The following is a 144,179-nucleotide window of genomic DNA, read 5'->3' as shown; positions in this document are numbered from 1 at the left end:
TCTGGAAGCAGGCCTCATGCGTCCATCCACCTCCCGGCGGGAGCAGGGTTTTTCTTTGTGGCCAAGAAAGACGGTGGATTACGTCCTTGCATCGACTACCGGGGACTCAATGCCATAACCGTCCGTAACCGTTACCCGCTACCCTTATGGCCACAGCCTTCGAGCTGCTCCAGGAAGCAGTTGTTTTCACTAAGCTTGACCTGCGGAACGCATACCATCTTGTGCGGATCAGACCTGGTGACGAGTGGAAGACCGCTTTCAACACGCCTACTGGTCACTATGAATACTTGGTGATGCCCTTCGGCCTGACCAACACCCCAGCGGTGTTCCAAGCGCTCATAAACGATGTGCTTAGGGATATGCTTAACATATTTGTGTTCGTTTTTGGATGACATCCTCATCTTTTCGAGCTCCTTCAAGAACACACTAAGCATGTCAGACAAGTAATCAAACGCCTCCTGGACAGCCATCTGTACGTTAAGCCGGAAAAATGTGAATTCCATTCATCCCGAGTACAATTCCTGGGATTTGTAGTGGAACCCGGTCGAGTCCAAATGGACCCCAGGAAGGTAGGGGCGGTCATTGGTCCACCCCCAAATCCGTTAAGGAAGTTCAGCGTTTCCTGGGCTTCACAAACTTTTACCGCAAGTTCATCAAGAACTTCAGCTTGGTGGCAGCCCTCTCTCAGCTTTAACCAAGGGTGGCAATGCAAGGTTTTTGTGGGGAAGAGAAGCTGAGACGGCCTTCCAAGGACTCAAGCAGCGCGTTCTCTCTGCTCCCATCCTGATACTACCGACTACGGATGAACCATTTGTGGTGGAGGTAGACGCATCAGAGGTTGGTGTTGGAGCTGTCCTGTCTCAGAGGGGTGAAGACAAGAAGCTTCATCCGTGCGCTTTCTTCTCACACCGGCTTACCCCGACTGAGAGGAACTACGATGTGGGGGACCGTGAACTCCTAGCGGTTAAGATGGCATTGAAGGAATGGAGACACTGGCTCGAGGGGCTTCTCACCCGTTTCAAGTGCTTACGGACCACAAAAATCTGGAGTATATCCAGCAGGCGAAGCGGTTGAACTCTAGACAAGCTAGATGGTCTCTTTTCTTCAATCGATTCCAGTTTATCCTCACCTATCGGCCTGGGTCGAAGAATCTCAAACCGGATGCCCTGTCCCGAGTCTACGCTCCTGCCATTCGAGATGACACGGACATGCCTGTCCTTCCTGCTGCTAAGATTGTGGCTCCGATCTCGTGGCAAGTTGAGGATACCGTGAGACGTGCTCAAGCTAGCGAACCGGACCCGAAAGGAGGTCCTGCCAATCGGTTGTTTGTCCCCAAGGCAGTGAGGACTCAGGTCCTTCTGTGGGGGCACTCCTCTCGCCTCACCTGTCATCCGGGCATAGGTCGCACCTTGGAGTTCATCCAGCGTAAGTTCTGGTGGCCTACCATAAGAGAGGACGTTGCCACTTTCGTCAATGCCTGTCCCGTGTGCTGCCAGGGCAAATCTTCTCACCTCCGCCCTCAAGGACTCCTTCACCCTTTACCTGTTCCCCACAGACCCTGGTCCCATATCTCATTGGACTTTATTACTGGACTTCCTCCATCCCATGGCAATACTACTATCCTAGTCATAATCGACAGGTTTTCAAAGGCGACCAGGTTTGTCCCTCTGACTAAGTTACCTTCTGCCAAGGAAACGGCTGAGTTGGTAATTAATCATGTGTTCCGAGTCTTACATTCCTCAAGATATGGTTTCTGACAGAGGTCCCCAGTTCGCCTCAAGGTTTTGGAAGGCCTTCTGCCAACTCATGGGGGCTTCTGCCAGTCTATCTTCAGGGTACCATCCGGAGTCCAACGGCCAAACAGAGAGGATGAATCAAGAGCTGGAAACCACCCTCCGATGTATGACTCGTGACAACCCGTCCACATGGTCATCCTTTATTGTTTGGGCCGAATACGTGCACAACACCTTGCGCTCCTCCTCCACTGGTATGTCCCCGCACGAGTGTCAGTTTGGCTATGCTCCTCCATTGTTCCCGGACCAGGAGGCAGAAGTCAGAGTGCCTTCAGCCTTGAAGTTCGTCCCTGTCGGCTTATGTGGAGGAAGACCCGTTTAATCTTATGCGTTCCTCACAGAGGTACCAACAACAAGCCAACAGACGTCGCCGTCCCGGGCCTACCCTGCGCCCCGGCCAGAGAGTCTGGCTCTCCACAAGAGACTTACCTCTACGGGTGGAGTCTCGCAAGCTGTCCCAAAATACATCGGTCCCTTCAAGGTTGCCAGGAGAGTTAACCCAGTTTCTTATCGCCTACACTTACCCAGATCCCTTAAGATTAATCCCACATTTCACATTTCATTGTTAAAACCTGTTGTTTTTTCTCCCCTTGTCCCGGCAGACAGACCTCCCCTCCGCCTCGTGTCATTGGAGGCCAGCCGGCTTATACCGTCCATCGGATACTGGATTCCCGCCGGGTGCAGCGGTCCTGGCAGTATCTGGTGGACTGGGAAGGCTACGGTCCCGAGGAGCGCTCCTGGGTTCCTGCCAAGACATCCTGGACCCTGACCTCATTCGTCAGTTCAGGGCCCTCCACCCTGAGAGAGCTGGTAGGAACGTCAGGAGCCGTTCCTAGGGGGGATTCTGTCAGGATTTGGCCAGGGTTGTTCCGGGTTTTGGTCACTAGATGCCCCCATTGTGCTTTTTGACCTTGTGTTTTTTCCTTGTTCCCCATTATTATTTGCACCTGTGCCTCGTTTCCCCCTGATTGTATTTAAACAATTTAGTTTCCCTCAGTTCTGTGCTCTGTGTTTATGTTAGCACCCAGCCCTAGTGTTCTGTGTATTCTTGTCGATTCCGGTGGATGCTCTTGTGGAATTCTGTTTTTGTTTTTGAGTATCTCTTGAGGCTTTTTGTGCTATTCCTACCACCTTTTGGATTTGCCATTTTTGTATTGAAGGACTTCTCCTTTTTACTTTATTAAATACACCGTCTTAAGTACTGCTGTGTCTGCCTCATCTTCTGGGTTCTGCTGACTATTACTCAGTTGGTTAAGTGACTGTTTCTCACTCCGGAGACCCAGGTTCGTAACCGGGTCCTGACAAAAAACCCATGTTTTTGCTAATCAGTTTCACACATATACATGTGCTTTTCCAAAAAAAAAAGATAATGGAGGTCTATACAATAAGTTTATTGTACATTGTCAAACTAAAAAGAGCCTTATTGACTTGTCAGAAAGCTGTCATGAACTGTATCCTAGTGGTAGACTGTTAATAGTGGTTGATTCTAGAATGACAGTGCACATTAACCTTTTGAGCTCCCCTCGTGTCAGGATATTTTGGGGGATAGTAACACTGTTCACTGCTTGGTCCGCGAAGCTCGATTTAAAAAACAATGACGAAGTAGATGATTATTATAATGTATACAAAACATTGTACATAAACAGTCCAGTCAAAAGTTTGGACACTCCTACTCATTCAAGGGTTTTTCTTTTATGTAAGATTTGAGATTCCTCAAAGTAGCCAACCTTTGCCTTGATGACAGCTTTGCACACTGTTGGCATTTAGTTTAGTACAGGTACAACTGTCCCAGAGTCCCGGTCAGAGGACTGATAATGACCAGCAGGAGACGGGCACAATTCACACTTTATTTCACACCCAAGACAGACACACACAACTTTACAAAGGATGGACCTAGTGGTAGTAAGTAGTGTATAGTGGTTGTACGGTCAGTGACGCACTAACGCCCGGTCTGGAAGTCCAGGGTGGAGGCTTAAGGGTCCAGCGGTGGAGTGTGTTGTAGTGCTGCAGTTTTTCTAACTTGTTGTCTCTCTGCAGCCATGTCCAACTGTTCCCTGGCAGCCTGGTCCCTAACACAAAGGTGTGAAGTGACCCCTGCCACTAAACCACAGGGTCAGGCTGAGGCAGGGCAAGGTAGTCTACCTCAGCAGTAAAAGGCTTCAAAGTTGGTCTTTTCAGTCACAGAGCCAGGGAGAGAGTTTGAATGGTTAGTGTCTGAGTGTTGAAGGGTTCTGTATAAGAAGGTGGCCCTCTGACCCCTCCCTCTCAGCCCAGCCCTTTTCTGTCCTGGCACCCCAATGGTGGAACCAGTTGAAGCTATGACAGCAACGTCCAGGCCCATCTTCCAGAAACATCTGAAGCCCTACCTTCAAATATGATCTTAAATAATCCTCCTTCTAACCTCGACCCCCCCCCTCTACCTCTGACAACTCTCTATGCCTGTGATATGTATGTTGCCCCCCCCCCTCTAGCTCTGACAACTCTCTATGCCTGTGATATGTATGTTGCCCCCTTCTAGCTCTGACAACTCTCTATGCCTGTGATATGTATGTTGCCCCCCTCTACCTCTGACAACTCTCTATGCCTGTGATATGTATGTTGCCCCCCCCCCTCTACCTCTGACAACTCTCTATGCCTGTGATATGTATGTTGCCCCCTACCTCTGACAACTCTCTATGCCTGTGATATGTATGTTGCCCCCCCTACCTCTGACAACTCTCTATGCCTGTGATATGTATGTTGCCCCCCTACCTCCTGACAACTCTCTATGCCTGTGATATGTATGTTGCCCCCCCCCCTCTACCTCTGACAACTCTCTATGCCTGTGATATGTATGTTGCCCCCTCTACCTCTGACAACTCTCTATGCCTGTGATATGTATGTTGCCCCCCCTACCTCTGACAACTCTCCATGCCTGTGATATGTATGTTGCCCCCCCTAGCCATCTTAAGATGAATGCACTAAGTCCATTTTGGATAAGAGAATCTGCTATGACTGTGATATGTTATGCTACTGCCCCCAGATCACCTCTGACAACTCTCTATGCCTGTGATATGTACAACTTCTAACCCTCAAAGGCAGTATTTATTCATTTGACAACTCTATATGGTCATGTGTGTGTGTATGTGTGTGTCACAATGCCCATGACTAAACACATTTTAAGGACCTCCCTGACAACTCTGCTATGCCTGTGATATTCCACAGAACTCAGTGTTGCCCACCTCTTCAACTCAATCTCCGACAACTCTCTATGCCTGTGATATGTATGTTGCCCCCAGCTACCTCTGACAACTCTCTATGCCTGTGATATGTCTGTTGCCCCCCCTCTACCTCTGACAACTCTCCTAAACACACAGCCTGCCTGCCACTGTCTCCTAATAAAGGCAGGATGGAGAGACAGTATGGGCAGGGTTGCCCCTTCTGAGGCTGCACCTCTGACAACTCTCTAAAAGATAAGCCTGTGATAGTCTTGTTGCCCCCCTAGTGCAGACAACTCTCCATGCCTGTGATGGGATTGTAAGACATTCCCCACTAGGTCCACCTAGCCATCTTAAGATGAATGCACTAAGTCCATTTTGGATAAGAGAATCTGCTACATGTCAGGAAATGTGTTTAAGTTAGGCTACTTAGACAGCCGTCAGCAGATCAGCGTGTGTGTGTGGTTTACATGCTGTCTCTACGAGTTGGCCTCAAGGAGCCTGTTGCACAACTTCTAACCTGAGTAGGTCTCAAAGGCAGTATTTATTCATTTTTGGACCAGGACATATATATGGTCAGTGTGTGTGTGTGTGTGTGTGTGTCACAATGTTGTATCATCCATCATGACTAAACACATTTTATGGACAGGAACTTCCCTTAACACATCACCCCCCCTCTGCTCCGAAAGTCTGTCCTCTCTGTTGATGTTCCACAGAACTCAGTGCGTCTCTCCACCTCTTCAACTCAATCCTCCGCTCATCGATACCCATATAAGACCTATCTAATACGGGAGAATTCTGCACTGACTACTTCCAGACCTATCTAATACGAAAATGTCAGCTCCAATGACTATCTAATACAGGAATGTAACCAATTCACATGTTAAATATACGTGACTACTTCCAGCTCTCATGTGGAAGCCAGAGTTAAATATACTTTCTGAAAACTATCAGGATGGGCCAATTCACATGTTAAATATACTACTGACTACTTCCAGACTAACTATCTCAGAGCAGCACATTGCTAACCTAAACACACAGCCTGCCTGCCACTGTCTCCTAATAAAGGCAGGATGGAGAGACAGTGGGATAGGGCAGGGTAGGGGTTGGGCTACTTCTGCGGCTGCACCGAGGGGGGTAACGTTCACATGTTAAATATACTACTGACTACTTCAAAACTATAAGAGGGATGCTTTAATGTTAAATATACTAGACTACTTCCAGTCTTGGGTTGCCAATTCACATGTTAAATATACTACTAACTAGTGCAGTACAGGGAATAGAGTGGCATGTGGGACAGTATCTTGTTGACTGGGATTGTGGATGAACCAATTCACATGTTAAATATACACACTAGGTCCAAACTATCTGAGGCTCAATTCACATGCATTCTGCTACTATCTAATACGGCGATACAATATGCTCCATATCAAGAAACCACGGCACGTTTGTGGACCACATTTACAACGCCTCGTCATCCTGTGGGTGGTTCAAATCAAATCAATCACATGCACCGAAAACAACAGGGGGTAGACCTCACCGTGAAATGCTTACTTACGGTTGCAGTGTACTGCTGAACAAGTACTCAGTACAACAGAGCATCTCTCTCACACACACACTGAACATCAGATCAATTGCCGGTTGTACCATGGTGTTGGTTTTACAGAGTTCAATTCACATGTTAAATATACCTACTACTTCCAGACAAACTATCTAATACGTAGTTTCCCCAATTGTTATCCACTGTTTATGACCTAGGATCAATTTTAAATAAATATGCATCTGTGTTGGTAACCTTTGTAATATGAGCTTTAACAAATCATGAACTCAGGATGCCCTTGTAGTGAAGAGTACGGGTCTAAAGCATATCTGATGTACGGAAGCAGAGTACCGGGAGTGTGTGTTTTCTACAGAGGGAGAGAGTTTCATGGAGAATAGCAGTAAACCTGTCTGTTTATTGTGATGGAGGTGACAATTGTTATATATACTACTGACTACTCCCAGAAAACTATCTAATACGGGACACTGTTAATATCAATATCCAGACTTAGTTCCTTCCAGCAGGCCCTCCCTTACACACACACAATATGGGGAACTGAAGGCTGGACCCACTGGACAGCATTGAAAACACACACAGACAGGAACAGTAAGTCTTTGTCACATAACTATCAGCCTTATTCAAGTCAGTTGAAATCAAAACCAATAGTGTTTTCTGGGGGGAAAGCAAACTATCTAATACGTAGGGATGCAACAATTCACATGTTACACACACACACACTTCAGACAAACTATCTAATACACAATTCACATGTTAAATATACCACTGACTACTCTCAGACAAACTATCTAATATGTAGAGATGTAACCAATTCACATGTTAAATATACACTGACTACTTCCAGACAAACATCTAACAAAAGACTAACTATCTAATACGTAGATGTAAATATACCCTCTGACTACTTCCAGACAAACTATCTAATACGTAGGGATGTAACCAATTCACATGTTAAATATACTACTGACTACTTCCAGACAAACTATCTAATACGTAGGGATGTAACCAATTCACATGTTAAATATACCCACTGACTACTTCCAGACTAACTATCTAATACGTAGGGATGTAACCAATTCACATGTTAAATATACTACTGACTACTTCCAGACAAACTATCTAATACGTAGGGATGTAACCAATTCACATGTTAAATATACTACTGACTACTTCCAGACAAACTATCTAATACGTAGGGATGTAACCAATTCACATGTTAAATATACCACTGACTACTCCCAGACAAACTATCTAATATGTAGAGATGTAACCAATTCACATGTTAAATATACTACTGACTACTTCCAGACAAACTCTCTAATACGTAGTGATGTAACCAATTCACATGTTAAATATACTACTGACTACTTCCAGACTAACTATCTAATACGTAGGGATGTAACCAATTCACATGTTAAATATACTACTGACTACTTCCAGACTAACTATCTAATACGTAGGGATGTAACCAATTCACATGTTAAATATACTACTGACTACTTCCAGACAAACTATATTTAACATGTGAATTGGTTACATCCCTACGTATTAGATACTACTGACTACTTCCAGACAAACTATCTAATACGTAGGGATGTAACCAATTCACATGTTACGAATATGAAATTCACAATATTTGGTTATTTGCTCATATTATTTTATTTCTACTTTCCAAAAATGGAAAGTGTCAAACTAAACATTTGACATCTGTCATTGCCAACAAAGGGTATATAACAAAGTATTGAGATAAACTTTTGTTATAGACCAAATACTTATTTTCCACCATAATTTGCAAATAAATTCATTAAAAATCTTACAATGTGATTTTCTGGATTTTTTTCGCATTTTGTCTGTCATAGTTGAAGTGTACCTATGATGAAAATTACAGGCCTCTCTCATATTTTTAAGTGGGAGAACTTGCACAATTGGTGGCTGACTAAATACTTTGTTGCCCCACTGTACCTAAGTGTCTGGTTAGACTGTAAACTCTCCATCCAGAATCACATTAAGCATCTCCAATCCAAAATTAAATCTAGAATCGACTTCCTATTCCGCACCAAAGCATCCTTCACTCATTCTGCCAAACATACCCTCATAAAACTGACTATCCTACCGATCCTCGACGATGTCATTTACAAAATAGCCTCCAACACTCTACTCAGCAAATTGGATGTAGTCTATCACAGTGCCATCCGTTTTGTCACCAAAGCCCCATATACAACCCACCACTGCGACCTGTATGCCCTCGTTGGCTGGCCCTCGCTTCATATTCATTTACATTTAAGTCAATGAATATGAAGCGAGGGCCAGCCATATTCGTCACCAAACCCACTGGCTCCAGATCATCTATAAGTCTTTGCTAGGTAAATCCCCGCCTTATCTCAGCTCACTGGTCACCAAAGCAGCACCCACCCGTAGCACGCGCTCCAGTAGGTATATTTCACTGGTCATCCCCAAAGCCAACTCCTTCTTTGGCCACCTTTCTTCCAGTTTTCTGCTGCCAATGACTGGAACAAATTGCAAAAATCACTGAAGCTGGATTCTTATATCTCCCTCACTAACTTTAAGCATCAGCTGCTAGAGCAGCTTACCGATCATTGCACCTGTACATAGCCCATCTGTAAATAGCCCATCGAATCTACCTCATCCCCATATTGTTATTTATTTTTTTGCTCCTTTGCACCCCAGTATCTCTACTTGCACATTCATCTTCTGCACATCTCTCACTCCAGTGTTAATGCTAAATTGTAATTATTTTGCCTCTATGGCCTATTTCTTGCCTTACATCCCTACTCTTCTACATTTGCACACAATGTACAGTGTTATTGACGATACGTTTGTTTATGTGTTACACTGTGTTGTTTGTGTCACACTGCTTTGCTTTATCTTGGCCAGGTCGCAGTTGTAAATGAGAACTTGTTCTCAACTGGCCTACCTGGTTAAATAAAGGTGAAATTATTTATTTATTTTTTAAATGCAAGGTATGCGGCCTGTTACTGTATGTTTTGACCAGAAGTGATGCCTCCTTCTCTTCGCTCCAAAAGACTGGCTACTTCGTGGGCGTAGGCATGAACCTATTCAAGTAAGTAAATACATTTAGAAAATGTTAAAAAACAATGTATTATTAGCTATCTACTTAGCTACAGCAGGCCACTGTGTGTAGGATAATGAGCTGCTTGTTAGCTAACCAGCCAACTTTACATACTATAGCTCAGTGAAATATCATCAGCTAGTTAACTTATCTTGATGTCGGCCTTTTTAAAATTGTAGATTAAAAACTCACGCTTCAAATGCATTTGTAAATAACACCAATGTTATTCTCCTCCAGCTGTCACAAAAGGGAGTAGGTGTACTAGCTAGATAGTGCAGGTTGTGGGATGACATTTTGATACCTAGAGAGGAAAACTATGAAGACAGACAGAAAGATAATAGTCAGCCCTAATTGTAATATAATGAAGTCTGTGTCTTTGTGATGTCTGTCCTCGGATATGGAAAGCTGTGAAAGCCTGTCTGCAGATGAAGAGGTCTCAGTGAATGTCCCAAGAGACTGCTGGCACATCCTTGTATGCCATGGGTTGTACTTAAGTTAGGAAATGTTGTATATAACAATACACTTAAAAGCCACAAACAATATAGGCTACAAATGTATATTAAAACTGTAGCAGGCCAATCCTTCTCCTAGAGGTATGCTGGGTGTGCAGGCTTCTGTTCCAGCCCAGCACTAACACACCTTATTCAACTTGTAAAACTTAAATCGATAATAATGTGCATTACTGCTGGGCTGTAATTGAAGTCTGCTCATACAGTAGATCAGGGAGTGGAGCAAGTTGGCCACCTCTGGAATGAACTTTTTTGTTCACCCGAAAGTATGCTTTAGTAATAATAGCCTACTTACTAAAGATGTATTACAATTACAAACAAGTTATATTATTTGTGCATTTTTAAATTATATGCTGATTAATTCAATGTTGGTTCATTGAAGTGAAGTGTTTAAAGTTGTGTTAACTGTTAACTTTAAAACGTTTTTCAAGATGAAATAGTGTCAATGTTCATTCATCACAGATCAAAATTCTACAATAAAAATGTGTGAATGGGATCTGTCTGTGTTTCTGTGTTGCTTTCTCAAATTAACATCAGCTTTTTGTCCAGTTGTGAGCTCTCCAAACGGTTTTATTTGATTGTCACTCTGTCTCAGGATTCAGCCATGTGAACACATTTTACAGCTTGTCATAATGGCATGCATCCCCAATGCAGCCATCGGCCTACAGTATGATGGCGTAACTGTCATATACAGTACCAGACAAAAGTTTGGATAGTGAAAATATCAAAACTATGAAATAACAAATATGGAATCATGTAGTAACCAAAAAATTGTTAAACAAATCAAAATATAATTTATATTTGAGATTCTTCAAAGTAGCCACCCTAGAGCCTTGATTACAGCTTTTCACACTTTTGGCATTCTCTCAACCAGCTTCACCTGGAATTCTTTTCCAAGGGTCTTGAAGGAGTTCCCACATATGCTGAGCACTTGTTTGCTGCTTTTCCTTCCCTCTACGGTCCAACTTATCCCAAACCATTTCACCTGAGGTCGGGCGATTGTGGAGGCCAGGTCATCTGATGCAGAACTTCATCACGCACCTTCTTGGTCAAATAGCCCTTACACAGCCTGGAGGTGTGTTGGTTCATTGTCCTGTTGAAAAACAAATAACAGTCCCACTAAGCGCAAACCAGATGGGATGGTGTATCGCTGCAGAATGCTGTGGTAGCCATGCTGGTTAAGTGTGCCTTGAAATCTAAATAAATCACCAGCAAATCACCCCCACACCATAACACCCTCCTCCATGCTTCGTGGTGGGAACCACACACGCAGAGATCATCTGTTGACCTACTCTGAGTCTCACAAAGACATGGGGGTTGGAACCAAAAATCTCAAATTTGGTCTCAACAGACCGAAGGACAGAGTTCCACCAGTCTAATGTCCATTGCTCATGTTTCTTGGCCCAATCAAGTCTCTTCTTCTTACTGGTGTCCTTTAGTGGTGGTTTCTTTGCAGCAAATCGACCATGAAGGCCTGATCAGCGTAGTCTCCTCTGAACAGTTGATGTTGAGATGTGTCTGTTCCTTGAACTCTGTGAAGCATTTATTTGGGCTGCAATTTCTGAGGCTGGTAACTCTAATGAACTTATCCTCTGCAGCAGAGGTAACTCTGGGTCTTCCTTTGCTGTGGCGGTCCTCATGAGAGCCAGTATCATCACATCGCTTTTTACTACTGTACTTGAAGAAACTTTCGAAGTTCTTGAAACTTTCCCAGATTAACTGACCTTCATGTCTTAAAGTAATGGTGGACTGCCATTTCTCTTTGCTTATTTGAGCTGTTCTTGCCATAATATGGACTTGGTCTTTTACCAAATAGGGCTACCTTCTGTATACCACCCCTACCTTTTCACAACACAACTGATTGGCTCAAATGCAATAAGAAGGACATAAATTCAACAGATTAACTTTTAACAAGGCACATCTGTTAATTTAAATTAATTGACTAGCTCATGAAGCTAGTTGAGAGAATGCCGAGAGTATGCTAAGCTGTCATTGAGGCAAAGGGTGGCTACTTTGAAGAATCTCAAATATATTTTGATGTAGTAACCAAAAAAGTATTAAACACATGTAGGCCTATGTCTTCACTAGTATTCTACAATGTAGAAAAAATAATAATAAAGAAACTGGAATGAGTCTGTGTATCCAGACTTGTGAACGGTTGTGTATGTTCTCAATTTAAAATGATACTATTAGATACTGTATATGAGGCTAACCACAAGGCACATTTTCCACATTATTTTTCCGACATTAAATGGTTTAGTGCATATCCAACCCTTGTACTCTAGGTGCATGAAACTAAAGACCTGGCAACTTGTAAGCTAAATAAAAATATAAAAAAGTAAAATAATGTGGGGTGGTGAGCATTTTAATTCTACCTTGTTCATTTGCTGAAAATTATTTTAGAATAGACACCAAATCAGAATGTCAATGGCATGGGGGCATACAGAGGTGTTGGTGTTGATGAGGGGTAAAGAGAGATTTGCACAACAATGTTTGCAAATCAACGCCACAATACCTTTACCCAAAGTATCCATGCATTTGCATGCAGGCCGAAGTATTTTACAGGAAGTAAGCTGTAATGATCAATGTCATGACACAAGTATAATTAAAGAGCCATAAGCTATTACATTTCAGAATCATAATGCTAAAATACCAGATAGTAAATTATACACTAAGAATTAATTTTACCATGTTATACTGCGTGTTACTGGTAATGTATATCCTTTGGTAAACAAATTTCACAATTTGGTGGCTTTGATCACAGTTTTTCGGCTTCTTGACGTTCATAGCTAGCTAGCAGCACAAACAAACCAGCTCTGCAATCCTCTTCCATGCCACTGACCTTATGATTTTGTCTCTGTATTGTACCAAAACAAAATCATACAGAATTGGAAAACCAGACACAGCGATGATTGGATTTCCTCCATATTTTTTGGTTGTCCTTGCCTGGAACTAATGACAGGCGGAAACTATAGTATGTTCCATGAAAGGAAGATCTCAAGGCCGTGGCATAGATCAGAGCTGAACTTTTTCTACTGCTCGGCTCACCGTCCCACGATCCCCTGCGCATTGCTCCGCGTTCTCCCGTTAAAAATGTATGGGGGCAGTACTTCGTCTGGCTAATTCGGAAGTGGTGGAAATCCTATGTTACTGATCTTGCACATCTACGCGGCACCTTCAGCATTCAAATGCTAAAATGGCTTGCGTGATATTGGGCTTTATTAGTTGAGTGACATCCTATGAATTTGCTAGGTTATTGTTATCTATGTGCTGTTGAAAATTGTGTTTTAGGGTTAACAGACACATGTCTCTTCTGGCTGTACCTGCTGAATGGGGTTTATGGTCAAAACCATTTGATTTTGAGATGGGGGTGAAATCCAAAGTTGTGCTATATAGTCATTGGCTACATTGCCCCCCCCCTAATCAGATAGTGATAGTGGGGTGGTAGATGCCGAGTCTCCTTTATTCCTCAAATCAGGTGCCTAAATAGTATGCGCCATAGACATACATCATTTACACACACACACACATAGTACATACACCATAGACATACATCATTTACACACACACATAGTACATACACCATAGACATACATCATTTACACACACACATAGTACATACACCATAGACATACATCATTTACACACACACACATAGTACATACACCATAGACATACATCATTTACACACACACACATAGTACATCACCATAGACATACATCATTTACACACACATAGTACATACACAATAGACATACATCATTTACACACACACATACATCATTTACACACACACATACATCATTTACACACACACATAGTACATACACCATAGACATACATCATTTACACACACACACATAGTACATACACCATAGACATACATCATTTACACACACACACACATAGTACATACACCATAGACATACATCATTTACACTAGCTACACCATAGACATACATCATTTATGGTCATAACCATAGACATTAATTTTGACATAGTACATACACCATAGACATACATCATTTACAAAGTACATACACCATAGACATACATCATTTACACACACACACATAGTACATACACCATAGACATACATCATTTACACTAGTACATACACCATAGACATACATCATTTACACAATATAGTATACACCATGACATACATCATTTACACACACACATAGTACATACACCATAGACATACATAATTTACACACACACACACACACATAGTACATACACCATAGACATACATCATTTACACACACACATACATCATTTACACACACACATACATCATTTACACACACACACACATATAGTACATACACCATAGACATACATCATTTACACACACACATACATCATTTACACACACACATACATCATTTACACACACACATATAGTACATACACCATAGACATACATCATTTACACACACACATAGTACATACACCATAGACATACATCATTTACACACACACATAGTACATACACCATAGACATACATCATTTACACACACACATAGTACATACACCATAGACATACATCATTTACACACACACATAGTACATACACCATAGACATACATCATTTACACACACACATAGTACATACACCATAGACATACATCATTTACACACACACATTTACACACACACATAGTATTTACATAGTACATACACATAGACATACATCATTTACACACACACACATAGTACATACACCATAGACATACATCATTTACACACACACATAGTACATACACCATAGACATACATCATTTACACACACACACACACACACACACAGTACATACACCATAGACATACATCATTTACACACACACACACACACATAGTACATACACCATAGACATACATAATTTATACACACACACACACACACACACAGACACACACACACACACACACACACACACACACACACACACACACACACACACACCATAGACATACATCATTTACACACACACATAGTACATACACCATTGACATACATCATTTACACACACACACATAGTACATACATCATTTACACACACACATAGTACATACACCATAGACATACATCATTTACACACACACATAGTACATACACCATAGACATACATCATTTACACACACACACATAGTACATACACCATAGACATACATAATTTACACACACACATAGTACATACACCATAGACATACATCATTTACACACACACACATGGTACATACACCATAGACATACACACACACATAGTACATACACCATAGACATACATCATTTACACACACACACATGGTACATACACCATAGACATACATCATTTACACACACACACACACACACACACACACACACACACACACACACACACACACACACACACACACACACACACACACACACAGTGCCTTGCGAAAGTATTCGGCCCCCTTGAACTTTGCGACCTTTTGCCACATTTCAGGCTTCAAACATAAAGATATAAAACTGTATTTTTTTGTGAAGAATCAACAACAAGTGGGACACAATCATGAAGTGGAACGACATTTATTGGATATTTCAAACTTTTTTAACAAATCAACAACTGAAAAATTGGGCGTGCAAAATTATTCAGCCCCTTTACTTTCAGTGCAGAAAACTCTCTCAAGAAGTTCAGTGAGGATCTCTGAATGATCCAATGATGACCTAAATGACTAATGATGATAAATACAATCCACATGTGTGTAATCAAGTCTCCGTATAAATGCACCTGCACTGTGATAGTCTCAGAGGTCCGTTAAAAGCGCAGAGAGCATCATGAAGAACAAGGAACACACCAGGCAGGTCCGAGATACTGTTGTGAAGAAGTTTAAAGCCGGATTTGGAAACAAAAAGATTTCCCAAGCTTTAAACATCCCAAGGAGCACTGTGTAAGCGATAATATTGAAATGGAAGAAGTATCAGACCACTGCAAATCTACCAAGACCTGGCCGTCGCTCTAAACTTTCAGCTCATACAAGGAGAAGACTGATGCAGAGATGCAGCCAAGAGGCCCATGATCACTCTGGATGAACTGCAGAGATCTACAGCTGAGGTGGGAGACTCTGTCCATAGGACAACAATCAGTCGTATATTGCACAAATCTGGCCTTTATGGAAGAGTGGCAAGAAGAAAGCAATTTCTTAAAGATATCCATAAAAAGTGTTGTTTAAAGTTTGCCACAAGCCACCTGGGAGACACACCAAACATGTGGAAGAAGGTGCTCTGGTCAGATGAAACCAAAATTGAACTTTTTGGCAACAATGCAAAACGTTATGTTTGGCGTAAAAGCAACACAGCTCATCACCCTGACCACACCATCCCCACTGTCAAACATGGTGGTGGCAGGATCATGGTTTGGGCCTGCTTTTCTTCAGCAGGGAGAGGGAAGATGGTTAAAATTGATGGGAAGATGGATGGAGCCAAATACAGGACCGTTCTGGAAGAAAACCTGATGGAGTCTGCAAAAGACCTGAGACTGGGACGGAGATTTTTGTTCCAGCAAGACAATGATCCAAAACATAAAGCAAAATCTGCAATGGAGTGGTTCAAAATTAAACATATCCAGGTGTTAGAATGGCCAAGTCAAAGTCCAGACCTGAATCCAATCGAGAATCTGTGGAAAGAACTGAAAACTGCTGTTCACAAATGCTCTCCATCCAACCTCACTGAGCTCGAGCTGTTTTGCAAGGAGGAATGGGAAAAAATTTCAGTCTCTCGATGTGCAAAACTGATAGAGACATACCCCAAGCGACTTACAGCTGTAATCGCAGCAAAAGGTGGCGCTACAAAGTATTAACTTAAGGGGTCTGAATAAATTTTGCACGCCCAATTTTTCAGTTTTTGATTTGTTAAAAAAGTTTGAAATATCCAATAAATGTCGTTCCACTTCATGATTGTGTCCCACTTGTTGTTGATTCTTCACAAAAAATTACAGTTTTATATCTTTATGTTTGAAGCCTGAAATGTGGCAAAAGGTCGCAAAATTCAAGGGGGCCGAATACTTTCGCAAGGCACTGTACATCATTTACACACACACATAGTACATACACCGTAGACATACATCATTTACACACGTCAGCTCGGAGAGGCCCAGCTCATGAGCTCCATCTGATTAAATAATGAATATGTTTATGCAGCAAATGTTAGTTAGTGCATTGAATCGTATTGCATCAAACCAAATCGGTTAGTTCTCTAACAAAACCGAATCGCACCGTATTGTTTCAAACTATGACACATCGTTCCTGTATCATATTGGAGCCCATGTATCGAATCACCTTGAAAGGGAAAGATGCAGATCCCTACTAGTACACGACAGCAACAAATAGATTTACAGCAAATCCTGTTTCTGTCTGAGAGTCACAACACACCACAGGCTATATATCTAGACGTAGTCAGGGGATATATTGAGACTATAACCCAGAGATTCAGGTGACTGATGACATGTTAGCCTACATAAAATCTATTTTGATGCCTTCTGGGGTAAGGCATGGCTGAGGTAAGGCACGACTCCCCATACAGTGGGTTTGAGGTTTACAGTGGTGTGATCTGCGGTCTGCAGTAGACAGTAGTGTTCCCTTTTCTCTTAACCCCAGAATAAATGGGAGAGCACTTAAAAATGACAAGATAGCACTTTACTAATCCTATGAATGACTCAATACATATCATACATATTCACATCGACATTGAAAGATGAACAGCACAAAGTAAGACTAGCAAGTCTTAAGTAAACAATAAGTGGAAGGAAGTAAATTCACTTACTTGGTTCCAACTACATTCAAACTCTCAGCAGGTGATTGATATGGTGGCGCAACACCACAATAGTGAAGTCCACCTGTCCTGAAAAGAAAACTAATTCAGGGTTTTGAAGCCAAGGAAGGAAAAGATTTATATTAGTCCTGGAAGGCCAGTAGTCTTATCAGTGGTGAGGAGGCTGGAGGTGGTGTGACAGGGTTACGGTCCACACCTTCCCAAAGGAGCACCAGGATTCAGCCTCATCCACGATGGAGCAGATAGCTTCAGCAGCCGACAAATATAGAACAGTGCATTCCAGACCGCTCTGGAAAAAGCTGTGCCAAATAAATCAGTCCAAGAAGTAGACACGGCAGAGAAAAGACGAGAGGGGTGAGAGGGGTAAGGAGAGGTGGGCAGGGAATGGGGTTAGGGAGGGAGTGAAAGAGGACGAGAGGAGAGACAGAGACAGGGGTAATAAAAAAATAAGCAGTAGTCCACAGGTGGTTCTTCTTAAAACTATTCCAGAAGTTCTCAATTCTAACTTCCTTCGATTCTACTCTAAACTAGTCCAGCAATCCATCAACCGGTGTGCTGTTCCTGCCTGCCGGATTTTCAAAATGTCCCTTCTAACAACTAACATTAGGCCTCTGACTGTCTCACACTAAGAAGCAAAGAGATGCCGGCCTTGCGTGCTTCCACGACTGTGCTGAGGAGGACTGTGTGCCAAAAGCAGCGTGGTGGTAACTTCATACAGGAGCAACCATGTATGGGCTGAAGAGAGGAGCTTTGATAGCGTGGAATCTGCCATAAATAGCCAGGGAGAGGCTAGCTCAGAGGGAGAGAGGGATCGAATCAGCTGTTGGAACAACAATCTAGTCTACCACTGCAGCTCCAGCAGTCTACACACACAGGGCTCCACTTTCACCATGCTGGGAAGAGCAGAGCTAACTAACTCCATAGATCTATAACACAAAGGAGTGCAGCATAGCAGACACATGAGGTGTTTCAGTCAATTCAGGAAGTAAACTCAATAATTCAATAATTGAAAAAAATTGCATGTATTTTTCAATTACTTCTCAATAAACTGAAAGAAGAAGCTATGTAAGTTGTTCAATTCAAATCACTTCCTAAATTGACTGCCTTCAATTTGAGTTGACCCCAACTCTGTTCTCGGCAGAACAATAGAAAGCATAAGCTGACTCACACCCCTTAATAGACACAGAGGTGCTGACCAATGGAAAGGTAAACTTATAACACATTGTAAGTCACTGCCAAAATAAAGGAAACACCAGAGTAAATGAGGGATACAAAGTATACTGAAAGCAGGTGCTCCACACAGGTGTGGTTCCTGAGGTAATTAAGCAATTAACATACCATAATGCATTTAACGTGTGCATGTTTTTCTCTTCTGATAAAGCAAAAGCTGATTCAAAGAGGGTGTGGCAGATTTCAAACCTCTTCCACGGTACACATCAATATCCTCGATGAACGGTGGCTGTTGAGGAAGGGAGGACACTTCTGTTTGCCTACTAACAAATTGACACACTCCTCGACCACTTATTGGTTTCCGGGTCACCGAGGAGAGAGTACTGAGGACTTTTACCGAAACTAGAAAACCCTTTTGATACTTACAGTGCCTTGCGAAAGTATTCGGCCCCCTTGAACTTTGCGACCTTTTGCCACATTTCAGGCTTCAAACATAAAGATATAAAACTGTATTTTTTTTGTGAAGAATCAACAACAAGTGGGACACAATCATGAAGTGGAACGACATTTATTGGATATTTCAAACTTTTTTAACAAATCAAAAACTGAAAAATTGGGCGTGCAAAATTATTCAGCCCCCTTAAGCTAATACTTTGTAGCGCCACCTTTTGCTGCGATTACAGCTGTAAGTCGCTTGGGGTATGTCTCTATCAGTTTTGCACATCAAACTTTTTTAACAAATCAAAAACTGAAAAATTGGGCGTGCAAAATTATTCAGCCCCTTTACTTTCAGTGCAGCAAACTCTCTCCAGAAGTTCAGTGAGGATCTCTGAATGATCCAATGTTGACCTAAATGACTAATGATGATAAATACAATCCACCTGTGTGTAATCAAGTCTCCGTATAAATGCACCTGCACTGTGATAGACTCAGAGGTTCGTTAAAAGCGCAGAGAGCATCATGAAGAACAAGGAACACACCAAGCAGGTCCGAGATACTGTTGTGAAGAAGTTTAAAGCCGGATTTGGATACAAAAATATTTCCCAAGCTTTAAACATCCCAAGGAGCACTGTGCAAGCGATAATATTGATATGGAAGGAGTATCAGACCACTGCAAATCTACCAAGACCTGCCCGTCCCTCTAAACTTTCAGCTCATACAAGGAGAAGACTGATCAGAGATGCAGCCAAGAGGCCCATGATCACTCTGGATGAACTGCAGAGATCGACAGCTGAGGTGGGAGACTCTGTCCATAGGACAACAATCAGTCGTATATTGCACAAATCTGGCCTTTATGGAAGAGTGGCAAGAAGAAAGCCATTTCTTAAAGATATCCATAAAAAGTGTTGTTTAAAGTTTGCCACAAGCCACCTGGGAGACACACCAAACATGTGGAAGAAGGTGCTCTGGCCAGATGAAACCAAAATTGAACTTGTTGGCAACAATGCAAAACGTTATGTTTGGCGTAAAAGCAACACAGCTCATCACCCTGAACACACCATCTCCACTGTCAAACATGGTGGTGGCAGCATCATGGTTTGGGCCTGCTTTTCTTCAACAGGGACAGGGAAGATGGTTAAAATTGATGGGAAGATGGATGGAGCCAAATACAGGACCATTCTTGAAGAAAACCTGATGGAGCCTGCAAAAGACCTGAGACTGGGACGGAGATTTGTCTTCCAACAAGTCAATGATCCAAAACATAAAGCAAAATCTACAATGGAATGGTTCAAAAATAAACATATCCAGGTGTTAGAATGGCCAAATCAAAGTCCAGACCTGAATCCAATCGAGAATCTGTGGAAAGAACTGAAAACTGCTGTTCACAAATGCTCTCCATCCAACCTCACTGAGCTCGAGCTGTTTTGCAAGGAGGAATGGGAAAAAATTTCAGTCTCTCGATGTGCAAAACTGATAGAGACATACCCCAAGCGACTTACAGCTGTAATCGCAGCAAAAGGTGGCGCTACAAAGTATTAACTTAAGGGGTCTGAATAATTTTGCACGCCCAATTTTTCAGTTTTTGATTTGTTAAAAAAGTTTGAAATATCCAATAAATGTCGTTCCACACACACACAAAGTTCAAGGGGGCCGAATAATTTCGCAAGGCACTGTATGTGCTTAATTGGTTTATTAATAACTTTTCAAGTTCATAAGAGTGCACTCTCCTCAAACAATAGCATGGCATTATTTCACTGTAATAGCTACTGTAAATTGGAGAGTGCAGTTAGATTAACAAGAATTTAAGCTTTATGTCTATGTCCTGGGAAATGTTATTGTTACTTACAACCTCATGCTAATCACATTAGCCTACGTTAGCTCAACCGTCCCGTGGGGGACCCACCGATCCAACGGGAAGGATATACTGCTTTCCAGGGAACAGGCCCAAATCCCCATCATTTGAAGAACATTTTTGAAAAAGGGGGCGGAGGTCGGGCTGCCTTCTGCGAAATCGTAGGCGAGCGAGTAAACTCCCACTGCCATCCGTTCTATTGGCCAACGTGCAATCATTGGAAAATAAAATCGATGACGTACGATCAAGATTATCCTACCAACGGGACTTTAAAACTGTTATATCTTATGTTTAACCGAGTCGTGGCTGAACGATGACACGGATAATATAGAGCTGGCAAGATTTTCCATTCACCAGCAGAACAGAGAAGCTACGTAAGGTAAGACGAGGGTGGGGATGCGTGTCTATTTGTCAATAACAGCTGGTGCTTGATGTCTAATATTAAAGAAGTCTTGATGTACTGCTCACCTAGACCACACTATCAACCAAGAGAGTTCTCATCTATATTATTCGTAGCCATCTATTTACCACCACAGACTGATGTTGGCACTAAGACCGCACTCAACCAACTCTATAAGGCCATAAGCAAACAAGAAAATGCTCATCCAGAAGCAACGCTCCTAGTGGCCAGGGACTTTTATGCAGGCAAACCAGCATGTGTCATGTGCAACCAGAGGGAAAGAAAACTCCAAACCACCTTTACTCCACACACAGAGATGCATACAAAGCTCTCCCTCACCCTCCATTTGGAAAATCTGGCCATGATTATATCCAACTGATTCTTGCTTACAAGAAAAAAACTAAGGCAGGAAGTACCAGTGACTCACTCAATACGGAAGTGGTCAGATGACGTGGATGCTACACTACAGGACTGTTTTGCTAGCACAGACTGGAATATGTTATGGGATTCATCCAATGGCATTGAGGAGTATACCACCACAGTCACCACCAACATCGTCCCCACTGTGACCGTATGTACATTTCCCAACCAGAAGCCATGGATTACAGGCAACATCCGCATCGAGCTAAAGGCTAGAGCTGCCGCTTTCAAAGAGCAGGAAACTTATCCTGACACAGAAGAAATCCTGCTATGCCCTCAGACGAACCATCAAAGGATTAAGATTGAATCCTACTACACCGGCTCTGAGACGGATGTGGCAGGGCTTGAAAACTAATATGGACAACAAAGAGAAACCCAGACATGAGCTGCCCAGTGACGCAAGCCTACCAGATGAGCTAAATGCCTTTTATGCTCTCTTCGAGACAAGCAACACTGAAGCATGCACGAGAGCACCAGCAGTTCTGGACAACTGTGTGATAACGCTCTCGGTAGCCAATGTGAGCAAGACCTTTAAGCAGGTCTACATTCACAAAGTCGTGGGGCCAGACAGATTACCAGGACATGTACTCAAAGCATGACTGGACTAACTGGCAAGTGTCTTCACTGACATTTTGAACCTATCCCTGACCGAGTCTGTTATACCTACATCTTTCAAGCAGACCACCATAGTCCCTGTGCCCAAGGAAGCAAAGGTAACCTGCCTAAATGATTACAGTCCCATGGCACTCATGTCAGTAGCCATGAAGTGCTTTGAAAGGCTGGTCATGGTTCACATCAACAGCATCCTCCCGGATTACCCTAGACCCACTCCAATTTACATACCCCCCAACAGATCCACAGATGACGCAATCTCAATTGCATTCCACACTGTCCTTTCTCATCTGGAAAAAAAGAACACCTATGTGAGAATGCTGTTCATTGACTACAGCTCAGCATTCAACACTATATTGCCCATGAAGCTCATCACTAAGCTAAGGGCCATGGGACTAAAAACCTCCCTATGCAACTGGATCCTGGACTTCCTGTGGGGCCACCCCCAAGTGGTAAGGGTAGGCAACAACACATCTGCCATGCTGATCCTCAACTCTGGTGCACCTCAGGGGTGTGTACTTAGTCCCCTACTGTACTCACTGTTCACCCACGACTGTGTGGCCAAACACGACTCCAACACCATCATTAAGTTTGCTGACAACACAACAGATCAAGCCTGATCACCAACAACGATGAGACAGCCTATAGGGAGGAGGTCAGAGACTTGGCCGTGTGGTATCAGGACCACAACCTCTCCCTCAATGTGAGCAAGACAAAGGAGCTGATCGTAGACTACATGGAAAAGGCGGGTCGAACAGGCCCCGCCTCGACGGGACTGTAGTGGAGCGGGTCGAGAGTTTCAAGTTCCTTGGTGTCCACTTCACCAACGAACTATCATGGTCCAAACACACCAAGACAGTCGTAAAGAGGGCACCACAACACCTTTTCCCCCTCAGGAGACTGAAAAGATTTGGCATGGGTTCCCAGATCCTCAGGAAGTTCTACAGCTGAACCATTGAGAGCATTCTGACCGGTTGCATCACCGCAACTTATGTATGTATGTATGGCAACTTCTCAGCATCTGACCGTAAGGCACTACTGAGGGTAGTGCGTACGCCCCAGTACATCACTGGGACCAAGCTTCCTACCATCCAAGACCTATATAATAGACGGTGTCAGAGGAAAGCCCATAAAATTGTCAGAGATTCCAGTCACCCAATGCATAGACTGTTTTATCTGCTACCGCACGGCAACTAGTACCGGAGGGCCAAGTCTAAGTCCAAAAGGCTCCTTAACAGCTTCTACCACCAAGCCATAAGACTGCTGAACAATTAATCAAATGGCCACCGAACTATTTACATTGACCCCCCCCCCCCCCCATTTATTTTCTACACTGCAGCTACTCGCTGTTTATTATCTATGCATAGTCATTTCACCCCTACCTACATGTACAAATTACCCTGAATAACCTGTACCCCCGCACATTGACTCTGTATTTCGTTGTGTTACTTTTTACTATTTTTAACTTTAGTTTTAATTGTTAAATATTTTCTTCACTCTTCTTGAACTGCACTATTGGTTAAGAGCTTGTAAGTAAGCATTTCATGGTAAGGTTGTATTCAGCGCATGTGACAAATTAAGTTTTATTGATGTTATGGGTATGCTTGTAATTGTTAAGGACTGCAGAGTTTTTCAGGATAAAAAGAGAAACAGACAAAATCCTAGAGGAGAACCTGGTCCTGTCTGCTTTCTACCAGACACATGGAGACTAATTCATCTCTCAGCAGGATAATAACCTAAAACACAAGGCCAAATCTATACTGGAGTTGCTTACCAAGAAGACAGTGACAGTTCCTGAGTGGCCGAGTTACAGTTGTGACTTTAATATATGGCAAGAGTCACTTTTTCAAGCTGAAAGACAATGGCCAGAGCCTACCCATGATATTGCGCAACGATTTAAGTCAATAAGTCATCATTTTAGTCAACGTATGATATATTTGGTCTTGAAGTGAAAAATCCAAACTGTCCACTTTGTGCAAATCTGTGTGAATGCAGTCTTTTCCTATGACAAGACATACTAATTGTTTTCACGTTTCAGGGCTGAGTTTTATTTGAACGTATCCACCAGCATGGCTATTCCAACAGAAACAGACACAAAGTTATTCATCTTCGTGACTAAGATGATCCAAACAACCTTGCCTTTACTTGGCCATCTGAGCCATGGAACAATTAAGAATAGGGGATGCAAACTTCTGTTTTTGCACATCCACTTTTTGTACCAGAAAATGATCATAATCCATTGGATAATTTGGACATTTTCACTTACTTTTTTAGGTAGTCTCTCTCAAAAAAAATCTAAAAATAAATACATAAATAAATATATATATATATATATATATATATATATATATATATATATATATATATATATATATATATATATATATATAGTAGTGCATTCAGAAAGTATTCAGACCCCTTGAATGTTTCCACATTTGGATTCAATTGTTTTTTTTTCACTCATCAATCTACACAAAATATGCATTAAAAAAAAATATATATTACAAATAAAAAAATGTAATTATCACATTTACATAAGCATTCAGACCCTTTACTCAGTACTTTGTGGAAACTTTGTGGAAACACCTTGGCAGCGTCGTTGCCAGCTATTTTCAGGTCTGCAGGTTTTCATCAAGGGTCTCTCTGTACTTTGCTCCATTCATCTTTCCCTCGATCCTGACTAGTCTCCCAGTGCCTGCCGCTGAAAAACATTCGCACAGCATAATGCCGCCCCCACTATGCTTCACCATAGGGATGGTGTCGGGTTTCCTCCTGAAGTGACGCTTGGCATTCAGGCCAAAGAATTCAATCTTGGTTTCATCAACCAGAAAATATTGTTTCTCATGGTCTGAGTCTTTTAGGTGCCTTTTGGCAACCTCCAAGCGGGCTGTCATGTACTTTTTACTGAGGAGTGGCTTCTATCTGATTGGTGGAGAGCTGCAGAGATGGTTGTCCTACTGGAAGGTTCTCCCATCTCTTCACGATAGGGAACTCTGGAGCTCTGTCATAGGGACCATCTGGTTCTTGGTCACCTCCCTGACCAAGTCCCTTCTCCCCAGATTGCTCAGTTAGGCCAGGCGGCCAGCTCTATGAAGGGTCTTGGTGGTTCCAAACTTCTTCCATTTAAGAATGATGAAGGCCACCATGTTCTTGGGGACCTTCAATGCTGTAGAAATGTTTTGGTACCCTTCCTCAGATCTGTGCCTCGACGCAATCCTGTCTCGGAGCTCTACAGACAATTCCTTCGACCTCATGGCTTGGTTTTTGCTCTGACATGCACTGTCAACTGTGGGACCTTATATAGACATGTGTGTGCCTTTCCAAATCATGTCCAGTCAATTGAATGTACCCCAGGTGGACTCCAATGAAGTTGTAGAAATATCTCAAGAATGATCCATGGAAACAGGATGTACCTGAGCTCAATTTATCAAACAGTTGTAAAAATCCGTTTTTACTTTGTCATTATGGGGTATTGTATGTAGATTGATGAGGGGGCAAAAATATTTCATCCATTTTAGAAAAAGGCTATAACGTAACAAAATATGGAAAAAAGTCAAGAGGTCTGAATACTTTCCGAATGTACTGTATGTCGGTCTTTACTAAAGGTGTTCGATGCCGCTACTGTTTGTAGGTGTACTGCCAATAGCAAGATTACTTGTTGTTATAGGTTACTAGAAGTGAATATCTTTGATTGACTATTGACTGAACTGCTGTATTTGCTACATTACTCTGGAAGTTATTTGTATTTTATATAGTATTATTATATTTTATAAACTATTGCGTTAGAAGGAAAAGCAATCTCCTCTCTCAGCCCCAAAAAACAAACTAACAAGAAGCCCTCTAGAGTTAATCTCTCGTGGACAAATCTATGTAAAACATAATTCACGGGACAGTATAATCTGTGGGGAAGGAGCGTGATGTGTGGGATAACGAGCAGTATAGTTCCGGTGTTTGGGTTTATTAGCACTGGTTATTTGGACATATCACAATTTCGCAGGTGTTAGCATCTTTCGAATATCAAAAGAGGAGGAACATTCAACATTCAAGTAACTTGCAAAGAGAGAGGGTGGAGCACCTCGTTCTAGCATCTCTTGATCCCTTCTCTTAAAACGTATGGACCCAGAACTTAATCGAACAGCTGACCATTTACACAAGAATTTAGGTCTCTAGAGTAACACTGGCTTGTGGGGCAGTAACGTCACTGTTAAAGAGTGAGTGGGACAATTTGGGATGAAAATTCCATAGTTCCCGCTTCCGGGTGGGAATAGCATGTGACAGCGTACAGTACAACGTTTTGATGTTTGGCAAAAGGACATCACGATACTGTATCTGAACTAACACTCTAGAACAAAACTGTTTGATTGATCACAAAGACAACCTTCATGCAAAGAGTTTATTTATGAATCAGACTGCAGTGGCATACAACAGTAGCACAATCATTTGACTATGTATTATGCTCATATTCATCAATACAAAGCAAATAAAATGCTTTAAAATGAAAAATAAATGAATGATTTTTCATTGGATTTTACTCAAAAAATTGCCTTTAAATACTTGGTGTAACTAAAATTCTGAAAGATAATGGTTGCCCATTCGTTCGTTTTGACTACTGGAGAGTACCAAATGCAGATGTACTGTATGCAACAAAATAAAATAATCATCCTCTCTCTTGCATTTCACGTAAGAACAAAATGTCAGTGAGTACAAAAAGCTCTTAATTAAATCTCTTATGAAAATAGAAAATATTACAACAACTGTGCATAATTACTCATGTTGCACATAGCCTGCAGTACAAAACGTCAAATGACACTAAGTTCTAGCTTCATCTGGCATGCCAATTCATCGGGCCTAGCTATGCTCTGTAATGGCCATTTTAGTGGCATGATCGAGAGGCAGTTTCCTTCTTTAGACTGAGGCCTTCATTATCATCAAGCAAAAGTCTTGAAAAAGTCTTGAAAATGGTACTTCGTTCAGACCAAATGATATTGATCAATGGACTCAACAGATCAACAAACTACTGAGTTCTCTTGCTCTGCCTATAGTTGTCTTGTGTGAGAGTTGTGCATTTAAGAAGCCTGTATTATGTTGGACTAACTGCACGGTTCTCCTCATTTTTGAATGACTCCGGCAGAGAAAAGAAAGTGGAGGGCAGTCACTCTATAAGTATACAGTCAACATTGCTACCTTTCAGGCTTAAGAAGTGGCAGAACCAGAATAAGTTGTTTGTAACACCTAAAATGATGTAACAGTGTGCAATTAGTAATTATTTGGCATTGCCTTAAGTATAATGTAATGCACAGAACTGCCTTAGGTGCCATGATTATTCAAATAATGTAAATATGTTGGTCAGATATATTAAGCATAAAGTTCTAAGTCAATTAAATACTACAGCCGCAATAATGCTACATTAAAGTATACGTTATAAAACTGGGATTGAGCAGTAGATGTATTCACCTTTGACAAATAGGAAAACAGCATTAATGTACAGCTTTATCGATGCATTATACACCCTTCCCTAACCATTGTATCATTGACAGCTGTCTGAAACTCAAACGTCGCTCAATGTATAAGGAAATGTTAAGTTGCAATAATAAAATAATGGATTTATTTTAAATTTGTAAACGTGTTGCTATGAATCAGCAACAAAACAACAGTATGTGACTTGGCTTGGAAGACATAAAAAAACAAAATAAAACAGGTCAGCGGAGTTGGGGTCAATTCCGGAAGTGAACTGAAACTATGATTCTGATTCCACATTTTTTCCATACACCAGCATTGAGCATTATGTTCTGGGATTCAAATGGAATTGACCACAACACTGCAGGTCACAGCTGACCATAAAGAACACAGCTGCAGTGGATCAAATTTAATAAAGAATGCCCAACATCATGTTCAACTGTTTTTTTCATGTGAAAATGCACTACAAATAGGAACTCATGGCACAACCAGATTTTCCCATCAAGTCAAGACTCAGAAAGAAGATAAACCCTCATCTTGTCACTACACAGAACAACCGTGTGATCACGGCACACTGCACACAGCTTTGCTTGTAAGGTCATCCTTCTTTATGTCAATCTATTTTCTTAAATGTTTTTTTTTTTTGCACTAGAAAATTATATACTCTCATTATGGTACTGTACAGACATTATGATACTTTCAACTTGTGATCAAAGTATGCAGAAATAAACCATAATGGTTAAATACAAAATACCTCTTAAAAATATTTAAAATATACTTTATTTTGTACATTATGCAAACTAATTAACAATTCAATGATAACAAAAATAAATATTCAGTGAAATGTAGGCTGCGTCTGAAATGGCACCATATTCCCTATATAGTGCACTACTTTTTACCAGAGCCCTATAGGTCCTAGTCGAAGGCAGTGCACTATATAGTAAATAGTGCCATTTCAGACACGGCCGTAGTTTCTTCACATGATACACAAGTATGGCCACTGATATTTTCAATGAAATAAGCACCCACCCACACCTAGTATACTCTGACACATTTCCATTCTGCTGCGGGAAGTGTTACATCCCAAATGGCACCCCATTGACTATTTTGTGCACTACTTTTGACCATGACTCATTGGGCTCTGGTCAAAAGTATTGCACTATATAGGGAATAGGGTGGCATTTGGGTACGTATACAACGAGATTCCTGACAATGGTTCCCAGCTCCACTGACTAAGCCACAGCTGTTTGTATGACAATATTGCTCTATCTTGTCCATATAATTCTTGTTTACAACTCAAACTGCCACACTCCATGCCATTATTGCTTCCTGAAATGACCTGGGAAATCGAGCTATACACCAGATTTTTTACAACATTTAAGTTAACTACCCAGAATGGTCTCATATATCCTGACCCAGCTTATACATGCACATCTGGATACAGATGGCAACTACTAGCCTGGTCCTAGATTTGTTTGTGCTCTTGACAAGTCCAATGCTCATTGTCAATCCAACAGGGTTGGGGTCAATTTCTTTTCAATTCCAGTCAATTCAGGAAGCACACTGAAATTATTTTAAACTTTTTTTTTTAAACATTTTGTTTACTTTCTGAATAGACTGGAATTGAAATGGAATTGATCCCAACCCTGAAAGCCAATGAGTGACATGATAGCACAAATAAACTGACACTCAGGCTGGTCAACCCCCCATAATGTAGAACCAATGCCCCAGAATGCATAGCACTGATTTACCATTATGCCACATAGGTAGGTATAGAGTGACTCTTCATTGAAGAGCTTTATGGGTTATGATCACAGTATGAGGGAAAGCGAAGAGACAGACAGGCCACAGTGTATCAAAATAATAATAGACTGATGGATTGATCTGAAAAAGAAAACAGTGCTCGAGCCAAAGACATTGACGTCCAATATAATATATTTCTTCTCAACTCTCCATAATAACAATACAATGTAACTATTTTGGTGTAATCGGCACTGGATGTAATGGAACAGCTTTTATGATGAATATTCTCCCTATGTATCCGTTGTGTAAAACATAAGTACTTACATTTATATCTAAACAGCTCGCCCATAAACAAACAGAATCATACAGCATGTTAACGATGAGTCAACTAACTGTATTCAATTTCAACATATTTGAAGTTGTTATACGCTTGACAGAATTGCATAATGTCTGCCAATGAAAAGAATCTGGGAGGGTAGAATGAGAAAGGAGAAGGACAAGCCACTACCAGAAGACTGGAATTCAGTCTGAAATGGCACCCTATTCCCTATGTAGTGCACTGCTTTCTGGGCCCTGGTCAAAAGTAGTGCACTACATTGGAAGTAGGGTTACAAAAGTCGTGCACTACATAGGAAGTAGGGTGCCATTTGGGCCACATCCTAGTAGAAACACAATTAGAGGATGGGTTGAGGGGAGGTAAAGGGGAGGAGGGGGGTTAGTTGGAAGCTACCCCTAGGTGGGGGAACACCTCCCTTTTGGCAGTGGGACACTTGGTACTCATAGTACTCAACAATGCCGAGGGTGAGGGTGTACACAATGCTCTTGTCGGAGAAGAAGGCCATTTCTGTGTTGGGATAAGATGAAGGCATTCTAGTGGGCTGCCAGGTCACAGTGTTGGAGGGATCTAAACCTCCGATGGAAACAGATGATGGGCGTCTCAGTCTCTCTACACTTTCTCCGCTCCGCTTGGGTCGTAGGCCTCTGGTACAAAGAAAGAAGGGATACATTTAATCATTTAGAGTAAATATGTGTGCGTTAAAAATGGCACCCTATTCCCTATATAGTGCACTACATTTGACCAAAGCCCTATGGGCCCTGATCAAAAATAGTACACAACATAGGGAATTGGGTGCCATTTGGGATGCACCTTATGTCATGTGCAGTGGCGTGTCCAGAACATTTAGAATGAGGTGGCCAAGGTGGGGCACAGTCCAAGTTTAGGGGGGGGGTATAAAATGTTGAACCTTAATCGATGCAAGGTGGATTTGGTCTATTTAATTATGATTATCAATGCATTAAATGCTTCAGCTTAGGTTTGGTACATTTCCCTGTTCAAATGATTCTATTCCAAAACTCTTGATACAGTATTTGCATTCAAGGTCAGAATTTTATATAAGGGTATTAACATACAGCAGAAAATTCACTCGAAAGGTCCATTCAAAATGTGCAAATTAAACCGTGACATTCGAGGGTCTCTGTTAATTTTTTTGCTACACTTTTTTCTCCCCAATTGGTAGTTACAGTCTTGTCCCATCGCTGAAATTGCTGTGCAGACTCGGGAGAGGTGAAGGTCGAGAGCCATACATCCTCCAAAACCTGACCTCGCCAAGCCACACTGCTTCTTGAAACACTGCTCGCTTAACCCGGAAGCCAGCCGTACCAATGTGTAGATGTGCCTGCTAGAGCGTGATGGAACAAGGACATCCCAGCCGGGAATATCCTCCCCTAACCCGTACAACGCTGGGCTAATTATGTGCCGCTTCACGGGTCTCCCGGTTGCGGCCGGCTGCGACACAGCCCGGGATCGAACCTGGATCTGTAGTGATGCCTCTAGCACTGATCAGTGCCTTAGACCGCTGTGCCACTCGGGATGCCCTGGGTCTCTGTTTTTTTAAATGGGACCTCCTACAGTATGTATGCAAGGCTTTATAGTAAAGACATGTCGTGGTGTTTAAATTTGATTGTCAAACAAATCACTTCAATAGTAGGATAAGTAGGTACCTGCACACGTTTGTTTACTCCAAAATAAGTCCAGCATCCAAACAGTGCACTGTGCATCTGCCATTTGAATGGAATCTATAACAAACACTGTGTAATGACATTCAGCCTACAAAGTGATGTGTATTTATGGATGCCAAAGTCAGGCTTACCCAAAAATGTTAGCAATAAAAAAAGAAACAAACTTATCAATTGAATTCTCATTTGTGTCTATCAGTGTTTCAGAATTTTCTTTCAATTCGCAAGAGGCTCAATCTATTTCACCTGAGAAAGCATCCGAGTGAGGCAAACAGCACCCCTCTGTGTTAGTAGTGTTAGTGGCCACCCTGGGCCACCCTCTTGACATGCCACTGATCATGTGACAGTCATCATAAATGATCCAAAATGTATTTTATGCAAAAATGTCTGGAAAATGTATTAAAATAATTGTATATCAGTTGTGTGTGGTAGTAGGTTTGAAGAGAGTCCTGCATTGGGTCGGATAACCATGGTTACCTGCAGTTGACCCACCAAAAAAATCCGCTCGCGGGTGAAATGAAAACATTCTTTCAACCCACGGGTCGGCTCACAGTTCAGAACAATTATATTGTGGGTCGGAAACATTTTAAATAAAGATCATTGGGGAACTATCAGGGCCTTCTAGAACATCAGAGAAGGCCTAAGGATTTTTAGCTGGATCTTTGTAGAAAATCGACCCATTTTGAGTCACACAAAATAGTGTATTCTATACTCTCACAATTAATACACAGCACAACACAGGCTAGCCCACGCCAAGCCCAACACAAGCTACCCATATCATCCCAACATGGGCTAGCCTACACCAGCCCAACACAGGCTAGCCCACGCCAAGCCCAACACAAGCTACCCATATCATCCCAACATGGGCTAGCCTACACCAGCCCAACACAGGCTAGCCCACGCCAAGCCCAACACAAGCTACCCATATCATCCCAACATGGGCTAGCCTACACCAGCACAACACAGGCTAGCCCACGCCAAGCCCAACACAAGCTACCCATATCATCCCAACATGGGCTAGCCTACACCAGCCCAACACAGGCTAGCCCATCCCAACATGCCCTAAGCCCAACACAAGCTACCCATATCATCCCAACATGGGCTAGCCTACACCAGCACAACACAGGCTAGCCCACGCCAAGCCCAACACAAGCTACCCATATCATCCCAACTTGGGCTAGCCTACACCAGCCAAACACAGGCTAGCCCACGCCAAGCCACACCAGCCCAAAACACAGACTAGCCCACACCAGCCCATGGTGGGCCAGCCACACCAAGCTCAACGTGGATTAGCCTACACCAAATCCACAACAGCCCAACAGGGGCCAGCCCACACCAAGCCCAACAGGGGCCAGCCCACACCAAGCCCAACAGGGGCCAGCCCACACCAAGCCCAACAGGGGCCAGCCCACACCAAGCCCAACAGGGGCCAGCCCACACCAAGCCCAGCAGGGGCCAGCCCACACCAAGCCCAACAGGGGCCAGCCCACACCAAGCCCAACAGGGGCCAGCCCACACCAAGCCCAACAGGGGCCAGCCCACACCAAGCCCAACAGGGGCCAGCCCACACCAAGCCCAACAGGGGCCAGCCCACACCAGGCGGGGGCTCATTAGAATATTTTTGCCTGTGGTTTGCACACAGTTCTTTTTTGCAACCATTACTGAGTGTTATTCCAGTTAAAAGAAAATCACTGCCATTTCCTGGTTGCTAAAATTCAAATAGTTTGCATAATTTAATTTTATGTAACAAAAAAAGCAGGTATAGTGTAGAGAATCCTGGTACCATCTAAACTGCTGTGAAACACATTTTCCATAAACAAAAATATTGTATTTTCAGCTGTTTGAAGCTGGTGTACAAAAGTAAAAGATGCAAAAACAAAACTTAATAATAGGAAGCAAAGAATTGGTGCACACAGAACAGATCTACTGCTTCTTGCACTTGCTTACAATGAGAATTACAGATCTATAACACACATTTCTATGTTATATTGGTCAGGTCACCCAAAAAGTAACATATTGCAGCTAAGTGTTCTGTTGTGTGAAAGTTTTAAAAAATGTACAAATAATCTTGTACACTACCAATGATGAAGTCTTTAAAAAATACCTAAATAAGTGCATGTGACATATGAGAAACTTAAGTTGTAAAAATATATGTATGATAGTAACAACTTGGTTGTCTTTCTGATACAATGTATCACTTTCCCTAAGTACATCCAGGGCTTGAAAATTATTACATTTATGCATTGAATTAAGTTGAAAATAAATTATAAAAAATAAAAAAATCCTATTAAATAGAAAAAGTGCATTGGCCCAATGTTGGCAGCCTACATGGGGTCAATATTTTAGCCCGCATTGGGTCACGTCGTGCCAATGTGGACATGTTTGCTGGGAGCCTATTTGTGTGGTGCTGTCCACGTGCAGGGCTTATGTTCCCTTTCGCCACACGACAATACATAGCCAAGTTTATTTTCCCTGACTCCTCACTTGGCTAAAGTAACAGAATCAATAAAAAGAAAGGTTATAATGCTGAAATACACCTTAGTGGAAACAGGTGGGGTCCGAGTGAAATGCCCGGTTTGGAAGGATTTTGGAGTCATTGTGGAGAAGGAGAATCAAAGATGTCTGCAGAAAGAATGGGGTGTCAGCTATGACACGACACCTTGAAATATTTAGGTTATTGAACTACAGTAGGTGTGAAGGGGATTTACATCCGGAAATGGAATTACGGTAATCAGGTCCCTGATCTGTACTATACAGAAATGCATAATTATGGATATGACTCTCATTCTATTAATATAGTTGTATCCTGAACAGACACACAAAGATAGAGAATATGCAATATCCTTTAGCATTTGTAGGTATTATTCTACACACTGTGTAGAGAATCCCCCCCTGCTGAGGGCGCTGCAGCACACTTTAATTTACAGTTTTTTTGTGCACAATTGTTTATGTTTGGCTCTGCTGAGTCTGGCTCTCATGTGAGGAAATATTGTTCAGTGTTCAGCCCTGTGGTCTTAGCCAATCAGCTGGTGACCGCTTGCCCCACACTCTGTACATGAGCTGATCATACAACCTCTGATTGGCGAAGGACATCTCTCTGATCCTGCACTGTCTCATCAGGCCAGATGCATGCTCTTGCATCCCCATAAATGGACCCAGTCCGGATGATCTTTCCTTCAGCACAGATAAGAGGTGGATTTACGGCAGTGTGTTCATGGAATAAGTGGGTAGTGTTTATTGTTGTTATGGTTGAGATTTGTGTGTGTTTACTATTACTGTTAGTAGCAGTTGCTATTATCTATTCCCTGCAATGTTATTACTGTTCAGGTAACATGTTTATGTTTACATTTCTACAGTTCTTTGTTCTATTTATCATTATCACTACTTGAGCGATTGTGGTCATTACTCTATTCAGTACTTATCACTGTTTATACCCATGTTATTACATGTATAGTACTCATTATTTCTCTTTCTCTGTACTTTCAGACCATTTCCATACCTCTGTTTGGCAATAAAGTTAACTCTAAGGTTCCATTATTCCTCTGACCGGGAAAGGTTTACGTGGGCCAAAGGCCATTCAAATAGGAGGGGATTCCCTCGCACACTGGCTATTATTCTAATGAGCTCCGCCACCAAAAAATATCACATTTGGTTGGACCATAGCAGGTGACCAACTTATGGTTTGTGACTACTATGATTTCCCATTGTATCCAAATCAATTGCAGTAATTCCATTACAGAATTTTTCTGTCAGTCTGCTACCGATTTGGTAACAGAAGAGTTTAAATCACTTAATAACTCATAAGCAAACTTGATTTCAGTAGAAAGAAAAGATGACCCCCTTTCATCTGTTAGACCAGATTTCAAAGCCTTTTGCTTCATCCTCGTTTTTAGGATGGAAATGTATATATGCCTTGATTAATATAAAAAAATAGACTCTTAGCTTTCGTTTGACATGCTCCTATGAACTTCATATGTTGGTGCTCATGGGTCCTTTGAGATGCAAATGCTCCCACTAAATAAATCTGCAGCCTACAGAGCTTGGAAATTGTTTAAGTAGTTTCAATTAAACTATTTGATTAGCTAAACAATATTGAATATAAAACTATTGTTTTGTTCTGTCGGAAATAGGCTTTCATTGGGTAAGAAGAAGGCCTATTTTCAAAGGGATTTGAGCATCCTATTGTGAAAATAATAAGATTTTATTATTCTTAATTCATGGCAAGGTTTCCTTTTATCCAAATGTTGAATAGACAAATGAATTCATGAAGGGAATGGGAATAACCTTAAAGCCGACTACGCTGTTGTCGTAAAAACAATTAAATAAATGCATGTTATTTGTCGGGTCACGGATCGGCTCTCAGAACAATTCTATGTGAGTGGATGGGATTGTGGAAAGGAATCTGTCATGATGTCAGATGGGCCCCAGAATTGATGTGGCCGGCACAGGGGGCGGCTCCAATAAACGGACCTGTGCAGGTCTCTAGTTTGAAGTGTTATATCTAAGTACAATAGCCCCCTCTTGTGGAAAGACTCCACAGTAACGGCCAGAGTTTCACTGCTTGAAATGCTTGCCTCATAAAATAACACTAGGTAAAGCACTCAAATAATAATAACAAAACATTAAGTCATTGCCAAACAATGTTTGTGATGCTATACACTATATACACAAATGTATGTGTATAAAGCCACACCTGTTGCTGACAGGTGTATAAAGTCGAGCACACGGCCATTAAATCTCTATAGACAAACATTGGCAGTAGAATGATCTCAGTGACTTTCAACATGGCACCGTCATAGGATGTCTCCTTTCCAACAAGTCAGTTTGCCAAATTTCTGCCCTGCTAGAGCTGCCCCGATTAACTGAAGAACTGTTATTGTGAAGTGGAAAGTGGCTCATCCGCGAAGTGGTAGGCCACACAAGCTCACAGAACGGGACCGGCAAGTGCTGAAGAGCATACCGCATAAAAAATGGTCTGTTCTGTTCGTCAGGAGCTTAATGGAATGGGTTTCCATGGCCGAGCAGCCACACACAAGCATAAGATCACCATGCGCAATGCCAAGCATCGGCTAGAGTGGTGTAAAGCTCGCCGCCATGGGATTCTGGAGCAGTGGAAACACGTTCTCTGGGGTGATGAATCAAGCTTCACCATCTGGCAGTCCGACGAACTAATCTGGGTTTGGCGGATGCCAGGAGAACGCTACCTGCCCCGAATGCATAGTGCCAACTGTAAAGTTTGGCGGAGGAGAAATAATGGCCTGGGCCTGTTTTTCATGGTTCAGGCTTGGCCCCTTAGTTCCAGTGAAGGGAAATCTAAATGCTACAGCAAACAATGACATTCTAGACGATTCTGTGCTTCCAATTTTGTGGCAACAGTTTGTGGAAGGCCCTTTCCTGTTTCGGCATGACAATGCCCCTGTGCACAAAGCGAGGTCCATACAGATATGGTTTGTCGAGATTGGTGTGGAAGAACTTGAATGGCCTGCACAGAGCCCTAACCTCAACCCCATCGAACACCTTTGGGATGAATTGGAACACCAGCTGCAAGCCAGGCCTGCAGGCCTAATCGCCAAACATCAGTCCCCGCAGCAATGTTCCAGAATCTAGTGGAAAGCCTTCCCAGATGAGTGGAGGCTGTTATAGCAGCGGGGGGGGGGAATCAACTCCATATTAAAGCCCATGATTTTGAAATGAGAGGTTCGACGAGCAGGTATCCACATACTTCTGGCCATGTAGTGTATTTTGCAGTGAAAATGAAGCATAAATGTGTAACAAATATTACATTATTAACTCGATGAAACACTCTTGTATTCAGAATAACATTTAACACAGTTCAACAGAAAAAATACTTGAACAAAACATCAAATGTATGAAGTAGCTACCTGAGAGAGATGACACCTCCTCATCTTGCAACACTGTGTCTTCAGAGGCCTCTCTATCTTCCACAGTATCACTCTGGGAGGAAGCAGGTAGGGAGAGCACTTCCACTTTCTCACCGCAATGCTTGGTCTCCCCCTCCGTCTCTGCCCCCTCCTCCCCAGAGTCTGTGCTCCTGATGCTGAGGCGTCTCATGCGCGACACCGGGTCCACTTCCTTCATCCGTGCCCGGCGCTCTACCGCCACCCGGTGGCTGGGCGATGCAGCCAGCTTATCCTGCAGGGCGTCTACGCGCTGCAAGTGTCCTCTGCCCCTCATCTCTCCCTCCAGGCTGTGGGACAGCTTAAGGTCAGGGTTAATGGGGACCGAAAGCGGTAGTCTGTCTGGCGGAAACTCCTGCATACCTGGAGTTTCTCGACCCAGATGGGTCCATTTGGCACTCCTGATGTACTCTGGGTTATCCTGTGGTGTCTCCTTTTCTTTTGCCTCCTGCCTGTCAGGAGGCACTGTAGATACCATTCCAGAGTCCAGTTCCTCAGAATCTGGATCTCTCACATGTGTTTGTACTGTCTGTTCGTTTGCCCTGCTGCTTTCTGTATCTTCACTAGCAGCGGGTTTACTCTCGGTTGCCGTCTCGCTAACCCGCTGCTCCCCTGTGACTAAAGACTCTGCAGGTACATCAATCCCTAATATCCTGGCTGCCCTCTCCTCTATGGATTCGTTCTCTGGAATGTCCTCAGCACATTTAAGTTTGTATAGACTGCCAATGTCCTCTGCCACTGCCAGAGCTTGGTTTTGTTTAGTCTTCTCAGCAGTGCCACTCCCCTCCACCTTCTTATCTATGAGTGACAGCTGCTTCCTCCAATCGCAACATATAGTCTGAGCCTCTGAATGATTTGAGCCAGAGTCAGAGGATACCTTTGTGTCTCCTTCGCCTTCAGCTGATTCTTCAGATGTTTCAGCTCCTTGTGGACTGTCACGGTCGCCAACAATCGTCGCGCTACTTTGATCGGATAAGTCTGGGCTTGACTCCTCGTGGAGCGGAGACATTGGACTTGGTCTGGACATCTGGCTCTCGCTCTCTCTTTTACAAATGGGGCATTCCTCTGCAGAGTCTAAACAGGCTCCCCTTAGAGGCTCTGTATTGCAGCTACCACCACCAGGTTTAGATATGGCGGTGAACGTTTTGTTAACCTCTGAGTCTCGGGTCTTTTGTAAAGACTGACATATGTCCTCATAGTCAGGGGGACTCGTAAGTGTGGAGGCGTCCTGCATCGGCTGCCTATCTGCCCAGGGGACTTCGGCTGCAGTGTGCGTTGTTGGAGTCATTGGACTGAAGTCTCTGGTCTTGCTGGGATCACTAGGAGAGTCAGTAAAGTCACTCGGGCCGGTGAAGTGACAAGGCGGTGGTGTCTCCGAAGGCGAAGGGAGGTCTAGCTTCACTGTCCTGCCACTGCAGCTACTTCTCCTCTGCGACAAGTTCGAAACAACCCTGTATTCTCTGAATCCTGTAGGCTTGCATGGTGGGACAGGGAGCTCCTCTCTTAGCTGCTTGCTGAAAGTCACAGATTTTCTTTCAGCAGGTCTGGAGAAAGCGCTCTTAACCTCCCCGTACTCCAGGTCGACGGACACAGACCAGCTCTCGATACTGCGCCTAAGGCTGCTGGGCTTGCTGAGCCCCGCCTCCTCTGCCAGCCTTATCTTGATCCGCTCAGGGATCTGCACAGCACCACTATTGTTGGAAATGTTATTGCTGGCAGTGCCTAGCTCTAGGATGTCTTTGTAGGCCTCGTTGAGGTCCTCAATGCACTGGTCAACACTGGGTCTCTTGCTGCTCTGCTGCTGCTTCTGCTGCTGATCCTGGAACTCTTTGTTGATAGTCTCCAGCTCCTCGATGGCGTCCCATGGCCGCCTGCTGACGGGCTTCAGCAGGAACTGACCGAAGGCTTCCTGCCCACTGCAGGTCGCTGCTGGTTTGGCCTCCATTATGCTTCCTGAGGGTGGTGGTGATAGTGGTGGCGCTGCTGGCGGCTGAGCTGTGCTCTTGATCAGCTGGCTGGAAATGGAGAAAGTGGCCGTCCTGGAAAAGGCGCTGTTGCTGGATGGTTTCAGGCTCTTCACCCCTTTTATAGGACAGCTGAATGCAGTATTGCCCACACCGCTGGGATCTTGGGTGATGACGTCAGAGGAGCCTGGGGCCGGGACGTGAGGGTCTTGTGCTTCCTTGTTTTCAATGCCTGGAGGAGGGGGATGCTGAGGCTTTCGGGCTTCTGGGCTAGTTTGGGTCTCCTGGTCCCGGTATTGGTTCCCAGGCCATGCACCTGAGAGTTTCAGCTCCTTGTGATGGTTTATTTTGGGGGGTTTAATAGGAAGTTTTCTCACTATTTTGCTGCTTGATCTGCTGCTCGCTATGCTACCGGTTAGTGCTTGCAGCTCAGCCTCTGCTGAAGATGTGCTTTGGAAACTTTGGTTTGTTAAGTGGCCCGTTTTGTTCTCACTCGGACTGTCCACTGGGCTTGGTGGCCGGACTGGGCTTGGTGGCTTCTCGTCGTCGTTGTTGTTGTTTTGATCAAGGGACATACCACCCGGCGTTAGAGGGACGGCAACAGACACCAAACAGAATATTGTCTCACTAAGTTTTTGTTTTACACTCTTTTTCTCATTTTTTTCTGTTTTCTCTGAGTCCGTTTTTCTTGGTTTCTCTTTCTCTGTGGAGTCAGGCTCATTGACTGACGTTTTCACTTGAGTTACAGTTTCTGACACACCTTGACCTTGGTCCACATGCCTGATCAGTTGCTGAGCAGGTCTAATGTGAAAAGCTGTTGGATAGATACCACTGCTCTGATCAGGAGCGACACTGTCTACACTTCCTTTGTTTATTAAACCCCTGTTGCACCATCTAGTACTACTACCACCGTCGTTGTCATTGAGAGATGTCTTGCGGCAGTCGTTATTGAGAGAGAGCCCCTGTGGGGGGGGGGGGCACTATCGTGTGTAGATTGTCCTAAAACCTTAGCGCAGGGAGTCTCTTTCTTCATGTTTCGGATAAACTTGTCAGTGTCAGTAAGAGAATTTCCGCCAGGCCCCCCTGAGATATGTCTCACTCGCGGATTATCAAAGGGTAAATAGTGAACATGACCCAGGTGCTCCTCGGTGTATCCAGGGTTAAGGTTTGGGTTAGCGTTAACCTGTTTCCTGTAGGGTATACCCCGCTCCCCATAGTGTTCCAGCCACGACCCTCCTGTCTGTCCGGAAAACCACTTTCCCGCCTCTGAGCTCATAGGCATGTGCATCTGTATCTTCATCTCCCCCCTCCACTTATAGTTTGCCACTTCGTTGCGGTTCATTGGTCCTCCCCTGATTGGGGGCGGGGCTCTCTTATAAGACGGGGGCGGGATATAACCGGGGGGCTCCATGCCAAAGATAGCAGAGTGTTGTGCAAAATAGTCTTGTCTTTGCAATTCTCCACCCCGTGGGTAATAGACAGGCCTGTTGTCTTTCGGCTGTTTGGACCCTCCCTGCTGATCTACTACAGCTACAGTGAGCATCTCCTGGCTACCCCTAGTCTGCTGGTGTATTTCGTATGATGGAGGCTTGACAGGCCTGCTGAACCTGGGCTTTGGTAAAAGTGCAACATGTCCGACGCTTTGCCAACTGTTCCTGGCCCACCGGTCCCTGCTGACTGCGGCACTGTGGTAATACCTACTATAAGGCCCGGAAAATACGGTGCTGTTCACTCTCTGTCTATCAACCTGGCCTGGTCGAAGCTGGAAACTGACCAAACTGGACAGTGTGTTAGCGTGTTCAGTAGCTCCAGCAGGTGACAACACTCTGGGGAGGGACTGGGACATCCTTCTGGTTCTGGGGAGGATAGACCCAGTGCTCTCTTGAGTCCTCAGGCGGTGGTGCTGCTCCTGAGCCCACCTCTCGCCCTCCCCATCCGACAGCTGCCTCCCCAGCCCCACCGCAGGCTTCCACTCCTCTGTGCCCAGGCTCTGGCACTTTCGCTCCCCAGTCACTACCCTTAACTGTCTAGGAGCCGCATCGGCCTCTCTCAGCCAGGAGATGGAGGTGTCTTCCCATAGCTGCTTCTGCTTCTCCCTCTCTCCCCTATGGTCCTCTGCGATCAGGGCCTGTGGTCGCCATGCCGCCTCGGAGGCCTTCAGAAAGCCAGCGGATGCTCTCAGCTCCCGGCCATCGGCGTAATCCAGGAGGACACTGAAGTCCTGGCCTCTCCTCCTCCAGTAGAAGACATCCCTCTCATCCAACTGCTCTCTTCTCTCGACCTGCTCAGAATAGGTTAAGCTGGGCGCGTCATAGAACCTGGAAAGAGAAGAATGCACAATTCAGTGCACAATATTAATTCATTAATATAAAAAATGTAATATTTACAATAACATCAAAACATATTATAAACCGTAAACATGTTGTAACACTAATAACCTGTATGTATGATTATTTGGTTTTTGCACATGAACATAAATGGCAAAACTGTGGCTAGGTTGCAGTGGTAACACCAAAAATAATGAAACTCTTGAAGTATTTTAGGTTGCAGAAGCTTGTTTAACTGTGATGATGCAATGCTGACCAGCCTGCCATGATTTGATGCAATATTGATAATTGTGACATTTAAAACGCTGGTATCTCTGGCTAGCCTCTAAGCTGATGTTTTGGCTTTGGGGGTGAAGAGGTACTGTATCCCACATGGCCCCCGATTCGCCTATATGAGTCAGAGACTCTCAACTCCCTTGAAGATACCATTCAAATGTACGTCTGCTGCAATATGATCTGCATATTAAAACACACGCTGACCTTAATTCAGAAAGCTGGGAATCGTCCCAAATGACATCCTATTCCCTATATAGTGCACTACTTTTCACCAAGGTTCATAAGGCTCTCTGGTTAAAAGTAGTGCACTATGTAGGGAAAAGGCATGGCCTGCCTGCCCCTGCTGCCTGAGCAAGAAATGATTGACTTGTTTATAAATGCCAGTTGCCCATCACGTGATGTGACCATATGCAGAGTGACAGACAACTCCATATTCCTATTTCTTATCCATTCAATCCAATTCAGGAGACTTGGCTACAGTGGGGCTTGTAAAATTTAAATTAATCTAAAAATAAACTAATTTATTTCCAAACCAAGTTCTGGGATATATTCTGAACCGAGTACTTAGAAAAACTTGACACAATATATGGGCTACTTCCTACTTTTCCACCAATATATGGGCTACTTCCTACTTTTCCACCAATATATGGGCTACTTCCTACTTTTCCACCAATATATGGGCTACTTCCTACTTTTCCACCAATATATGGGCTACTTCCTACTTTTCCACCAATATATGGGCTACTTCCTACTTTTCCACCGCCCCCTTTCGTCGGACCAGAAATAGGGTTTAATGTAATTGTGTCATAATGATCCTAAAACAATTGAATGCAAACAGAGTGGCCTTCAGGCTGTGTGATTATCTACACATTAAGGCATGTGTAATGGACAGCAGTCAGACGAATGTCCCTAATGGCACCCTATTCCCTATACAGCTCACTACGAGCCCTAGGGCACTATATAGGGAATAGTGTGCCACTACTATAGCTTTATGCAGTTTCATGTAACTATGAGGCTACATATAGATCTATAGTAGTCTATCTGAACAACCATACTGTAGGTACTAAAGACCGCGAAGAGTCTATTGACGAATACTAAATCAATTGGAGGATAACCCTGTATACAGTATCATCCATCATGGTGTCATTACAAATGGCACCTTGCTCCCTATATCAGTGGTCACCAACCGGTCTAGCCATTCTTAGTCGATCATCCAAACGTTTCTATAGAAATGCTAATGACAAACGCTTGCACCCCTTTTTGAAATGTTTATTTGTGTTTTGCCCTGTTAGTTTTATTCAGAAGCCAAGTGTATCGATAGCCCCGTGTCTTTATTTCTCTGGTCATAGGAACAATATGAATTTGTGCATGAGGTAGATGCGGTGCGACTGGGGTTTTGCCATCAAGTGGAAGAGGACTTCCCCTCTCTCTTTGGTCAGTCTCACCAGAGAAAATGAAGGAGAGAGCAGGTACTGTGAGAGGCAGACCCTCTGCTGCTCTCCCCCTCCCTCCGCTGAGACTAATGCTGTGTTCAAAACAAATGGAAATCTCCAACTTCAGTGCATTCAAGACAACTGAGAACTCGGGGAGATCCGACTGAGAACATCTTTTTGAACTCGGAAATTCAAGTAGGAAACTCTGGCATCTTTCTAGACTGCCAACCTCCCAACCTGATGATCACTGACGTCATGATTTGACCTCTCTCTTTTTTTCAAGTTCCCAGTTGTCTTGAAAGCATCATGACCATCAGATGCAGATACCATCAGTCCAGTGAAATAAACAAGCAAATTATTTCAATTTATGCTCCACAGTGACTCGCAAGTGCTCCACCAACTGATCTATTTTGTTATCAAAGCTCGAGTTTTGAAATATGGCCTGAGAATAACAATATTGGCTAGACAGGCATTTGCCTATATGCTGTGATAATGTATTAGACCTAGTGCACAAACCTCAATCCTACAGAATGGTTTTTAGTAGGTTAATGTTACATTTTTGAAGTCATGTTTAATTTTTTAAAATCTGAGTGGTAGATCTCGTCTTGCTTTTCGACTGGGAAAGTGATCTTGACTCAGAAAAGGTTGGTGACCACTGCCTTATACAGTGCACTTCTTTTGACCAAATGGAACCCTAATCCCTATAAGTAGTGTACTCTATAGGGAACAGTGTGGCATTCCCAGCATCTGGCAAGACGAGGCAGTGGTGCAGCAGCCTCAGTGTTCATTCTGCAGCTCTGGAGGGAAGGAAACAGGAAGGAAGAAAACACATCCTACCTACACAGTGTGGACTGAGTGGCTTGGCTTTGCATGCAATGCCGAAGGGCCCGGCAAAACTAAAAAAGGGAGGGAAGGTATGGTGGGGATCTCAAAAGAGAGTGAAAGAGAAAAAAGAAACTCACCCGCTATCCGTGGCGAGAGAATCGCCCAGGGGCTGTGCGAGGCTGTCACCTAGGTTACCGCTAACAGCTTCTTTTCTCCTTTGGTTCCTTTCCCCGCCGCTCTCTTTGTCGCAGCTGCCGGGGTAGCCCTTCGCCAGTAGTGCCTGCCTGCTCCTGCTGTAGACGCAGGCCCCTCTGTCTCCCGCCTGTTCATTCCCGTTCAGTGATCCACCACGACCAGATCTCTGGTTCTCTGCTGCTGGGATTTCACGGTGGCAATCGGCGGCGGCGTGGCGCTGCTTCTCGTAAGGTGCGGTGGCGGATGAAGTTGAAGAGGGGCAGGGGATGCTTGTCTTGGGCAGTTTGTATCCGTGAGAAATGAGGAGGTCCTCCACGCTGTACATGGTGGTGTGTCTGTCTTGGCAGCAGGAGGGCGAAGGTGTTGATTTTGTTCCTTATGCTCAGTGCTGGTGGTAGAAACTGGAGCACAACGGCTCAGCAGAGGCCATCCCTATGGGGAGAAGAGAGGTAACAATTAGCTCGCTTCAATAGCATAACTACCAATGATTTATAGTTACACTAGATGTCTGACAGGGGGCGCTGTTTTGAAGCCACCGTGCCTTTTACTGAGGAGGGGCTTCCATCTGACCACTCTACCATAAAGGCCTGATTGGTGGAATGCTACAGAGGTGGTTGTCCTTCTGGAAGGTTCTCCCATCTCCACAGAGAGACTGGAGCTCTGTCGTAGTGACCATCGGGTTCTTGGTCACCTCCCTGACCAAGGCCCTTCTTTTCTAAAATCCTGTTTTTTCTTTGTCATTATGGGGTATTATGTGTAGATTGATGAAGAAAAACATTAATTCAATCAATTTTAGAATAAGGTTGTAACCTAAGAAAATGTGTAAAAAGTGAAGAGGTCTGAATACTTTCCGTATGCCCTGTATATGTAGGGGAGAACAAACAGGGGAGAGACAGGAAACAGGTAACATTCTGTCAACACTGTCCCAAACGGTCCAACCTTTCTGTTACTGGCCCTACACTCTAACTGCTAGGCTACCTGCCGCCCACTACTTAGAGAATAGGGTGCAATTTGGTTATGGTATAGGCTGCCATTTGGGACACACACAGTTTCAGAGCTTGTTATGTCTGATTAGGTCACTGGAGGGCGGACAGTAGACTATTTTGTATTTTGTTCCTGTTCCTGTTAAGGCCAAGTTACACCAGGCACTACCTCTAGCGATCAAACTACCGGAGGTCAGTCATTTCTTGAACCTAGAAGTCATTTTCTTGAAGTCTCTTCTAAAAAATATAATTAGTATATTATGTGAAAAGGTATTTCCTATAATAGATTGAGCACTGAATAGAATGAATATGTTTAGTATGTTTCCAGTGTGTTGTTTCCCAAATGGAACCCTATTCTCTACATACTGCACTACTTTAACCAGAGACTTTGGGTTCTCATCAAAAGTAGTGCACTAAACATGGAATAGGGTGCCATTTGAGACGGAAACCTGTACCACATTCCTTTCAGTATTTATTGAATGGCTGTGTATTTTTTCTCTGTCTCCGACGGACTCAGCCCAAATCAATCTGTTTCCAGATTAGCACAGCAGGGGTGCTATAAACAGATGCCATTCAAAAACAAAGTTTAAAAATATATTTTATGAATTGTTGCTCTTCTTTCTGACAATAATTGCAGTCCCAGTCATTTTAATAATATTATATTGTCTTGCCAGACAAAATAAATGCCTCAATGTTTGACATGAAAGAAACGTATAAACTGAAAAGTGGTATTGTACAGTAAGAACTTTTGAATTACAACCAAAACATTGTGTTTGTCCTGGCTGAGTGACTTGCAACATTGCTCGGGAGCAGTGTTGGAGAAGCTACTCTGAAAATATAGTTACCAATTAGAAGTTAAGCTACACTAAAGCTCCCCTTAAGAAAAATATTATTTAATTAACTAAAGTAACTTTGAAAAAGTAGTTCACTACATCCAAACTACTTCATGAAATATTATCATATCTAAATATGAAATGTCATAGCATACAAATTGCAAGAACAGATCACTTTGAGTCTGATTTTAACAGAATGTGTAATATAGTCTAGTAAACACAAACTATTTATTTTATTTTTTGGTATTTTACCCCCTTTTTCTCGAACTTGTCTCATCGCTGCATCTCCCCAACAGGCTCGAGTCACCAGACGACTGAGGTCAGCCTGTTGGCGCCTGTCCTGCCACAAGGAGTCGCTAGAGAGCAATGAGCCAAGTAAAGCCCCCCAGGCCAAACCCTCCTCTAACCCGGACGACGCTGGGCCAATTGTGCAACGCCCCTAGGGGACTCCCGATCACGGCCAGTTGTGATACAGCCCGGAATCAAACCCGGGTCTGTAGTGACGCCTCTAGCACTGCGATGCAGTGCCTTAACGCTGCGCCACTCGGGAGTCCCCAAAAACAATGTTTCAAGTGAGAATTAGGCAGGTCGTGCCTACCCATATTTTCTTTTTACAAAAAAAATAGTGTGTGTGTGTGTGTCTATAAACAGTAGGGAGGGAAAACCCGTTTTGGTGATTATTGGTATATCATCAAAATAAATAAATCACGGCACGTTTCTGGGCTGATTCAGCAGTTTCTACCTCATTATAGGTACAATACTGTTGGAAATATATGTTGAAAGTTAAATGTATATTCCTGAAACACAAGTTTCAAATGATACTGTCGCCGCTTCCTGTCGCCACTTCCTGTTGACAAAACCTATTAATAAATAGTCCCATGTCAAGACACAGTTTGTGATATATTGAAAACATAAAATGTACCATCTACACATACATGTGCAAACAATAGTAATCATATTATTTGTATTTTTTTTAAACGAGCATCTTAGAAACTGTACATGCACCCAAAAGCCTGTTTTGTCATGTGGCACTAAATCACTCATCGAAAATGATACCTGCTCTCTGGTCCTGTTACCCCCAGCGCGATGACAAAATCAACAGTACAAAACCAATTGCTTAAATCAGATATGGATCTGCTTTAAGCAATCGATCTTGTGTCCTCGGGTTGACTATAAACTTTAATACTAACATCCCCAATCTGAGGTAGAGGATGTGGTCAAAACGTCAGCTTGTGTAATGTAGTAACACACACTGTCCACATCATGGAAAGTACTGTAATATACATTAATTAGATATGGCAAAATAATTCAACATCTTAATTTGGGATGATAGAAAATATGTGATTATTTAAAAAAGCTGTGAGTTTGCTAAATTGGCTAACTAGTTTACCCATTTAGACATAAAAAAAACTGCTCATGAGCACAATTTTACCAGGCGCTCTCGACTAGAGCATCCATAGGGTCTGTGCAGCAGGTTGAATGTTTGACGTCCCTGTAAACAACCTAGTTTGTCTGATGAAGTAATTAGTGCATGTCGCAGACTCAGCCAGCCTGGAGATGTCAGTGGCATGGCATATAAAGCAAAAATGCTGTGATCAGGTTTAGACGTAAATGGTGGCTTGCCATTCAGTTTTCATTAAAAAGTCAGTATTCAAGGGACAAATTTCAAGTCAAAAGCAATATGAGTGCTTGGACAGACCCATAATTACAATCCACTTTGAATCTATCCCATAGGGCTCTGGTTCGAAAGTAGTGCACTAAATAAAGTATAGGGTGCACTTTGGGACGCATTCTAGGTAATCTCCTTGCCACTGACTCTCCAGGCTAACAGAATAGTTTCTAGGTACCCAGAAGATTAAAACAGTTGCACTGTGATTACTACTGACAACATTGACGCTAAATGTTGTTACTGGTGGAATTACATTATTGCTGCACATGTATAAGTGCAACTTAAAGGGGTAGTTCACCCAAATTACAAAATGGTTGCCTGGCGGGTAGGAGCGTTGGGCCAGTAACCGAAAGGTTGAAACCGAAAGGTTGCTGTATCAAATCCCCAAGCTGACAAGGTAAAAATATGTTGTTCTGCCCCTGAGCAAGGCAGTTAAAACACTGTTCCCTGGCGTCGATGACGTGGATGTCGATTAAGGATGACGTGGATGTCGATCCACGCTGTCAGGACCCACTGGCAGACTTGACCATAAGATGCTCTTCGCCTGCGGCCCGTTTTAGTGAAGGATTTCTCCCCACTTGTCATCCAAGCCTCTGAACAAGGAGCGCCACCTTAAATGCACGATTTACACTGATGTCGAGTGGCTGCAAATACTTTGGGCTTCTGCTTTTCTTCCCTCTGAAAGCCTTTGTTGTCTTTCTGCACTGAGTCAGTTCCTCAAGCTGCTGTTTCCAACGTCTTATCATCGACTCATTAAGGCCAAGCTCCCGTGCAGCAGCTCTCTTCCCTTTTCCAACAGCCAGATTTAACGCCTTCAACTTGAAAGCTGCATCATATGCATTTCTCCGTGTCTTTGCCATGATGAGGGTGACAAAATTACTACCGTAATCAGAATGATGGGAAGTTTGAGCGCCCTCGATTTACGTCACATTATGTGACGGTGCTCAGTTTTTTGGCGGCATGAATCTTGTGAAAAATCCATAAATTAGCCGCGTCATTGTATAAACCGCGAGGTTCAAAGTGTGGTAATAAAGTAGTGGCTTATAGTCCGGAAATTACGGTAGGTGTCTGGCTAGACTGTAAACTCTCCTTCCAGACTCATATCAAACATCTCCAATCGAAAATCAAATCTAGAGTCGGCTTTCTATTCCGCAACAAAGCCTCCTTCACTCACGCCGCCAAAACTAACTATCCTACCGATCCTCGACTTCGGCGATGTCTACAAAATAGCTTCCAACACTCTACTCAGCAAACTGGATGCAATTTATCACAGTGCCATCCGTTTTGTTACTAAAGCACCTTATACCACCCACCACTGCGACCTGTATGCTCTAGTCAGCTGGCCCTCGCTACATATTCATCGCCAGACCCACTGGCTCCAGATCATCTACAAGTCCATGCTAGGTAAAGCTCCGCTATATCTCAGTTCACTGGTCATGATGGCAGCACCCACCAGTAGGACGCGCTCCAGCAGGTGTATCTCACTGATCATCCCTAAAGCCAACACCTCATTTGGCCGCCTTTCGTTCAAGTTCTCTGCTGCCTGTGACTGGAACGAATTTCAAAAATCGCTGAAGTTGGAGACTTTTATCTCCCTTACCAACTTCAAACATCTGCTATCTGAGCAGCTAACCGATCGCAGCAGCTGTACATAGTCCATCGGTAAATAGCCCACCCAATTTACCTACCTCATCCCCATACTGTTTATATTTATTTACTTTTCTGCTCTTTTGCACACCAGTATCTCTACCTGTACATGACCATCTGATCATTTATCACTCCAGTGTTAATCTGCAAAATTGTAATTATTTGCCTACCTCCTCATGCCTTTTGCACACAATGTATATAGACTCTCTTTTTTTCTACTGTGTTATTGACTTGTTAATTGTTTACTCCATGTGTAACTCTGTGTTGTCTGTTCACACTGCTATGCTTTATCTTGGCCAGGTCGCAGTTGTAAATGAGAACTTGTTCTCAACTAGCTTCCCTGGTTAAATAAAGGTGAAATAAAATAAAAAACAAATAAAAATACCTTGTCCATAGACTGCTTACAGGAAAACATGTTATTTTTTTGTTTGGGTGACCAAAATTTGGATAATTAAGTTGACCTATCCCTTTAACAGGACTACACAATGACAGCAACATGAAAGGATATTTTAACCAGTCCTACATGACAACTGAACCTTATTCTGTGTTCCTCAATACAATCCCTCCCAAGGGTAGCACATTTACTAACTAAGACACCTGATTCAACTAATAAGGGTTTGGTGATTACCCCAATCAGGTGTGTTAGTGCAGGGCTGGAACAGAAATGTGCATACCCTGTGGGTCCCACAGGAATGGATTGAGAAACACTGTTCTAACAAGATCAACACTGAGAAGCAATCAGGGATTCAAACAAAAACAAAGTGTACACCCTGCCACTTTTTTGGTTAAAAGATAAGGAATGGCACTGGAGAAATGTAGCAATGTAGCAATTCCAGATTGCTCTTTTAAACTGCTTGTTCTAAACAGATGGAAGCTGCTTGTTCTAAACAGATGGCTTAGGCCATAAACAAATGCACACAATTTCAAAACCAAAGCAGTAGAGAAGTCAGCAACAGATGTCCATATGGAGCACTTTTGGTAGGACATCAAAACAACTCAAAGCTTACATCCCTAATGGCACCCTATTCCCTATATACTACACTACTTTGACCAGAGACCTTTGGGTCATTCCCCTGGTCAAAAGTAGTACACTATATAAGGAAAAGGGTGCCATTTGGGACACAAATAAAGTCTAGTTGCCCATTCTAAACAAGACTAATTAGGTGGTATAGTTTGTGGGGGGAAAGGTAGCCAAGGTGTGTCTTTAGTGTTTCATAATATAGTGATAGAATGGAGAAACATTTAACCTTCAAACTGTGGTTAGCGGGGCTGATTCACATCTGTATTTTCCTGATACAAGTTATTACAATGATTTATTATGCAGGAATACATCTGTGCATACATCCCAAATGGCACCTTATTCCCCATATAGTATACTACTTTTGACAAGATCCCTATAGGCCCTGGTCAAAAGTAGTGCACTATAAAGGGAATAGGATGCCATTTGGGAAGCACACTTCCACTTTATCTCCATCTTCAACCAGAGGGACCACTAATGGACGTAAGGGTCGTATCACTGTACTGTATGTACATCCACATCATTTCTCACTTGCCATGTATCATTTACATTACGTTTTGGCCGTTTCAGTCTACTTATAGTCCAGCAAATTCTCATGACCTCGAATTGACCTTGGCACATTCATAATTTAAAAACATTGTATAGGTCCCAAATGGCACCTTATTCCCTAACCTTTACAGAAAAAACACATGCATTCATGCGATCACATGGGATCTCATGTGAAGTTAATGTAACATGTAACGCAACATGTGATAACGTGAAACTAGAAGTGAAAACGTGATGACGTGAAGTGTTTCAAAAACACCTGTTTTGCACATTATCCACAAGCGAAATCCTGTATTTTTTCTGTAAGGCAGTGGTCACCAACCGGTCATTTGCGATGGACTGTTTCATCATCTAGGCATTCCTAGTCAGTCACCAAACATCTATGCAGACAAGCCAACGATAAAGGCTTGCTCTTTTGCCGGAAGGTACATTTGATTCAGAAACCCTGCGCAACGGGTAGGCAGTGACCAGAGCCCTATGTGAAAAGCGAGAGCAGGGACCATGAGAGGCAGACCCTCTGCTGCTCTCTCCCTCCCTCCGCTGAGACTGACCAACAGATGGCAGCTACCATACCACTAGTCCAGTAAGATCAAATAAAAAAGCTCATTATTTCAACTTATGTTCAGCTATGCCTCACAAGTGATACAACAAGTGATATTTTTGGTTATCAAAGCTATAGTTTTGAAATATAATATGGTCTGAGAATATAGCCAATATACTGTGCTAATGTATTAGCCTACAGACTGTTTTTATTAATGTTGCATAGGCTTACATTTTTCATGTTTTTTATCTGAGCGGTAGAGCTCGGCTTGCTTTTTGACTGCGAAAGTGAACTTGACTCAGAAAAGGTTGGTGACCCCTGCTGTGATCACTGCAAATAGTGCACATAGGGCTCTGGTCAAAAGTAGTGCACAATACAGGAAATAGGGTGCCATTTGGGACTCACATCATGTGTCTCTAGTAAGCACCCAAAGGTGGCACTTGAGGTAGAACTTTAAGTAAATAACATCTTCATATCATCTCTGACATCTAAAATAGCCTACGTGCCCTTTGATGACTCCAGGCCCCTTGTGTGTGGTGTCAAAAAAGCTGAAGCACCTGCTGCCTGCCTGCTTCTCTACAATAACACACAACATATCTCAAGGATTTCCATTGGAAACCAGCACACACACCAGGCACTATGTAGAAGAGTAAATATGGCAAGTCTAAATTGACACAATGGAAAGTAGATGCTCAATTACTCTCTCTCTCTCTCTCTCTCTCTGCTGCCATGGTCAAACAAACTGGCAGACCAAACAAAGTGTAGCCTACAGAGAGAAACTAGTTTTGAGGAGGTGAAGGAGAGATGGGGCTATATTGAAACCATTCAGTAACTACGTCCCTGATGGCACCCTATTCCTTATATAGTGCACTACTTTTAACCAGGCCCTATGGCTCTGGTCAATAATAGTGCACTAAACAATGCCTCATTGAGCAAGGTCCCTACTGGAAGAAGAACGCCATGCAAACTCCAGCAGAGAAGGCAATGACATACGGTAAAGACCGACTGATTCAATGCATGCAGGGTGTGCTGAGGTTCCCAGAGTTACTGTCTGCTGTTGACCTGGCACACACCTCTTCCTCCCCTTCCCTCAGCTCACCTCCGGTCTCCTGGCTCTGTTGAGTGAGGCCCCACTGTTGCCAGGGTTGCATCCCAAAATGGCATGGGCGCTGGTCAAAAGTAGTGCACAATCTGTGTAATAGGGTGCCATTGGGACACAAGCCATGCAACACCATGCATCCTAACTCTTACCCTATGGTGGATATCTACCATGCCATTTTATTGGAGACCTAAAAGTCAAACAGGCACACTGTTTTTGTATGGCTTAGGCAGGTTCATGAACTTTGCCATCTAAGTTGAAACCCAGTATTTATGTTTGGACCTTTTCCTAGATATTGGATTCCACATGCCTCTATGCAGGCATTATCATTAGAAACAGATAGGCCTGGTTACTATATGCCACGACTGCAATCAATAACAGATCCTGCTACTATGTAGACTAGATAGGTACAGTGGGCTATGGTATTGACCTACTCTATGGAACCTTGCTATAATGCAGTATTAACTGATACAGCCTATACATAAAATTGACCTGTTAAGAATGATTTCTCAAGTCAGCTTTGCACTCCATTCAAAACACATTGCTTTACACTGTAGGCTATAGGTTACTGCAGGTAGGCTATATAGGCTACTAGCGCCTATGAAAAAAAAATCGATACTTGCACACACTGTAAGTTGAAAATGTGAGCGGTCGGGCATTGACGAACAGTCGTTAGCCAAATCATAACCCCATTGCAATTTTACATGCTCCCCCGAAATACACACATCATGTCATAAAATACACATTCAGATCTCGCCATCAACCGTTGTTAAATGTTGATTAATCAAAGGGTGAACATTTTCCCGAGTGCAAATTTAAAGCGCCGTTAATTTAAGGCTTTTGCAGATGCGTCTTGGCTGACTGTGTGTGTGTGTGTTTACCAAGACTCAAACAGACACCCTGCGCTACCTTGTACGTGAAGCAAAAATAGACAGCCCCTCCCCTGAAAAAAACAAACAATATCTGCATGGTAAAGAACACTCCTAGTATACATATTTGCGAGATCGTTCTAAACGCTTAATGGCATAGATACGCATCCTACCTGGAAGATGTTCGGCGCGGCGGTTGCAGTTCCCCTGCGCCCAGCTTCAGTCGCTGAGAGCACAGCACATCCCTTCTGCTGAGCATGCCTTTAACGATAGGGGAGGACGCGTTGCCAGGGTGGAGTGTGTTCTTCTCACGCGCCAAACCAGCCGCTACACTGTGCGTTCGTTGTTCGTTAAAAAGGGATCTCAAAATGGTTTCTTCCAAACTGTGTAATAACTTGTTTTTTTCTTGCCAGAGGCAGCAATAAATGTTTCCCATATCATTGTGTGTTTATATTGAAACGAGTATCCATACATACAGAGACATTTATTCCATAAATATATGGCTCTGAATACATTCAAGTACTGTGTATACATGAGTATACATGATTGGTATACATGGGTATGTACATACACATACAGACAGGGAGCACACAGCATACTAGCCACAGCTAGGGCACGTTGCTTATGTATTGTGCGTCCCAAATGACACCCATTCTTACTCTCCCAAATGACACCCATTCCCTATATAGTACACTACTTTTGAACAGGTCTGGTCAAAAGTAGTGTACTATAACAGTATAAAGAATAAAGTGCCATTTATGAACTATGCTGCCACTGAAAAGCAATACAGTGCAACTTCATCTTCCAATCAGCATTGGAAATGTGTCCTTTTGCTCTCTGATGTTATTTCCAATCGCACACCAAAAAAGTGGGGGAAATAAATATTTTCTTGTCTGATGACTGGATTGGAAGTCCTCCATCCCCTCCCTCTGCTATTTACTGTAGGCCTACGTTGTCTTAGCTTACATCACCAATACCACCATGTTCTCCACACAGTGCACTACTTTTGACCTACTATTAACGAGAGCCCTGGACAAAAGTAGTGGACTATATAAGGAACAGGATTCCATTTGGGATCCACCCTTTGTTTCTATTTGCCTTGCTTGGGCTTTACAGTAACACTTGGTTGGTCTGTAATAAACAAATCTTTCAGAGGGCGGTGAGGCCGTCATGGCAAACACGGGTTCCCTCGAAGTGCAGTATGTCACAGTTGGCACAGGAAGGTCTGAACAGAGTGCATTTAATTAACCAAGCTGCCTTGGCATTGGACGGGAGGGGGGACACTCACTGGCGAGTCATCACCATGCACCACCAAGGGCATGTTTCAGCTCTCTGACTGCCATACAGTTACAAATTAGCACCGAGGGAACATGCTGCTGTGCTCTGACAGAACATGCTTTTTAGGAATGTTGTCAGTGGTAGTACAGTGCCAGTCAGTAGTACTGTTCTCAGATGAGAGGAATATAATGTACTGTAGAGGATGTGTTAGTCTCTTCTCTTACTGTAGAGGGTCCAGTAGTCTCTGTTTTTACCATAGAGAGTGCATATTAGTCTTTCATTTTTATATTTGGACTCATTTACTCCATGATGATGGATGTGTCTGAAATGGCACCCTATTCCCTATATCATGCACCACTTTAAACCCTACGGTCCCTGATCAAAAGGAGTGCACGACAAAGAGAATAGAGTGCCATTTGGGTTAGGCAATGACAAGCAGACGTATCTCCTGCCACAGGAATCACCAGGCTCTGAGTGACTGCTGCATCATCTCTTCCAGCACTTTCAAATTCTTTGACTTTTTGCTTTGCCCTGCCTGGAGTGCCAGATAAGGTTTACACATTTGAAACTAGTCTATTGGTTCTATTGTGCCAGTCAAGCTCAATCCAGCTTAAAGTATTTGAAATGACTTCAAATAGTATTTGAACTCAGGTCTATACTGCTAGCTAGCAGTGTTTGACTCTGTAATAGGAGCATATCATTAAATGACAGAGGGGAAATCGTTCAGCCTTACCTGTTTCCTGCCACGTGGCACAATGTCTGGCGGTCCATGGGTGGTTTAACCCTAACTGAAGCCATGTTGGGCCTATTTTAGAACAGAGGGTATTACGGGGGATTATAAAAGCCTTTCAATAAAAAATGACCACTTCTGACTAATGGGAAGTTCATATGTTGAAAATTATGGAAGTTGTATCAGACTGGAGACACAATATGTGACCCAAATGGAAAAACCCAAAACACCAGTCTCAATGTCAACAGTGAAGAGGCGACTCCGGGATGATGGCCTTCTAGGCAGTGTTCCTCTGTCCAGCGTCTGTGTTCTTTTGCCCATCTTAATCTTTTCTTTTTATTGGCCAGTCTGAGATATGACTTTTTCTTTGCAACTCTGCCTAGAAGGCCAGCATCCCGGAGTCGCCTCTTCACTGTTGATATTGAGACTGGTGTTTTGTGGGTACTATTTAATGAAGCTGCCAGTTGAGGACTTGTGGGGCGTCTATTTCTCAAACTAGACAGTTCAGTCAGTTTGAACGGTAGTGTAGATTTATGATTGGACTGATTCTCAAACTAGACACTCTAATGTGCCTGTCCTCTTGCTCAGTTGTGCACCGGGGCCTCCCACTCCTCTTGCTATTCTGGTTAGTGCCAGTTTGCGCTATTCTGTGAAGTGAGTAGTACAAAGCGTTGTACGAGATCTTCAGTTTCTTGGCAATTTCTCGCATGGAATAGCCTTCATTTCTCAGAACAAGAATAGACTGCCGAGTTTCAGAAGAAAGTTATTTGTTTCTGGCCATTTTGAACCTGTAAACGAACCCACAAATGCTGATGCACCAGATACTCAACTAGTCTAAAGAAGGACAGTTTTATTGCTTCTTCGATCAGAACAATGGTTTTCAGCTGTGCTAACATAATTGCAAAAGGTTTTTTTAATGATCAATTAGCCTTTTAAAATTATAAAATTGCATTAGCTAACACAACGTGCCATTGGAACACTGGAGTCATGGTTGCTGATAATGGGCCTCTGTTACACCTATGTAGATATTTCATTAAAATAAAATCAGCCGGTTCCAGCTACAATAGTCATTTAACAAAACTAACAATATATACACAGTATTTCTGATAAATGTTATTTTAAATGGACAAAAAAGTGCTTTTCTTTCAAAAACAAGGACATTTCTAAGTGACAGCAAACTTTTAAACGGTAGTGTATCTAGAAGTAAAGGAGACTATAGAAAGAGCTGCCATTTTGGTTTTTGCTACAAATAGTTGTGGTAGAGCCATGTGGCTCATCAAGTTGATAGACAGTTTAGGACCCTGGAAAGGCTAACCGAGAAACAATCATCATATAAGTACCATATAATATGGAGACCATCGTTGTGTCCCAAATGCCCCCCTATATCAGTGTTTTCCCAACCCTGGTCCTCCAGTAGCCCCAACAGTACACATTTTTGTTGTAACCCTGGACCAGCACACCTGATTCAACTAGTCAACTAATCATCAAACCCTCAAAGAGCTGTGTTTATCCAAGGCAACAACAAAAATGTGTACTGTCAGGGGTACTCAAGGACCAGGGTTGGGAAACAATGCCCTCTATAGTGCACTACTTTTGACCAGAGCCCTACGGCTCTATGAAGACATTACAAAAAGACCAGGGGTTTTATTCCTTGACGTGGTAAATACTTGGACACCCACTGTCTGGCACTCGATACATGGAAGTGCAACAGTAATATATGCAACGTATTCAAGACCTTCTAAATTGTCATGACATAGTTAATCAAAGAATGAGCACTCAGGTGAGAAATGTCCCACGCATACAAAAGTATTCCATCTGGAGTACTGTACAGATCTACCACCTCATGGGGCACCAACCAACAGCACCAAAGTTCTGCTACCAGTTGGAATTCTGTGACTCACTGGCATTCCTTGATGATAAGTCATGGGAGGGGGAGATAGTAGTTGCATCCCAAATGGAAGCCTATTCCCTACATAAACACACTACTTTTGACCACAGCCCAATGGACCCTGGTCAAATGTAGTGCAGTGCATAGGTGCCATTTGGGTCGGGACACAGCCAGTGAGAGGTCGAAGTGTCAGTGAAAACAAACCTGAATTCATCAGTTTCCCCAGAAGAGATGCATTTGCACTCATAACTGGCACAACTAAAACAAAGCAATGGGAGCGACAGCAACAATCTCAGATTCAAACAGACTTTCCTTACTTCATTCCACAAACAGAAGCATACATTTCCATTGCTCTTATAACTTTGGCCTGGAAGGGTTTACACACACTGGCCTCATTATGAAATGTAAGTGGTGCCTGTGAATGGCAAAAATGGGGTTGTGGAGTTGGGCTTTATTTTAATGGAATTGGGATGAGCTCTTTGTGGCATTGCCTAAAGAGCAGAAATACCAAACATTATGAGTCCTCACTTGTATAATGCTTCCACTACCCTAAGAGGGAAAATAAGCAAAGACCCAGAGTTAGGCCTACTGTAGGTAAGATTGACTATAGAACTGCAATATGGTATACCAAATAACTTGTGGGGTGGTCAAGGCCTAATGAGACAGTGACCGAGGATCCAAAATGACACTTCTTTCCCTTTTAGTGCACTGCTTTTTACAAGGGCCCATAGAGCGCAATTTTGGATGCATACAGTATGTATAAGGAGTTTAAAGCGGTGTGAAGACACATGGCCCTGCTATTCTTGTGTTAGTCCAGGTTCCTTCCTCAAAGCTCCACAAAAGGACTCTCCAGGGATAAATGCAGGACTCTAAGTTGTCCTGTATGTTACTTACTGAGCATAACTACACAATTCCACTGCTGCCGACTACCCTGACCCTCTATACCCTTCAAGCTCCAACTAAGGATACATTCCAAATGGCATCCTATTTCTTAGAGCCATAGGGCTCTGGTCAACAGTACTGCACAATACAGGGAATACTTGACATTTTGCACACACTCAAACTTAGTGAAACCCACTTCCTCAGATCATAATACTGTAATAGTTTATTATATAATGACAGGGTTTGCATGCCAGCTATTATAATACATTGTGGCGGATGGCTTTCAGGGTACTCAAGGACATTTAAGAGGCTCAAAGTAATTTGTTAAACAGTATATGATAATTATATTACAACACAGCTGCATTGATCCGACTAGGATGAGAATGTCAACACTTGTTAAACGTATCCTTGATACTAATTCTATTCATGGTAATGATGGGGAAAGGACTGAAGTTCACTAAACAGTTTTAAAAACAAAATTCAAAGAAATTAATGCATGCATGAACTAGGTTTCATTGATGTTGATCTCAGTCAAAGAAATCTTACGTAAAGGAGGGTCTGTGGCATAAATAGGATGTACATAAAATCAGATACAAAAAAAGACCTCAAAATGTGCATCCCAAATGGTTACTGGAAATTCTGCAGACCCTCTGACCACCTAGTCCTCAGAATTCATTCATCCTCTTCCTGGCCATGACCCCTGTTGCCTAGGAAACAGCGGGGACCTCACCATGCAAGGGAACAGGCCTGAGCTCTTTAGTGCCACCTTGTGGACAAGATAGATTTCATCCTAGGGACTGGTGAAGTGGCAACTAATCTGAATACAGTATGAGCTCTATTTGTATTTCTTGTGACAACACCCATAGAAGGAAATAGAATTTACTCAAGCAAATGTATCGGACCTCCCCTTTTCCAGAAATTAAAATGACCCTACAACTACGCATGCATTGTCCTATTCAGAACATTGTGGAATTAGTAAATAAAGTGTCTTAGTTAGAAGACATTACTTCAGTTATAAAAGCAACAGTAGCAATTAGGTACTGTTATAACACCTTTATTAATTTGAGCTTAAGAATATACAAAAAATGAAATACAACTCCACAAAAGAAAAGAAATAAACAAACCCAATCCCCCAATGCTCAGAGTACCACGATCTTTTCGTTCAAGGCGATCTGTGCTTGAGTCAGATTCGATAGATAGGTCACCATCAACAGGTCCTGCAAATAGTAAAAGGTATACATTTACACAAACGTCATGAGGACTAGAGACAAATACAGTATGTTTTAGAGCTGTTCAACTGAATCAATTCCACAGCTCAGGTGCTGTACGTACAGAGTGTCTCAGAGTCAGAGTGCTGATTTTAGAACAGCTCCACGCAGTCCATGTAATCATATTCATTCACTGTGATCTAACAGCCTAAACTGATGCTAAATCAGCACTCGTACTCGGAGACACTTGATAAAAACAGGCCCAGATCCAAAGGAGGCATACTCACGTTGATGTTGGAGTTCAGCATGGTCTCAAAGTCCTCTGCTGTGATGTTAGGAACTTTGTTGACCAGATCCATCAGGTAACGTCCAACACTGTTATCGGCTGTCTGTTTACCAGACTGAAACAGCCACAGAGAGGAAAGTATTTCAGAAAACTAAGCTATGGAAACGTCGCTGTAAACACTACCCAGAGCTGTCTATAACATATCATGCAGCTGACATCTACACACAGATCACTCCAATAGCAATGCAAACAGAGACTACTGACTGAAAAGCCGAGCACTACGGTCCCTAGTCAAAAGTAGTGCACTACATAGGGAATAGGGTGCAATGTGGCATCCCCATTTATAGTCTGTGTATGTACCCACCAACACATCCTCTATGTAGGTCAGTACCGTGGCCAGCATGTCCTGAACCCGGCCAGCAGCCCCGCCAACCTGGCAGAGGTCAGAGGTCAGTCCATTGGTGGTGTTAGGAGCATCTCTCGTCCGCTCGAGAAGGTCAACTGGAAAATAAAGACCATTATTTACCATTTATCAAGGAGTGTTCCATTCCCCCTACAATGTAACATATGCCATAAAAAATAAACTATGTCCAAGAAAGGCACAAATTGGGACATAGAGAAGTTAAATGGACAGAAAACATGGCAAAGAGAACATTCTTACTGCCTATCCTCTCGGTGTCGTAATACTTGTATTTCACACTCAGAGGGGTGAACATCACACCGACGGTCTTTCCCAGCACACCCATCTGGGCACTGTCAGGAGACAAAGCAACGGAATAATGATTCATTTCATGTATAAAGCAGGGATCCCCTTTGTGAAAGCAAATTCATCAGGAACCTCCTCAATCAGAACAACTCAAGTGATATAAAAATATCATAAAGGAGTTTTACGAGGACTCTGCAGTGCATTTTTTTCAAACCCATTTCCTGAAATTCTACACATTTTGTCATGGGCAAAGATGTTTTGTTGTTGGAGCTTTCACATTAATATCCAGCAATTCTACATATTTTGCCATGAGGACAAGAGAAAACATTGCAGTTTTAAAGCTTAAATGGGAGAATATATTAATTATCTAGTTGAAATATATATAATTGGTGGAGTACTGTGGATACCAATATCCTTGTGAGCCTTCCAGACCCATGTTGAAATTCTTTGCGTCGGCAATAGCTTTCCATTGGACAAACAAGTAATGAGACAGAAGTGCGACTAGTTGTGAGGGAAGTCACTGACCTGAGGTAGGCGCGGATGTTCATCTTGCCACTCTGCAGGGCCGTGTCCATGGTCAGGTGAATGGGGTTTGTGGCCTCTCGGCTGTAATACTCATGGATCAGCACAGAGTGTTCCGTAATCTCAAAGCCAGTGGCATACCTGATGAAGGAGAATGGTTTCACTTTAGAGCAGAGTTCTAACTCCAGCATAGGCTTTTGGACACAGAACCACATTTTCATTTAGGGAATGTACCTATTTAATTAGATTGAATACATTACATTGGGTCATTAATTGTTAGTACTGGCATGAGACAAAAGCTTTACTGGATGGGAGTAGGAAAACATTGGCCTACTCACCATCCAACGATGACCTCACTGGGTGACACCCTCTTATGGAGCTCATACATGTTCTTGGCAAACTCCATGTCAACAGCAACCTGTCACCATCACAAAGAATAGAAGTGACACTTCTAGTTTCACATGTACCAACTTTACTCATTTCTATGTTACAGAGATCAATAGACAGCATCCGTTTCTACTCACCTCATCTTCAGACTCATTGTGGGGGACAGAGAAACAGTTGGTGACCTCAACAGAGTGCTTGTCAATGGTACCTTAGGGAAACAAGAATGCAACAAGTTATGATACTATTGTGTTTATGGGGACAAATAAGTTCAAAACCCTGGATCATTGTTATTCAAACTTCCGCGACGCACATAAGGCCCTCCCCACCCTCCTTTCGGGAAAGCTGAACATGACTCCATTTTGTTCCTCCCGGCCTTTAGACAGATTAAAACAGGAAGCTCCCGCGCTCAGGTCTGTTCAACGCTGGTCCGACCAATCTGATTCCACGCTTCAAGACTGCTTCGATCACGTGGATTGGGCTCTGTTCCGCATTGCGTCAAACATTGATGAATACGCTGATTCGGTGAGCGAGTTTATTAGCAAGTGCATTGGCGATGTCGTACCCAGAGCAACTATTAAAACATTCCCAAACCAGAAACTTTGGATTGATGGCAGCATTCGCGCGAAACTGAAAGCGTGAACTACTGCTTTCAACCAGGGCAAGGTGACCAGAAACATGACCGAAAACAAACAGTGTAGCTATTCCCTCCCCAAGGCAATCAAACAAGCTAAGCGTCAGTATAGAGACAAAGCAGAGTCGCAATTCAACGGCTCAGACACAAGAAGTATGTGGCAGTGTCTACAGTCAATCACGGATTACAAAAAGAAAACCAACCACGTCACGGACCAGGATGTCTTGATCCCAGACAGCCTAAACAACTTCTTGGCTCGTTTTGAGGACCATACAGTGCCACTGACTCGGCCCGCTACCAAAACCTGCGGACTCTCCTTCACTGCAGCCGACGTGAGGAAAACATTTAAACTAGTCAACCCTCGCAAGGCTGCAGGCCCAGACGGCATCCCCAGCCACATCCTCAGAGCATGCGCAGACCAGCTGGCTGGTGTGTTTACGGATATATTCAATCAATCCTTATCCCAGTCTGTTCCCACATGCTTCAAGAGGGTCAGCATTGTTCATGTTCACCAAGAAAGCTAAGGTACCTGAGCTAAACGACTACCGGCCCGTAGCACTCACTTCCGTCATCATGAAGTGCTTTGAGAGACTAGTCAAGGACCATATCACCTCCACCCTACCTGACACCATAGACCCACTCCAATTTGCCAATAGGTCCACAAACGACAATAGCACACTATCCTAACCCATCTGGACAAGAGGAAAGCCTATGTGAGAATGCTGTTCGACTACAGCTCAGCATTTAACACCATAGTACCCTCCAAACTCGTCATCAAGATTGATCCCCTGGGTCTCGACCCCGCCCTATGCAACTGGACCCTGGACTTCCTGATGGGCCGCCCCTCAGGTGGTGAGGGTAGCTAACATCTCCACCCCACTGATCCTCAACACTGGGACCCCACAAGGGTGCGTTATGAGCCCTCTCCTGTACTCCCATGACTGCGTGGCCATGCACACCTCCAACTCAATCATCAAGTTTGCAGACGACACTACAGTGGTAGGCTTGATTACCAACAACGAGAGCCTACAGGGAGGAGGTGAGGGCCCTCGGAGTGTGGTGTCAGGAAAATAACCTCACTGAACGTCAACAAAACAAGGAGATGATCGTGGTCTTCAGGAAACAGCAGAGGGAGCACCCCCCTATCCACATCGATGGGACAGTAGTGGAGAGGGTAGTAATTTAAGTTCCTCAGCGTATACATCACGGACAAACTGAATTGGTCCACCCACACAGACAGAGTGGTGAAGAAGGCGCAGCAGCGCCTCTTCAACCTCAGGAGGAAAAGAAATTCGGCTTGTCACCAAAAACACTCAAACTTCTACAGAGGCACAATCGAGAGCATCCTGGCGGGCTGTATCACCGCCTGGTACGGAAACTGCTTTGCCCACAACCGTAAGGCTCTCCAGAGGGTAGTGAGGTCTGCACAACGCATCACCGGGGGCAAACTACCTGCCCTCCAGGACACCTACACCACCCGATGTTACAGGAAGGCCGTAAAGATCATCAAGGACAACAAACACCCGAGCAACTGCCTTTTCACCCCGCTATCATCCAGAAGGCGAGGTCAGTACAGGTGCATCAAAGCAGGGACAGAGAGACTGAAAAACAGCCACCACTAACATTGAGTGGCTGCTGCCAACACTAACATTGAGTGGCTGCTGCCAACACTAACATTGAGTGGCTGCTGCCAACACTAACATTGAGTGGCTGCTGCCAACACTAACATTGAGTGGCTGCTGCCAACACTAACATTGAGTGGCTGCTGCCAACACTAACATTGAGTGGCTGCTGCCAACACTAACATTGAGTGGCTGCTGCCAACACTAACATTGAGTGGCTGCTGCCAACACTAACATTGAGTGGCTGCTGCCAACACTAACATTGAGTGGCTGCTGCCAACACTAACATTGAGTGGCTGCTGCCAACATACTGACTCAACACCAGCCTCTTTAATATTGGACAAATTGATGTAAAAAATGTATCACTTAATATAATGTTTACACACGTGTGTGTATAAGGTAGTTGTTGTGAAATTGTTAGGTTAGATTACTTGTTGGTTATTACTGCATTGTCGAAACTACAAGCACAAGCATTTCGCTACACTCACATTAACATCTGCTAACCATGTGTATGTGACATTTTTTTTTGATTACTAACTATCTAGCAAAGTTTCAACTAAAAAATTTGTAGCATAGAGAACCTAACACATTAGAATACTTGGTAAAATCTTAAGTTAAATCAGAGCTTTGGTAGCTAGTTAGGTAGCTATAATTGTCAAGATGTGAGACTGACAGGCACGAGCTGGCGAGACACACCGCTGTAGCTAGACACGAGCTGGCGAGACACGCCGCTGTAGCTAGACACGAGCTGGCGAGACACGCCGCTGTAGCTAGACACGAGCTGGCGAGACACGCCGCTGTAGCTAGACACTAGCTGGCGAGACACGCCGCTGTAGCTAGACACTAGCTGGCGAGACACGCCGCTGTAGCTAGACACTAGCTGGCGAGACACGCCGCTGTAGCTAGACACTAGCTGGCGAGACACGCCGCTGTAGCTAGACACTAGCTAGCGAGACGCGCCGCTGTAGCTAGACACTAGCTAGCGAGACGCGCCGCTGTAGCTAGACACTAGCTAGCGAGACGCGCCGCTGTAGCTAGACACTAGCTAGCGAGACGCGCCGCTGTGGCTAGAAACTAACAAGCGAGACATGCCGCTGTGGCTAGAAACTAACAAGCGAGACATGCCGCTGTGGCTAGAAACTAACAAGCGAGACATGCCGCTGTGGCTAGAAACTAACAAGCGAGACATGCCACTGTGGCTAGAAACTAACAAGCGAGACATGTTACTGTGGCTAGAAACTAACAAGCGAGACATGCCACTGTGGCTAGAAACTAACAAGCGAGACATGCCACTGTGGCTAGAAACTAACAAGCGAGACATGCCACTGTGGCTAGAAACTAGCAAGCGAGACATGTTACTGTGGCTAGAAACTAACAAGCGAGACATGTTACTGTGGCTAGAAACTAACAAGCGAGACATACCACTGTGGCTAGAAACTAGCAAGCGAGACATGCCACTGTGGCTAGAAACTAGCAAGCGAGACATGCCACTGTGGCTAGAAACTAACAAGCGAGACATGCCACTGTGGCTAGAAACTAGCAAGCGAGACATACCACTGTGGCTAGAAACTAGCAAGCGAGACATGCCACTGTGGCTAGAAACTAACAAGCGAGACATGCCACTGTGGCTAGAAACTAACAAGCGAGACATGCCACTGTGGCCAGAAACTAACAAGCGAGACATGTTACTGTGGCTAGAAACTAGCAAGCGAGACATGCCACTGTGGCTAGAAACTAACAAGCGAGACATGCCACTGTGGCTAGAAACTAGCAAGCGAGACATGCCACTGTGGCTAGAAACTAACAAGCGAGACATGTTACTGTGGCTAGAAACTAGCAAGCGAGACATGCCACTGTGGCCAGAAACTAACAAGCGAGACATGTTACTGTGGCTAGAAACTAGCAAGCGAGACATGCCACTGTGGCCAGAAACTAACAAGCGAGACATGCCACTGTGGCTAGAAACTAGCAAGCGAGACATGCCACTGTGGCCAGAAACTAACAAGCGAGACATGCCGGATTCACTGCGCTTCGAATACATGTTCTTTATAGCTACGTTTCGGAATAAATGTAAAGTACCAAGCAAGGTTCCAATCACACGACTCGCTCCCTCATTTCTCCGTTCGTATGAGTCACCGATGGAGGCGAGAACGACAGGGTGAATTTTCACCACTGGTCCGTACACCGACATCTTGAGGAATAAAATAAACTATTACACTTACGGTAGTTTTATATGCAAGTATTGAAAGGTGCGTCACCTGCTGCATTGGAGTTCGCATTGCACACAGAGGCGACGCTATATGAAGAAAGTGGACTATAATACATGTGATTAACAATTAAATGCATCGGAAAACCAATTCATTTAGAAAAATACTATAGATTCGTTTATTTTAAATAATACTAGGCAATGTGGCTGTCCAGGATAAAAACATTGTTTGTTTCACATTAAATTGATATGAATTCATTAATTTCCTAAACGCCATCCTCCACAACACCCGTATGGTCTACTGCAAGCCTATTGAAGAATAGTGACGGTGATGACAACAGCATCCCCTCGACCGTCACTTCCATGATCTAACACCTGCACAGTTTAAGTGATTAATACAACTCAATCGGACGCGGATCGGTGGTGCTGCTTGCACTGTCTATATCCAATGATCTGTATAGACGAACTGCCACCATCTTAAAATCTTTGAAAACAAAGTAGGAAAATACAATAATTGGCTATTTGTCAATACCAAAGGGATTTTTCTATAATTAGCCCGCTTCCAATTGAGGATAACATCTAAAAAAAAAAAACAGTCGTTTGGTTGGGGTTGCCTTTGTTTCCTGGTGAGAGAGGAGAGACTGAACTGATGCTTCGTCGAACACCCACCCGATCATCAGAGTTGATGGTAAACATAAAAAAAATGGGTAGAATTGAACCTAAACGGACGATCTCCGAGGCTCACTATTGGACCATCGACTCATCTATCTGTAAGGTCCTTATAAATACAGCGATGGGATAAAATATATTAGGATCATCTTGAAGGTAGCGCTTTAGGCATCCATTTTAACATCAAACACGATGATTATTCATATTAGAATGACATTTGCCTGATTGCTGTTTTGTGTTCTTATAGCTATGTATTACAGAATACATTCAAAGTGGCATTGTACATTTTCTGAGTAAGAATAGCCTTCTTATTCCGTCAAAATATTCCTGTAATTCATTGTGTCCCATAGCAGACGTACAGACATCTATGACACACACAGACACATACACTCCCCTCCCCATTATAGTATTACCTATTTCATAAATATAGATTATTAGACTGAAAGTAATGGCATGGGTTGAGTAGATAACGTTCAGTCAAGGACAGACATCCCAGTATGCAAAATGACGTTGAAAATACTTATTTTCCAGACATTGAAGTTACGCTCATTTTAGGTTCTGAATGGAAGGTGAAAATACGTATTTTCTGGATGTTGAAATCAGGTTCATTTTTGGTTCAGAATGAAAGTTGAAAAGACGTTAATTTACAAACATTGAACATACTTATTTTTTGGTCATTGATTCTATGGCCAAATTTCAACTGCACACACATTCTCAATGAAGTAAACATTATAGCCCAATAAGAATGTTTAAATCCATGACGAAAGAGGAGCAAATTGAAGATTGTAACATAAAATATTAATTATTGTTCCTGTTTGTCACATGCACTCACATGCACTCATGTTAGCTTATTCTAAAGCTTTAAAACTTGCCACGATTGTGTTCAAAGGAGTCTGACCTAAGGAATAAACCAACAGACCACGGACTAACAACATTCTGAGTATCGGTTAACAAAAAAATATTGCTATGACTGTGATATGTTGTTTGTTCAATGCACTGAGTCGCTCTGGAGTGTCTGCTGAATGACCAAAATGTCAATGAGAAAACAGAAAAAATCTGTCCTAATCATAAACATCTAGTGTATCACAAATGTAAATAGCACAGTACAGTACGGCACAGTTCAGTACAGTAGAGCACAGTGCGGTACAGGAAAGTAGAGTGTTATCTAGTATAGCAGAGTACAGTACAGCAGTACAGTAGAGTTTAATTCAATACAGTACAGTAGAGTTTAATTCAGTACAGTATAGTACAGTTTAGTTCAGTAGAGTACATTCGACTAAAGTAGTGTACAATACAGCACATTATACCGTACTATACTCTACTGTACTGAGCACAGTAGAGTAGACGTCTATGATTGGTTCATATTTTGTCCGGTTTAAAATAAATAATAAAAAGGACGGCCGGTCTGGACAGGACCAAAAAAAGATGCCCAAAAGACATCGGCGTTGGTCAGTACTTATGGGTTGGGTATTGAGGACAATTTAGTGAGGGACGTATTCTGCTCCCCAAATGGCACCCTAGTTACTATAGTGTGCATGACTTTTTACCCTGGCTCATAGGAAATAGGGTGCCATTTACAGTTAATCAGTATAGTGAAGGACATCAGTTCTGCACAACACTAGCCCTACAGTCCCTTTCTAATTTTTTTTACTGAAAGCAGAGCACTTTAAATACCCCACTATTCTATGATCTCACAATAATAATTTGAATCAATTTCCCCATCCTTGTTTTGTTTCTCAGGACCTCGACGGACAGAACCCGATTAAACAGTCAATAACCATCGGACAGAGTCTGCCATAGGAATACATCGAGGACCCAGGAACACAAACACACACACACACCATCATTCCTGATGGCGCTTGAGAACTCTGTTTTCACCTTGAGCCCAGAGTCCCTCTCTCTCCCCGTGGTGGAGAAAGGGAAGGTGCTGGTGGAAGAGGCTTCCGAGGTGATGGTGTCCACCGGAGTGTTTCATGTGTCCGAGGAACTGGGCCATGTGGTTACGACAGATACCGCCCATCCCTCCGCTAACAGATCGTGGAAGTCCAAGCTGGCAGAGAGGCAGGCAAATGCAGCATCTGATGAGTATGTTAAGAAGCTGCCTCGGGTGATGGAGAAGGAGAGGGGCAGATTTGGCTGGGGTGAGTAGTAGTGCTGTTAACTTTAATTGTGTCCCATATGGCACCCTATTGGCATCCCATAGGGCTCTGGTCAAAAGTAGTGCACTATATAGGGAATATGGTGCCACAGTAGTGTGCAGATAGGGGGTTATTGACTATGCACTCTACTATTTTTCTCTCCCTCCCCCCTTCACACTTACACATTGCGTATTGGCTGAACATGTGTACTTTCTCCCTCCCTATTCTTCTTCCACAGTTTCACCTCCTCCTCCAGCATCTCTTCCTCCTACTCCTGTGCAAAATGGCTGTTCCTTTGGTTTCCCCCTCAGTGATTTGGATATTCTCACAAAAACCCCTCTGTCTTCTTGTTACTAAGTCCCTTTAGTTCTACTGTCGATATGTCAATGTAGTCTTTCTCATCTATCTGACTCTCTCTCTGTCGCTCTCTCTCTCTCTGTCTCTTCTCTCTCCAGCTAAGAGACGTAAGAGGCAGCGCTATGTGGAGAAGAATGGCAGATGTAACGTGTCGCATGGCAACATGAGGGAGACGTACCGTTATCTGACAGATATCTTCACCACCCTGGTGGACCTCAACTGGCGCTGTTCGCTCTTCGTCTTCGTTATGGCCTACGCCATCACCTGGCTCTTCTTTGGAGCCATCTGGTACCTGATAGCTTACCTCAGGTGAGAGAGACAGAAAGCAGGCTAGGACAGCACTCATGCGGAGCATGCCAGGGGACACTTGAGATGCGTCCCAAATGACACTATTCCCTATTATCCGCTCAGACCCAAGCACTTTTTAGGATGAGTCCCAAATGGCACCCTATTCTCTAAACACCCTATTCCCCTATGGGCCCTGGCCAAAAGTAGTGCACTCGGGAGGAGGGTGCCATTTCAGACACATCCATGGTATCTCTGTCTGAGAGAATCACTCTAGATCAGGGGTCCCCAATTACATTCAGCTGTGGGCCGATTTGTCAGAAAGTCTGGAGCCCAGAACATAGTGATGAATAATTTGAACACTGCAAATTGACCGCAAGAATCCCAAACAGATGTAATATTTGACAAAAACAGTATAATTTCAAACCTTGATTATATTGGGATACAATCACATACGCATTTAGGCGTACAGTATTTTATGTCCAACAATGAAAATTCTGAAAAATAATAAATACATTTTGCTCTGAAAACTTGAGGGCCAAATAAAATCACTGCCTATTGGGAAACCCTGCTCTAGATGATGAAATTTCTTCTCTGTAAAGCAAGTGGAAGTATATTAGTCAATGGATAGTTTTTTCACAAGCCTCTTTGCTTCTCCCCCCCTCTCCCCTTCACTCTCCCTCCTGCCTCCCACCCAGAGGGGATCTAGATCATCTGGAGGATGAGACATGGACACCGTGTGTCAACAACGTGAACGGATTCATCTCGGCCTTCCTCTTCTCCATCGAGACAGAGACCACCATTGGTTACGGCTACCGTGTCATCACTGACCAGTGTCCGGTGGGCACCATGCTGCTCCTGCTCCAGGCCATACTGGGATCTATGGTCAACGCCTTCATGGTGAGACTCATGGACTGCATCTCATATGGCACCCTAATCGCTATATAGTGCACTAATTTAGACCAGATCCCTGAGGCTTCCCCTCAAAACATTTGAAGAAAAAAATAAACACTTAGTTATGTATCGTTTCTCTTTGTTTCATGATTTTTCTTCAATTCACAAGAGACTGAATGTATCTCATTGGATAAAGCATCCGAGTGAGCGAAACAGCACCCCTCTGTCTCTGTACTTGTAGCCCATCTATTTGAAGGTGTTTGGTCAAAAAGGGTAGAACATTGTTGCTGCCCATTTTTTAAATATATTTTTTATTTCACCTTTAGTTAACCAGGAAGGCCAGTTGAGAACAAGTTCTCATTTACAACTGCGACCTGGCCAAGATAAAGCAAGGCAGTGCGACAAAAAACAAAAACACGGAGTTACACATAAACAAATGTACAGTCAATAACACAATAGAAAATCTATGTACAGTGTGTGCAAATGTAGAAGAGTAGGGATGTAAAGGCAATAAATAGGCCATAGAGGCAAAATAATTACAATTTAGCATTAACAGTGGAGTGATAGATGTGCAGATGATGATGTACAAGTAGAGATACTGGGGTGCAAAAGAGCAAGAGGGTAAATAATAATATGGGGATGAGGTAGTTGGGTGGGCTATTTACAGATGGGCTGTGTACAGGTGCAATGATCGGTAAGCTGTTCTGACAGCTGATGCTTAAAGTTAGTGAGGGAGATATAAGACTCCAGCTTCAGTGATTTTTGCAATTTGTTCCAGTCATTGGCAGCAGAGAACTTGAAGGAAAGGCAGCCAAAGTAAGTGTTGGCTTTGGGGATGACCAGTGAAATATACCTGCTGGAGCACGTGCTACGGGTGGGTGTTGCTATAGTGACCAGTATGCTGAGGTAAGGCGGGGCTTTACCTAGCATAGACTTATAGATGACCTGGAGCCAGTGGGTTTAGCGACAAGTATGTAGTGAGGGCCAGCCAACGAGAGCATACAGGTTGCAGTGGTGGGTAGTATATGGGGCTTTGGTGTCATTGTGATAGACTAGATCCAGTTTGCTGAGCAGAGTGTTGGAAGCTATTTTGTAAATTACATCGCCAACGTCAAGGATTGGTAGGATAGTCAGTTTTACGAGGGTGTTTGGCAGCATGAGTGAAGGATCCTTTGTTGCAAAATAGGAAGCCTATTCTAGATTTCATTTTGTATTGGAGATGCTTAATGTGAGTCTGGAAGGAGAGTTTACAGTCTAACCAGACACCTAGGTATTTGTAGTTGTCCACATATTCTAAGTCAGAACCATCCAGAGTAGTGATGCAAGTCGAGCAGGAGGGTGCGGGCAGCAATCGGTTGAAGAGCATGCAGTTATTCATTTAAAAGCAGTTGGAGGCCACGGAAGTAGTGTTGTATGGCATTGAAGCTCTTTTGCAGGTTTGTTAACACAGTGTCCAAAGAAGGGCCAGAAGTATACAGAATGGTGTCGTCTGCGTAGAGGTGGATCAGAGAATCACCGGCAGCAAGAGCGACATCATTGATGTATACAGAGAAAAGAGTCGGCCTGAGAATTGAACCCTGTGACACCCCCATAGAGACTGCTCGAGGTCCGTAAAACAGGCCCTCCGATTTGATACACTGAACTCTATCTGAGAAGTAGTTGGTGAACCAGGCGAGGCAGCCATTTGAGAAGCCAAGGCTATTGAGTCTGCCAATAAGAATGCGGTGATTTACAGAGTCGAAAGCCTTGGCCAGGTTGATGAAGACGGCTGCACTGTACTGTCTTTTATCGCTGGTGGTTATGATATCGTTTAGGACCTTGATCGTGGCTGAGGTGCACCCATGACCAGCTCGGAAACCAGATTGCATAGTGGAGAAGGTACTGTGGGATTCGAAATGGTTGGTGATCTGTTTGTTGACTTGACTTTAAAAGATTTTAGAAAAGCAGAGCAGGATGGATATAGGTCTATAACAGTTTTGGTCTAGAGTGTTTCCGCCTTTGAAGAAGGGGATGACCGCGGCAGCTTTCCAATCTTTGGGGATCTCAGAGGATACAAACAAGAGGTTGAATAGGCTAGTAATAGGGGTTGAAACAATTTCGGCGGATCATTTTAGAAAGAGAGGGTTCAGATTGTCTAGCCCAGCTGATTTGTAGGGATCCAGATTTTGCAGCTCTTTCAGAACATTAGCTGTCTGGATTTGGGTGAAGGAGAAGCTGTTGGGTGGGGCTTGGGCAAGTTGCTGCAGGGGGTGCTGAGATGTTGGCTGGGGTAGGGGTAGCCAGGTGGAAAGCATGACAGCATAACAAAAGCATGAAAGCATAACATTGAATACAAGGGAAGCCAATGAGCATTTGGTGTCCCTTGATAAAAAAATAAATAATAATAATAGCCAATTAGAGTTAAGCTAAACTGAATGAGCTCAACTGTGAATGGTCCTGGCACAAAAAAAGTGTCAAGGGAAGCCAGTTTGGATTTGGCTTCACACCAGTCACATCAAAAGCAAAATGTCATTGACAGAAACACTTGAAACACACATCTCGTTGTGTTGCTGTCCTCTGGTGGCTAGCTACCTAGCTAACATGGTCCCTTTCCTAAATTAGCCATGAGTTAGGGATTTGGACTTGTGGAGTTTTACTTAACTCTCCGTACTGGCCAATGATTATAACGTTGGTTACCCCTGGCCTGAGAGGATGGAAATTCAGTATGTAACTAGATGTAGAAGGCTAATGTTAGCTAGCTGGCTCATCGTTGCCCATGAAAGAAAGCTAGGCTAGCGAGCAAGCATGTAGCCTAGGACAATAAAAACTAAAACCGTGTACTCATAGACCGTTTCATCAACATGAAATGGAGGAGGATGGCATTGGCGTTTCTCTACAATTAGAGTGAGTTTTTCTACTTGCACAAACACACACACACACAGAAATCAGAAACATGGACAGCCACATCATATTTAGCTCACGTTAATTAGACTAAATTGTTTTTGGTATCTTTTAGCTGTTATTGTATAAGACTAAGTAAATGATGTTGAAGTTGAAATGGTGCTGGTATAATGGATGCAACTTCTGTTTTCTTTGTGACTTGTGGGAATTCTCTATGGTTCTAAATCAATAGTTGTTTAGCAGTCCGAAAATGTCAGGAACATTAACTTGACCATGCTGTAGGTCATGTAACTGTTTGTCACATGCAATATGCTTTGAGGACTCCACTGGACAGAGGTTGCTCTCCCGTTTTGTGATGAAACAAAGGTATGTTTGACTTTATTCTTCCACGGTGTCTTTTTAATTTCTTAGCCTTAGGCCTAAATATCACAGTGGCAAGGCATTTGAACTAACAGGTTATAGAGTAAACAATGCAATTATCACAACACGTAGGTTGTGTGTGTGGGGGGGGGGGGGGGTACTAAACTTACATATGGAATTGTTTTAAGATGGTTATGCCATGGATCGTGTTATATTTTATCAAAATTATTTCAGATTTTTATCAAAATTATTTAATAAAATATTGAACTTTGCCTTCACTACTATAGCCCATAGATACGCATTGAATAACACATTCATAAATAGTCAAAAAGACAGTCAGAGTATAATAAGGAATAAGGTTTTGAAATGTCTGTCTGATATCTAGGAGATATTAGCAAGCTCAGAAAATATTTAATTTTTTTGGACACATATTTAACCCCTTATTTTGGTGGTACAAAACTACCTCCATACTTCCATTCATTTGTATGGATTTCCTTCAAAATGGAGAACAACATCGTGTTCGTGAGAGTCTCCCCTTTCCATAGTGGGGTCATATTAGTTTGTAGCTCAAAATGTTTGGACGCTACAGACAGAAGTTGGCACATCAGCGTTACCGACTTCAGACGAGTCCTGTGACACTTGTGGGCGTCGTAGAGCAAAACGGAGAACACCATTATGTCCGAAGACCGATTTCCGGATGTCTCATTGTCTGACAAACACAGCTGAAGCTGGGTCACTTTCCACTGCAGAAGGCCGACATAGGCAGATGCTGTGGATTGAGACACAGCCCATGCAAAAAACCTGATATAGTATCTCTAGCTTAAACTGACAGTTTTGAAGGATTTGTTTTTGTTTTGTTTTTGTTACTTAGATTGACTCACGTGCATTAATAGACTCTTAAGGTTGAATTTCAAATCATTTCTGGGTAACAATGAAGTACCTTACTGTGATTGTTTTAAATCAAAATGCTCAAAAAGCAACCAAAATAGCTTCTTAGCAAAGATACATTTCTCAAGCTAGAATGTTGCTAGGACTGTCTGGGAGTGGTCTTATTGGGGAGGGAAAAATTAAAACTAGCTGTTATTGGGAGAGAGTTTTGGAACTCTCTTTTTTATTGGTCTATTAACTGATTTACCACCTGGTTATGACACCAGGCAGACCAAAACTCCATCCCACCAAAACAGGCTGAAATTTGAGTCTGTCTTTTCAAAGAGCATTATCATAATGTTTACAATTTCATAGTATTATTCCAAACTCAGAGTCAGTGGTGTAGTGGAAGGTTTACGCAGGTATATGCTGTAGACCCACTTTTTTTTGTGGGCATTACGTATACGCATTTTTCAAGAGGGGAGTTCTAAAGATGCAACAACTATCATGGACAGAGATTTGGAATATCATTAAAAATATAGAAAGAGCAGAGATCTAAAGATGCAACAACTATCATGGACAGAGATGGGAATATCATTAAAAATATAGAAAGAGCAGAGATCTAAAGATGCAACAACTATCATGGACAGAGATGGGAATATCATTAAAAATATAGAAAGAGGGGAGATCTAAAGATGCAATCTCTGTCGGTGCCGGAAGTAGAGGGGAGATCTAAAGATGCAACAACTATCATGGCTGCTAATCTGACAAGAATAATACCTTTGGATGCTAGACAAGGAAAGAAAGTTGATTTGAAAACCAATACAACGAGCACATATGAGGAAATATTTATAAAATAATTGCTTCCACGTTTCTATGGTTGAATTTTGGCGATAGGCTACTCTGTAACAAGAAGTAAAACATGCCTCATAATATGAGGTAAAACGCCCAGGTTTCAAACAATTAAGGAACAGGAGAAATATAGCGATGCTAACGATAAGCCTAACCATCTTCTGGTAGATGGAAAGGCTTTTCCAAAAACCTTCTCAATTAGATGTTAAAGGGATCTTTAAAATGTTAACTTCATATGTGAAAATGGCGCATTTCTATGCTTTGTAGTAAAAAAAGATAGAGGACAATAAGTGTTTTCAATGAGATCATCAACCAATTAGGAGATAATTAGGAGGAAATTAGTAGGCAATGCCTACTCATAATTGGTTAAAATCACACGACTCACACCGATGATGTCATTGGAAACACATCTTTCTCTATCTTTTTTTACTACAAAACATAGAAACGCGCAATTTTCACCTACAGTACCTTATGTTGATGTTGGGGTGGTGCTGGCAGAATCATATTGGGATTGTTTGCATCAAACCAGTGACCATGTGTTTTGCAAACTCCCTCTCATGTGCGCTACAGAAACACAGCAAACCAAACAACAGTGCTTACATGCCTGCACAGTTGAATTAAATGGTACACCTCAAACTCCCTCTCATGTGCGCTACAGAAACACAGCAAACCAAACAACAGTGCTTACATGCCTGCACAGTTGAATTAAATGGTACACCTCAAACTCCCTCTCATGTGCGCTACAGAAACACAGCAAACCAAACAACAGTGCTTACATGCCTGCACAGTTGAATTAAATGGTACACCTCAAACTCCCTCTCATGTGCGCTACAGAAACACAGCAAACCAAACAACAGTGCTTACATGCCTGCACAGTTGAATTAAATGGTACACCTCAAACTCCCTCTCATGTGCGCTACAGAAACACAGCAAACCAAACAACAGTGCTACTTGCCTGCACAGTTGAATTAAATGGTACACCTCAAACTCCCTCTCATGTGCGCTACAGAAACACAGCAAACCAAACAACAGTGCTACATGCCTGCACAGTTGAATTAAATGGTACACCTCAAACTCCCTCTCATGTGCACTACAGAAGCACAGCAAACCAAACAACAGTGCTACTTGCCTGCACAGTTGAATTAAATGGTACACCTCAAACTCCCTCTCATGTGCGCTACAGAAGCACAGCAAACCAAACAACAGTGCTACTTGCCTGCACAGTTGAATTAAATGGTACACCTCAAACTCCCTCATGTGCGCTACAGAAACACAGCAAACCAAACAACAGTGCTACTTGCCTGCACAGTTGAATTAAATGGTACACCTCAAACTCCCTCTCATGTGCGCTACAGAAACACAGCAAACCAAACAACAGTGCTTACATGCCTGCACAGTTGAATTAAATGGTACACCTCAAACTCCCTCTCATGTGCGCTACAGAAACACAGCAAACCAAACAACAGTGCTACATGCCTGCACAGTTGAATTAAATGGTACACCTCAAACTCCCTCTCATGTGCGCTACAGAAGCACAGCAAACCAAACAACAGTGCTACTTGCCTGCACAGTTGAATTAAATGGTACACCTCAAACTCCCTCTCATGTGCGCTACAGAAACACAGCAAACCAAACAACAGTGCTACATGCCTGCACAGTTGAATTAAATGGTACACCTCAAACTCCCTCTCATGTGCACTACAGAAGCACAGCAAACCAAACAACAGTGCTACTTGCCTGCACAGTTGAATTAAATGGTACACCTCAAACTCCCTCTCATGTGCGCTACAGAAGCACAGCAAACCAAACAACAGTGCTACTTGCCTGCACAGTTGAATTAAATGGTACACCTCAAACTCCCTCTCATGTGCACTACAGAAGCACAGCAAACCAAACAACAGTGCTACATGCCTGCACAGTTGAATTAAATGGTACACCTCAAACTCCCTCTCATGTGCACTACAGAAGCACAGCAAACCAAACAACAGTGCTACATGCCTGCACAGTTGAATTAAATGGTACACCTCAAACGTGGTCTCCTGATGTGGTTTAAACATTGTTGTGGACAAAACATCCAATTTATTTATTTTTCTATTTTAAAAAGTGTAGCATTGAGAGCGAAAACCTTCAAAAATGTGAAAATCTGTGAGTATCTGACTCAGTTGATAGTCTCTATTTCAATAGTATAGTATAATATACATTGAGTGAACAGAACAGTAGAAACACCTTCCTAATATTGAGTTGCACCCCCTTTTGCAGCCTCAATTCGTTGGGGCATGGACTACAAGCCTTCAAAGGTGTTCCACAGGGATGCTGGCCCATTTTGACTCCAATGCTTCCCACAGTTGTGTTAAGTTGGCTGGATGTCCTTTGGGTGGTGGACCATTCTTGATACACACGAGAAACTGTTGAGCATGAAAAATACAGCAGCATTGCAGTTCTTTACTAACTCAAACCAGTGAGCCTGGCACCTATAGCCATACCCCGTTCAAAGGCACTTAAATATTTTGTCTTGCCCATTCACCTTCTGAATGGTACACTATACAATCCGTGTCTCAGTTGTCTCGAGCCTTAAAAACCCTTCTTTAACCTGTCCCCTTCCCTTCATCTACACTGATTGAAGAGGATTTAACAGGTGACACAAATAAGTGATCATAGCTTTCACCTGGATTCACCTGGTCCGTCTATGTCATGGAAAGAGCATGTGCTACTAATGTTTTGTACACTCAGTGTATATAAAACACAGGAAATCACTTTTTGACTGCACTGGGCCTTTAAGTAATCTTTTTCTTCATCTTTTGATCAGGTGGGCTGTATGTTTGTGAAGATCTCTCAGCCCAATAAGCGAGCGGAGACCCTGGTGTTTTCTAAGAATGCAGTGATCTCTCTGAGAGATGACAAACTGTGTTTGATGTTCCGGGTGGGAGACCTGCGCAGCTCCCACATTGTAGGGGCCAACATGAGGGCCAAACTCATCAAGTCTAAACAGACTCAGGAAGGTGAGGCTAACATACCATCCATCGCCATACAAGGTTTGCATCCCAAATGGCACCCTATTCCCTATATAGTGCACTACTTTTGGTCAAAAGTGGTGCACTGTATGGGGAATAGGGTACCATTTGGGATGTAGATATATCTTTTCACATAATCTGTTTCTGTATATTATGGAAGCTTTTGGAAAGTATTCAGACCCCTTTACTTTTTCCATTTTGTTATGTTACAGCGTTATTCTAAAATTGATAAAATTATATATTTTTCTCATCATTCTACACACAATAGCCCATAATGACAAAGTAAAAACAGGTTTTTAGAAATGTTTGAACATTTATTGAAATGAAAAAAACTGAAATACCTTATTTAAGTAAGTATTCAAACCCTTTGCTATAAGACACAAAATTGAGCTCAGGTGCATCCTGTTTCCTTTGATCATCCTTGAGATGTTTCTATAATTTGATTTGGAGTCCACCTGTGGTCAATTCAAATGACTGGACATGATTTGGAAAGGAACACACCTGTCTATATAAGGTCCCACAGTTGACAGTGCATGTCAGAGCAAAAACCAAGCCATGAGGTCAAAGGAATTATCCGTAGAGGTCCGAGACAGGATTGTGTCGAGGCACAGATCTGGGGAAGGGTACCAAAACAATTCTGCAGCATTGAAGGTCCCCAAGAACACAGTGGCCTCCATCATTCTTAAATGGAAGTAGTTTGGAACCACAAAGACTCTTCCTAGAGCTGGCCACCTGGCCAAACTGAGCAATCTGGGGTGAAGGGTGTTTGTCAAGGAGGTGACCAAGAACCAGATGGTCACTCTGACAGAGCTCCAGAGTTCCTCTGTGGAGATGGGAGAACCTTCCAGAAGGACAACCATCTCTGCAGCACTCCACCAATCAGGCCTTTATGGTAGAGTGGCCAGGCAGAAGCCACTTCTCATTACAAGTCACATGACAGCCCGCTTGGAGTTTGTCAAAAGGCACCTAAAGGACTCAGACCATGAGAAACCAGCGCCACATCTGGAGGAAACCAGGCACTGCTCATCACCTGGCCAATGCCATCTCTATGGTGAAGCCTGGTGGTGGCAGCATCATTCTGTGGGGATGTTTTTCAGCTGCAGGGACTTGGAGACTAGTCAGGATCGATAGAAAGATCGGAGAAAAGTAAAGAGAGATCCTTGATGAAAATCTGTTCCAGAGCACTCAGGACCTCAGACCCCGGCGGAAAGGTTCACCTTCCAACAGGACATCGACCCTAAGCACACAGCCAAGACAACGCAGGAGTGGCTTCAGGACAAGACAGAGGAAATCTGCAGAGAAGAATTGGATAAACTCCCCAAATACAGGTGTGCCAAGCTTAAAGCGTCATAGTCAAGAAGACTCTAGGCTGTAATCGCTGCCAAAGGTGCAACAAATTATTGAGTAAAGGGTTTGAATACTTATGTAAATGTGATATTTACATAGGAATTAGCAAATGTTATAAAGTTTTTACAATCCTGTCTCAGACCTCCACTGGGAATTCCGTCAACCTCATGGCTTGGTTTTTGCTGCACTGGCAACTTTGGGACCTTATGTAATGTTTTCACACTCGTGTTGCGTTTCGGGGTCACGACAAGTCATAAACCTTGGCTGCAGCATGTTTTATACCCCAGGGTAGGAAGGGCATTCTCATCTTTATGACACGCTCTCTGGGTTCCCTGGGGCGTAGCTAGTTACGAGGCAAGGTATTATAAATTGCTATGATCTCGTTTAGACAACTAAAATCACAGTCTTATCGTCACTAAAAAATTATCTTTCATCTGGATATTTTCTACACAACAAAGTATGTAAACATCACATACACATTATGAAAACTCTTCAAGTTAGAATGTTTTCGTTATAAGGTCTTCATTTAACTTTTAATAACATAACAAAATCGACGTTCATTTTCATATTACATCTATCATTGTTACCACCATTTTGGCTGATGGAATATAACGTCACAAAGTCCATTTATTGCATGTTACAGTTCTGAGGTAGATTCTCCATAAGGCCCAAACAGACATTCCAGTCCCCCCCTCTCGCCCTCTTCCTCCTGTCCGCCTCTCCAGGTGAGTTTATCCCTCTGGACCAGACAGACATCAGTGTGGGTTTTGAGACAGGGGACGACCGCCTGTTCCTGGTGTCTCCACTGGTCATCTCCCACGAGATTGACCACCACTCGCCCTTCTGGGACATGTCTCAAGGCCAGCTGGAGAAAGACGACTTCGAAATGGTCGTCATCCTGGAGGGAATGGTGGAGGCCACTGGTTAGTCCAGGATCATGTTCTCATGATCTTTTATGAGACTGTTGCATAGTGTGGTGCACACACAGAGATCATGCACACACACACACACACAGTGAATTATATGATACCTATGGGTGCACCATGCTTTGAAAGTGGAAGTGACTTCACCGCCCACTGAGAAAATATTTGCTTAGTCATCATAGTAGCTGAAGGTGAGCTGCCAGGGAAGGTTAATACAGTGTGTGTGTGTGTGTGTGTGTGTGTGTGTGTGTGTGTGTGTGTGTGTGTGTGTGTGTGTGGGCACCCCCAGGTATGACGTGCCAGGCGCGGAGCTCTTACCTGGCAGACGAGGTCCAGTGGGGTCACAGGTTCAGCCCTATGATGTCACTGGCCGAAGGGTTCTTCGACATCGACTATGGCGCCTTCCATCAAACCTTAGAGGTAAGAACACAAACACACAACACTCCAGAACGAGGAAAGGCTGAAAGCAGCAAGGGCCGCGGTGTGTTGGGGCTCCCGAGTGGTGCAGCGGTCTAAGCACTGCATCTCAGTGCATGAGGCGTCACTATAGTCCCTAGGCTGAATCACATCTGGCCGTGATTGGGAGTTCCATAGGGCGGCGCACAATTGGCCCAGCGTCGTCTGAGTTTGGTCAGGATAGGCCATCATTGTTAATAAGAATTTGTTCTTAACTGACTTGCCTAGTTAAATAAAGGTTAAATAAATAAATAAGTGTTAGCGATCACATGCTGGATGCGGTGGCGATTCAACATGTGGAAATAAACAGCTGCTTTTAATCATGTACCTGGCTATGTGCATCACTACCACTAGAACAAAACAATACAGTTGAACCGTTTGCCCCTCTGGTGTGTTTCCTCTTTTACTCTTGTGATGTCACAAAGGATTTGACCCTGATTTTGAAAGTCTTCTTTCAAGTTGTGTCTGATAACTGCAGCTCATACCTATTTTTCCCTTAGGTGGACACACCCTCCTGCTCAGCGCACGAACTCTCATTGGCTGCGGCCCGATTGGAGGCTCATCTGTATTGGTCGATCTCCAGTAAACTGGATGAAGAGAAATGGGAGGGATCTTCTCTGACCAACCAATCAGGAAAGCAGCTAGACAATGGGAAAGGAGGGGTTGTTGGTCCCACATTTATTGTCGGAGAGATCACTAGAATACAAGAGCAGTCAGGACCAGGAGAGTTGAATGGTTGTGTCACCACCGACCAGTCAGAATCAGAGGCCTAAAGTAGATCTGGTAGAGTTCCAAAATGGCACCCTATCCCCTATACAGTGCACTACTTTTGATCAAAGCCCTGTACTATATAGAGAATAGGCTGCCATTTGGGACATACTTTCAATCATTGTCATGACAGGAGGAACCACAACTACAGTACTGTAAATGATTTTTAGCTAATGTATAATATACAGCCATAGAACATTTGTTCCCAAGGGAGAGATGGGTGGTTTAAAAAGGCTCATTGTTACTTCATTGTTTTGTTTAATAACAATGACTAGAAATTACAAATTATATCAATTACATTTTGTCTTTATGATATTGAATTCTTACCATGAGCGTCTGTGCTACACCAGAATTATATCTTCTATTGTTATTGCTCTGAACACCTCTGCCAATATACATGATATTAATTAATACACTGTTATTTCAAAGAATGAAGTATTGACAATTCTTAGTCAGGAAATAGGATGTTCAGCCAGGTAGGATACTGAAATGTTCAGAGACATAGAAAGAGCAGCTTGTTTTGGAACATTCTGGAACGTTCAGAGGCAGAAAGAGAATCATGTCATGTGTTGGCTGAATGGGAGAGACAATGTTTAAAAAGGAAAGATGTATTACAGACAATGGGATAGTGTGATAGAAGAGACTACGTATGTTTTTCACTTTAACGTGTATAGAGGATACAAAGGAATAGATTGAAATAGTATCTCTAAATCTGTATCTCAAAAACAAAACAAGGATTGTTTTAAAATATATACAGACGTGTACATTAAGACTGTATGACGTTAAAACAACCTCCGCTTTGTGACTCTAATAGATGTAAAATCATTTCTGTGTTCACTTAAATGTTCACATCACAAGTACTGTAGCTTATCACTGACCCCATCCCAATAGGGTGAGTAGTAGAAGTGGTCATCTGACAAGTTTTGAGATAAAACCAAGCATTTGCTCTCTTGGGAATGTGTCAGTGCGCTTAAGTAGCACAATGAAATATCTTCTTTCGCCAGCCTCATAGGATTTAAGCACAACAATGTCCTGCTCAGCTTATCCCAACCTCCTGCTTCTGCTGCTGTGTACATTTGTGAGCATTTTTAATATTGAAAAATTCATTCTATAAGAATTAATAAACTATATTCCACACCAACTTTCTTCATTTTTGCCCCTCACTTTTATCAATGTGGTCTTTACTGTACTTTTTCACTGTTAATCCCTTTGGGGTATACTGTTTCACTGAACAATTTCATTTCTGTCTATCCATTTGTCCAACAATTTGTTTTGTGTGAGACAATCTGGGTTAGAGACTATTGGCAATACTTGACAAATCAGATGTTGCCAGTTCACTCAATGTGGCACAGCATCTGTGAGAAGAGACTAGTGTACCAGTTCACCAATCCCTAGGATGAAATCCCTATCTTGTCCTCACGATGGAACTGAAGAGCTCAGGCCTGTTGACTGGCACAATAATTCCTAAGCACTCCTGTATATCTGGAAAAGAATTAGTTTAACAAATATGGTATTTGCTTCGTCTATCCTGTCATTTCAGATCTGAGTACGAGTGCCAGTCTGACATGTTCTGTTTTACTCATATAATTAGAACGTAATAGTATCGTTCTATGCTTCTCGCCACTCCCACTCGTCTAAAAGGAGACGACGTCGTCACGGTCTCCATGGCATCGACAAAAAGCTGAGCAACCGTCTCCCAGGAAACAGCAATACGACCAACACATTCCCCGTTTTTGGGACTGGCACATCATGCTGTCGCTGTGAACGTATTTTGTTTAGACAAAGTTGATTCGCCTATTTTAGGTACACTGAGGTTATATTAGCCATCAAGTTTAGCTCGAGAATGTAAGTATCCAGCGATATTGTTTGTTGCAAAATGCTAGCAGTAACTTTGCCGGGGAGCCTTTGCTCGAGCACGTGAATTATTTCACAAACGGGGGGGGGGGGTCATAATTCCAGAATCTACAAGACCTCTCTGCCCTCTTATCCACGCAGGACGAGGATGATGAAGATGATTGTAAGGTAAGGTATTGCTAACGTTCATCATTGAGATAAGCTGCTAAAACCATAGAGATCCTATTCAATTACTAGAGGGGCTATGTCATAACCCATAAAAGTTCCAGAATGCGGGGAAAATAGAAGCCATTGTTTGGGAGAAATCCAAAACCAGTCTAAATTTGGAATTAATGGCAGTAGAGGCATAGGTGATGCATTTCCTGATTTTACTTATGTAGGAAAATAAAAGTAAGGCATGTGTTATATCAGAAATAGTGTAATTGACAATAGTTCTATCTAATAACAACAAAAAAAAGCATTGTCATATCCTTATACAGTTAAATGGGCTTTATGCCATTTTTCTGTATAAATAGCATCTAAAATCTACGGTAACAGACCATACATTTCTCAATTATTGTTTTATTGGAGAGCTGTGAGTGTTATTAGGCTACATGATACAATATCAGTGCTTGTTTCATTTACAATTGAAGTCTAATCAAAATGCATTTGTCACATACACATGGTTAGCATATGTTAATGCAAGTGTAGCAAAGTGCTTGTGCTTCTAGTTCCAACAGTGCAGTAATATCTAACAAGTAACCGAACAATTCCCCAACAACTACCTAATACACACAAATCTAAAGGGGTGAATGAGAATATGTACATGTAAGTATATGGATGAGTGATGGACGAGCGGCATAGGCAAGGTGCAATAGATGGTATAAAATACAGTATATACATGTGATATGAGTAATGTAAAATATGTAAACATTATTAAAGTGGCATTATTTAGAGTGCATTGCATAAGTGACTAGTGATTAATTTATTAAAGTGGCCAGTGATTGGGTCTCAATGTAGGCAGCAGCCTCTCCGAGTTAGTGATCGCTTTAGCAGTCTGATGGCCTATCACTGATTTCCGCCAGTGTATGACTGGATTGAAGGGCATTGTTTGAATAAAATGTTGGCATATTGGCAGTTAATTTGAAACATTTATGGAATGGCTGGCTAGCTAACTAACAAACATACATTCTTCAACTTCATTGTTTTACACAGTATTTTATCACAGCACTTACAAACAATGGTTGACCAACTTACCAAAATGGCTTATATCAGGGCAATAACAACCTCTTAAGTGACAAAAGGGCACCCCATTCCTTATGGGCACTACTTTTGACTGGGACCCATAGGGCTCTGGTCAAAAGTAGTGCACTACATAGGAACTAGGGTGCCATTTTGGAGGTATACAAGACTGTGCAAAGAAGGACAGTAATGCCATCTGGAATGAGGAGGAGGTGACAGAGTGATGGCAGATTGATGACCTCACAGACAGCCGGCCACAGCCTAAGTATGTACATTCCAAATGGCATCCTATTCCCTACATAGTGCATTGCTTTTGACAAGAGCCCTATGGGGCCTGGTCAAAAGTAGTGCACTATATAGAGAATAAGGTTACCACGTCTCACTGATCATTGTGTTTGTTGTTGGCTCGCTTGTGTACACTCTCTGTGTGTGTTTGGCAAAGGGTGGCTACTTTGAAAAATCTAATTTGATTTGTTTAACAATTTTTTTGTTACTACATGATTCCATATGTGTTATTTCATAGTTTTGATGTCTTTAATGCAGGGAAACTTACACCCGTTTTACTTCATTTCCACCAGCATGTTAAATGTGCAACCAGAGGGAAAAAAACTCTAGACCACCTTTATTCCACACACAGAGACGTACAAAGCTCTCCCTCGTCCTCCATTTGGCAAATCTGACCATAATTCTATCCTCCTGATTCCTGCTCACAAGCACAAACTAAAGCAGGAGGCACCAGTTGTTCTGGTTTGCAACTGCACATGGGGACAAATATCGTACTTTTTGGAGAGATGTCCTCTGGTAAACAATTTAAAGGCAATGCTACCAAATACTAATTGAGTGTATGTAAACTTCTGACCCACTGGGAATGTGATGAAAGAAATAAAAGCTGAAGTAAATCATTCTCTCTAATATTATTCTGACATTTCACATTCTTAAAATAAAGTGGTGATCCTAACTGACCCAAGACAGGGAATTTTTAACTTGGATTAAATGTCAGGAATTGTGAAAAACTGAGTTTAAATGTATTTGGCTAAGGTGTATGTACATACCCAAACCAGAAGCCATAGATGACAGGCAACATCCACACGAAGCTAAAGGGTAGAGTTGTTGAATTCAAGGAGCGGGACTCTAACCCGGAAGCTTATAAGAAATCCCGCTATGCCCTCCGACGAAACCTCAAACAGGCAAAGCGTCAAAACAGGACTAAGACTGTATCGTACTACACGGGCTCCGATGCTCGTTGGATGTGGCAGGGCTTGCAAACTATTACAGACTTCAAAGGGAAGCACAGCCGCGAGCTGCCCAGTGACACGAGCCTACCAGATGAGCTAAATTACTTCTATGCTCGCTTCGAGGAAAGTAACACTGAAACATGCATTAGAGCTTCAGCTGTTACGGACGACTGTGTGATCACGCTCTCTGTAGTCGATGTGAGTAAGACCTTTCAACAGGTCAACATTCTCAAGGCTGCAGGGCCAGACGGATTACCAGGACATGTACTCCGAGCATGCGATGACCAACTGGCAAGTGTCTTCACTGGCATTTTCAACCTATCCCTGACTGAGTCTGTAATACCAACATATTTCAAGCAGACCATCATAGTCCCTGTGCCCAGGAACACTAAGTTAACCTCCCTAAATGACTACCGACCCATAGCACTCACGTCTGTAGCCATGAAGTGCTTTGAAAGGCTGGTCATGGCTCACATCAACACCATTATCCCAGAAACCCACTCCAATTTACACAGATCCACAGATGATGCAATCACTATTGCACTCAACACTGCCCTTTCCCACCTGGACAAAAGGAACACCTATGTGAGAATGCTATTCAATGACTACAGCTCAGCGTAGTTCCCTCAAAGCTCATCACTTAGCTAAGGACCCTGGGACTAAACACCTCCCTCTGCAACTGGATCCTGGACTTCCTGACGGGCCGCCCCCAGGTGGTAAGTGTAGGTAACAACACATCTGCCACACTGATACTCAACACGGGGCCTCTCAGGGGTGCATGCTCAGTCCCCTCCTGTACTCCCTGTTCACCCATGACTGCATGGCCAGGCATGACTCCAACACCATCATCAAGTTTGCCAATGACACAACAGTGGTAGGCCTGATCACCGACAACAATGAGACAGTCTATATGGAGGAGGTCAGAGACCTGGCCATGTGGAGCAAGGACAACAACCTCTCCCTCAATGTGATCAAGACAAAGGAGATGATTGTAGACTACAGAAAAAGGAGGACCGAGCACGCTCCCATTCTCATCAATGGGTCTGAAGTGGAGAAGGTTGAGAGCTTCAAGCTCCTTGGTGTCTACATCACCAACAAACTATCATGGTCCAAACACACAAAGACAGTCGAAGAGGGCAGGACAAAACTGTTGAGCTAAGCTATTCCCGCTCAGGAGACTGAAAAGATTTGTCATGGGACCTCAGATCCTCGAAAGGTTGTACAGCTGCACCATCGAGAGCATCCTGACTTGTTGCATCACTGCCTGGTATGGCAACTGCTCGGCCTCCGACCGCAAGGAACGACAGAGGGTAGTGCGTACGGCCCAGTACATCACTGGGACCAAGCGTCCTGCAATCCAGGACCTCTATACCAGGCGGTGTCAGAGGAAGGCCCTAAAATTGTCAAAGACTCCAGCCACCCTAGTCATTGACTCTTCTCTCTGCTACCGAACGGCAATCTTTACTGGAGTGCCAAGTCTAGGTCCAAAAGGCTTCTAAACAGCTTATACCACCAAGCCATACGACTCCTGAACAACTAATCAAAGGGCTACCCAGACCCCTCTTTTATGCTTCTGCTACTCTCTGTTTATTATCTATGCATAGTCACTTTAACTCTACCTAAATGTACATATTATCTCAATTACCTCGACTAACCGGTGCCCCGCACCTTGATTCTGTACCGGTACCCCCTGTATATAGCCTCGCCATTGTTATTTTACTGCTGCTCTTTAATTATTTGTTACTTTTATTTTCTATTTTTTACTTGTCTAACACTCATTTTTCTAAACTGCATTGTTGGTTAAGGGCTTGTAAGGAAGCATTTCACTGTAAGGTCCACACCTGTTGTATTCAGCGCATGTGACAAATAACATTTGATTTGATTCACTATTATTCTACAATGTAGAAAATAGTCAAAATAAAGAAAAACCCTTGAATGAGTAGATGTGTCCAAACTTTTTACTAGTACTGTATATGAACTTTTTCCCCATCCTCAGGTGAAAATCCAACTGCCAGACACCAAAGCAACAGATATAGTCCTGGATGATGTGAAGGAGAAAGTCCTTGTTCTGCAAACACCATCCGTCTAAGTTGCCTGTCATCCTTCTGTAAAGAGTTCCAGGATATCACTCCACAGCCAGAAAACTCTTTGCTACGAGATGCTGACCTCCTCTCATGCTCCTTGTTTCTTCATAAGGAGAGAAGTGTTTTATCTAAAACATCTGTCATCTCTGCCATGAATGAAAATCCCCTCTTTTCCTCTCCCTTTGTCCAGATGAGCATCGGTGGTCCGAGGTGCAGGCTTCAAACCTGTAGCTGCTTATCGGCAGAGTGGTTCAATTCCACCTTTCGGGCGTAAATTCTAAGCGCTCAAATGTATAGACTTTGATCCCCTTATAATATTCATAGGAATTCGCTAATAGATGTTCTAGGCTAAAACAATAAAATCATTTGTAATAGTGCTCATGGAAATAAATAGCTACTCTTGTTGAAACTACACATCTGCTCTTGTTGTTTCGTTTAAAAGTTTTGGGCTCCCGAGTGGCGCAGCGGTCTAAGGCACTGTATCTCAGTGCTAGAGGTATCACTACAGACCCTGGTTCGATTCCAGGCTGTATCACAACTGGCCGTTATTGGGAGTCCCATTGGGCGGCGCACAATTGGCCCAGCGTGGTCCGGGTTAGGGTTTGGCGGGGTTAGCCGTCATTGTAAATAACAATTTGTTCTTTACCGACTTGCCTGGGTAAATAAAAATACAAAATCTTCTGTCTGACTGTCTGTTTGACACAAACACACAATTTCTCTGTCTCACTCTCTTTTCCCCTCCCAACTCATTAAATCCTTACTTCTGTCTAGACAGTAAACTGGGCCTGCAATTTCCGCACCCAGTCAGGCGGGAAAAGCCCAGTTCTACAGTGAAAGACGGGCTGGAGGTCACTCTACCCATGATCTGCTTCATGGATCAAAGCAACCTGCAATGAATGACATAGCAAGTTAGGGTGAAATACCCAATATTATTCAAACTGCACCACCACATTTTTTCTGCATTTCCTACAAAGGACTTTGCGCCTGTGCTTGGCCTAAATATGCAGGCTTTTGTTACCAATGCATGTAACAGGCTTGAGTTGAGAGGAGTAGGTAGAAATGTGCACAGGTGAGTGCAGAGCTTCCATCTTCTGTTATGAAGCAGAAAATATGGGTATTGTCATTACTGCCACTATGGATTAGAGTTCCATGGTTTTCATTATAACGTCTTGACTCTGTTCATGGAATATATTTGCATTTCAAGAAATACAATTATTCAACCTGTGTTACGCTCGTGTATTTGTGGTTTGTTCTCATTGTGCTACATTTACCAACCCCCTCTTTGCTATAGCTTACCAGTATTGTTTGTTATTATTCAATATTGTTTTATTATAAGGTAGTTGTGGCCGTGGGCTGTGTTGATCAATTATTATGAGGGAGTAAGTACATGGTCCGACAGAGTCGCAGTAGCGAACTCGTGATCATGTGACGCATACGTTACTTTCCCGGCACAATCCCAGACGCAACGGCTCCATATCATCGCTTTACACAGTCCTACTACCCCCACGCCTTGCTTTCGGTATGGCGGACGGAGAGAGGTCCCCGCTACTGGCAGATCTCGGAGATGGTGGTCTTGGGGGTGGTAACGGCGGAGTGTCACCTGGCTCGGCTCCTTATGGTTTACCGATTAAGCCACAAAGTGAGTATACATGCCATGGATGTTCTCCAACCTAGCCAAGGCAGTCGACTGGTTAGCTAGCTGACAACTCATCGGTTCCTATGATTTCCAGATAGCCAGAGCCCAAGTTGCTGTCTAGCTAGGAACATGAACAGCGCGTATTTGGTAAAACATAGTGATGTTGTGTCTGCACTGATTATCTAGGGAATATATTGTGGTTGCTAGCCAGCTAGCGGTTGACGCAAACATGCCGGTTAGTTAACTTAGTTGGCTGGCAATATCTCTATAACCTTAAAGCATTTTATGCATTTATCGTTTAGGCATCATAGTTCAACGGATATAACTAACAAAACACTATGTTGTGTGCATGGAGCTAGCTAGTTGTCTGCTGCAAGATTTCTAACTAGCTAGCCTCGCTATAATCCATTTCTCAATACAGAATATGCAAGTTACCATATCCTGATGATCCACGTGTTATGTTATAGTGGCCTGCAGAAATAAAACACGTCAGTAATATTTGTATCACCATTTGAAGATATACCGCCAGTATGTTCACGCTAACTAGCTAGCGTGCTAATCTCGTTTGAGGCGTGTACCGAAGCACCTGATTTGATTGGCACCGCTTTGGGCCATTCAATAAGCTTATAATTACTGCAAGATAAGACGTCGACCAATTACTGTTGTCTGGGGAGGGGCTACTGTAGCTACGGAAATATCAGAACAGTGGCATGAGTTGCAGTAACACAGGTGTTTGTTCACATCATAATACCTTAAATTCTTTGTTTTTGAAATATTACAATGGTAATTGCATATTTCCGCGATAATAGTACTACACACACAGAGATAAGCCCCTGCAGTCCTTTTATAAAGCTCCTTTTTTGTTGGAACTCGAGACTCAAATCTCAATCTTGTTAAGCCTGATTTAAAAGGTAAAAAACGGAATAGTACTTTCTGTGTAACCCTTTCATGGTTCAGTGCACTACTGACTATCTGTATTATTCTGTCAGTCAATCTGCAAATCCGTGGTTCTAAAACACCAGATATATGCAATAAAAACAATGTTATCAAAAACAAAAGGGCTGATTAAAAAAAAAACATTTAAAAATAACTATGTACAAATGTATAGGCGCATTGTGCTTAGGGTGCCATGGCAACTAGCAGCGAAATCAGGGCTTTATTGTAGAATGTTTTACTTGCGATGACTAATATGTGGTTGTCTTTCCTACCTTAGTTGCATGCACTGATTGTATATCACTCTGAATAAGTGTCTGCTAAATGACCAAAACGTTCATGTTCACCCCCCCAGGCTTTCCTCCCTTCCCCAGCCCCACCCAGCCCTCAGTGCTTATGGGGGAGGACCCTCCTCCGTACTCCCCTCTCACCTCCCCAGAGAGTGGCAGCGTGCCAGGCATCAGCTGTAGAGTGTGTCAGAGCCTCATCAGCGTGGAGGGGAAGATCCACCAGCATGTGGTCAAGTGTGGGGTCTGCAACGAGGCTACGGTGGGTGACATATCTATCTGTAGTGTCATCACATCAATAGACATAGTCATACAAGTTGTATACAGTGGGCTGGGTGGGTGACCTACCACATAAACCTGCATGTCAGGGTTAATTTCAATTCAGGAAGTAATCTGACATTGGAATTTCCCTCATTGCTTCTCTGATCTTGAATGTGTAATTTCAGTTCACTTCCTGAATTAACCCTAGATTTAAGATAAAAGGTTAGGACAAGTTATAATTCCATGTGGGAGCTTTTAGAAAATAAACAGATTCATGTGACCAGCGTCGTTGCCAACGGATTTATTTTAAATGGAATTGAACTTGTTAACCATTCCGTGTCCCTCTCCTTGTGTCTCTGCCTCCCTCTGTAGCCCATCAAGAATGCTCCAGCAGGGAAGAAGTATGTCCGCTGCCCCTGTAACTGTCTGCTCATCTGCAAAGTCACCTCCCAGAGGATCGCCTGTCCCCGCCCCTACTGGTGAGAGGGAGGGAAGAGGGTTGAGTGAGAAGGAGTGTGTGAAAGAGAGACTGGATGCATCCCACTTGGCACCATATTTACTATTTAGTGCACTACTTTTGGCTATATGGGCCCTGGTTATAGTGGACTATATAGGGAATTAAGTAATACACTATAGGGAAATAGGCTGTCATTTGGGATGTAGCCACATAATCAAAGAGGGAGGAAGACAGACAACAACGGTTATATGAGAAATGATTCCGTCCCTTCAAAAAACAACATTACCTGGCAGCAGATGCAACTTCTGTCAAGGCAACAGTGTCTCAGGGCATATATATATATACATACATGCATACAGTTGAAGTCGGAAGTTTACATGCACCTTAACCTTAATCCAGGTAAAAAATTCCCTGTTTTAGGTCAGTTAGGATCACCACTTTATTTAAAAAATTTGAAATTTCAGAATAAGAAAGATGGGATTTATTTCAGCTTTTATTTCTTTCATCACATTCCCAGTGGGTCAGAAGCTTACATACACTCAATTAGTATTTGTTAGTATTGCCTTTTAAATGGTTTAACTTGGGTCAAATGTTTAGGTTAGCCTTCCACAAGTGTCCCACAATAAGTTGGGTGAATTTTGGCCCATTCCTTCTGACAGAGCCAGTGTAACTGAGTCAGGTTTGTAGGCCTCCTTGCTCGCACATGCTTTTTCACTTATGCCCACAAATTTTCTATGGAATTGAGGTCAGGGCTTTGTGATGGCCACTCCAATACCTTGACTTTGTTGTCCTTAAGCCATTTTGCCACAACTTTGGAAGTATGCTTTGGGTCATTGTCCAGTTGGAAGACCCATTTTGCGACCAAGCTTTAATTTCCTGACTGATGTCTTGAGATGTTGCTTCAATATATCCACATAATTTTCCTACCTTATGATGCCATCTATTTTGTAAAGTGCACCAGTCCCTCCTGCAGCAAAGCACCCCCACAACATGATGCTGCCACCCCTGTGATTCACGGTTGGGATGGTGTTCTTCGGATTGTAAGCCTCCCCCTTTTTCCTCCAAACATAACAATGGTCATTATGGCCAAACAGTTCTATTTTTGTTTCATCAGACCAGAGGATATTTTTCCAAGAAGTACAATCTTTGTCCCCATGTGCAAACCATCGTCTGTCATTTTTATGGCGGGTTTGGAGCAGTGGCTTCTTCCTTGCTGAGCAGTCTTTCAGGTTATGTCGAAATAGGACTTGTTTTACTGTGGATATAGATACTTTAGTACCTGTTTCCTCCAGCATCTTCACAAGGTCCTTTGCTGTTGTTCTGGGACTGATTTGCACTTTTAACACCAAAGGACGTTCATCTCTAGGAGACAGAACGCCTCTCCTTCCTGAGCGGTATGACGGCTGCGTGGTCCCATGGTGTTTATACTTGCGTACGATTGTTTGTACAGATGAGCGTGGTACCTTCAAGCATTTGGAAATTGCTCTAACGGACTAACTAGAGTTGTGGAGGTCTACAATTTATTTTTATTTTTTTTGAGATCTTGGTTGATTTCTTTAGATTTTCCCATGATGTCAAGCAAAGCACTGAGTTTGAAGATAGGCCTTGAAAAACAACCACAGGTTCACCTCCAATAGGCTAATTGACATAATTTGAGTCATTCAGAAGCTTCTAAAGCCATGACATAATTTTCTGTAATTTTCCCAGCTGTTTAAAGGCACAGTCAACTTAGTGGGTGTAAGCTTCTGACCCATTGTGATACAGTGAAATCTGTCTGTAAACAATTGTTGGAAAAATGACTTGTGTCATGCACAAAGTAGATGTCCTAACCGACTTGCCAAAACTATAGTTTAACATGATATTTGTGGAGTGGTTGAAAAACGAGTTTAAATGACTCCAACCTAAGTGTATGTAAACTTTGACTTCAACTGTACAAGTAATGATTACTGTGAACTAGGACTATGTAGGACATGACTTACAACATGTCCCCCAATGTGTATTCCTGTGTAACTAAGTTGTCAAGATATATAACTTTCAAACTACAGAAATAATGCCTGTATGATGCATTTTTTTAATGCCGCGATTTGCATCATATGAGGCTCGTACCGGCTGTCATTCTCTATTTTGAAAGTTATATATCTTGTAAACTGGATTGTTGACATGCAAAACATTTTGGGACTATATCAATAATGGACTTTTATGAAACAAATACCAAAAGATAGTTTCTGGGTGGAGTTTTCCTTTAAGGGCTGCATTAGGCTAACCCAGATAGCCCAATGCAGATAAGTTAGGTGTGTGTATGGAACTTACGCTCGATAGCATTTAAACCTGGCTAAGAATACTGACTTGTAGACTGAACAGTGAGTTATGTGGTTGCTGTTTTGCCGTCCTGGCACGGATTCTGCTGATGGCAGCTATTTGGAATAAGGGTCTACTTGTGCTGTGAGGTTGTTTTCCCTTCTAAACATGAATGCACTAACTGTGACTCTGGAAAAGAGCGACTGCTAAAATGACTTAAATGTTAACATTGTAGTTGACAGGTATGGTTACGCTCTGTTGCATTTTAAATCTAGGAATACTGGCTTGTAGACTGATCAGTGAGCTATGTGGTCGTCTTCCCCCAGTAAGAGGATAATAAACCTGGGTCCGGTCCACCCTGGTCCAGCCAGCCCTGACCCCCAGCCGGCCGGAGCTCGGGTCTCCTGTGGACACTGCAGCAATACTTTCTTGGTATGACCCTTCCCTCACCTCTCTCACAGCCATCATATACAGTAGGCTGCATCCCAAATATCACCGTATTCCCGCCAAAAGGGCACCAGGGCCCAAATGTTTGATTGTGTCTATAGGTAAATGAGGTGTGTGTGGTTAAGATTTGGAAACATTGTCCAGTTTAAGGCTTATTGGGTGATTTAGGTAATCAAATAAGTGTAAATTCTTTCCAGATGCCAGTTGAAATATGGGTTGCAAATATAACCCTATTAAATCAACAAAACAAAAATACAAGTTCTCCAAGAATCAATCATTTAGCGCTATGCACACGAGTGCAACATAATCTGATTAGTATTATTTACTCTTACATGAACAACAAATACACCGGCCAGTTTATTTGCTTCCATGACAGCCTGAATTCTTCGGGCATGGATTCTACAAGTCGGAGACATTCCACAGGGATGTTGGTCCAAGCTGCCGCAATGGCATCGCGCAGATTGGACAGCGGTACACCACCGCCACCAGCCTGTACCGTTGACACCAGGACACCACCACCACCAGCCTGTACCGTTGACACCAGGACACAAACACCACCAGCCTGTACCGTTGACACCAGGACACCACCACCACCAGCCTGTACCGTTGACACCAGGACACCACCGCCACCAGCCTGTACCGTTGACACCAGGACACCACCGCCACCAGCCTGTGCCTTTGACACCAGGCAGGATGGGGCCATGGACTGCTGCTTACACCAAATCCTGACTCTGCCATCAGCATGACGCAACAGGAACATCCGTGACAACAACAACGAGTTGTGCGTTCCGAGATGCCGTTCTGCGCACCACTGTTGTACTGCGCCGTTATGTCTGTTTATGGCCCGCCTGTTGGCTTACGCGATTCTTGCCGTTCTCCTTCGACCTCATCAACGAGCTGCTTTCGACCACAGGACTGCCACTGACTGGATGTTTGTTTGTCGCCATAGACACTGTTGAGTGAAAAGCCCAGGAGGGCGGCAGTTTCTGAGATACTGGATTCGGCGCGCCTGGCACCGACGACCATATCATGCTCAAAGTTTTGCCCATTCCAACATTCAATTGAATGTCTGTCTGTCTGCTTTATATTGGCAAGCCATAGCCATGTGACTCACTGTCTGGGAGCAATCCATTTTCGTGAATGGGGTGGTGTACCTAAAACTGGCCAGTGTGTCTGTACAATTAATTAAAACAAACTATTACCACATTTAAAACCACAGACAAGTTAATGTTACATGGTTAGATTGTGTCTTTGAATATGTAAGTAGTGTGTATGTATTCTCTTCACTGACTGTTTCCTCACCCTGACAGCATCCAAAATGGTACCCTACTCCTTATTTAGTGCACTACTTTTGAATAGAACCCATATGGCTCTGGTCAAAAGTAGTGCGCTATTTTGGCAATAAGGTGCCATTTGGGATGTATACTCTATCATATTGACATAAGTGTCTTGTGATGTGTTTCAGTGGACAGAGTTTACTGACAGGACACTCGCCAGGTGCCCACACTGCAAGAAAGTGTGAGTTTCTATCTGTCCACACAGTCGGAGAGATCCATTTAAAAGGGATTATACAATATGCTCAAAATGTTCTCCTGTGGTGGCTGGTGGCGACGTTCTATCGGAGGACATGCTCATAGTTGTGGCTGGATGACTGTACCATTAGCCTGTAGCATTAAGCATCAGGATAAGCTCCTTACTAACTTGTGTGCAACCTCTCAAGTCTGAGCTGTTACTCTTTTACAACCTTTTATTAGTAGGACTTGCTTCAGCAACTAACGATTTAAACCTATGAAGTTCTTTTGGACAGCTGAAGCAAGTGGGACAATTTTTCTCCAGGTAGATTACCCTTTCTATTTAATGTTTACAGTCCATTTTCTCCCTCTCTTTTGCCACACCCTTCGACGTGCAGCTCCTCTATTGGTCAGAGGTACCCTCGAAGGCGGAGCTTGTGGTGTTTTCTACTATGCTTGCTTTTCAGCATCTCCACTGCTGGGCTGGTGGTGAGTACACCCTCTACTGTCCACTCTACATTACTTGACAAACCCATATCATAGATGTATCAAACATTGCCATGTCCACCGCCTACGCCCCTTCACGAGGCAGGAAAAACCCTTCTCACCACTAAACACATTGCAAAAAATAAAAATGTTACATGCTCTCCTTTTGCTTTCTCTCTCTCTGTAGGCTGGTACGTGGGTGAAGGCCCAGGACTATGGGGGTATCTATGCCTCCTGGGCCGTGCTGATCCTGCTGGTACTCCTTACCTTGGGCCGGGCTCTGTACTGGGCCTGCATGCGTGTTAGTGAGCCCCTACAGAACTTCACATAGACACACACGTGTAGGTTGAAGTTGCCCCTAGATGCTGATCTTGGGTCAGTTTTGCATTTCCCCCTTTAAATGGCTATGGTTAAGATTGTGGGATGGGAAGCTGATCTCCTAGATGTGTACCTAGGGGAAACTTCACCCCAAAGCCACACAAACAGGGGAGAGGAGACCCGCAGGAGCAGGGGAGGGGGGGAGCTTTTAAAATAATATTTATTTAAACTGGAAATTAAAAAACAAAGTTTTCCTCCTCCTTCCCTTCAGTCTGTTCAATGTGTTTCCAAACTGGATGATGAACATTTACTTACTCCCGAAGGAGCAGTAGCGTGACTGCTGCATTACTAGTTCAATTAGTTTTAACATGTTCAACTACTGTCCCTTCCCTGTTTTTAATCACTCAGGCCCTGGCATGGCTCGGTGGAAGAAAGTCTTCAATTATGACATGACCCTCGGAAAAGACTGCTACTTCGCAACACTGATTTCATGTTCTGTTTTTGGGCATTTTACATGATTTGTTTTGGTAAACCCTTGAAGCATTTTAGAAAGGCAAATTAAGCTAAAATGAGGCCTGTGCAAAGTGAACACCACCCAAGTTACCCTCCCCTCCCTTGCCCGTCATGGTGCATAATCTGTGGGACTGTCAGTCTTTGATCCAAAGTAGCTTGGAAGCAGTTTTTTATTTTCTATTTAACCTTAAATTAAACTAGGCAAGTCAGTTAAGAACAAATTATTATTTACAAATGACGGCCTGCCCCGGCCAAACTCGGATGACGATGTGCCAATTGTGCGCTGCCCTATGGGACTACCAATCGCGGCCGGATGTGATACAGCCTGGATTCGAACCAAGGACTGTAGTTGCGCCTCTTGCACTGAGATGCAGTGCCTTAGACGCTGCACCACTTGAGAGCCCAGTTAGAGAGAGAGCTTGAGATGAGGCTGTTCAATCTTACTGGACACACACACACACAGAGCTAATAGCTTAATGTAAGCTGTCAGTGTAACCCATAGATGTACACTGTACTATAGAGCCTCAAAATGACGAAAGCCCTCAGTGGTGCTGCCCATGTTAAACAGGCTTTTGGCCAAGTGTGCCCACTACCCAGCTATTGTCAAACTACAGTACATCTTTGCCTGGCTACCCATCTAACGTTTCTTCTCCACAATGAGTCAGAATTTGCTTTCCTCCCTGACCCTTTGAAAATGTCTCAACATTTTGACTGTTCTGATTGGTCCCAGGAACCGATGAGTTGGGCCTGATATGAATCGTGTCATTTTGACATCCGCACAAATGACTAGGATGGCAGGTTCAGACTTACATGTGGAGTGATCCATACAGCAGCGGAATTAAATTGGGGTTGAGTCATCAGGCAAAATCTACCCTCCATGACCAAAATGACTCCTTGATGACAGAAGCAGGCTGTGGTTGTTGTAGACCCTGTGCCTCGGCAAGGCTGTCCTTCAGGTTGGGGTTACGTCCCAAATGGCACCCTATTCCCTATATAGAGCACTCCTTTTCTCCAGAGCCCGTATATGGCTCTGGGCAAAAGTAGTGCACTAAATGGGGAGTCGGGTACCATTTGGGATGCTATCAGGGTGGGGAAACAGGGAAGAGAATACACTACCTGCATATTCAAACAGTCAAACTAACCCTATAACACTAACTTGTCTGTGGTTCTGATTATGGTAGTTTATATATATTTTTTATTACAGATGTTAGTTTGTTTTAATTGTACATATGTTGTTCATGTGAGTAATTATTACTAAGCAGATATTCTGTTGAACTCGTGCATAACACTACATGACTGATTCTTGGAGAACTTTTGTTGATTTAATAGGGTTATTTTTGCAACCCTTTTTAATGGAATCTGGAAAGTTGTTACTGATATGATGACCTACTAACCCATTAAACCTCTGGACTATGTGTCAATCTTAAATCGCACACACAAACTTAATTTACATAGACAAACAACATTTCCACACAGCTCTTTGAGATGGTTACCCTGCTTGACAGAACTGTTACAGTAGCAGTGAGTTATTAAAATGTTATTTATTATAATGATCATGTTTTAATCATGATATTTATGTACAATATTGATCATGTTAATGATACCAATGATCATGAACCTGGCTGATGCGCTCTTCAGTTTGTTTACACACAATAAAGACCTATGACAATATCAGAATGCTTTTTAGGCTGTTTTGTAATTGCTTTCAAGACAGTTTACAACAATACATCTCAATAACAGACAATACAATAATCAAAACCAAACATAAGACAAAACAACTACTTAGCGGTGAGTAGTCCAGATACTCGGACACTTTCACAGGTTGTTATACACTGCTCAAAATAATAACACATCCTAGATCTGAATGAATGAAATATTAAATACTTTTTTCTTTACATAGTTGAATGTGCTGACAGAATCACACAAATTATCAATGGAAATCAAATGTATCAACCCATGGCGGTCTGGATATGGAGTCACTCAAAATTAGTGGAAAACCACACAGGCTGATCCTACTTTGATGTAATGTCCTTAAAACAAGTAAAAATGAGGCTCAGTAGTGTGTGTGGCCTCCACGTGCCTGTATGACCTCCCTACAACGCCTGGGCATGCTCCTGATGAGGTGGCGGATGGTCTCCTGAGGGATCTCCTCCCAGACCTGGACTAAAGCATCCGCCAACTCCTGGACAGTCTGTGGTGCAACGTGGTGTTGGTGGATTGAGTGAGACATGATGTCCCAGATGTGCTCAATTGGATTCAGGTCTGGGGAACGGGCGGGCCAGTCCATAGCGTCAATGCCTTCCTCTTGCAGGAACTGCTGGATGTGTCAATTGTTCATTTAAGCAATAGGGCCTGGGGGGTGTGGTATATGGCGAATATACCAAGGCTAAGGGCTGTTCTTTGGCACGACAACGCGATTACAAAATGGTTACCAACAGAATTCGAGTAAAAAAAAAAAAATGTTCTGATATACCATGGCCGTCAGCCAATCAGAATTTAGGGCTTGAACCACCCAGTTATAAATATGCTTAATCTATGAGCAGAATTATTGTTTTACCTCAATTAGCCACAAAATCCCTAGCTTGAAAGCAACTTTTTTTCTGGAAGCTGTGTTGCACCAATTCCCCTACATTTTCCCCCATGTGGGCCAGCCCCCAAGCAATTCGAGTTCAACCAATGCACTTCAGTCCCTCGTCATATGAATGACAGCTAGCATGATGCACACATAGCAGAGCGCGAAAGAGAGCAATGAAGGGGTGCACATGTGACGTGGTACACAATTTTCAGGGACAACTTTTGGCTCGTAAGTGCTGCTTTCAGAACTACTGGCTCAAAAGTATAAACACGTACCAGAGAATCTCTTTCAATTAAGTGCCCTTTACAATAGACAATATTGAGAATTCAATAAATCAGATTTTGTTTTACATGAAAAGGCTTGCAAAAGTGCAAAAATTCTGCATTTTGACATGTCCCTCCCCTGTGTCACTTCTAGGAAGATTTCATCCCACTTAATCCCAAAATGTATCCAAGTTTCACCATCATTGTAAAGCCCTGGTTATTTTGTTGCTTTGACAAAGTGATTTCTGAAGATTGATTTATTTCATGTGATTAGGGATTAATTTATGTCTGTACCTCATTTTAACGTCAACCCTGTTACATGAACTGAACTATTTTTTAATATGGTGAAACTATTCATTTTTCAAAACAAACATTGAAAATCTAATAGTAAAATCAGGTGAGCAGGTTCTACTCTTTTTGGGCATTTTGTGGTGGAAAACTGAGCTGGTCGAGCATAGAAATAAACCACAGGAGGTTGGTGGCACCTTAATTGGGGAGAACGGGATCGTGGTTGTCCCTTCAGCAGCTTCCACTGTCATCAACCCTGTTACCCATAGATAGGCTACAAATGTTCAATTAAAATGTTTTGTGAAGCTTGCATTACATTTCCACTCTGTTGCACACAACCTTGGTTCCAATCACGCGGTGACAAGGGGATGCATGGCTGATTTAAGAAGAAGTTGTCAACCCTGTCAGCTAACCCTGTTACTTTATTTGGCACTTACTATAGTTATTTTTTCATTCAATCTCTTGAGATGGGGAAAATGTTGTTTATGAACATGAGCTCCCGAGTGGCGCAACGGTCTAAGGCACTGCATTTCAGTACACTACAGACCCTGGTTTGATTCCAGGCTGTATCACAACTGGCCGTGATTGGGAGTCCCATAGGGCGATGCACAATTGGCCCAGCTTCATCATCTCGGTTTGGCCGGGGTAGGCTGTCATTGTAAATAAGAATTTGTTTTTAACTGACTTGCCTGGTTAAATAATAATAAAAACATATGAGTTTTATGACAATGTTAAAATTAGGTGATATTCAATATTATTATTATTTTTTAACAGTTACACTTCTCAAACGGCACTAAATTGGAGGAGCGATCCAGTTACATTCTATCCAAATTAAACGTTTTGAGCAGTTCCATGCCTTATGATGTATACCAGTGAACCAAAGGTGCACACATTTTTTATGACCTCACACACACACACACACAGTCACACACCTAACCTAGCTCCTTTTGGGCTCTTCTTAAGTTTCATGCGGATATATTTTTTCCCCGACAAAGAGATGGAAGGATTAGGAACATTGAGAAACCTTTCAAAAACCACAAGCTCCCTGGAGAGAGAGTGCGAGAGGGAGGGTGAGAGAAGAGTCAGCAGGAAAAAAGACAGACAAGTGTTTTTTTGGGGAGAAAAGGAGTACATCCCAAATGGCAACCTATACCCTATGTAGTGCACTACTTTTGACCGGGGCCTGCACTATACATGGAATAAGGTGCCATTTGGGACACATTCAAGGAAAGAGGGAGGAAAAGACTATTGGTCCTGTAACCTTCTGGGTTTAAGTGGCTTTAGCTCAGAGGGCATTAGCAAAAAAAGAGTGGGGCGGTAATCTGGGTCCTGTTCAACACACACGTGTTTGTCACAAATGGCAACCCATTCCCTATATAGTGCACTACTTGTGACCAGGGCTCTGGTCAAAAGTAGTGCACTGCATAGGGAACAGTGTACCATTTGGGATAAAGCCACAAACTTACACTTTCCATTCTCACATACACACATGATGAGAACTGATGTTCCCACTAAACTCATTGCCATGACTGAATACTAGGCCCTGAAAAAACACTAAAACCTTCATCCCTCTTACTCCTAACAGGATTTGACCCTAAGACCTGCAGCATGACCCTCATCCCACACAATACCATCATCCTGTCTCCCATACAGGCTTCAGCATCCCAAATGGCATCCTATACCCTTTGTAGTGGGCCACTTTTTTCCCAGGGCCCATAGAAAATAGGTAGCCATTTGGAACGCGACCACACTTTCCCCTCTCATACATACTATGGAATCATCAACCTGTATCATAAACAGTTCTCTCACCATATCCCTTCACTCACAAAACTCTCTCTGTCAGTGAAAGGAAAAAAAAAGGAAGAGAAATTGGGTGAGGAAAGGATTTAAATGGACGGTTTGAAGGAAGAGAGAGGAGGAGAGGACGGAGGCATGAAAAGTCGCGGAAAGAGATTGAACAGAGGCTAAGCTAAGTAGCAGATTAAGCTTCTGGGTCGTCAGCTGTAAAACAAACAGTAGTCCTTTTAGAAGAAGGTAATCCTTATTTAGCCCCCCCCATCCCATTCATGCACATACATACAAAACACTATGATAAGTTTAGTCACAGTGGACATATTCAGCGTTTGAACTGGCCCCCTATTCCTTTATAGTGCACTACTTTTGACCAGGGCCCATAAGGCTCTGGTCAAAAAAAGTGCACTATGTAGGGAATAGGCGACCATTTGGAATGCATCCAGTACATACTATTGAAAGAGGAGAAGAAGCTCAGAGCAATTGTTGTAAAACCAAATTCCTGTGTGCAAGTTGGGTTTTCTATTGAGCATTGCAATGTTGACGACTGACTGGTCCAATAGCATGCGGAGTCAGAGGGGGGAAAAAACAAGGAATTTTACGCCAAACTGAAACATATTTTAGACACCCCCAATTATGACTTCAATGCCTCTTGTATCTGTAACTCTGTGTGTGATCTATGTCCACCGTAGGCTGTGTCACCAGTGTATCCCTTTTGGGCTGCCAAGGGCTCTGTATGTGTGTGTGGGGTGCATGCATGTGTGTCTGGTTTCAGGCGATCCACCCGCATGTGACCCGGAGTCCCAAGACTGCTCAAAGCACAACATTCAACTCAATTAGCAGCATGCATAATTGATGTCTGTCTGGAAGAGTATTTGTATTTACACTGGAATTAAAAGCCTCCGGTGTCAGCTATCGTATCTGAGGGGACAGCGGGCGGGAAGGGTGCACTGATTCCACACCTTTTTCAAACCATTGCTATATCGAGAATAAAGTGCTCTTCAGCAACCATTGCTGCATTAGTAGTGTTATTGTAAATCTTGTTTTTAACACTTGAAAAGGGCAGAGGCCCGGACACAGTATGCGCCTAAACACCTTTGACGACGTTTCAATGAAACACTCATGTATACTGCGATTGAGATAGCCAGTATCATCAGAGCCCATCTCCCCCTAACTTCACTTATACTGTCTGCCTTGCTGTTCCTTGATCAAAGACACTATTCATAGGTGAAAACAGACTGAGTCCTAAAAGGAACCTTATTCCCTATACAGTGTACTACTTTTGACCAGAGCCCATATGGATTGCTTGGACGGGACATTTAAACTCGTAATATTATCATTATATTGTCTATTGTTGTATATTATGATTTGTTATATATATATATATATTAATAGTGTGTTATATCGTAGCATTGTAATGATGTATTGATGATTGTTTTCTGCCCAGGGACTACAGATGAAAATGAGCGATCTAGCTAAATCTGGTGCAATGCCATGTTGTACATGGTCCCTGACAAACAAATAAATAAATATGGACATTTTGACATCATTTTGAATGTCACCACACTGGCAATCATAGCGATCTCTTTAGTTTAACTGTAGATCATGGGATGGTAGGAAAGAAGAACAGTGGAAGGGGTGGAGAGCGAGGAAGGAGGAGGGTAAGAGAGAAAGGTAGATGGGATGGGGGGTATAAGCTTGATTCTGACAGACTGCTGTCCCTCAATCTGTCCAGACTTCGTCAAGGGGACTAACAGACAAGCTGCTCTTCTCTGCTCATCTGGAGAAGCATCAGCCTACATTTCTGCAACACTGGCCACAGAGGTAACTATAGCACCACTCTTATATCACATTTCCTCCTCTGCTTGTGTTTGTTTATTTTTTAACCACGCCAAAAAATAAGAAGTTCACTCAAGGGAAAAATAAAGTTATTCGATTCTATTCTGTTCCTGAAATTGGAGGAATCGTATAGGTTGTTTGGTAAAAACATCCTCAGTTCAGCTGTGTGCTGTGATGGGCGATTCTGCTTTCATGATGCATTTGTTTGTTGGTTCCTATAACTGTACTGTTCTATTTGCTACGAAGTTGTAACGAAACTACAAATTACATGAAATGATCTGCTTTGAGCATTTTACAAACAAACTAATTACATTTTAAGAGACGGTATGTTTTATTTGTCCCATGATTAAATGCATGTTTCAGTCTAGTTTGGCATTTTTGGAGGCCATCAACAATAATGATGCAATCATATTACTTCAGTGTGAAGAGGAATCAGCTGCTTAGGATGACATTGAATTTCTATTGTAACATCTTAACATAAATATTTGACATTTCTAGAATTTTTTTTTCTCTAATATTATTATAGACTGCATTTCTGCTGTGACTGTTACTGTCATGTCATCCACTTCATAAAGAAAGTGATTTATATACTTTATTTCAATACCTTACTGTGGCAATGAAGATAAAACAACTTCACAGATGTTCTTGAATATATGACTTCATTGTGGTAGTGATGATGATGATGACGATAAAGATGACGATGATGATATTTTACAGATGCAGTGTAACTGTCACGCCTCTATAGGATCCCTTCCCTCACCATATTGGAGCAGAAGTAAGGGTCCCACTTTATATTGTGTCCCTAAAACATGAGTAAGTAATTACATAATTTAGGCACTGGGCAGGTAGTGTGTGCGCACATTTTACAATGCATTTGCTATCATTGAGGTTTGCGTGGTTTACGTAGGTGTCTGTGTCTATGCATTTCTCTCTGCAAGCAAATCTCAATCGTATTTCCTTGATTTGCTCGCATCCTCTCTCCTCTCAAAACTAATTGGAGACGAAGGTCCGAAGGAAAGGACCTCTGACCTTCTACTACAATACGGTTGAGAAGTAGGTGAGGAGAGAGGATGCAAGGAATGGAAGAAAAACAAACTGATAAAGAGCCTGTGTTTAATCTAACGATTCCTCCTGTCTCTTCCTGTTAGCAGTGTTATTCCCTGATTGGGCATACAAGCCTGCATGGTCACCTGGCTCCAGACAGGTGCAGCTGTGGCACTTCCTGTTGGAACTCCTTGGGCGGGGTGAGGGCGGGGCGATCGGCTGGGGGGGGGAGTGGGGGGAGTTTGTCATCAGAGACCCTGAGTGGCTGGCGAGGCTGTGGGGAGAAAGGAAAGGCAAACCCCACATGAACTATGACAAGCTGAGCAGAGCACTGAGGTGAGGTGACATAACACACTCAAATGGTGATGATGATGTTTTACAGATGTAACTGTAATTCCACAAACACACAAGTCATGCACGCACACACACACAGAGACTCTTACGCTAAGCTCACATACTGTAGCCTCGTTCAACCATCCTGATCTCGCGACCTTAGTGAAGTCAGGATGTTGGATCAGTCTACATATCACAGGAGGTTGGTGGCACCTTAATTGGGGATGAAGGGCTCGTGGTAATGGCTGGAGCGGAATGAGTGGAATGGTATCAAGCACAAACACATGGTTTGATGCCGTTCCATTTGCCCCATTCCAGACATTATTATGAGCCATCCTCCCCTCAGCAGCCTCCACTGCTACACATAGTGTCAATACTACTGTTGCTCCTTCTTTGTTACCAACAGGTACTACTACAATAAGAGGATTCTTCATAAGACAAAAGGGAAGAGATTCACCTACAAGTTTAACTTCAGTAAACTGATCCTGGTTAACTACCCAGGGTACCCACCTTGCCACCAGGTCATTATATCTCTCGTTTATCTCAAGGTGTGCGTCCCAAATAGCACCCGGTTCCCTATAAAGAGCTATGGGCAAAAGTAGTGCACTATACAGGGAATAGGGTTCCATTTGGGACACAGATAATTACACATATCCTACCATCTCACAATCATACCAACCTCACTACATATAAGGATGTTATGAAAACACCTCTTTTTGACCATCTCCATACCATCCTTGTCCCTCCCAGCTGGTACAGAGTGCCCCTCTTCCGTTCCCCCTCCCTGAGGGTGGGGTGACTGGGGCCCCACTGTGTGGAGGAGGGAGAGGGGCCATGATGGACAGAGGTAAGAACCCAACCCTCCCTCCCATAAAACCTCATGACAACACACCCCACCATGATGATTGATCATATCATTCCGCTTCAATTGACTTGACGTTACTCAGTGCTCATTTTGGGCTCCAAGATTTCAGGGGCTGCATGTATCAACCTTCTCAGATTAGGAGTGCTGTTTTGCCTTTCAGATTACAATGAATAAGATTATATGGACAAGAGGGAACTGATCCTAGATGAGCACTCCTACTCTGAGATGCTTTGTGCCATCTTTTGATGTAAATCAATGTGTATGTGGCTGACTGACTGTGTGTGGTGTCTGTCTGTGTTTCTTTTGATTGACAGCCCTCCAGTGTGTCACACACCCTCTCCTGCTTCCGTACTGCCTCCAGAAGCCCATCCCGTTCCCTCAGTCCCACTATCTTCAGGGACACTTACCGTTCCTCTCTGTGCCCCCTCCTCCTGGGAGCTCTAACCAGAGTGAACTCTCAGCAGTCCTTCCACCTTCCACCACTGCTGCTGTACACCTCCACCCCAACGGCTGGCCAACCAAGGTTGGCTCAGAGTGGGGTTTGAACAATGTGAACAGAACCACCACCCTTCGTGTGGGACTGGGAGCGAAAGAGAGTGGGATCAAAACAGGAGAGAGAAATGTGGGAAATGTTGATGGCGAGTAGAGTCAGAGGAGGAGAAATGCAGGAGAGAATTCCCTCTTGACATTATAATAGGTCTTTGTCTATAGTTTTTTTGCTGAAAAGGCTGTTATTGAAGTTACAATTTTATAATTGTATTGTTCTATTGAGGTCGTTTTATAATATGTTTGTAACAAAGCACTTCATGTATAGAGCAGATAAATTACAACTGTATGATATGTATGAACAGTGAACGTTCTACAATCTTCAACAGAGATGTAGTTTATGTATTATCAAATATTTCACTTGTCAAATTGCCGTCCTGTGCTTTATGAATATAAATACAACTATTTGGTCTACCGAAAGACTAATAAAGCATCCCCATAAATCACCAGTATCGAGCTGTAGCGATAGGACTCCACTCCAGCTAGAGACAGTATCACAGCTGCCAATGGCTCAAAAAAACATTTCCCTGGGAGAATCGTCCGAAGTCACTTTGGCACCGAACATTTCAATCGCATTTCTGCGCAGGTAATGTCCGTGTGGTGTTGGTTTAATTTCAGTGTTAAGCAAGGAATTTGCATTTAAATACAATTGACCACAACGGAAAACTGCAAGATAACATGCAGCGAAGCATAGCATAAGTAACTTTAACGTTTTAGTACAGCCAGTCTCTTCGACATTATCCAAGTAACTTCAAGCGCACTTGTATGTTGCGCTAATTAATGCACAGGTCAATGTGACGAAGCATTTTACAAAAATAGGACCAACAACACAGGTGAACTCAGATTAACAAACAAAAACTCATATCTCAAGGAGGAACGACCAAATCAACAAGACATTTTCAGAGTTTATACAATAAACGATATCGACCTACTCGCAGTAAATATGATCGCTTCAACAATTCCGCATGCAAACTGTTCCAAAGAATCTGAGCTGTTTAACGCGTTAGCTACCCAGTGATATGCGTTTGAGTCATGTAGATGGAACCTTGCTTACCTTATCACTTAGGCATTTTATTTTTATTTTAGCTTGCTCCTCCACAAAACTCATTGCAGGCGTCAGTGAACTTCGAGGTGATACCCTAATAGTACATGATTGGACAAGATCACACCACCTGAAATGGACGAAGCGTCCATTGTCGTTATTTTTATTTTATTTTTTAGACTTACCTCTATGAGTTATGAGTATATAACTAGTAACTGATATGAGTTACCTCTCTGTATATATCAATGTTGGGAGGAGCAGTTGGGAGGGGGTGCTCTTATTCTCTATGGACTTTACAGAGTCCCAGAACATTTGAGTTTATACTACAGGATGCACATTTCTGCTTGAAAACGCTAGCCTTAGCTTTCCTAACTGCCTGTGTATATTGGTACCTAACTTCCCTGAAAAGTTGCATATCACGGGGGCTATTCGATGGTAATGCAGAACGCCACAGGATGTTTTTGTGATGGTCAAGGGCAGACAGGTCTGGAGTGAACCAAGGGCTATATCTATTCCTAGTTATACATTTTTTGAATGGAGCATGCTTATTTAAGATGGTGAGGAAGGCACTTTTAAAGAATAACCAGGCATCCTCTACTGAAGGAATGAGGTCAATGTCATTCCAGGATACCCTGGCCAGGTCGTTTAGAAAGGCCTGTTCGCTGAAGTGTTTTAGGGAGCGTTTGACAGTGATGAGGGGTGGTCTTTTGACCGCAGACCCATTACGGATGCAGGCAATGAGGCAGTGATCGCTGAGATCTTGGTTGAAAACAGCAGGTGTATTTGGAGGGCGAGTTAGTTAGGATGATATCTATGAGGGTGCCCGTGTTTACGGATTTGGGGTTGTACATGGTAGGTTCATTAATAATTTGTGTGAGATTGAGGGCATCAAACTTAGATTGTAGGATGGCCGGGGTTTTAAGCATGTCCCAGTTTAGGTCACCTACCAGCACGAGCTCAGAAGATTGATGGGGGGGCAATCAATTCACATATGGTGTCCAGGGCACAGCTGGGGGCAGAGGGTGGTCTATAGCAAGCGACAATGGTGAGAGACTTGTTTCTGGAAAGGTACATTTTTAGAAGTAGAAGCTCGAATTTTTTGGTACAGACCTGGATAGTAAGACAGAACTCTACAGGCTTTCTCTGCAGTAGATTGCAACACCGCCCCCTTTGGCAGTTCTATCTTGGTGAAAAATGTTATAGTTAGGGATGGAAATTTCAGGGTTTTTGGTGGTTTTCCTAAGCCAGGATTCAGACACGGCTAAGACATCCGGGTTGGCAGAATGTGCTAAAGCAGTGAATAAAGTAAACTTAGGGAGTAGGCTTCTATTGTTAACATGCATGAAACCAAGGTTTTTACGGTCACAAAGTCAACAAATGAGACCTGGGGAGTAGGAGTGGAGCTAGGCACTGCAGGTCTTGGATTCACCTCTACATCACCAGAGGAGAAGTAGGATAAGGGTACGACTAAAGGCTATAAGAACTGGTTCGTTCGAAACAGAGAGTAAGGGAGCAGGTTTCTGGGCACGATAGCATAGATTCAAGGCATAATGTCCAGACAAAGGTATGGTAGGAAGAGAGTACATTGGAGGTAAACCTGATCATTGAGTAATGAGAGATATATAGTCTAGAGACATTTTAAACCAGGTGATGTCATCGCATATGTGGGAGGTGGAACAACATGGTTGGTTAAGGCATATTGAGCAGGACTAGAGGCTCTACAGTGAAATAAGACAGTAGTCACTAACCAGGACAGAAATGGACAAGGCATATTGATATTAGAGAGAGGCATGTGTAGCCAAGTGAACATATGTGTCCAGTGAGTGGTTGGGCTGACTGGGGACACTGCGATTCAAACAGTTAGCAGGCCGGGGCTAGCAAGCTAGCAGAAGGGCCTTTAGAGGGACATCGCGATGGAGGAAGTCTGTTTTTGCCTCTTTGTGCAGTGATGTCGATAGACCAGTCGTGGAATTAGTAGGGTTCCAAGTAGCAGAGGGGTCCAAGTCCAATTGGCAAAATGGGTATAGTGGTCCAAGAAACTGGCCCATGGATCAGCTAACAGTCCAATATGCTATAGATAGCTAGCAGGCCGCCGTTAGCAGAATGGGCCTTCGGGGGATGTCGCGCCTGAGGGGCCTGTTGGGCTCCTCGGGCAGATTACGTCGGTATTCCAGTCGTGAAGGATCGGCGGGGTTCCATGCCCCGTACTGGCAGTAGAAGGGGTCCGGATATTGTAGCCGAGGAGTGGGCTTCTGGAGTAGCCCAGGAGCCCTAGCTGGGAGATGGGTCTAGCATGGGCTAGCTGGTGCTTGTTCTTGGACGGAAACGTTAGCCAGGAGTAGTCAACCCGGGTTTGCGGTTAGCTAGCTGCCACGATCCAGATGAAAAGGTTCAGAGTTTGCAGTAGGAATCCCTGGGATATGGAGAGAAAAATAGATCCGGTATGCTCTGGTTTGAAACGTGTTGTACGAACTGGCGAGAGCTTTCCGAGCTAAAGGTTAGCTGACGACCGCTAGCAGTGGTTAGATGACTGATAGCTGTTAGCTAGCTAGCTTCAGTTGAGGTATTCCAGTTCAGAGGTAAATAGAAATAATTTAGAAAAAAAACAGATCCACACCACGTGAGGCGGGTTGCAGGAGAGTATTTTGAAGTTGAGGTTTAGGAAAAATATTAAAAAGAATGCGAAGAAAAATATATAAAAATATATTTACATGGGACGAGACAAGACAAAGACGTCTGACTGCTACGCTATCTTGGAATGTTATTTCCACAAATTAACTTTTAACAAGGCACGCCTGTTAATTTAAATGCATTCTAGATGACTACATCATGAAGCTGGTTGAGAGAATGGCAAGTGTGCAAAGTTGTCAAGGCAATCTGTGGCTACTGAATAATCTCAAATATATTTTGATTTAAATAAGTGTTAAACAAACGACATGATTGTGTTTTCATAGTTTGTCTTTGCTATTCTACAACGTAGAAAATAATTAATAAAAAGGGAAAAACCCTGAAATTAGGTGTGTCAACTTTTGACTGGTACTGTTGATACTTTAAGAATATAACTTGGAAATGCCTCAAGCTTAAACTGTACCCCATCTGTGTCTCAAATGGCACATATTGTAGTACTTCTGACCAGACTTCTATGCATTCTGGTCAAAAGCAGTGCACTACAAAAAGGAATTGGGACCTAGCCACTTGGGGCCTAGCCGTTGCTTAGATGACAAAGCAATTAGCTGTGGCGAAAGCAAACAGACTGGTCTAGGATGATATGATAATTTGTTGCAGTGTCGGTCTACAGAAAGAGACACACAGAGAGAACAAAGGATTTCACATGGCTAACTCCTAAATGCCCAAAATGGGGATTTGATACAAAAGGTCCACTTGTGAGGTGGGAATAGTCTGTGGACACTTAAGGGACGGGTATGACGAGTGTGTTTCATTTGGTGACCTCCGAGAGGACAGGAAACACACAACTAGATCTCTGAATATGTACATTTCTCAATTATGGTGTTTTCATCCAATTCTTGTATAAAATTAATGAGTAAACCTTTTAATGAAGGAGAATTGTATTCCTTTAAAGTTTAACCAAGTCATTGGCTCGCCCCCTGTGAGCACAGACATGATCTGGCGTAAAGCCCTTTTCTACTGTTACGAATAAAAAGCCCTCCTGAGGAAATGCTCTTCAAACCACAAAAGCCTCAGAGTCCGAAGGTTGCAATGGTTGTTGAATTTCGAACCATACCACCTGGAGCATTGGCTACACGGGTGGAACTGGTTCAACTCTGAGACTATCAATCCCCACAGAATAAGAGAAAATCGTAGATACTAATTACTAGTCTACAGCTAGAAAATTGTCAACCTGGGATGTGAAGACCTACAACTAGAGGTCGGCCGATTAATCGGAATGGCTGATTAATTAGGGACGATTTCAAGTTTTCATAACAATCGGTAATCTGCATTTTTCGACACAGATTATGGCCGATTACATTGCACTCCACAGGAGACTGCATGGCAGGCTGACTACCTGTAATGTGAGTGCAGCAAGGAACCAAGGTGCTAGCTAAACAATCAATGATGATATTATTAGTTTATCGAGCTTGTCCTGGGTTGCATATAATTAGTGCGGTGCCTGTTAATTTATCATTGAATCACAGCCTACTTCGCCAATGGGTACCCAACCATAAACATCAATGTATTTCTTAAAATCAATACACACGTATATATTTTTACACCTGCATATTTAGTTTATTGCCCGCTAACATGAATTTCTTTTAACTGGGGAAATTGTGTCACTTCTCTTGCGTTCTATGCAACAGAGTCAGGGTATATGCAGCAGTTTGGGCCGTCTGGCTTGTTTCAAACTGTGTGAAGACCATTTCTTCCTAACAAAGACAATAAACTTCGCCAAACGGGGGATGATTTAACAGAAGCGCATTTGCGAAAAAAGCACAATCGTTGCACGAATGTACCTAACCATAAACATCAATGCCTTTCTTAAAATCAATACACAGAAGTATATATTTTTAAACCTGCATATTTAGTTAATAGAAATTCATGTTAGCAGGAAATATTAAATAATCACTTCTCTTGCGTTCATTGCGCTCAGTCAGGGTATATGCAACAGTTTGGGCCGACTGGCTTGTTGCAAACTAATTTGCCAGAATTTTATGTAATTATGACATAATATTGAAGGTTGTGCAATGTAACAGGAATATTTAGACTGATGGATGCCACCCGTTGGATAAAATACGGAACGGTTCCGTATTTCACTGAAAGAATGTTTTGTTTTTTTAAATGATAGTTTCCGGATTTGACCATATTGATGACCTAAGGCTCGAATGTGTGTTATGTTATAATTAAGTCTGATTTGATAGAGCAGTCTGACTGAGCGGTGGTAGGCAGCAGCAGGCTCGTAAGCATTTATTCAAACAGCACTTTCCTGTTTCTGTGATTTCTGTGATTATTTAGTGAGTAAATAAACGATTAAGATAATTGGTGTATGGATGATTCATAGTAAAGGCTGGATTCGTGCATATAACCAACAATTTCCGACATTTGGAATGAGACTAACATGAGGTAAAGAATAATTCATTAATTAGACTAATTGATCAGATATTAAGTTATCTGAAGGGTTATTAGGAAAATTATAACTTTAATCTTAAGATTTCCTTGGTGCCCCGACTTCCTAGTTAATTACATTTACATGATTAGTTTAATCGCATAATAAATTACAGAGAAGTGATTTGATAAACAAGTCTTCACTTTTAATGATGCCAAAGACACGACACTTGCTAGACCTGTCAAAAGTTCTCTCAAAGTGCAGAATGGAGTCCACAACCAGCCTGATTTGCAAGTCAAAAAGTTCAGTAAACGCAGTCGTCAGATCCTGGACAGTGATGAGGCTCCAGTCGGGAAAGAACAGGCAGTCAAACGGGAACAAGAGGACAGGGCTGTCCTCCCCAGGAAGGAAAGGGTAGCTACTACATTTCCCACCACATGTCCTTCTCTATGTAAACCCTCTCTAATAAGGAGATTATTGCCACACCCTGCACTGGGCCTGTATTCACAAAGCACCTCATAGTAGGATCAGGTCTCCCCTGACCATGTAATCTTATTCATTAGAATCTAAAAGGCAAAACGGGTTCTAGATCAGCACTCCTACTTTAAGACCCTTGATACATATAGCCCCTGGTCTATGCAATTAAAGACGAGGCAACGTGAGTGTGTGTGTGCAGATCTGAGTGAGAACTTTTCTTTCCCTCACAGGATGAAGTATTCAAGGCACTCCCCACCCCCTTGTACCCTGCTGCTGCCCCCGTCACTCCTGCTACACCGGTGACCCCAGCTGCCACCCCTGAAACTGCCACCTCACCTTCAGTAATATTCAAGCGCCGGACCGGTCAGTCTCTAAACAAGTCCATCAGCCTCTAATAACACGCTGTTAACTGTCCGTGTTATCTAGTGCAGCTTGCATTTTCAAAGGTGTTTGAAAAAAAAAAAAAAAAAAAACTCACATCTGGTCTTACTCGTTGCAGGTGCGTGGGAATTATTACTAAAAGTAAAGAGAAGCTTGCACACAAGTTTTTGAAAAAGGAATTAGGCTGAATAATTGCACACGTGCTCAGTAGTGAGGTATCTCTATTTTTCTGTGTCATCTCTGTAGCAAGGAAGCCGTTCCCAAAGAGAGAGCTGGACAGCAGGAGTCGCAGTGAGGTGGAGGTGAAGGAAGAACAAGGACCTCAGAAAAAAAGAGCACGGGTTGACAAAACACAGGACAGCACAGGTAAGGTTTATTTTCCTCCATTACAAGTGTGTTGCTTCCTACCCCTTGTATTGCATCACTCTCTCTCTGTCGAGAATGAAGAGGAAGCGATGGAGGAGAGGGAAAAAAGTGTGGGTACGCCTAAGGTAGAGCCGGGAAAAAAAACAGCAGAAAGAGACAGGTGAAGAAGACTAAAGACGAAGAGAAGGAGAAAGAAGTTGAGGGAAGAGAGACCATGACCGAGAAGGGGGAGGAGGATGATGGAAAGAAGTGGAGGGAAGAGAGACCATGACCGAGAAGGGGGAGGAGGATGATGGAAAGAAGTTGAGGGAAGAGAGACCATGACCGAGAAGGGGGAGGAGGATGATGGAAAGAAGGAGGGAAGAGAGACCATGACCGAGAAGGGGGAGGAGGATGATGGAAAGAAGTTGAGGGAAAAGGAAAAAGCCGTAAAACTCAATATGGCAGTAAAGTATGACAAAGAAAGTCCTAAAAATGAAAAGGCAGTAAAGGAGCCGAAAGAAACTGAGGACAAAGTGTCAAAGCCCCCAAGCCAAGAAAGCCCCTATCAGCAATTTCTTTGAGATTTTTCCCCCACACACTTACTTCCTCCCTAGCACTGAAACATCCTATATGAATGAGTTTGCTCTCTGCAGTTTGTTTAGAAGAAACAAGTGTGTCAAATGGCATCCTATTCCCTATATAGTGCACTACTTTTGGCCAGAGCCGTATAGGCCCTAAACAATTTTAGTGCATTATATAGGGTGCCATTTGGGCCTTAACCTAACTTTGCTATGGAAAGTTTAGAAGAAATCTGTAGTGGTGTAAGAGGCTTATAAGCTGCAGAGATGGCAGTGGAACAAGTAAATGGAACATGCTTTGTACTTCTCTGTTATCTAGCTCCCAGGAAAGCAGCTGTGAAGATGGAGAAACCAGAGGAGAATAGCGTGGAAGACAAATAGGAGTAAAAGCGTGGGATACAAAAAGGAGAAGAGCGAGGGATACAAAAGAGGAGAGCGAGGGATACAAAAGAGGAGAGCGAGGGATACAAAAGAGGAGAGCGAGGGATACAAAGAGGAGAAGAGCGAGGGATACAAAAAGGAGGAGAGCGAGGGATACAAAAGAGGAGAGCGAGGGATACAAAAAGGAGGAGAGCGAGGGATACAAAAGAGGAGAGCGAGGGATACAAAAGAGGAGAGCGAGGGATACAAAAAGGAGAAGAGCGAGGGATACAAAAAGGAGAAGAGCGAGGGATACAAAAAGGAGAAGAGCGAGGGATACAAAAAGGAGAAGAGCGAGGGATACAAAAAGGAGGAGAGCGAGGGATACAAAAAGGAGAAGAGCGAGGGAGAAGGAAAGCTGAGCACAGAGAAGGAAGGGGAAAAGGTGGCTAGTATCACTGAGGACGTTAAAGACGAGAAAGGGTAAGAGGGAGACAACTGCCGATAATGCATATATTTACTTTACACCAGTGGTCACCAACCGATCTCCAAGCCATTCCTTTTTTTATTATCGTAAAAAGTACAAAACCCGTTTTTCCTCCCCAATTTTGTGATATCCAAGTGGTAGTTAGTCTTGTCCCATCGCTGCGACAGTCGTGAGCCATGCGTCCCCCCCCCAAAAAAAACACCCTGCCAAGCCGCATTGCTTCTTGACACACTGCTCGCTTAACCCGGAAACCAGCAGCACCACTGTGTCTGAGGAAACACCGTTCAGCTGGGCTACACCATTTTGTGATGCAAAACATGGGCTGGGCTACATGATGCATGCGACTGATTTGAAAAAGTTGCACACAGAAAAAGGCATGTGCTGTGCATCCTTCACAAGTGATAATACTCTCACCATTCAGACTATTCTCAATTTAATCTTGTCTTTAAATGTGTGTGAAATTTGTTTCGATTTCAAATGGGACATTTATCATGCACCTGTCAGAGCAGGGGCAGTGTAGAAACGAAAGACGCCATCAGTATGCACTTGAATAGTAAAGGACGTTTTTCCCACTGTTCATCATCTTGCCAGCCAGGCAGGCTACTCTAGTTGTAAAGATAAAAAAAATGCTTACTCTATGGAAAGTTGAGAAATAATTATTATAGTCCTAGCCTATAGAAAGCTAATGAGTCCTCTATTAAAAAAAGAGGTCATCAACTCTGTTTTCTCATGCAATTGCCTTGCCTATTGAAATGTTGTGCAACAAACACTTTATTCCATGCATCAAACAGTTATGAGGAGCTGGCTCTCGCTGCCAAACAGGTGATCCTATTCCACTCAAACTCAGAATACCAGGGCACTCATAAAGTGTCATTTCATTTGTATTGATGTCAGAGTGATTTAGAAGGACAATAGAGTGCTGAGTAACGGCCATTAGCGACTGGCTGTTTAGCAAGTTTGGTAGGCTACTAACAACCATCAGAGACATCAGAGCACAGTTTTGGAGAAGCCTAGAGACCGTGACTCAAAATGGTCATGTGGAATTTCACTGCGGTCATGACTCCTGACTACCGTTGTGGTGGTAATACAGTTAAGTGGTAGTACAGAGGAGAAAAATCCCAAGGAAATCAAGTTAGTGGCAGCTGTACAAATAACTAATCCAAAGGACTTTGACTTTTCAAACAAATCAAATTTTATTTGTCACATGCGCCGAATACAACATGCAGTTTTGAGAAGATATCTCCCCCCAAAATAAGAGATAAGAATACCAACTCATTAAAGAGAAGCAGTAAATAACAATAGCGGGGCTATATACTGGGGGTACCGGTACTTAGTCAATGTGCGGGGGCACCAGTGTCGAGGTAATATGTACATGTAGGTAGAGTTAAAGTGACTATGCATAGATAAGAGTAGCAGCAGCAGCGTTCCAGATGGGGTGGGGGGGCAATGAAAATAGTCTGGGTAGCCATTTCATTAGCTGTTCAGGAGTCTTATGGCTTGAGGGTAGAAGCTATTTAGGAGGCTCTGGGACCTAGACTTGGCACTCTGGTACCGCTTGCCGAGCGAGAGAGAACAGTCTATGACTAGGGTAGCTGGAGTCTTTGACCATTATTCTGACACTGACTGGTATAGAGGTCCCGGATGGCAGAAAGCTTGGCCCCAGTGATGTACTGGGCCGTACGAACTACCCTCTGTAGCGCCTTGCCGTCAGAGACTGAGAAGTTGCCATATCAGGCAGTGATGCAACCCATCAGGATGCTCTCGATGGTGCTGTAGCTGTTACCTACCCAGTTGCAGAAGTCAATGAATAGCATTCTCACATAGGTGTTCCTTTTGTCCAGGTGTGAAAGGGCAGTGTGGAGTGCAATAGAGATGGCATCACATGTGGATCTGTTTGGGCGGTATGCAAATTGTAGTGGGTCTAGGGTTTCTGGGGAAATAGTGTTGATGTGAGCCATGACCAGCCTTTGAAGCACTTCATGGCTACAGAAGTGAGTGCTACGGGTCAGTAGTTATTTAGGCAGGTTACCTTAGTGTTCATGGGCACAGGGACTATGGTGATCTGCTTGAAAAATGTTGGTATTACAGACTCAGGGATAGGTTGAAAATGCCAGTGAATACACTTGCCAGTTGGTCAGCGCATGCTCAGAGTGCACGTCCTGGTAATCTGCCTGGCCCTGCGGCCTTATGAATGTTGACCTGTTTAAAGGTCTCACTCACATCAGGCCAAGGAGAGCGGGATCACACAGTTGTCCTGAACAGCTGATGTTCTCATGCATGTTTCAGTGTTACTTTCCTCGAAGCGAGCATAGTAGTTATTTAGCTTGTCTGGTAGGCTCGTGTCACTGGGCAGCTCTCGGCTGTGCTTCCCTTCGTAGTCTGTAATAGTTTGCAGGCCCTGCCACATCCGACAAGCGTCGGAGCCAGTGTAGTACGAATCGATCTTAGTCCTGTATTGACACTTTGCCTATTCGATGGTTCGTCTGAGGGCATAGCAGGATTTCTTATAAGCTTCCGGGTTAGATTCCCGCTGCTTGAAAGCGTAGCTCTATCCTTTAGCTCAGTGTGAATATTTCCTGTAATCCATGGCTTCTGGACGACATCCTCGATGCACTTATTGATGAAGCCAGTGCCTGATGTGGTGTACTCCTTCCATGCCACCTGAAGAATCTCTGAACATGTTCCAGTCTGTGCTAGCAAAACAGTCTTGTAGTTTAGCATCTGCTTCATCTGACCACTTTTTTTATAGACCGAGTATCTGGCGCTTCCTGCTTTTAATTTTTGCTTGTAAGCGGGAATCAAGAGGATAGAATTATGGTCGGATTTGCCAAATGGAGAGCTTTGTACGTGTCTCTGTGTGGAGTAAAGGTGTTCTAGAATTTTCTCCATCTGGTAGCACATTTAACATGCTAATAGAAATGAGGTAAAACTGATTTAAGTTTCTCTGCATCAAAGTCCCCAGCCACTAGGAGCGCTGCCGCTGGATGAGCGTTTTCCTGTTTGCTAATGGCGGTATGCGTCTCACTGAGTGCAGTTAGTGGTGGTATGTAGACAGCTATGACAAATACAGATAAACTCTCTAGGTAGATAGTGTGGTCTACAGTTTATCATGAGATAATCTACCTCAGGCGAGCAAAACCTTGAGACTTCCTTAGATATCATGCACCAGCTGTTGTTTACATAAATGCATAGTCCCCCGCCCCGTGTCTTAGCATAGGCTGCTGTTCTATCCTGCCGATAGTGTATAACCCGCCAGCTGTATGTTCTTAATGTTGTCGTTTAGATACGACTCGGTGAAGCACAAGATATTACAGTTTTTAATATTCCGTTGGTAGGATATACGTGCTTTCAGTTCATCCTATTTATTTTCCAGCGATTGAACGTTAACTAACTGGATGGAAGGCAAAGGCAGATTAGCCACTCGTCACCTGACACTCACAAGAGATCTTGATCTCTTTCTGCAAAATCAGTTTCCTTTTCCAGTGAATCATGGGGATCTGGGCCTGGTCTAGTGTCTATATCCCTCCCGTCTGACTCATTGAAGAAGAACTCTTTGTACAGTTTGAGGTGAGCAATCCCAGTTCCAATGTCCAGAAGCTCCTGTCGGTCATAAGAGAAGGTAGCAGCAACATTATGTACAAAACAAGTTAGGAACAACGCTAAAAAAACAATAGCATGGTTGGCTAAGAGCCGATACATAAAGCTAACACAATATGATGCCCTGTCACCTGATTAATTCAGTCGCTTAATTTGATTAACTAGTAAGTTACATTTAGGGGTCACATTAAAGCAGAATTTAGCGTTAATGCAGGAGAAAAATAACGCATAACATTTTTGTAAAACTAAATGTAAAAATGCTTACTGTAATTTTTGCTTGGCATCAGTCTACTTTCGTGCCTCAGTTGCACTTCTCCATTCAAATGAGAATTCGCAAACGAGCATTCAATCAGCAGACAGCGCTCGAACTGATGTGTAGCTACTTCTCTCATAAAACGCTAGTGTAACTTTAAGCAAAACATTAGGAAATAGAGATAGATAGATAGATAGATATATATATTGTAGCGACCCGCACAGACAGCTGTGTGTTATGTCTTAGGCTAGGAGGTGGTTGTGTTGTACTGACCAGTACCCGGTGTTCGCGGGGTCCGACATGTCAGTCAACCTGCTATCTGCCAATCACGGGAATGCCTGGAATGTTCTGTTGCCGGGCATCCTGGTGGTTGGCGGAGTGGTGTGGAGGGGGGTTGGGCAGGGGGGTGAGCATTGGAAGTTAAGACCAGGTTCAGCCTTTATTCTCTCTCTCTTACGTCTGGGCTGCCCAAGAGAAGGTCACGATTGGCTTATGGGTTATCTGTTATCTTTTTGGCGTGTGCTACGGCCCAAACAGTAGCCTGTGTAAAGTTGGTTTAATAAACCGTCAATTCGCAAACTCAAGCCTCTGTCTGGACAATTGTTCCTTTATGATCTAGTCAGGTCATTACAATATATATATATATATGATGGCCCTGCATTGTTTTTGCAAAAAAATCATGTTATATTGTAAACTCATTTACTTTTGGGGCTGCCAGCCAAATAACGTTAGCAATGCACTTATTTTGCCATCGGATGAAAATTAAGCTATTTTCTGCCGAATGTGTTGCACAAATGTATTTTCTGTCTAGGATAAAACGCGACCCCTGTCAATACACAGCTGCTCTTACCTGCTCCCGCTTTCTTTGTGACAAACACATGGCTGGCTCAACTGGTCTGGTGAACTACGGCAAGCTTCAGAACGTGACAGGTGAGATTAACTCTGCTTTTTTCTCATAAAGTATTGTACAAGTGACTGCGGGTATTTACTTAAAGTAGCTACAAATATTAAAATGTATTAACTTTAAAGAAATGGTTAAACGGTATTGACAAATCATCCCGTGGCTTTTCCCAAATACCCGGATATACGGTGTTTTACCGTCCATGCCTATAACTTCCATCGTCAGCTAAGTAAAATACATGAGCCTAAAGTCGACAAATAAAAATGGTAGAAAATGTCTTGACAAACGCAGGTTCTTTCAATCGCGTTCATCTCTACTCCGCCCGTCTGCCCATCTTTCTATCGGTCTTGACTTGAGCTAGTGAAGTGCAACATTGTGTCAAATCAATCAACTGGGTCCCACCCAAAGCTGTGACATTGTATCAACTAGCCTATTCCGGGCCAGCAGTTTCCTGCACGACAGCTGTTTTTGCGCAAGGGAAAAGTGTTCATTTATTTTATGTTTCCACTGGATATATAGGATCATCAGATCGTAATATTTTGCTCTTTCACACAGTCTTGGTGATTGTCGAGGCCAGGAGAGTGTTTGAAAGATTTTTTCAAATACTGTGAGGAACTATTACTGTCATTCACAATAATGGAAAAAAATAAGACTTTGTTGACTTACTGTCGAGGTGAAGAAAAAAATACTGAGAAGCTCAGCTCATTCGTGGTGGTGCGTAAAGACAATCAGAAGTCAGACAATCCCAGCAGTGTTGCCGTTTTTGACACTCAAACCGGTGCTCCTGGCAGCTACTACCATACCCCGTTCAAAGGCACTTAAACCTTGTCTTGCCCATTCACCCACCGAATGGCACACAATCAATGTCTCAAGGCTTAAAACTAATTTGAACTGTCTCATCCTCTTCATCTATACTGATTTGAAGTGGATGATTTAACAGGTGACGTCAGTAAGGGATCATAGCTTTCAGCTGGATTCACCGAGTCAGTCTGTCATTGAAAGAACAGGTGTTCCTAATGTTCTGTACACTCTGTATACTTCATTTAAATTAAAAGCAAATGGTACTGGGCTACCTTCAGACAAGTCCTGTGAGGCTTGTCCTAGAGCAAAACAACATTTCATTAAGGGGTCATATTAGTGTGTAGGCCAAACCGTACACGTTCATTTCTCAGGGTGCTTCCCTAATTGCAACCTATTCCCTATAAAGTGCATTACTTTTTACCTGAATGTTTTCTTCATTGAGTTGAATACTGCACTGTATACTGTATTAATGTCAGTGGTTTCTCCCACCAGAGAGAAGACGGACCAGGCCCAGTACGACCCGTCCAGACCCAACTACCACCCGGTGGACCACACCTGCTGGGGGTGGGGACAGAGGTACGTTCAACCCCCTTGTCACAATTCCACACCTCTTTGTTATATACCTCAACCTGGGTCGTGTTCACTAGGTACTAAACTAAAGCAAAGGGGACGGATCGGAGAGGGACTACCTGAACTTGTCCAACAAATGCTTGTTTTAATTTTCTGTTCCAAACTGTTTTGCTACAGTGTGCATTTATGAATACTAAATATTTAACAACCTGCACAATACTTTGATTTACATAATGTCTCTCAGTGGAGGTGTTTTGACTAATTTTCTCTTTCACAGGGTCCCTTATTCAGCTGTTGCACGTACCTTTGAGAAGATAGGGGAAATTTAATATACTTCCGAAGTTGTGACTGTTTGTTATTGTGTAATGTTTCCTTCTACTTCGTCTTACATACTAATTGCATTCCTTTTTTTTGCCAGATTGAGGAGCATTGAAACATTATCACATCTTCTACACTCTGATAATCCTCTCTCCAGATGAAATAGTTCTCTTAGCTTTTTCCCTAATGTTTGTGCATGTGGAGCTGGCAGCAACTACATGAGCTATTGGCCCAGTTGCAGGATGCAACCAAACGTATTGAGATGAGTCAGATGGTCGGTGTCCCAAATGGCATCCTACTTCCTACAAAGTGCAGTTATTTTGACCAGAACACTAGTCAAAAGTAGTGCATTATATAAGGAAGAGGGTGCTTATAAGCTCTGGTCAAAAGTAGTGCCCTATAGGGAGTGATTTGGGACGCAACCATAGTGTAGATGAGTCCAATGTGTGTGCTGAGTTGAGTTCTCTCTTTCTCTTCTTCCTCAGAGGACCTGCTGAGCTGTGTTTACCTGTGTCTCAATCAGTTGGGTCCTGCTTACCTGGGACTGGAGCTGGGAGTGGGAGAAACTGTACTGATGAAAGCTGTTGCCCAAGCAATTGGTAAAGGACATACACTTGTGTGCGTGCACACACAAACTGTTGCCCAAGTAAGTGGTAGGACACACGTACTCAAACACATCTTTGTTATTAATTCTCTTACTTTGCTTTCGGGCTTAGAATTCTATCACATCTTACTGTTTTTATTATTCTTGTTGCCATGGCGACAGTTGGACAAAATCAAGGCGGAGGCTGCAGAGAAGGGCTACTCGGGGTTGGTGGAGGAGAGTTCCCGTGGCAACCAGAGAATGTTCCAGCCAGCCAATCTGACGGCAGGGGGCGTGTTCAACAAACTGAAAGACATCAGGACATGAGTGGGAACTCTGAGTTGTCTGTCTTTGTCTGTCTGATGTTTACATGAACATCCTCAGTTTTTGATACATTTACTGATTAAAAACCAGTCTTCTGCTGTCCAGGAAATGGCATGATGAGTTGATTTGTAATCAGTCTAGAATCTGATGAAAAGGCATGGATTCCTTTCCACTTTTTGTCAGTTAGATACTAATATCTAGTGTGCATCTCAAATGGCATCCCTATATAGTGCACTACTTTTGACTTGGGCCTTGGTCAAAAGTAGTGCACTATATACAGTATATACAAAGTATTCATACCCCTTATTCCAAATGTTGTTACAGCCTGAATTCGAAATTGATTCATATTTTTTGCTCACCCTTAAACACACAATACCCCATAATGACAAAGTGAAAATGTTTTTATAAATGTTTGCAAATGTATTGAAAATTAAATATAGATATATAATTTACATAATTATTCACACCCCTTTGCTATGGCACTCCCAATTGAGCTCAGGTGCATCCAATTTCCTTTGATCATCCTTGATGTCACTACAACTTGGAGTCACCCTGTGTCCAATTCAGCTGTTTGGACATGAATTTGAAAGACAAACACCTGTCTATATAAGGTCCCACAGTTGACCGTGTATGTCAGAGCAGAAACTATACCATGCTGTCCAAGAAACTGTCTGTAGATCTCTGAGAGAGTACTGTGATGAGGCATATATCTGGGGAAGGATATAAAACAATTGATTATAGTGTTGGAAGTTTCCAAGAGCACAGTGGTCTCCATCATTGGGAAATTGAAAAAATCTGGAACTACCCAGACTCTGCCTAGAGCTGGCCGTCCAACCAAACCGAGCAACAGGGCAAGAAGGACCTTGGTCAGGGAGTTGACCAAGGACCCAATGACCACTCTGACAGAACTACGGAGTTCCTTTGGCTATGATGGGAGAACCTTCCAGACCGAAGCCACTTGAGAAACAGACACATGCTGGCACGCCCAGAGTTTGTAAAAAGGCATGTGAAAGACTATTTTTAACCATTTTGCCTGAGTGCAAAGCTCTGTCTGGAGAAAACCAGGCACAGCACATCCTTACTGTGAAGCATGGTGGTGGCAGCGTCATGCTATGGGGATGCGTTTCACCGGCAGGGACTGGGAGAATGGTAAGGCTGGAGGGGGAAAAATGAATGGAGCCAAATACAGGCAAATCCTCGACGAGAACCTGCTTCAGAGTGCAAACGACCTTAGACTGGGGTAAAGATTTATTGTTCCAACAGGACAATGACCACAAAAAATACAGCCAAAGCAATGCTAGAATGGCTTCAGAACAAGAATGTGAAAGACTTTGGGTGGCCCAGCCAAAGCAAGACTTAAATCCCATTAAAAATTTGTGGAAAGACTTGAAGATTGCTGTAAGCCGCTCCCCATCGCACTTAAGAGTGTGAAGAAGCCGTAGTGGCAGATCAAACAGTGAGACAGACAGGATGTTCTGGTGCTCACCTCTCTTAGAGGCTTTTATTTACAAAATTAAGAGGTGCAGGACGAATTGGCTCATACACTTTAATAAATCAAAGATATTCAAGGTATAAACCATTTCCAGCAACAACTCCATGCCTATAACAAATTTAATAAGGTATGGCTCTGAGCGCCTAAGTACTCTTTCCAAGAACTCTCTTCCGCTAGGTATGTTCTATCATGATATGCCCAAAACGCAGTTCTACCATAGATGCATACAGTAATTTGCCATGGACATATAACATCATAAACAACAATTTTACATAAACACACACTTCAATAACTTGTGCAATAACGTCTTCTTTAAATCACACAATCCACATTCATGACGTAACTCACCCTCGGGATAATTCATCATTTTGGTTAATCCCATCAACCAATGAAATGTTCTTCGAAGAGCAGAATAATTTGTGTCATGCGTAATGTACACCGGCACAGAGCTTCAAACAAACACATCGGGTAGGTTATATTTTAGGATTATTCTCTACCAACACATATCGTTATTCGAGTAATATTTACTTTGCTAGAGCATGTACATTTTAAATGGGCAGCTTTAACACGGTAGAACATTGGTAACAAATTACATTGTTTTAGTAATTGCCGTGCGCAACTAACACTTGACTTGGGCGCTTTATGTCAAAGTATTGTTGGCAAACGGAATGCGCAACTCTAACCAACTCTTGTTTTCAGGTTTCTTGGTTATACCTTGAAGACATACAATAGCCTTTCTCTTACCAATTAGTTTCCTTGTCTATAAATCATGGACATGCGCTCTAAAACAGAGTTGAAGAAAATCTGCAAGTAAGAATGGGAGAAAATCCCCAAATCTAGATGTACAAAACTGATATAGGCATACAAAAGCTGTAGTCTTCGCAAAATGTGTTTTTGCAAAGTATTGACTCCGGTGTGAAGACTTATGTAAACGAGAGATGTATTGAAAATTAAATACAGACATGCGCAAAATTTCAAAACTTGTTTTCAATTTCGGATATTGTGTGTAGCTGGGTAAGCAAAAAATAACATTTAATCCATTTTGAATTTAGTCTGTAACACAACAAAATGTGGAATAAATCAAGAGCTCTGAATACTTTCTGAAGGCGGGTGACGTTTGGGACATAAGCCCTAGTCCTGTGGTAGTTCTTTGCTCCTTTTCTCTGTATCCTCTTTCCTTTCGTATCCTCTCCTTTCCCACGCTCCCCCTGAATCTCTTGGCGCTCTCTCTGCAGGCCATGAATAAGAAGATTGACATCATCAAAGGTCTCTATGTAGCCTGCCGCTTCTCTGAGGCCAGATACATTGTCAGGTAATCTGCCTTCACTGGACTACTGGTCAACCTGAGCATGTCTCCCAATTGGCTCACTACCTTTGACCAGAGCCCTATTGGCCAGAAGCAGTATACTACAAAGGGAATAGGGTGCCTTTTGGGATGTACTTAACACCTGTCGGTCTGCACTCATTACTGGCCTTCTGTTAAAATGTTCATGTCATGCATTTTTGGTTCCAAGCACCTTAAAATTTGCACCCTAAAATTTGTATTGGTTTAGATGAGGATTTAGAGTGGAGCATGTTTACCATTTTGGGACACACTGATTCACTCTATTGACTGACTTTTCCTGATGATGTTTTCTTGTTTGTCCACTCCAGTGAGATGCCCAACTATGATGTCATCATCCCAGTACTGATGGAGGGCATATATGAACTGCCCAACCACTGCAAACTCACCCCAGGTACAGTACTTTGTGTGTGTGTGTGCTGATTTATGACACCCTCTCCCCCACCTCAGGTGTGCCATTGAGGCCCATGCTGGCTCACCCCCCCCCCCCAAAGGTGTAGGAGATGGGATGGAGGTTCGACGAAGCCACCTTCACCTGCGAGTACAAGTATGACGGAGAAAGAGCACAGGTGTCCGTTTTCTCACATGCCCACTTACTGTGTGTGTGTGTGCCCTAGTTAGAAAACAGACATGATGCTGTTGGGCTGTGTTAGTCCCTGCCAGGGGAGGCATTGGAGAGAGCAGTGTAACTTCTCATTCTCTATTTATCCTTCCTCAATTTCTCCTAACCTCTCTCCTCACATTCTCGAAGCACATTGGATCAGAAGAGCTGTCTTCCTCTGCTAGAACCTTCTCCAATTAGTTTTGAGGAGGAGGTCGAGAAGATTGAGGCCAGGAGTCAGAAAAATACAATGGAAATTCACTTGAGATTCACCCAGAGTGCAGTGTGACACCTATTCTTTGTGCCTTTACTCTGCAGTGTGACTCCTGAAATGGCCAGCAGATGGAACCCTAAGATGCTGGCATCTGGAGCTTCTGTCATACAGTTGGGCTCTGTCAACCTAAGATGCTGGCATCTGGAGCTTCTGTCATACAGTTGGGCTCTGTCAACCTAAGATGCTGGCATCTGGAGCTTCTGTCATACAGTTGGGCTCTGTCAACCTAAGATGCTGGCATTTGGAGCTTCTGTCATACAGTTGGGCTCTGTCAACCTAAGATGCTGGCATCTGGAGCTTCTGTCATACAGTTGGGCTCTGTCAACCTAAGATGCTGGCATCTGGAGCTTCTGTCATACAGTTGGGCTCTGTCATCTGGACCTAAGATGCTGGCATCTGGAGCTTCTGTCATACAGTTGGGCTCTGTCAACCTAAGATGCTGGCATCTGGAGCTTCTGTCATACAGTTGGGCTCTGTCAACCTAAGATGCTGGCATCTGGAGCTTCTGTCATACAGTTGGGCTCTGTCAACCTAAGATGCTGGCATCTGGAGCTTCTGTCATACAGTTGGGCTCTGTCAACCTAAGATGCTGGCATCTGGAGCTTCTGTCATACAGTTGGGCTCTGTCAACCTAAGATGCTGGCATCTGGAGCTTCTGTCATACAGTTGGGCTCTGTCAACCTAAGATGCTGGCATCTGGAGCTTCTGTCATACAGTTGGGCTCTGTCAATTCGTCTTTCTGTGATTCCTAGCATTCTATCTCCTCAAATTCTTCTCAACCATATTGAAGTAGAAGAGCTAAGGCCCTTCTTCTCCAGTGGGTTTTGAGAAGGGGGTGAGGAGAGAGGATGCGAGGAAGAATCGATTGAGAAAAATCCTTGGACACGGCCTGTCTCTCTACTCTCCAGATACGATAGGAAACTCACTCACTCACTGTCATTAGTTGAATGATAACTATTGATTATTGTATTTGTGCAGATCCATATTCTGGATAATGGGGAAGTGCGTATTTTCAGTCGCAACCAGGAAGACAATACGACCAAATATCCCGATATCATCTCTCGTATTCCCACGGTAATAGTAACCCTCTCAACTCTAGCACACTCTGTATGCATCCCAAATGGCACCCTGTTCCCTATATAAGGCTCTGGTACACCCTCAGCCAGCATCTTAGCCCCTTCATGGTCATAAGCTCACTTCATGAATAATACCTCTCTTTCTCTCTATTTCGCTCCCCTCTTTCTCTCTCCCGCTCCATATTTCTCTCTCCCTCCCTCTCTGCCTTCCCCTCCCTCCCTCCCTCCCTCCCTCCCTCCCTCCCTCCCTCCCTCCCTCCCTCCCCCCCTCCCTCCCTCCCTCCCTCCCTCCCTCCCTCCCTCCCTCCCTCCCTCCCTCAGGTAAAGGAGTATGGTGTCCTGTGTGCATGACTCTGATGCTGTGTCTTGGGACAGAGAAAATAAACAGATCCAGCCTTTTCAGGTGCTCACCATACGGATGAGGAAAGGTGAGAGGAAAGATAAATAAGTGGGGGACAATACTCGGTATCCATGGTTTTGGTTTCTGTAATTATTTTCACAACAGCTGGATGGGTGATTAGCCCAGGCAGCTGTGTTCACAAGTTGTCTGCAGTGGTGGTGGATCATTTTCCTACCATGCTCTCTATGTTCATCAAGTTAGACCTGCTGGGAGTTACCTCTGAGGTGGCCATTGGGGGTACACAAACCCCCTGACTGCAAAAATTTACTGAGTGAAGGGGCCAAAAGATCTAGGTTTTGAATGCTCTTTTTGGTGTGTAGGTGTATGGTCATGTTTAGTTAGGTTGCTGTTGACCTGCTGTATCTCAACGGAGAGGTGAGTTGGGATGATGATTAAATAAGCATGTCACTGTAACACCTGTTGTATTCGGCATGTTGATTTGACGGGAGTTATGGAGTCATGTATTAAGTAAATCTTGTTCCAGTCAGAATGGCCTCTCCTTTTTCTGTAGCATGAGGCAGCTGATTGTTCAAGTTTTAGTCTAGTCTTATTCATTCTGACTGAAATATCATTAAGTCTTAGTCGAGCACTTTAAATTCCAAAAACAAATGGCCTTATTAACCTTAAACACATCACTGACTTCCATGTGCACAAGCATGCATGGTGTTGTCCTACATCTTTCTGCATAACATCCTATCGCATGATTCTCTTCTCAACAGCCAAATTGCCAGAGGAATGCATTGATCTGCAGCAGATGATAAAATCACACCCTTGTCAGGGCTTCTGACTAACATTTCCCAGAACTTTTTCAGTGGGTTGCACCAGCTCATGATTCGCACCAATTTTTTTCCACAGCATCACGCAATAGAAAAACGTGTAAATGAAGTCATTCACAGTGCTTTAGACCGTAATAGACTACTGAGATGGTAGGCTTTTCGAGAAAGAAGTTGTTTCATCTAACATGTCCAAGCAGGAATGCATGATTCAACATATGTTGATGTGCTACCTAATCCAGTGACTGTCATTAATTGTGGGTTGACAATAGAGTATAGTTTTTATTTTTCTATTAAAATAGGGCTCCAGAATTTTCTGACTTTTGTTGTTCAATAGAGAGTAATTTGCCTTAATCGTTATGTGCACTAATATCATAGGCTAATTTATTTTAGGGTTAATTCACCACAGGAAGTAAACTCAAATTTACTTGCATGACAACTCATGTATGAACAACTTTATGTAGATTCAACTACATAGATTGCTAGATTGCTAACCCTAAATATAATACCCACTGCTAATGTCCCTTGTGGCTCACTTGGTAGAGCATGGCTCTTTCAACACCAGGGTTGTGGGTTCGAATACCACGGGGGACCAGTATGAAAATGTATGCACTCACTCAATGTGAGTCGCTCTAGACAGTAAATGTAATGTCCTAAGCGTTGTAGCTTGCGACCCTATGCGCTCGGAATTGCATGCTTCGCATCTTAAAGAATAATCAAATGTATTGGTTGTAAAATAGTTGCTTTTGAGCTCAATATTAAGAGATGACAAATATAAATTATACCCACAGAAAGCTGAGAACAACAGTAGTTGCTTCCAAAGATAGGAATTTCCCAAATTGGATTTTTAAATGTTGTACAATCAGAAGCTTTTTTCTCTCTCCCGTAGCGCACATCAAGTGGCTCGCTCATCACAGCAGCAGGCCACATGGAAACATGCCCAGGGGCTGGGAATACAATTTCATTACTGGAACCACGAGGATAATGCACTTTACTGTTTGACCAAATTGTGGTTTTAGCAGCCAAAAAATAGGACATTTTTAAACTTTCGAGTGGGGTGACCATGTAATGAATTTTCAGCTTCCACTGATGCAACCAATAAAAAATGTAACTCACACAGTCAAGTTAAAGGGTCGCAAAATGTGACTAAATGGCTGCCGTCTAGAGCCCTGCCTCTTGACATATTGTAGATGTATTGTGATCAAAGTTAAGCCTTACAATTCTACGAATGTCATGCATGCTTTTGATTGGACCAAACAAATGACACAAAAATGCTCTCAATCTCTCAACTCTTGTCCAGTCCATTTACTAGTCAGATTTTAGTCACACAGATAATTTAATCTAGTCTTGTTTTTGTGAACCGAAATGAGATCCTTTTCATTTTGTTAATTTTTTCCCCTCGATTTATTTAGTCATCTTGTCAATTGCCACTGACTCAAATCATGTTGTGTTGTTTACATACACATGCTTAGCAGATGTTATTGCGAGTGTAGCGAAATGCTTGTGCTTCTAGTTCAGACAGTGCAGCAATATCTAACAAGTAATCTAACAATTCCACAACAACTACCTAATACACACAAATCTAAGTAAAGGAATAAGAATATATAAATATATTGATGAGCAATGACAGCGGCATAGGCAAGATTCAATAGATGGTATAAAATACAGTATAAAGATATGAGATGAGTAATGCAAGATATGTCAACATTATTAAAGTGACTAGTGATCCATTTATTGCAGAGTCCAATGATTTCAAGTCTGTACATAGGCAACAGCCTCTCTGAGTTAGTGATGTCTCTTGAAATACAAGCTGTTTTTCAGTCTCTCGGTCCCAGCTTTGATGCACCTGTACTGACCTCGCCTTCTGGATGGTGGCGGAGTGAACAGGCAGTGGCTCGGGTGGTTGTTGCCCTTGATACTTTTTTGGCATTTTGTGACATCGGGTGCTGAAGTTGTCCTGGAGGGCAGGTAGTTTGCCCCCAGTGATGCATTGTGCAGACCGCACCACCCTCTGGAGAGCCTTGCAGTTGTGGGTGGTGCAGTTGTCGTACCAGGCGGTGATACAGCTCAACAGGATGCTCTCAATTGTGCATCTGTAAAAGTTTGAGGGTTTTAGATGACAAGCCAAATTTCTTCAGCCTCCTGAGGTTGAAGAGGCTCTGTTTTGCGCCTTATTCACCACGCTGTCTGTGTGGGTGGACCATTTCAGATTGTCCATGATGTGTACGCAGAGGAACTTAACTTTCCACCTTCTCCACTGTTGTCCCGTTGATGTGGATACTGGGGTGCTCCCTCTGATGTTCCTGAAGTCCACGATCATCTCCTTTTGTTGACATTGAGTGAGGGGATGTTTTCCTGACACCAAACTCCGAGTGGCCTCACCTCCTCCCTGTAGGCTGTCTCGTCGTTGTTGGTAATCAGGCCTACCACTGTTGTCTGCAAACATGATGATTGAGTTGGAGGCATGCATGGCCACGCAGTCGTGGGTGAACAGGGAGTACAGGAGAGGGCTCAGAACGCACCCTTGTGGGGCCCAGTGTTGAGGATCAGCAGGGTGGAGATGTTGTTTCCTACCTTCACCACCTGGTGGCGGCCTATCAGGAAGTCAGGGACCCAATTGCACAGGGCGGGGTTGAGACCCAGGGCCTCAAGCTTAATGATGAGCTTGGAGGGTACTTTGGTGTTGAATGCTGAGCTATGGTCAATGAACAGCATTCTTACATAGGTATTCCTGTTTTCAAGACGGGTTAGGGCAGTGTGATGGCGATTGCATTGTCTGTGGACCTATTGGGGAGTGCAAATTGAAGTGGGTCTAGGGTGACATGCATGGTAGAGGTGATATGATCCTTTAGTCTCTCAAAGCACTTCATGATGACGGAATTGAGTTCTACGGGGCGATAGTCATTTAGTTCAGTTACTTTTGCGTTCTTGGGTACAGGAACAATGTTGGCCATCTTGAAGCATGTTGGGACAGCAGACTGGGATTGGTAGAGATTGAATATGTCTGTAAACGCATGCTCTGAGGACGCAGCTCGGGATGCTGTCTGGGCCGGCAGCCTCACGAGGGTTAATGTCTTACTCACGTCGGCTACGGAGAAGGAGAGCCCACAGTCCCTGGTAGTGGGCTGCGTTGGTGGCACTGTATTATCCTCAAAGTGGGCAAAGAAGGTGTTTAGTTGGTCCGGAGGCAAGACGTCGGTGACGTGGCTGTTTTTTGTATATTTTTGTAGTCTGTGATTTTCTGTAGACCCTGCCACATACGTCTCTCGTCTGAGCCATTGAATTGTGACCCCACTTTGTCACTACACGGACATTTTGCTTGTTTGATTTCCTTCCCTATGGAATAACTACACTTATGTATTCAGCCATATTCCCAGTCACCTTTTCATGGTTACTGTTTGTTTTTATTTCACCTTTATTTAACCAGGTAGGCAAGTTGAGAACAAGTTCTCATTTACAATTGCGACCTGGCCAAGATAAAGCAAAGCAGTTTGACACATACAACAACACAGAGTTACACATGGAGTAAAACAAACATACAGTCAATAATACAGTAGAAAAATAAGTCTATATGCAAATGAGGTGAGATAAGAGAGGTAAAGGCAAAAAAAAGGCCATGGTGGCGAAGTAAATACAATATAGCAAGTAAAACACTGGAATGGTAGATTTGCAGTGGAAGAAAGTATAGATAGAAATAATGGGGTGCAAAGGAGCAAAATAAATAAATACAGTAGGGGTGTTTCCAGTTTCAGAGATTTTCGTTGTTCGTTCCAGTCTTTGGCAGCAGAGAACTGGAAGGAGAGGCGGCCAAAGGAAGAATTGGTTTTGGGGGTGACCAGAGCGATATACCTGCTGGAGCGCGTGCTACAGGTGGGTGCTGCTATGGTGACTAGTGAGCTGAGATAAGGGGGGACTTTACCTCGCAGGGTCTTGTAGATGACCTGGAGCCAGTGGGTTTGGCGACGAGTATGAAGCGAGGGACAGCCAACGAGAGCGTACAGGTCGCAGTGGTGGGTAGTATATGGGGCTTTGGTGACAAAACGGATTGCACTGTGATAGACTGCACCCAATTTATTGAGTAGGGTATTGGAGGTTATTTTGTAAATGACATCGCCGAAGTAGAGGATCGGTAGGATGGTCAGTTTTACAAGGGTATGTTTGGTAGCATGAGTGAAGGATGCTTTGTTGTGAAATAGGAAGCCAATTCTAGATTTAACTTTGGATTGGAGATGTTTGATGTAAGTCTGGAAAGAGAGTTTAAAGTCCAACCAGACACCTAGGTATTTGTAGTTGTCCACATATTCTATGTCAGAACCGTCCAGAGTAGTGATGTTAGATGGGCGGGCAGGTGCAGGCAGCGATCGGTTGAAGAGTATGCATTTAGTTTTACTTGCATTTAAGAGCAGTTGGAGGCCATGGAAGGAGAGTTGTATTGCATTGAAGCTCGTCTGGAGGGTTGTTAACAGTGTCCAAAGAAGGGCCAGTGTTGAGGTGGATCAGAGACTCACCAGCAGCAAGCGTGACATCATTGATGTATACAGAGAAGAGAGTCGGTCCAAGATTTGAACCCTGAGGCACCCCCATAGAGACTGCCAGAGGCCCGGACAACAGGCACTCCGATTTGACACACTGAACTATATCAGAGAAGTAGTCGGTGAACCAGGCGAGGCAATCATTTGAGAAACCAAGGCTATCGAGTCTGCCCATGAGAATGTGGTGATTGACCGAGTCGAAAGCCTTGGCCAGATCAATGAATACGGCTGCACAGTATTGTTTCTTATCAATGGCGGTTAAGATATCGTTTAGGACCTTGAGCGTGGCTGAGGTGCACCCATGACCATCTCTGAAACCAGATTGCATAGCAGAGAGGGTATGATGAGATTCGAAATGGTCGGTAATCTGTTTGTTGACTTGGCTTTCGAAGACCTTAGAAAGGCAGGGTAGGATAGATAAGGATATAGGTCTGTTGCAGTTTGGGTCAAGAGTGTCCTCCCCTTTGAAGAGGGGGATGACCGCAGCTGCTTTCCAATCTTTGGGAATCTCAGACGACATGAGAGGTTGAACAGGCTAGTAATATAGGTTGCAACAATTTCGGCAGATAATTTTAGAAGGAAAGGGTCCAGATTGTCTAGACTGGCTGATTTGTAGGGGTCCAGATTTTGCAGCTCTTTCAGAACATCAGCTGACTGGATTTGGGATAAGGAGAAATGGGGAAGCCTTGGGCGTGTTGCTGTGGGGGGTGCAGTGCTGTTGACCGGGGTAGGGGTAGCCAGGTGGAAAGCATGGTCAGCCGTAGCAAAATTGTTGTTGAAATTCTCAATTATAGTGGATTTATCGGTGGTGACAGTTTCCTATCCTCAGTGCAGTGGGCAGCTGGGAGGAGGTGTTCTTATTCTCCATGGACTTTACAGTGTCCCAGAACTTTTTTGAGTTTGTGTCGCAGGAAGCCAATTTCTGCTTGAAAAAGCTTGCCTTTGCTTTTCTAACTGCCCGTGTATGTATATTGGTTTCTAGCTTCCCTGAAAAGTTGCATATCACGGGGGCTGTTTGATGCGAATGCAGAACGCCGTAGGATGTTTTTGTGTTGGTTAAGGGCAGTCAGGTCTGGAGAGAACCAAGGGCTATATCTGATCCTGGTTCTAAATTTCTTGAATGGGGCATGCTTATTTAAGATGGTTAGGAAGGCATTTAAAAGAATAACCAGGCATGCTCTACTGACGGGATGAGGTCAATATCCTTCCAGGATACCCCGGCCAGGTCGATTAGGAAGACCTGCTCGCTGAAGTGTTTCAGGGAGCGTTTAGTAGTGATGAGTGGAGGTCGTTTGACCGCGGACCCATTACAGATGCAGGCAATGAGGCAGTGATCGCTGAGATCTTGGTTGGAAACAGCAGAGGTGTATTTAGAGGGCAAGTTGGTTAGGATGATATCTATGAGGGTGCCCGTGTTTACGGCTTTGGGGTGGTACTTGGTAGGTTCATTGATAATTTATGTGAGATTGAGGGCATCAAGCTTAGATTGTAGGATGGCTGAGGTGTTGAGCAATGTTCCAGTTTAGGTCGCCTAGCAGCACAAGCTCTGAAGATAGATGGGGGGGGCAGGCAATCAGTTCACATATGGTGTCCAGAGCACAGCTGGGGGCTGAGGGTGGTCTATAGCAGGTGGTAACGGTGAGAGACTTGTTTTTTGAGAGGTGGATTTTTAAAAGTAGAAGTTCAAATTGTTTGGTTACAGACCTGGATAGTAGGACAGAACTCTGCAGGCTATCTCTCCAGTAGATAGCAAAACCGCCCCCTTCTGGCTGTTCTATCTTGTCTATCTTGAATGTTGCAGTTAGGGATGAAGATTTCAGAATTTTTGGTGGTCTTCCTAAGCCAGGATTCAGACACGGCTAGAACATCCGGGTTGGCAGTGTGCTAAAGCAGTGAATAGAACAAACTTAGGGAGGAGGCTTCTAATGTTAACATGCATGAAACCAAGGCTATTATGGTTACAGAAGTCATCAAAAGAGAGCGCCTGGGGAATAGGAGTGAAGCCAGGCACTGCAGGGCCTGGATTCACCTCTACATCACCAGAGGAGGAGTAGGATAAGGGTGCGGCTAAAACTATGAGAATTGGTCGTCTAGAACGTCTGGAACAGAGAGTAAAAGGAGGTTTCTGGGGGCGATAAAATAGCTTCACGGTATAATGTACAGACAAAGGTATGGTAGGATGTGAATGCAGTGGAGGTAAACCTAGGTATTGAGTGATGATGAGAGAGATATTGTCTCTAGAAACATCATTGAAACCAGGTGATGTCATCGCATGTGTGGGTGGTGGAACTGAAAGGTTGGATAAGGTATAATGAGCAGGGCTAGAGGCTCTACAGTGAAATAAGCCAATAAACACTAATCAGAACAACAATGGACAAGGCATATTGACATTAAGGAGAGGCATGCTTAGTCGAGTGATCATAAGGGTCCAGTGAGTAGTGAGGTTGGTTGGGGTCACGGCGATTCAGACAGCTAGCCGGGCCATCGGTAGCAAGCTAGCATAGGATGGAGGTCTGTTTTTAGCCACCTCGTGCGTTTCCGTCGGTAGATTAGTGGGGTTCCGTGTGATGGAGGGAATCAATCCAATTGGCAAAATAGATATAGTTATAGTGACCCAGGAAAAGATGTATTCAGATAGCAGCCGATAAGACGGCTAACGATTAACGGGCCCCAGATGGGCGTTCAGGTAACGTTGCGACGGAGGAGCCAACCGGATAACTCCCTCGGGCAGATAACGTTGGTAGTCCAGTTGTGAAGGCCCCGTGGGGCTCCGCGTTGGCAGTAAAACGGGTCCGGATAAGTGATTGTAGCCCAGGAGTGGCTGATGAAACTCTTCAGCTGGCTAGCTCTGGAATAATTGATGTTTGCGCCGAGATCGACGTAAGCCAATAGTCACACGGATAGCAGCTAGCTAGCTGCATGATCCAGGTGTAAATGTCCAGAGCTTTCGGTTGAAATCTTGGGGTAGGGAGAGAAAAATAGGTCCGGTATGTTCTGGTCTGAGTCGCGTTGTAAATGTGATGGTTCTCGCGTTCAGATATGTGCGAATGCTGCCATCTATCCACGGTTTCTGGTTAGGGTAGGTTTTCATAGTCCCAGTGAGTACAACATCTCTTATACACTTCCTGATAAACTCACTCACCGACTCAGCGTATATGTTGATATTATTCTCTGAGGCTACCCGGAACATATCCCAGTCTGCGTGAACAAAACAATCTTGAAGCATGGATTCCGATTGGTCAGACCGACGTTGATCAGATTTGTCAAAAGGAGAGTGGGGGAGGGCCTTGTATGCATCGCCTAAATTAGAATAGCAGGGATATCCAGTGTTTTCCAGGGCAGGTGCTACAGTCAATATGCTGATAGAATTTAGGTAGCCTTGTTTTCAACTTTGCATTGTTAAAATCCCCAGGTATAATAAATGCAGCCTCCGGATATGTGGTTTCCACTTTGCATGAAGTCCAGTGAAGTTCCATGATGGCCGTCGTGGTATCGGCTTGAGGGGGGATATACACGGCTGTTACAATAAACACATCGGTGTGTATTTTCACCACTTTTCATTGACAAAATTAACCCTGAGGTACACCCCCTGAACACGATGCTAGTGTAATATATTAGACATTGAATCATTAGACATTGATTCTAATGTTTGTAATTTCAGTGGGGTGTGTGTGTGTGTGTGTGTGTGTCAGTCTCTGGTAAAGTGGCCCCTGTCTCATCACAGGGCCCTACTGAAGGAGAGCTTCGAGGAGAAGTAGGGAGAGTTTGTGTTCGCCCGGGCTATTGACTCAGACAACACAGACACCATCGCTGAGCTTATGGAGTTGTCTGTTCGAGGTGTGTGTGTCAGTGTGGGATCGGTCTATTTGCTGTGTGTGTGTGTGAGACTGTCTGTGTGTGGGAGGGAGGGAGGGAGAGAGACGTGAGCCAACCATGTGTTTGTGGGAGGTCAATCCTGTCTTCTGTGATCTCCTTCTCTCCTGAAGTTGTTTATTAATGAATGTCTTAGGCTGTGTCCCAAATGACACCCTATTCCCTATGGGCCCTGGTCATAAGTACTATAGGGAAGGGGGTGCCATTTGGGATGTATTCTTAATTGTATGTCCTCCTGTGGTGTGATTTTTTTTTTTTGGGTTGAATCCTCAGACTCCTGTGAGGGACTAATGGTAAAGACTCTGGAGAAAGATGCCACTTATGAAATCGCCAAGCGCTCTCACAACTGAGTCAAGGTCCACACATGCACGCACACATATGCACCAGGGGTTCCTAAACTTTTTTGACCCACGACCCCATTTTGAAATGTGAAAATTCTCGCATCCCAAACTTGTGGGAAAATAAATGTATGTGATTTAACAGCCAAAGTTAACTTTTATTTGGGGCTATGGTAGTCAATTGGAAAACATTCTAACAGTATTTTTGATTTGTCTTCTCAACTCCCCATCACATACTTCTGATGTGAGGCTATGAGTCATTTGCAAATGAGTCTGAAAAAATGTATCTTATCTCACCACAACTAATGAGATGAGATGGGTGTTCTTGATGGGTGTGCTTGATGCATGTCGCGTTAGCGCTTCTCAAAGTCAGCGGGCGTGGTCTACAGTGCGCACCTCATCTCTGGTTTTAATGCGAACCAGCGTGTGGTTTGATGTAGTTTACAATCGAAGTTACTTGCTACAGTATATCTCCGAGTTCTGTGCTCAGCTCTTTTGCCGCCAGTTGCTCTCGGGTTATCATACAACGCATTCACGTGGCAGAGGCAGACACGTTCATAACTGGAGAGCAGAGACCTCCGTCCCGTCATCGATGGAGCCACATCTGTGCAAAAGCCAGCCATTCGATGCCATATGGAATCTGTTAGCCACGCAGCACACTGAACATCCCCTGTGCCGTTTCATGCTCGGTAATGGTGAGACAGAACATTGTGTCCACGTGAATAGCATCCCCCGACATCTATAGAAAACAAGGCAATTCATGGGCATCTCAGCTCTCACAACTAACGTCCGTTTGGAGTTTGGGTCATTCAGTCAGTTTCTTCTTCATTGCTAGCAATAGCATGAATGATTTGTTTAACAGTGTTGTCTGGCAAAGGTATTGATGTGGGTTTCTGTGACTCTGCCTCCCCACACATTGTTTACACCGTATCTATTGCGGCTTGCAATAGTGTGTGGTTTCATGGCGTATCGGGCCTAGTCATTCACTGTGGGAATGATTCAAGTGCAACGGTCAAGTGTGGCCTTTTCCCAGGATCAAGGGCACTCTGGTTGAATTTGATTTGAATCATTTTGATTTTTAAGATGAACTACATTACAATGACTTTGAGATACAAAGATGATATTATATATTTTTTTTTGTATTTTGTTGGGGAGGGGGTGGGGGGTTTGGAAATTCTCCCGTGACCCCATTTTCATATCAGGCGACCCCACATGGAATTGGGAACCACTGGTATACACACGCACACACACACTTACTCTCTATCATATCTACTCGCATGAAAACCTACCATTCTCATCCCTGTCTCTCTGTCTAGCTGAAGAAGGACTATCTGGATGGGGGACAGTGGATCTGTGTGTGATTGGAGCGTATCTGGGGAAGGGCAAGAGAACAGGGACCTACGAAGGATTCCTGCTTGCCTGCTACGATGAGGACAATGGATAGTTCCACTCAGTCTGCAAGGTCTGTCTGTGTGTGTCAGGGGTGTCTTTGTATGTCGGCGTATGTCTGCTTATGTCTGTGTGTGTACCTCCTTGCCTAGGAGGGGACTGTCTTTCTCTGTCTCGGTTGCTTTGTCTCTCTGAAAGGTAACACAGTGCCTCAGTCCAAATAGGATAAAGGTATTTTGCACAGGGAATTCTTTCACAGTTCTTTGTTGTTCTGCTAAATGTCTCATCTGGCTTACAACAGGGGGATATATTTTTCAGGTTATTTTGTCTTTGCAGATTGGGACAGGTTTCAAGGATGAAGATTTGGAGCAACAGTACACATTCTACAAGGTACAGTACAGAGATGTTTGTGTTCTATGCTCGTTTGATGCGAAGCGCAGAGTTTCTTGAAGCGAATCTGCCAAAAGTCTTTAGACCCAATTAACTATGAAGGCATTGTCTTTTCCAGGAGCACATTTTACCCCACCCCTATCATCGTGTCAACAGAGCCTGATGTGTGGCTTGATGCCGTGCAAGTATGGGAAGTGAAGTGTGCCGACCTATCGCTGTCGCCAATCTACAAGGCTGGCATGGGATTGGTTAGTAGAACTAGTAGAACTAACACTGGCTCATCAGTACTAATAATATTTGGATTTTAAGCCAGTTTAAAGTCATTTGGAAGTTAATAATTTGATTCAATGCAATTTCATCTTTGAGGGCCAACCAGTAAAGCAACCACAACAGAATCTTTTACTCAATAATCCCCTCTGCAATGTTTAGGTCTCAGGATGTTGCGAAATTCTCCGGTACATTTTCAAATTATTTTTGTCTCAAATTTCTCATGATGATCATGACACTTTTTTTTCTTCCCCTTAAAAACTATATTATTTAAGAGACCTACCATGAAGCGACCATGTTTACCCATAGCTTAAAAACACACTCGTATAGGCCTAAGTCAAATATTTAGGCAAAATCTCAGGACCGTATTCAGTCTGAGTCGCAGTGCTGTCCAAAAATCTTACTCACCACTTCTACTCCAAAGCTCTTTGTGGATATGGGTCCTAATCTGTGCTTTGCATTAGTACTCAACAAAGCGGTGATATCATGGTACTATGTTAGATTAAATAAAGAGATGCCATCTTTGAATCAATAGTTCTTCAACCTCCAGTCTTTTGGTGCAGGGTTTAAAAGGCATATTAACTGTGGAAGGAAAACCCACAATAGTCTTCGGTTTTAATGTCTTTAGTGGCAGCAAAAGTCAGACAAGTTTAGGTGAAAAGATGATTCATAGCTTTTCTTTGGCACTGGTCTTCTCCCAGTGTAACCCAGAGAAGAGCTTCAACCGCTTGCTCAGGTTAGGGTAAGGGCTAGGGTTAGTGGATGGTTGTTTGAAGTGTTGTCAAACCATCTATTTGGTACTATCTGAATACTGTTACTGGCGATTCATGTATTTTCTCCTCTCTCCCAGTGTGACCCAGAGAAGGGCTTCTCTCTTCGGTTCCCACGCTTCCTGAGGATCCGAGATGATAAAAAGCCAGAGCACGCAACTTCAGGAAGACAGGTAGTTGATGACACTGTCACAGCAGTGTCATCTCGTAGTTCCGAATTTCTCTGGTTGCGTCCCAAATGGTTTTTCTATGCAGGTTGTCCAATCAAAAACGGGTATTTTGACAAATGGGTCAACTCAATGGTTCAAACCTCATGCCCCATCATCATCAATTCAAAAGTTACTGGAGTTTTTACCCAAAATTAGGGTGAGTAAATCAAAATAATTGCACAGCATCGCATCAGCTAGGCTGGATGCTGGATGCTGGATGCTGGATGCTGTGCGGGAATAAAGGCGACTTGACAGGCTCATGTTCCCGTTGAACTCGCCTTCTTTCTTCTCGAATCCACAGGACTCAAAACAATGTAGAGGTAAGATGTATATCGATTTTGAGACACGACATGTAGTACTTATTCCTTTTCACATTAAGGTGAAATTCCTGTTTTCTTTTGAAGATTTCCCACATCTGTGAGATGTCAACAGAGCACTGGGAATACCGCAAGCTTCTTTTCAAAGACTTTTACGTTTAAATTCAGCTCGTGCTAATTTCACTTTTTGCGACCCGCGGAAACAACTTTGAAGACGAGAACCACAAAATGTAAAATCCTCAAGTTGCTGCTCTTTCAACAGAGCTCTGCGATTATTATCAGATGCTTTAGGTTACACATTCTGTTAATGAAATGATAGAGACCCCACTCATGATTCACAACATTTAGAATCCGATTTGTCTTGGTAAAATGTATTTTATAACACAAGGAAGTGAAATCTCATCACCAAAGTGCTTTTTCACCCACTCTGGGCAGGGTTGGTAGACACCCTGTTCTATAGAAGAAACCTACCTTCAGAGACAGCATCCATATTGCACCCTATTCCCAGTCAAAAGTAGTGCATTAAATAGGGAATAGGGTGCCAGTTTTCTTTCATTCTAGATCTATGCTTCCCTCCTCTGTGTTTCAGCTTCTCCCACATATATACAAACAGTACATTTTATTCCACACATTTTGGTATTCTGTTTATCCCCCTGTAATTTGATATAAATTGGCCCTCGTACCATCATGGCCACCTTATCCTCAGCTTCCAATTGGCTCATTCATCCCCTCTCCCCCTCATTGATTTCTTTGTTCTGTCCCATTTCAGATTGCTGATTTGTACAGGGAGCAGCAGGTTGTTCAGAATCAGGGAGACAAAGCTGACCTTGAGGACAACTACTGACCTCATCAACGGACCGGCCAGTCGCCAATGACCCGGGTGAAATCTCAATTTGTGTGTATATATATATATAAAATACATGTTATGGTAAACTTGAACAAGGCTCTGTCGATGCAATTAAAAAAAATATATATATATACATATATATATATATATATATTAAACTCTGCACAGCAGTGTCTATATCCGGGTGCTGGTTTAGGCTCTGCACAGCAGTGTCTATACCCGGGTGCTGGTTTAGGCTCTGCACAGCAGTGTCTATACCCGGGTGCTGGTTTAGGCTCTGCACAGCAGTGTCTATACCCGGGTGCTGGTTTAGGCTCTGCACAGCAGTGTCTATACCCGGGTGCTGGTTTAGGCTCTGCACAGCAGTGTCTATACCCGGGTGCTGGTTTAGGCTCTGCACAGCAGTGTCTATACCCGGGTGCTGGTTTAGGCTCTGCACAGCAGTGTCTATACCCGGGCTGCTGGTTTAGGCTCTGCACAGCAGTGTCTATACCCGGGTGCTGGTTTAGGCTCTGCACAGCAGTGTCTATACCCGGGTGCTGGTTTAGGCTCTGCACAGCAGTGTCTATACCCGGGTGCTGGTTTAGGCTCTGCACAGCAGTGTCTATATCCGGGTGCTGGTTTAGGCTCTGCACAGCAGTGTCTATATCCGGGTGCTGGTTTAGGCTTTGCACAGCAGTGTCTATACCCGGGTGCTGGTTTAGGCTCTGCACAGCAGTGTCTATATCCGGGTGCTGGTTTAGGCTCTGCACAGCAGTGTCTATATCCGGGTGCTGGTTTAGGCTCTGCACAGCAGTGTCTATACCCGGGTGCTGGTTTAGGCTCTGCACAGCAGTGTCTATACCCGGGTGCTGGTTTAGGCTCTGCCAATGTCATTATAATCAACCTTTTGTGTGTGTTGGTGTTGAGCCCAAGGCTCATTTTTGTAAACATATAAATAAAGGCTGTGTTCCCCAGTTTTTAATGACACCAATAAATCACAGTAATGACAATGTGAATAAAGGCTTTGCTAATTTTATAATATCAAACTTATTGGGTGTTGATTTCATCCTGTCCTAAGCTTCATTTTGCCGATTGATAGGGTTGGTTTCCCGGACACAGTTTAAGCCTAGCCCTGGACTAAAAAACGTGTGTTTTAACCCCGGTCTAAATGTAATCTGTGTTCAGGAAACCATCCGATACAGTATGGAGAAACACGAAGACATTGAAGACTTTCATCTTCGGTATTCACTTGTAATGCGTATCTCAGTAACACTACCTGAAACATGCAGCTATGCTTTAAAACTTGTTCTAAGCATGTATGAGCCATTATCCTTTGTCTTAAGGTGTATCATTCATGCAGTGAGTGAAATGGAGATGCCTTTATGGAGTCCTATGAGCCACCTGGTGCAATAAGGATGAGGAGTTGAATAACACTTGCATAATCCTAGCAGTACGCAGAGACTTGAATACTGTCCAAGTCAACAAAGCTCCGACTTCCCCCTAAGTACCTCTCATTCTTACAGCTTCAGTCCAGTATGGTGTGCATCCCAAATGGCTGCCTATTTTTGTCATAGTGCACTACTTTTGACCAGGGCCCATATGGCTCTGGTCAAAGGTAGTGCACTAATATAGTGAATAGGGGGCCATTTAGGATGCCCCCTACCAACGTCAGAATGTAAGGACAAATGCCCTTCAGTTTTTCCCCATTACACTATTGAAGGCAAGTCAACTCTTAACATTGCTGCTCACCAGTGGTGTAAAGTCCTTAAGTAGTGTACT

The 144,179-nt window shown here is 43.3% G+C and overlaps 4 protein-coding genes, 1 non-coding gene and 1 pseudogene across 6 annotated transcripts; 4 read left to right on the top strand and 2 right to left on the bottom strand.

The window, feature by feature from the left end:
- Positions 1 to 30,525: 30,525 nt before the first annotated feature.
- LOC135558222 (junctional cadherin 5-associated protein-like) lies at positions 30,526 to 45,412 on the bottom strand. The gene is given in 4 exon segments (XM_064991950.1): positions 30,526 to 31,033; positions 37,951 to 40,926; positions 40,929 to 42,268; positions 44,949 to 45,412. Coding segments are annotated over 4 exon segments (4,734 nt in total). The 5' UTR covers positions 45,332 to 45,412; the 3' UTR covers positions 30,526 to 30,998.
- A 14,615-nt stretch (positions 45,413 to 60,027) lies between these two features.
- Positions 60,028 to 66,555, bottom strand: LOC135559034 (eukaryotic translation initiation factor 3 subunit F-like). The gene is made up of 8 exons (XM_064993347.1): positions 66,431 to 66,555; positions 62,236 to 62,306; positions 62,050 to 62,129; positions 61,715 to 61,852; positions 61,145 to 61,236; positions 60,848 to 60,984; positions 60,485 to 60,598; positions 60,028 to 60,206 (listed from the first exon to the last, which is right to left on the bottom strand). Exons 1-8 carry the CDS (start codon positions 66,540 to 66,542, stop codon positions 60,129 to 60,131), a joined length of 822 nt encoding a protein of 273 aa, XP_064849419.1. The 5' UTR covers positions 66,543 to 66,555; the 3' UTR covers positions 60,028 to 60,128.
- A 389-nt stretch (positions 66,556 to 66,944) lies between these two features.
- LOC135559033 (G protein-activated inward rectifier potassium channel 3-like) lies at positions 66,945 to 83,499 on the top strand. Of its 2 annotated transcripts, none has more exons than XM_064993345.1 (8): positions 66,945 to 67,245; positions 68,967 to 69,367; positions 69,820 to 70,030; positions 70,705 to 70,906; positions 78,666 to 78,858; positions 80,943 to 81,140; positions 81,430 to 81,560; positions 82,097 to 83,499. In XM_064993345.1, exons 2-8 carry the CDS (start codon positions 69,079 to 69,081, stop codon positions 82,367 to 82,369), a joined length of 1,497 nt encoding a protein of 498 aa, XP_064849417.1. In that variant the 5' UTR covers positions 66,945 to 67,245; positions 68,967 to 69,078; the 3' UTR covers positions 82,370 to 83,499. The 2 variants fall into 2 exon arrangements, with proteins under 2 accessions (XP_064849417.1, XP_064849418.1); XM_064993346.1 differs by lacking the exon at positions 66,945 to 67,245 and adding an exon at positions 67,254 to 67,327.
- A 559-nt stretch (positions 83,500 to 84,058) lies between these two features.
- Positions 84,059 to 99,576, top strand: LOC135559032 (type I phosphatidylinositol 4,5-bisphosphate 4-phosphatase-A-like). Its single transcript, XM_064993343.1, has 9 exons — positions 84,059 to 84,209; positions 84,324 to 84,386; positions 89,530 to 90,397; positions 91,683 to 91,876; positions 92,248 to 92,354; positions 94,957 to 95,062; positions 96,543 to 96,595; positions 96,987 to 97,077; positions 97,262 to 99,576. The coding sequence occupies exons 3-9, from the start codon at positions 90,280 to 90,282 to the stop codon at positions 97,403 to 97,405; spliced, it is 813 nt and encodes a 270-aa protein (XP_064849415.1). The 5' UTR covers positions 84,059 to 84,209; positions 84,324 to 84,386; positions 89,530 to 90,279; the 3' UTR covers positions 97,406 to 99,576.
- Positions 88,943 to 89,029, top strand: trnastop-uca (transfer RNA opal suppressor (anticodon UCA)). Its single transcript has one exon. It is a non-coding gene; the product is annotated as a tRNA-Sec (tRNA).
- Positions 99,577 to 105,470: 5,894 nt separating the features above from the next.
- Positions 105,471 to 142,520, top strand: LOC135558271 (DNA ligase 1-like; annotated as a pseudogene).
- The last annotated feature ends 1,659 nt before the right edge of the window (positions 142,521 to 144,179 follow it).

Source organism: Oncorhynchus masou, chromosome 17 (assembly GCF_036934945.1).
Source record: "Oncorhynchus masou masou isolate Uvic2021 chromosome 17, UVic_Omas_1.1, whole genome shotgun sequence".
NCBI classification, from domain to species: Eukaryota; Metazoa; Chordata; class Actinopteri; order Salmoniformes; family Salmonidae; genus Oncorhynchus; species Oncorhynchus masou.
Note: the sequence above shows the minus strand (reverse complement) of the source record. Positions and strands in the feature narration are given on the sequence as shown.

Excerpts from the sequence above, each read along its gene's own strand:
- LOC135559034 (XM_064993347.1), bottom strand. The coding sequence starts at position 66,542 with ATGTCGGTGTACGGACCAGTGGTGAAAATTCACCCTGTCGTTCTCGCC. Across the intron at positions 61,853-62,049 it reads AGTGAGGTCATCGTTGGATG|GTATGCCACTGGCTTTGAGA; the intron begins GTGAGTAGGCCA and ends CTCCTTCATCAG. Across the intron at positions 60,599-60,847 it reads CCTACATAGAGGATGTGTTG|TCTGGTAAACAGACAGCCGA; the intron begins GTGGGTACATAC and ends TGGCTGTTTCAG.
- LOC135559033 (XM_064993345.1), top strand. The coding sequence starts at position 69,079 with ATGGCGCTTGAGAACTCTGTTTTCACCTTGAGCCCAGAGTCCCTCTCT. Across the intron at positions 70,031-70,704 it reads TACCTGATAGCTTACCTCAG|AGGGGATCTAGATCATCTGG; the intron begins GTGAGAGAGACA and ends CCTCCCACCCAG. Across the intron at positions 81,561-82,096 it reads CCTTCCATCAAACCTTAGAG|GTGGACACACCCTCCTGCTC; the intron begins GTAAGAACACAA and ends TTTTTCCCTTAG.
- LOC135559032 (XM_064993343.1), top strand. The coding sequence starts at position 90,280 with ATGGCGGACGGAGAGAGGTCCCCGCTACTGGCAGATCTCGGAGATGGT. Across the intron at positions 92,355-94,956 it reads GCCTGTCCCCGCCCCTACTG|TAAGAGGATAATAAACCTGG; the intron begins GTGAGAGGGAGG and ends GTCTTCCCCCAG. Across the intron at positions 96,596-96,986 it reads TGCCCACACTGCAAGAAAGT|CTCCTCTATTGGTCAGAGGT; the intron begins GTGAGTTTCTAT and ends TTCGACGTGCAG.